At 43.5% G+C, this 144,179-nt stretch overlaps 3 protein-coding genes across 6 annotated transcripts; 2 read left to right on the top strand and 1 right to left on the bottom strand.

Moving 5' to 3' along the window:
• The first annotated feature begins 15,439 nt into the window (after positions 1 to 15,439).
• Positions 15,440 to 17,015, top strand: psmb11b (proteasome 20S subunit beta 11b). The gene has a single exon (XM_078789901.1). It carries the CDS (start codon positions 15,988 to 15,990, stop codon positions 16,810 to 16,812), a length of 825 nt encoding a protein of 274 aa, XP_078646027.1. The 5' UTR covers positions 15,440 to 15,987; the 3' UTR covers positions 16,813 to 17,015.
• Positions 17,016 to 27,193: 10,178 nt separating this feature from the next.
• On the top strand, positions 27,194 to 99,103 carry LOC131129439 (cadherin-24-like). Of its 4 annotated transcripts, XM_078790345.1 has the most exons (15): positions 27,194 to 27,264; positions 27,346 to 27,548; positions 46,660 to 47,096; positions 55,544 to 55,838; positions 55,964 to 56,083; positions 56,236 to 56,403; positions 80,721 to 80,902; positions 81,144 to 81,400; positions 81,467 to 81,603; positions 81,700 to 81,821; positions 85,939 to 86,056; positions 86,130 to 86,432; positions 86,531 to 86,723; positions 86,801 to 87,173; positions 93,799 to 99,103. In XM_078790345.1, exons 3-15 carry the CDS (start codon positions 46,770 to 46,772, stop codon positions 94,567 to 94,569), a joined length of 3,366 nt encoding a protein of 1,121 aa, XP_078646471.1. In that variant the 5' UTR covers positions 27,194 to 27,264; positions 27,346 to 27,548; positions 46,660 to 46,769; the 3' UTR covers positions 94,570 to 99,103. The 4 variants fall into 4 exon arrangements, with proteins under 4 accessions (XP_078646471.1, XP_078646469.1, XP_078646470.1 ...); XM_078790343.1 differs by having other exon boundaries at positions 81,467 to 81,821; XM_078790344.1 differs by having other exon boundaries at positions 27,231 to 27,249; positions 81,467 to 81,821.
• A 2,196-nt stretch (positions 99,104 to 101,299) lies between these two features.
• cltrn (collectrin, amino acid transport regulator) lies at positions 101,300 to 110,253 on the bottom strand. The gene is made up of 7 exons (XM_078790342.1): positions 110,177 to 110,253; positions 110,009 to 110,085; positions 106,719 to 106,777; positions 106,546 to 106,631; positions 106,342 to 106,458; positions 105,203 to 105,397; positions 101,300 to 102,272 (listed from the first exon to the last, which is right to left on the bottom strand). The coding sequence occupies exons 2-7, from the start codon at positions 110,073 to 110,075 to the stop codon at positions 102,101 to 102,103; spliced, it is 696 nt and encodes a 231-aa protein (XP_078646468.1). The 5' UTR covers positions 110,076 to 110,085; positions 110,177 to 110,253; the 3' UTR covers positions 101,300 to 102,100.
• Positions 110,254 to 144,179: the final 33,926 nt, after the last annotated feature.

The raw sequence follows: 144,179 nt of genomic DNA, 5'->3' as shown, positions 1-144,179 counted from the left end.
AATAATGATGTCAAGCAGTGAGATTGTAATTACTGCAACTGTGTGGCTGTCATTCTGTTTACGATCACGGTTCATGTCTTCATTGTTACTATTGCCACGGGCAAGTTTGACTGTTTCATTTCAGTGATATCATCTCCATTGTGACCCTTAGCCATCATTGACATTTAACTGATGCAGTCCTGTTTGACACTGTTGTTGTTATGGGAATTGTTGTTGCTGCTGTCTCTCTCGCTTTCTACTGTTACAGTAGACCGCAGTTTCTCTTCTTCTTGTCTGTTTCTCATCTTGCTCTGGTCCGGCCGCTCCAAATTTGCATTAAAAAAATCAAATAACGGCATATGGAATTTCTTAGTACAGGGAAGTTGTAGCTTACACGTTTCCTGACACAGAGCAAATCTGTTTAGCATGTAAGGGCATTTAGATCAACAATACTGTCTGCCCCAATGGCTGGACAGGAAAAAAAAGGGAGGCCAATAGAAAGTTGGGGAAGCAATATCAGCTCATCACACACACAATAAAACATACGCACACATGTACATTGTTCCGCTTGTCGGCCATCTTGTGTCCCAATACTGCATTCAAGCGACTGCATGTGAAATGGTTTGGAATGCTATAAGCGAAACTGTTTGTGTGGCTTGAACTTCTTCTTACTTCTTTTGACTTTTGCATACTGTAGTGCAGTGGTTCCCAAAGTGTGGTACGTCAATTGCCATAGAGGGTATGTGAATGTTGTTCCAGGCTGTGTTGTAATGTAGAATTGGAGGTAGGCTTTGACTCGTCTTGTTTTTACTCGTTCAATTTCAGTATTCTCTATTTTAATTTGTGTTTGTTTTATTTTTTCATGGTTTCCAAATATAATATATTTGGTTTTATGTAGGTTTAATGACCCAAACGAGTAGTGAGGGTGTGCTGGGAACGTCTGGCAGAGTCTCCCGTTCGTCGAGTCACCCAATTTGAGCTGCAACAATTAATCAAGAAATAATTTCGTCATAAACAACGAGTCAGGCTCTATCTAGTTAAAAAAAATGGCCGCATTCTCTGATTTCAACCTTTTATTTATGAATATTTCAGTTTTCCAACAAAACAATTAACATAATTACTAATCAGAATACCATATATTACAAGTTATTTACAAGAAAACCACCAAAACAATGTAATGGAAAAAGGTAAACTAAACTTCACAGTGAATTTCAACTGCAAGACTCATAATGTTAACAGCATAACTGTACTCAAAACTAAACTGAACCAAACTGAAAATTGCACTCATATACTACCACTGCTTTTGGCACTGGCTGTCTTGAGGCCCTGTGTCCTCCTCTCTCCTGTCTCTTGCCCCAGTGAACCATTTTGACAGTGTCCGCTCTGCTTCCTGCTGGTTCACCTGTGTTGTCAGCGAATTCTTCTTGAGAGCCTCTGTAAAACAAATTTGGTTGACAGTATGAGAGCTATGAAGATTAAAAACACTCTCTTTAAACACAGATGAACCGATATGTCGCATTTGTCCAAAAGGAGTCACAAGAAGCAGGGGAACACCACTAACGTACATGCTCACCTGAAATGACACCATCCTGTTCAGTTTTCCCAACTGGGGAGAAACAATACCCCTGGAGGTGAAACAGACCATTCGTCCAGACAGCTAACACTGACTGAGGCTTTTGATCGGCAAAGTAAAGTTTGGCTTGCTATATTGCAAAATAAATGAAACCATTAAATACGGTTGAAAAGCCCTCATTATGTAAAATGTTAGAAATGTTTAATAAATAATTAATTAAAGATTCTTGTATTTGAAACCAGCAACATTTGTTACATTTGCCATATATACTTTCCATGTTTTGATTATTTAAAACATTAACAAAACTTCTTTCCTTGGCCGATTGATTTCACATTGGGCATATAACTTGATTACTTCCGTCAATAACAGCAGAATAGATACAGCAAAAAGACTTCCAATGTCCGCTCTCTTTGGGATCACTGTGTTCCACAACAACATGAGTGCTCCGGTCCTCAGGTAAAAACCGCTGGCAGCAAACGGTGCTGAGTCTTTGTAGCGCAATTGAGTTGGTATCCACTCTTCCATCTGTAAGTGACGCTGGAGACGTTTTAATCAGCTGTATGAATATAGTTCTTCCTGTTAGCTGCTACAATAACAATATGGCTGTGGCTTGGTTAATATACACGTCACTTATGGGAATTGAACATTGTTACCGTATTTTTTAGGGTTTTTTTGTGAGGGCTTTAGCATCAAAATAGGTATTTCCCATGACATCCGTTGTTAGCCGGCTCATATTAACTTGTTTTCTCGCACTAGAATGCACAGAAAAGGGAAATAAATATATGTTCATGTTTCACATAAGGATTGGAAATGATGGGCATTTTTTTTTTAAAGTAGCTCTGGGAAAGTATGATTTTTTTACTCCATGTTTATGACTGTTGAGCCCTGCACAACAAAATCGCACATGGTATTTTTTTTCCTGTCATTTTTCCAACTGATGGAAATCCATAACGTCAATGGGGAACTTTAATCCCTGCAGATGGAATGTTTTTTCAACCAAAGACTGTCTACTGATATCTACTGAAATGTACTTTCCGTACACAACGTTGAAAAGACGCAGGTTCTTAAACATCCTTTTACCGTGACGGCCAAACATGTTGTACTCCAATACCAGCTCATTTGACAGACTGTACTTCATCATTCGTCTTGTTGCATCATCAACACTTGTGCCCCCTATATCTGCCACCATGGCAACCTATGGATGAGAGCCAAAAGGAGACACAAAGGATTACATTAACTGCTAAGACAATAAGCGTCAAAGATTTAAAATTCAGCCAGAAAGTCAACTAACCATTGGACATGAACAGTAGCCTTTATGCAATTTAGTATCATGTAATACATATTTTTATTTTGTGGGCAAATCTGAGGAAAGGTTTTAAAGAAAACTTACAACACCAGACGTGAGACCGCGGTCCCCAAGTTTCTCCTCAAGAGCCTCAACATCTGCTTGACTTTGCATCGGCAATACGACACCATCAGGAACCTCCATCACAGATGCATCTTGTTTCTTCAAGAGGACATTCAGCATCTTCCCATGGACCTTCTGAGTCTCCTTAATTTCTTCGAGAAGTGTCAGAATTTTCGTGAACATGGCTTCACAATTGTGGCAATTGTTTGCAACCCTCTGGAGAGTGGAACCGGTGCCTCGCTGGGCAGTGGGGCTGGTGACCTGCTGAACAGTGGGGCTGGCAACTTGCTGGGCAGTGGGGCTGGCAACTCGCTGGGCAGTGGGGCAGGCAACGCGCTGGACAGTGGGGCTGGCAACTTGCTGGGCAGTGGGGCTGGTGATCCATCTGGTCATTTTCTTTGTTGCTAGCCCAAGGAGTTTTTCTGGGGGAGTGGGTGGAAGGTCCTCCTCTGAATCACTTGATTCTCGTTGCTTGCTCTGTTTTACCCTGGAGAGGTATATGGAGGAATATGAATTTATAAACCATAACTGCTGCCCCAATTATGGAAATGACCTTTTAACGTCTATTACACCAACACCTACTTTCTCTTTATCACGACATCTTCGGTGTCAGTCAGGTCTGATGTATACTCAGCTTGATGTAGCTTTACCCTGGCCTCTGCATAAGTGGCTGTAAAATATAATAACAAAATAAAACCAGTGAAGCAGACATCAAAATAGAACTAGCATTTCATAGACATTTAGAATACGTATAATGAATCACAAAATTCACAATTTGGATCACATCACAGTTGAGTCACGACTCAAATAATTTTTCCGATCAGGATAGATTAGAGTTGACTGTCTGTAGTTTTTACAATGGTAAATATAATATGAAAAAACAACATTATGTCATCTTGGAAGGCAAGTTCTAACAATGAAAGAATAGAGAACAGGCTTGATAGGTTTAATATATGCTAACACAATGGTTATTCGGCTACACCAAAAATAAACATGAACACAAAAGGTGTCCAGTGTTTATGTAAAATAAACAGTCCCTGTGGAGTATAAGTCGCAGGAACAGCCAATGTATGAAAAAATTTGTTAATGATAAAGTTAATGAGAAATCAAAGTTACCTGCATTTCCCATCACTCGCACATTACAGACAATCCAGTTTTGAGCTGGTGGTGTGCCCTCTTTCACGGCCTTGGTCACATTTTGGAATGTGGCTGGTGGCCACCAGCATAATTTTCCGTCAGTGTCCACGAACCACTCTGATGGAACGATGTTCAACTTTTTGTAGTCATCAGGGTCAACTTCATCCACAAACTCCACCACACTGATTGAGGGCATTCTGCAAAATTCATCGTGTTATATGCAGTGTAGCTGAGGCAACGCCACGAACATTTTGCACAAAGGCACTAATATCAGTTGTTTTGTGAAGTCTGTCACTGGAGCACTGGCAAGCTGACCAGACAGTTTTGATAGTAAATATACTCCAAGACATGTCGAATCAATGGGGTAGCTGAAAAAACATGCCCCTGTCTCAAAAAGTTCATACACTACATGTGTTTCTGCTGCAGAATGTACAATGTTCCTCACAATTGCAACTCTGCCCCCCAGTTCAAAACAATTAGAACCATGGGAGTTTGAGATTATTGTGCCTTTGAGTTTATACAGTTTATATTGAACACCCTGATGCTTGGAAAAATCCTTTGGCAGTGGTCCGCATGCATGGGGCTGTTTCAGTTCAACACCTTCAGGCATGTCTTTTGACGTGAGGAAATAATTGCCTTTCATAGACACATCTGACAATTTGTTGCACAGGACCCTGTGGTCTTCTCACCATTTTTTCAACTGTCCCAAATAATTCTCAAAAGGAAAACATGACACTGAATCAAGAGGGCCATATTTTTCAGCATCATCAGCTAAATGTATGAGACTGTGTGTATTGTTAACCAGAAATTGAGTCCCATATATCTTAGCAAAGGTAGTAACAAAGAATCTTAACAATTTTCTGGCAAAACCACAGAACTCTCTACACAAAGGAGACAGAAGTATTCTCATTGCACATGACAAAACCAGGACATTTCTGTAATGTTTACTGGGTAATCTTTGAAAAAGCACAACTGGCCCTGTATACAATAGGAACTGCCTGAATTCTGTAGCCTTCCACTGACTATATTCGGACAAAGATCTTGGCTTTCTGCAGAAGCACTGGGATAATCTTTGTCTACAAAGTTTCAAGTGATCAAAGATGGCGGAAAGAACAGAAGTCGGAACCCGACATTGCAATGGCCCCTTAAACCACAGAGCAATCAATTTACGCACAATGCCTAAGCAAACTAAATGCATGTAGTCCAGAGGAAAATCAGAAACCATGCCAATGCCTAGCCCTTGGAGAGGTGACTTAGAGTGGTGGTGGTCTTCGTCAGACATTTGTTCAAACTGAGTGTCTGTCCTCAGGCTGGAATCCATCTCTGGAAACACAACTCTGCTGTTAACATAAATGCCATACTGTGTGCAACGCTCACAAGAACTATTGCCACTGTGACCTTTGAGATACATTTTAAAAAAAGCTCTTGCTGGAGTGTCACAAATAAAAGCATCTGGAAGTGGGACATTGTACCGTTTCCCACTTAACATTACACCAGTAGTTGTGATGGCTTTCAAATCTTGAATAAAATCATGCATGTAGTCGTTCACAGATTCAGGTTTACAGGTTTTCATACACCTATGATAAACACTTTTGCTTTTTGTTGTTCAACTATTTGGCCTAAAATAGGCCACAGCTGCATATTTGAGCTCCTTGAAAGAGGCAGCCCATCAACATTCACCCGGATAGTCAATGTGTCTGTTGTCAGTTCCTGCTCATTTGTGTTTTTCGGTTCTGACAGTATTGCACTTGCAAGCCCAAAGTGGTAGTAACTTCCCTGTCCCATTTCTTTGACCTCACAGTCTTTCATTGTACCAAGGAGAGTTCTGGGATCCTTGGGTACATCCAGACCTAGCTCCAAGAGTATTTCCAGTAACTCTGACAGTGCAGAATGAGACACCTGACGGTTAGCTGCCCATTCAGCTAGTTTCACCTTCACATCAGAGTGAGGTTCCTCTTCAGTAAAATCACGGGCAGGATCCTCATCATAGTCAGTCCACATGTACAAGTTATCATCCCTGTCAAGTCCAACTGCAGATTTAAAGCCTCATCAGGATTATTCTCCATATATTCCTCAACCTGCACATCCAGATCAACCGCCTGCACATCCACATCCACCGCCTGCACTCCTTCATCACCCGCCTGCACTCCTTCATCCGCTGGTTGCACCGGCTGGTCCACAGCCTCCACATGGCAAGGGCCATTAAATGCTTCTGCACTCGACATTTGATTCTTCTCCTCCTCGTCCTTGAATTGCCATGGAAGCAATCCATTTCGCTAAAATACACAGGAGACCATAGTGTTTTCCACATGTCACATGTAAAATGGCTTATACCACATCATAATTTTGTTCGGCCTCCTGTGTAAACACAGCCCACTAAACAAAAATATAATGTAAACTGTAGGTCTAATCTAAAATCAAATTCAACTTTTAGCCTTTCAGGTGGCTTAACGTAACATCACTAAGTGGGAAAAGTACCCACTACTCAGTGGCTGAAATATTTTGTTTTTAATTCACAAGGAAATCTGGCTTTAAAATCAAACAGTTGCATTAAAAGGTTAAAATTATCTTTGAAATGAATGAAAATGTAATAGTTATGATCATGACTTTGGTTGGAGAAAAGATCTGACTCAATAAACATGGAAACAATATTCATGAATAATATTATTATATCACTTTTAAGAGGGGAACATTTTTTCAGAGAGGGATCTCTACATTACTTACTACTCTACATATTTAATAATATTAATAATAATGATGATGATAATAAGAAAGACACTGAGTAAAAATGGCCTGCATGGCAGAGTTCCAAGAGCAAAACCACTGCTGAACAAATAGAACTTTAAGGCTCGTCTAAATTTTGTCAGAAAACATCTTGATGATCCTCACGACCTTGGTGGAAATACTCTGTAGTGTAATGAGACAAAAGTTGAACTTTCTGGAAGGTGTATGTATCCCTTTACTGCTGGCGTAAAAGTAACGCCACATTTCAGAAAAGAACATCATAGCAACAGTAAAATAGGGTGGTAGTGTATTTTGTTGCTTCAGGAACTGGAAGACATGCTGTGATAAATGGAACCATGAATTCTCATGTCTAACAAAAAATCTTGAAGGAGAATGTCCGGACACCTCTGAATGGCTGAAGAAAACCAAATGGAGACTTTGGAGTGGCCTAGTCCAAGTCCTGACCTGAATCCTATGAGATGCTGTGGCATGACCTTAAAAAGGCTTCATGCTGGAAAAGCCTGCAATGTGGCTGAATGGCAACAATTTTGCAAAGAGGATGGGCCATGACGAGACTCATTGCAAGTTATCACAAACGCTTGATTGCAGTTGTTGCTGCTAAGGGGGGCCTAACCGGTTATTAGCTTCAGGGGGGAATCACTTTTTCACACTCTCCCTTAATAATAAACATTTCATTTAAAAATTGCATTTTGTGTTTAGTTGTGTTGTAATTGACTAATATTTGAATTTAGTTTACGATGTGAAACATTTAAGTGTGACAAACGTGCCAAAAAAGAGAAATCAGGAAAGGGGCACAATTTTTCACACCACTGTATATGACAACGCTGAGATGCACAGTTTTCTTGAAATATAGATAACTTCTTATTATCTGCTTTACAAAATATCAAAGTGACAAAGTTGCATTTTCCACTTTCAACATTTTTGAAAGGCAAGAAGAGCGGAACGCCTGAAAGTAAAGTTAATGTCCTGACAATGGGGCCCCATAGGCGTGCCTGAGGTCATAAATCCAACATTTGAAGGCAGCTTTTTTTAGCCTCTTGCACAGTAGGTACAAAAAAAGGAGTGGGATGACTTATAATTCACCCCACATGGATGACAAAGATCTTCACACCATCCCTAAAATGCCTCCTACGTGTTAAGGCTGTACGAGAGTAAAGCTTTCATAGAGCTGTGGCCGCAGCTTCTTTAATATTCATAAGATAGCAAAGAAACAGTGAGTGCATTTGCAGATATGCAAATACCATAAGAGGTTGTGACCTTGAAGGAGCTGCTGTCATTGCAGAGAGAGCTTCAGGCTCTCGCGGGCTTCCTGTTGCAGACTGAAGCGCTGCTCCGCTGTTTACTTTCTAGCAGTGCCTCAAAAGGGAACGCCACATTTGTTTCCAATTCCTAAAGATGCCACCATCAGGCTCAAGTGGTTGGAGTTCCTGATTTCCTACCGACTAAAGAATTGTATTTTCATCTGTCAAAGGCATTTCCCACTGGACTGTTTAGTGAACATGGGCTACTATGCAGCTGGACTAGCCCACAAACCTGCTGAAGTCCTATGCCTTTCCAACGTTACTTGGTGGTGTGGAAGAGTCAGAAGTGCCAGCAGTAAGTAACAGTTTATCAGTGTCCTAGCTGTTTATTTTGTGTAAATCATGGAGAAAAAGTGCTTGTCTGTGTAGCATTATAGCATAGAGGAAGCAGCGGTACTAATAGCTCATTCTGAGTTTTTTACACACTGGTAGTCCTACAAAACACATTAGACTTTACCGATGTTGTAGAAAACCTGACGCTAAAATGCTAAAGCTACTTACCATCGAGACACATCTTAAAGTAACCTCTCTTCTTCAATTACAGAGCACATATAGACAAACAACCATTCCCACCCACATTCATACCTATGGACAATTTGGAGTGGCCAATTAACCTAGCATGTTTTTGGAATAGGGGAGGAAATCGGAGGACCCGGAGTGGGGTTGACAATGTTGACAATAATATCTGTTATTGGCATTTTGGAGGATGATTGTCATTCAGCAATTATGTATCATGACTCACTGGCCCACAGCTGCACCACCAACACCTTGGTGCTCAAGGAAGACACAAGTATCATTGGCTCATGGGTGATTAGCAAAGAAGCAAGTGGAATCGACTTATCGGTGCTTCTCAAAGGCTCAAGTTGACTCACAGGTGCAACTTGTCAATGGAGTACCCAATTCACTTCAAGTATATTTAACAAATTCATTTTTCTATCAACTCACTCTGTATGAAATATAAAATCTATATTGAAAAGCAAGAAAGTGGCATCAGCTGGGTGGGGCACTGCCCTCAGCGCTGCATTGAGGGGAATAAAATTGCAAATGAAGGAAACATTGGCTGACTTCCATGGTGGTGTGTTTAATGTTCCGTGGACTTCCTCCATGAAACGTCTGCATCATATTCCCACAGAGACGCCACAAGGTGCCCAGGTTAAATGTACCGTCTTTACTTCCCTTTTAGCTCGGCTCGTTCCCTTCCACTTTTATGGTAGTTAAGTCCAATCCCAGCGGTGTCGACTAGAACCATTCAAGGCGCTAATTCAGCCCCTGAGCCAGAAAACGGAATGCTATTCATGCAACGGCGAGCAGATTGATGAGTGCACTCGTAAGCGTCACGGCCGCGGGTGTAGCATATTTTCTCCTGCCGAGCCCCCTCCAAGGAGCATCAATCAGTAGATCAATAAGTGCCACAACACGACGCAAAACATCAAACATCCAATTGGATCTTTTGTTATCTCAAAGGCGCCTTCATCAGCGCCTTTAATTTATATATGCTCCCACTTGGCAGTGTCATCAGGAGACATGGGATCAGTTATCAATCAGTTATGCTGATGACACACAGCTGTATATTTCCATGTCTCCTGGTGACACAGGTCCACTTCATCATCCATCCAGAAACACTTCATCCTTGTCTTGCATGTTTTTTCCTCAACACATTGCTCCTTTTGGCAGCGTTACAATGCAAAGTGTGTGGGAATCCTACCTGTCAATATTGGTACTGGAAAATAAGGGACATCTTCCGGATGGAAAATTCATGGTAAGCTTGGATACATGCTCCTCCTCAAGAATACATGAGATAAAATGTGGTGTGCGCCAAGGATCAATTTTAGAACCCATTCTTTTTAATTTATATATGCTCCCACTTGGCAGTGTCATTGGGAGACATGGGATCAATTATCAATCAGTTATGCTGATGAGACACGGCTGTATATTTCCATGTCTCCTGGTGACACAGGTCCACTTGATACCCTTTAACTGTATTTCAAACATCAAATCTTGGATGACAGAAAATTTCCTGCAGCTCAATCAGGACAAAACTGAAGTTTTAATCATCGGTCCTGAGGCCCAGAGACTGAAACTTTTACCAAAATTACAAACACTGTCTTTAAACACATCCAATTATGAAAAACTCTGGGTGTCATTTTCTTGTTTTACTCTGAGCTCAATTTTATTCCACACATTAAAAATGTTCCAAAAACATGATTTTATCATTAAAAGAATATAGCCAGAGTTCGCCAGTTTCCCTCTTGGGCAAATACAGAGATGCTGATGCATGCTTTTATTTCCAGTCGTATTGACTATTGCAATGCCCTGCTTTCTGGTCTACATTATATATTTTACTTTTTATGTCGTTATTTCTATATATACTTTCTATATTCTTATATATATTCTTCTATATCTTATTTCTATATATCCAGTGTTTCTTTAGTGCGGGCCCTCTGCACTAGGGGCTGTTCTCGGTTGGGGGCTGGGTGTCTCTTCTCATGGGGCTGGGGTGGGTGGGAGCTCTGTGGCGGTGCCCCACTGCAGCGCTGTGGGTCCTCTGCCTACCTGTTGTGTGGTGGGCCCCTGAGTTGCGGCATTCTGGCCTGGGCCGTGGGCAGCCCCCAGCGCAGATGGCAGCGTTTCCTGAACTGGTTCCTCTGTACTCAGACAAACAAACATCCTGTGTGTATGTATGTGTGTCTTGTTGTTGTTTTTCTTTTTTTTTAACATGTAAAGCACTTTGTGCTACATTTTATGTATGAAAAGTGCTCTACAAATAAAGTTTATATTCATAACACTCATTTCTGCTTCCAACAAGAAAACATAAGTATTCAAACTTACCATAGCATGTTTGCAGCATCCACAGTAGGTGCACTTCTGTGACGTTTTTTTTTTAAAATTCATTTTGTACGTATGTTAAATGTCAAGGTACATGTTAAATGGTTCTACAATGTTCATATTTACTTAGATGTATTTTTTACATTTTTGCAAATTCACAAATGACAATGACCCGACAAAGAAGGGAGCGCGCACCTGAACTAAATAGGCAACACAATAGGAAACAGGTGCGGGAGATAATTGAACGCAACTGAAAACGGAACAGAGCCACACAGGAAGTAAATACAAAATAAGGGCAACTAGGAACTCGGGGAAAAAAGGAAAACTAAGAGCTGTCACGAGGGGGTGAAGCCCAATCGTGACAATTACTTCATTACTATAATAATTTGACTTTGTTCCCAGAATATTTAAACTTTTTCGTCAATCTAATGTTCCTCAATGTGCACAATGTAGCAAGGCAGTACTGTATGTCAACTTTCTTCTTGTATATTTTCTTCTGAATGATCACTTTATTCCCTTAATATTATGACTTCATTCTCGCAATATTATACCTTTTTCTGCAACCTAATTTTCTAAAAATTACAAGTTTTCTTTTGTCCATCATATCACAACTTTCAACTTTCATTTTGTACATTTTCATTAATAATTATGATCATAATATCATTATATATATATTTTTTACTTTATTCTTATAAAATTATAACTTTTTTCCGCAACCAAATGGGGAAGCTGGGGATGGACAGGGAGAGAAGAGGTTGAGACATACCAGCAGAGACAGCAATAACTTAAAAGCTTAAAAACATATTAAAAGCATCTCTCTGTACGATTACTGTCATTAATAATAATAACAATGATGATAATAATAATAATGATGATGGATGGATGGCTAGAGTGGAAGTGCTGAGTTTTTAGCATCTTCATTTGTCCCTCTTCACTCCGCTGTCTGAGACAGTTTTAGTTCGAGAAAGGAGAAGGGTCAGCCTCTGCTGAAAGTGCCAAGGCAGTTTTATAGTACCCCTACATCATGCAATGTTTGACTTGACATTTATACATGTACAATGTACCTAAACACTAACATGGTAATGTTAATGGTTTAATTTCATTTGAACATCAGATTACAGATCACATTACAATTGAGTGCATCCCATAATCGGTTCCCAGTTCCACATGTCCAAAAGGAGTAGGAAGAAGCAAAGCTTATTAAATCCTAACCCTCCATCTGGTACTTTTACAATCCGTAACTGTTACATTTGTTCACTTCCTGCCTTTCTAATATAATTTAATTTTTTTTTTTTTGGGGGGGGGGGGGTTATTTATTTTTGTCACATACCAAAGTACAAGGTGACCATAAAATGAGTATACACATAATGAGTACCATAGTAACTGTCAATATATAACACGAGTGTGTAAAATGAGTAACATGCTAACAGTTAGCATTTTTAGCAGTGTTTTCCACCTTTGAGAAATATGGCAGCCATTAAAGTGTGGGAGTGCATGAATGATGAAGAACATCTGATAGAAACACTTTGAATAACATCTGCCCGACGATGATTTAATGAGCAGTTGAAGTGATAAAGAGCACAAAGTGGCTCGCTGAACGATGAGGGTGGCTTGCTTGAGTGCTCTTTTAATATTTTACACCTTTTACCATATTCTCTTCTTTGGCAGAAGCGGGATAAAGGGCTCGTTTGTCATGTCACAGGACACTACATTAGGCATACCTGCACAATCCTGCCAGGAAGGAATATTTGTTTTCCTCTTCACCAAACTCATACTTCACTTTCTGCTTTTGTGGATATCTTTTTATGTTTAAAATCACCATCATATTTTAATGGACAGCTGCAGTATGTGTGGAGGTAAATCAACATTTGCTTTTTTTTTTATTTAATTTTATTTTTCCCCCGGGGTGAGGGCCACACCATGAAAAATAAAAGGATGCAAAATGCCACTTAGACATTTAGTAAAGCAACACTTGTAGATATACTAAGAATATATATACGTACATAGTTCAAGACAAAAGTAAAATACTTAAAACTAAGAGTACAATTTACTGGTAAAACTGCCCCTTTGTGTTGTCCCCAAGCTCTCTTTCTCTGTTTACATTGCGAGTTAATAGCTTTTTAATCACAATTCATCGCTCTACCTGAGTTTTTCGGACGGAATCCAAAGAAACAGCTGAATAGGTGCAGATTCTAGAAGAATGCTTTCTGTGCTGGTTATTGTCTGCAGCTGCTCTATAGAAGTCCACAACTCATAATCATAATAGGTCTCTTTTAAGAGTTTCACGTGATATTTTTACTTTATTCTGTAATTTGTAATCTAATGAGAAAATATAGTAGATATGTCCGATAATTATTGGTACCGATAAAAATGCTATATTGGTATTAGTTTATGAGTTTATGAGAATTTTATGACGATAAAGTTTAATGATGATAAAGTTTTTTATTTCAAGTCATAATACTATGAGAAATAAACTAAATCTAATAAAGCTGTAATTTTTTGAAAATTAGGTTTGGGGAAAAAATAAAAAAAATTAAAAAAGAAATGGGAAAAATGGGCGGCACGGCGGTCTAGTGGTTAGCGCGCAAGCCTCACAGCTAGGAGACCAGGGTTCAATTCCACCCTCGGGCATCTCTGTGTGGAGTTTGCATGTTCTCCCCGTGCATGCGTGGGTTTTCTCTGGGTACTCCGGTTTCCTCCCACATTCCAAAAACATGCTAGGTTAATTGGCGACTCCAAATTGTCCATAAGTATGAATGTGAGTGTGAATGGTTGTTTGTCTATATGTGCCCTGTGATTGGCTGGCGACCAGTCCAGGGTGTACCTCGCCTGAAGACAGCTGGGATAGGCTCCAGCACCCCCGCGACCCTTGTGAGGAAAAAGCGGTAGAAAATGAATGAATGAAAATCTGAAATAAAAAACGGCTGCAATTTTTAAAATAAATCTATTGTATCTATTATAATATATTATGTTTATGTATGTGTGTATGTGTATATATATATATATATATATATTAGGGCTGTCAACGTGCATTCCTCCTGTTTGACCCTCAGCCCCCACCGTAGTTTGGTTGAAGCACAGTAACTCTGTAGCCACAAGCTGGAACAAATATTGATGGGAAATGGAGAAAGAAAACAGTATTTAGATTGGTAAAGTTAGCTTCAAAGCCCTGGCAGATGGCTGTTGTAGGAAGACAAGAAAGGGATAATTTTAAGAATAATAAAGAAAAATGTTGTTATTTTAACATTTCAGAAACGAGTAAACAAAATACAACAAAAATACAACAAAATAAGGGTGTAATTTTAATATGGCAATGAAATTTGTGCAGATTATTTAAGAAGAAAGTTGAAATACATAAAGTATTTAAACATTTTAAAGATGGACTTTGTTCTTTAAATATATATCGTTGCGCTACAAAATATCAAAGTGGCAAGTTGTATCCTTCATTTTCCACTATGCGGTCTTCATTGAGAAAGGTTTGGACACCCCTGCTGTATAGTAGGTCCCCCCCAGTCCACCTTAAAGTCACATGAGTTAGAAAAATCCAGGAAGTACAAAAAAAGAAAACATTTGTAGTGTGACGAGCTCCATATGTTTGCGGAGTTTGCCAGTTGGAAAGGAAGGATTCTCTGGGGATTGAACATATAACATACACATTGAGGACTAAAACAGCACTTGAATGTCTCCTCTATGGAAGCATGGATGCATCTCTGCAGGGCCGCCGCGCTCACGCCTGAATTATGAAACACTCGCCACAGAAGATATGACGCTCGTATATTTCACAGGCCGGCCCGTGATAAATATCCGCCACACGCTTCACACTCTTACAAAACACACATCATTACTCATCATCGCACATACGTCTGCCTTCCATCTCCCAAACTGCGATCAGGTGGACACCAGCTACTATAGAGCCCAACTCCACCCCGATGCAGTCACGGACGCTGTGGAGGTGATGGATGTTGGACGCTCAGCCGTGTGAGGCTGAAACTTGATTCGGCCCAGCGCTTCTCAGGCAGTCGGGCGTGAGGCTGAATTCCAAATGACTGACCTCGGCGTCACGTGGCCACAATAAAACAAGCGCACACAAGTCATACTGAAAGCTGCTGAGGTTGACATTATTACACCAAACACCTTTTATTGTCGGCCACGGGGAGCCAACTATAACTTCAGTGTTCCAAACAGACCATTAACACCTCGCTGTGTAAAAGGCTTGCATCGCCAATGAACACGAGCACAACTACGTGAGCTGCACTGCTAACATCATGCGTGCTCAGGAAAGCAAAAAATTGCATATTTTATTTGATCAAAGCCAACATAAAGAAGCATGTAATTTAGCATCCTGTTTTCTTTACTCAGAAGAATGGGAGATGCAGTAAAAATGCTGCTTCATGTTGTTGCAGCAATAACACTAATTACAATGAGCTCATCATAAATCCAACCTCATGTTTTTTCTTTTTTATATTTACAGCAAAATTTCAATGAGCTCATCCTCGAGCTCATCCTCATGAATGCACCATCGGGTCCAGTGGGCTCCTCCCTGCCACTGGCGCCCGCCGGCACATGCGCGCACCGCACCCTGCTGAGTTATAGTGTTTGCATGTTGACATGGTGCGCCTGGAATGGGACACCTCACTCCTGTGTATACGCTTGGCTGGAGCGCTACTGCTGCTTTATTCATCCTGTTTGGGATCGTATCGGAGAGCACGCCACAGGAGAGACTCATCAAAGCGCCGAAGCTAACGTCATTTGTTTCAGCCACCGTGCCGCTGCCAACACTTTGGCGTCCACCTCAACTAAACTTTGCAGAAATGCGATCTGAAAATGAACCTGATAGTGCAGCCCAAATGAATTACTCACGGGCTGCTGGCTGTTTTGCTTGAAAAGAGAGAGTGGCGCATGGAGAAATGCTGATGTCACCTGAAGGTGTCATCGTGCCAGATATAAGAGCTGATGGCTGCTTATCGACTGTGGACAACACGCCAACTGACTAACGACGGTTTAACATTTGGTGTGATATGGTGCATGCAATGGCGTTACAAGACCTGTGCAACTTCCACAGTGGACATAAAACTGGACGTGTGACTTGTGGGTCTGTTAGCCATAATGCACCGTTTGACTTCTATATCCCAGCTGCAGAGTGTCTTCACATAAGTATGCACTTTGCACTATCTTGGAGCACCTCAACGACTTCTCAACCACCGTTCACCATTTCTCACGGCACCACCACCTTGGCCTTCACCTTCAAGGACGGCATACTGGCAGCGGCGGACACTCGATCCAGCTGCAGTGGCCTGGTGGCCAGCCCGGACTCCCAGAAGGTGGAGCCCATCCACAGCCACCTGGTTAGCACGAGCTCGGGCACCTCGGCCGACTGCGCCCTCTGGAAGCGGATACTGGCACGGGACCTTCGGCTGTACCAGCTCAGACACGGATGCCGGTTGTCCACCGGCGGTGTCGCCAAGCTGCTCTGGCACATGCTCCTCCCGTTTAAGGGGAGCGAGTTGTGCGTGGCCACCACCTTGTGCGGCTGGGACCAGGGGCCCAGCCTGTTCTACGTGTGCAGCGATGGGACTCGCCTCCAGGGAACGCTCTTCTCTGTGGGCTCGGGATCACCTTACGCCTACGGCATCCTGGATCAAGCACTTCAATGGGGGATGACGGTGGACGAGGCCACGCTGGTTGCAAGGGAGGCGGTGTATCGAGCAGCCCACCGGGATGCATACTCCGGCAACTGTGTGGACGTCTATCACGTCTCCTCAAAGGGATGGACCCGCAGGAGACGAGAGGACTTGAGAGATGAGTTTTACCGAGAGAAGACCAGAAAGGAAACTTTAGAATGAGCTCACTGGGATGGACTTAGTCATCATATTTTCACATTTATTTTTATTGATTTTAAATTGGTTATGCAACAATAGAAACAGTAATTCCACTGATCTCTTCCATGAGCCCGTCATCTAACATGTTTAATTTTTATTAATGTTTAATTCATGTGTAATTTTAAATTTTTATTTTATTTATTTAATTTTTATACTATTTTTCTTTTATTGAGGAGCCCGGTGAGCTCCAAGAATTTGGACAAAATGCATCTCTAATATGATACAAAACGTCATTCCTTTGGCAAGCTATTAACTTTTTCTTTGGCTTTTTCTGGACTCCACAATGGATGTTTGGATAAGTAGAAGAACAAAAATCTGACCACGCACTGTGGCTACGTAGACGGTAAAGGCTGTGATAAGTTGGCTCCCCCAAGACCTTGTTCTCTGATTTTGGATCAACATTTGCAATAAAATTGATGGTTGTGATAAATGGTTCCAATTTCTTTACCATTGGCAGATCTGTATGTGGCGCTTTTTGTGCATTTCCCCTATTTTAGGCAAGTTTAAGTAACATTTCCATTTCAAAAATGAACACGAGATTTGGAGATGTTCAGCCAATAATTTGACACGGACAAATATAAAATGTGCGTAATTTGAATTCCATTTTTCTGTTGTTACTAATTTTCTGATCTCTTTTTGAACTTTATCTAGTGAGGCTCGCATCCATAGAATAATGATGGGTTTTACTTTGAAAAAAAAAAGAAAAACAGCTGTAATTTTGTCAGTCAAAAATATTAAATCCCAGCCATTTGTCAAAAGCCTTTCCTTTTTAGTACCGGCCATTTTTGATTATTTCCCCCAAGAGTTACCGTATTTTCTGGACTATAAGTCGCTCCGGAGTATAAGTCACACAAGGCCAGAAATGCACAATTAGGTAGAAAAAAACATACATAAGTCGCACTGGAGTATAAGTCACATTTTTTGCTGGTAATTTATTATACAAACTACTTGACCAAAACAGATATTACGTCCTCTTGGTAGCCAAGCTCTAATATTAATAAAGGAATAGTGAACAGGCTGAATAGGTGTAAGACATGCTAACACAATGGTTATTCAGCTACACAAAATATAAACATTAACAGAAAAGGTGTCCAGTCTTTATGTAACATAAAGAGGTTTTTCATGTATAAGTCGCTCTGAAGTATAAGTTGCAGGAACAGCCAACCTATGAAGAAAATACGGTATATAGTCATGGTACAGTATATACCAAAAGAAAGATTATACTCTGAAGGTATTTACTCAATTTTGCTAGCTAAAGATAAAAGCAAACACATAGTCTCACAAATACAGACAAAAGATACTTATACACGCACCCTCACAAAAAAAGGGGACAAACGTGACAACCGGGCAGGGAAAGGAAGGGTGCTTTTTTTGCAGCTGAGCTGTAATAAGACTCGCTTACTTGTAGGCATACAGGGGCTACAGATAAGCCCGGACGTCTGTATTAGGTATTGTTGTCAGGAATAAACAATCTGGTTCTCATTCTATAATTTGATTCTTTAAGATTTCTTCATCCTCAATTCGAAACCAACTTAGACTCCTAAGTTTCACTTTGACACAAATGTTGCCATATACAGTATATTTAGGCAAAATGAGTAAACACAGATGCCATGTGGAGTGCCATAGGTACTGTTGGAGAAGAAATTATCCACAACCTAATTGAGGCCTCTAAGACCACTTGTTTAAGTAAATTTTATCTCCCAGAGCGTATTCATTAATATCCACTTATGGGAAAGAATAAAACTCACACACTTGTAAAAGTTAACGTCATATATTGTAAAATTGGTCAGACAGAATAAAATCACAAAAAAAAACAGGATCCTGGGCTGAGTTTCTCTCCCAATGTCCACCTGCAGCCTCCCGACGATAAAGAAGGAAAGTCAGCCCCGATTCTTGCATCCCAGAGCTTTTTGTAGATCGCCTTAGATGGGGTGGAGTTGGGGGTATGTGTGGGGGATGGACCAGGATCCCGTTCCCAGACCAGATTCTTCCTACTTCACCCCATTATCTTTATTGCCTCCTGAATAAATAATGGTAAATTCCACAGAGGCCTTTTGGTTCTCCCCCACTGACTTCTGCAAAGATAAGAAGAAACACAACACAGGATGTTGTGCCCTGACCTTCTGTTATCTGACTCTTGACCTGCACTGGTCACAGCTTAACTTGATACTCATCTACCCTACATAAAAGACAATTGTTTAAAAAATATAATTAGACTATAGTACACTTCCTGTGGTAAATCGTTGATGTGTTGGTTACAACTCTATTGATGATGTTTCGTCATTGTTATATTTAAAAGTGTTTCCAAAGGTGAAGGGGTGCTGCGTCCTCACGTGCAATGGGACAGGCATGATGGCGTCTCGTCGGCTCACAGTAAACAAGAGAGGAGGACAAGCGCTGACGTTCTCCAGGCTATGAGTCCATTTTGTAATGAACTGCTCGTGCTTTGTTGCATTCTAAGTGGCATTTGGATCTGGACGCGGATGAATCACGCCGCGTGATGACTACAAGCGACTTGGCATGCGTACAAGCTTGGAGAAATGGGACTTGCAAGCAGCAGCCACCAGTGCTTCCACTATCTCTGTTATCTGCCAGCCTCTTCCTTCATTTGTCAATCCGCTGCTCAAATTCATCCCATAAGCGCTAATGCACGGGTGTCCCAACGTCCTTCTGGCAAGAGCCATCATAGTGGAAAATGAAAGGATGCAACTTTGCCACCAGAATATTTTGGTAATATTTATTTTGAACATGCATACAAGCTACATTGGAATCATCGAACAATTCACATTTCCACTTGTCCATAAAGAAATAGGAAGAACCAAAGCTGATCTAAATCCTCCCCCTGTCTGCTTCATTTCAATTTCAATACATTTGTTCACCTCTGTATTCCAAATGTATTCTTTGCCCATTTTAAATACAAAGGAAAAGATAAGGCATGTATCATAATGTGATACAATTGGAATCAAGGTTCATAATAACTGTAAATGACAGTCATAATAAATATATAATAACTGACAAAGGGTTAATAGCTAACAAAAAATTTTGGAGTACTGGCCATGTATGTACTCACAGAAGAAAGTTAGTGGTCAGTAAAAGAGTGACTAGACATGGCATTGTATGTGCACAGTGATTCTTCGTTGTACTTTTTAAGCATCAACTGCTTGTACTGTTTTTTGAAATGGCTGATTAGTGTACGTATTGTTTACTCAATCCGTTCCATAACTTGAGCCCACATACTGATATGCTAAAGGTTTTTAGCATTGTTCTCACATGTGTGTTTTGAGTAAAATTTTCCCTGAGGTAATAGGTCTCCTCTCTTGTTGAGAAGAAACGTTTTACGTTTTTGGGTTGCAATATATCCGATCAACATTCATCCATCCATTTTCTATGCATTATAGCCTCATAGGGGCTGTGGGGCATGCTTGAGCATATGTCAGCTGACTTTGGGTGAAAGGCGGGGAACTATCAGATTGTTTCATTTCAAAATGTATTGTAAAGATTAAATATTGATTAAAAAATTATTAAATATCCTGAACCTCTCGCATTCTGACCTGATTCTTCTGAAAGCTAAGCGCCTGGTCAATAGCTGCTTGGATTTGCAAAGTACTTGCTCCATACTTTTTTTTTAACAGAGCTTGCTGTGCCAGCTATATTTCCTTGGATGTCCAAAATGGTCTGTTTTAATTTATTAAATTAAAACAACAGCATGCCCACTCCAGTGTGTTTGGTCACACTCAGAAGCGTTCCCGAAGACCTCTGGACTGCTGGCAAACCCCACTTTCTACTTTTGTTGATATAAATAATGAATAAACCCTTTGGAGATGCTACACAGACAACCGTTGGTACACTTTTATTGTTACTTATATTGTTACTTACAGATTGCGCGTCTGACTCTTCAACATGACCAAGTAACATTGGAAGGCCATTGGACTTCAGCAACAGTTTGATGCATAGTTCAGCTTCGCCCATGTTCACAGCACAGCCCCAACCACTTCTGCCTGATATCTGACTCTTTAGCAATTGTGTAGATGTGTAGCGGGGAGCAGAGTAGAGGTGGTTATCTTAAATCATCTGTGCGTGTTTTTCATTGTGAATATTAGCAAATAGCTTAGAATAATCTCTATTCTTTTTCACCCACTATTGTTAGCATGTAGCTCTAACCATTTTCGTTTTAATGTACTGAATGTACACTTACTGTATAAATGCATGCTAAAGGCACAGTGTATGTACCACGTCAAATGGCATTTTAGCTTACTAATTATATTGACAACATTGTTAACATTAGCTTGAAACATCTCTCTGCAGATCGCCATTTCAAAGGGTTTTTACACAGTTACTCAAAAAGATGAAAGTTTCCCAAGGCTCCAACGTTTTAGAACAAACAGGTTTTTTATGAGCTTTTCAAACTTCATTTCTACTGTTGTTAGCTTGTGCTTCACAGAAAGAAGAAAAAACTTCAAAGATTGTGTGACCACGAAAAGAGCACTCACTCTTCCTGTCACTGAAACGATTGTTTTTGGAAGCTATGTCTCACTTTGATCTTTTTTTAAGTCATTGCTTTTTAAGCAGTTTTACTGTACATTATAACATATTTATTTAACAACTATGAACCCTTTTACAAACTTTTAAATAAACTTGGAAATAAAAAAAAATCCCATGAAACCACTGTCTTTCACCCAAAGACATGGCAAGGAGCATTTGTCTTATTAATAACATGGGACTTTCTCCTGTTAGCTGCTGGGGGATAACTCAGTGTTACAAGCAGCAGTGATGAAAACATATTTTGGTTGAAAACTTTCCAATATCTACTCCAGTTTTCTGATGTTCTAGAAGACTTGAGAAAATGTTCAAACTCTATTGTCTAAGAAAAGTCTCACTGAAAAATTACTCTTTGGGTGATTTTGTTTTATATTAAAGGGGATCTATTATGTTAATTTTCTGCCCTTTGTATTGAGTTGTGGACTCTTATAGAGCAGCTGCAAACAATAACTTGCACAGGACATTTTCTAGATCTTCCAGAAGGTCTATGCTATGGTCTATGCTGGTCCAGCAGCTAAACCAGCATAGACGAGCACTGACCAGCAAAGACCAGCATAGATATACATGCTGGGTTTTTTTTAGCAGGGATTTAGCTAAATTTATCTGCACACAAAACAATTTTACATGTCTAACCTAAAGTAACAACTTTTAACACAAACAGTACCTTTCCAATTGTAGCATGAACGAGAGTCTAAGATAAAACATTTTTGCTTTTAACTAATATAACACTTGTGGAACCTGTTGACAAAATACATTTGATTAAAGTCAATGTTTTAATTTTTCAGTGTATCCGGGCTGATGTGGGGGTTTTGGGTCATTCAGTGCGGGGTGAGTACTACAGCTAGTGCTCACTGTCGGTATACTGGGACGTCACAAAGAGCCAGTGTTAGAAAACACTCTGAAAGCGAGCGTTCAGCACCATCCTAACTGCTTTCAGGGCTCACCTCCAACCCCATGATCTGAAACTTTGCCATGGTTTCATACCAGAATACAACATTCTAACTACAGCTATCGGTCAGAAAGTTGTAGTAGGTTACAAATTTTACTCTATTCTCGTAAAATTACAGCTGAATTTGGTTTGGTTATATATTTGAGGCCTCCCCACCAAATTTTAACTTCACATTCTCTGTGAGAAGTGTCAGGAAGGGTGGTGGTACCGCAGCAATAATCAATGATTCACTTAGACCAATAAACATTGTTTTTGATCAGTAGGTTTTGATCCATTCTCTGCATCACAATCTACAGACCACCAAAATATGATGCTGCTTTTATCAGTGATTTCTCTGAATTTTTATCAAGAATGCATGCCACTTATAATTTTATCATTATATCCGGTGATTTTAATTTACACATAGACAATCCATCAGATCACATGTCCAAAGAGTTTTTAAACCTCCTCAGCTGCATGGATTTTACTCAACACGTAACACGGCCAACTCACAACAGGGGACGCACCCTGGACCTGGTCATTAGCCATGGCCTCTCAGCTGGTGTGTCCTCTGTTGTTGACTTGGCTGTGTTCGACCACGACTGCGTGTTTTTTAATATCAACAGTTTTATTCAGCGGAAGACAACAGTGAGAACTGTCAGGAAGCACTAGAATATTCTCATTTCACAAAAACAATCTCAAAATCCTTTTTCACACCATTGACCGTTTAATAAATCCGGATTCCTGCAAATTCCAGCACACTCCAACAAACTCTCTTTGCAAGCACTTTGCGTCCTTCAGACTTCAGAGGTAAAATTGATTCGATCAGATCCACAATTTTAGGTAATTTTAATTCAGTTGAATGTCTGTTTTACTCTGAGGAAACACTGGACAGTTTTGTCCTGGTTGATGTTGACATGCTTGGTAGAATAAGTTCCCAAGTCAAACCAACAACTTGCCTTTTAGACCCAATCCCAACATCACTTTTTAAAACATTGTATGGATTCTTTGAAGTTGAGCTTTTAAACATTGTCAATTCTTCTCTTCAGACAGGCGTCTTCCCTGCAGCTTTTAAAACAGCTGGAGTGAGGCCCCTTCTGTATAAGAAAAACTTGGATTCCAGCATTCTTAATAATTACAGACCTGTATCCAACTTACCATTTGAATTAAATTTTTAGAAAAAAAATGTTTTTATTCAACTGAATATTTTTTTAATTAACCATTCAATCTTTGCCAAGTTTCAGTATGGTTTTAGGATGAATCACAGTACAGAGACTGCACTGTTGAAAATTGTCAATGACCTCAGGTGCAGTTTGGACACACATAAGTTTTCGGTCCTTGTGCTACTGGATCAAAGCGCTGCTTTCAATCCATAGATCACACTATTCTTTTAAATAGACTCAGACACCTGGTTGGCCTCTCTGGCACTGTTGTTAAGTGGTTCACATCCTATCTCACAGAGAAAATTCATGGTAAGCTTGGATACATGCTCCTCAAAAATACATGAGATAAAATGTGGTGTGCCCCAAGGATCAATTTTAGGCCCCATTCTTTTTAATTTATATATGCACAGTTATGCTGATGAGACACAGCTGTATATTTCCATGTCTCCTGGTGACAAGGTCCACTTGATACCCTTTTGAACTGTATTTCAGACATCGAATCTTGGATGGCAGAAAACTTCCTCCAGCTGAACCAGGATGAAACTGAAGTTTTAATCATCGGTCCTGAGGCCCAGAGAGTGAAACTTTTACCAAAATTACAAACACTGTCTTTAAAACCATCCAATTACGTAAAAAATCAGAAAAATTGACTTTTATCTAATGGTTATTTTATACCCTATACTTTTCGTTTTGGCTCTTAACCAAATGTCTTTATAGTTTTTACACATGCTTATTTTTGTTTTTATTAATGTTCTTATATATTTTACTTTTTATGTCATTTTTTCTATATATACTTTCTATATTCTTATTTTATATGTTTTTATATTTTTCATCCCATATATCCAGTGTTTCCACAGTGGGGGCTCTCTGCGCTGGGGGCTGTTCTTGTTTGGGGCCTGGGGTGTCTCCTCTCGTGGGGCTGGGAGTGGGGTGGCTGGGGGCTCTGTGGTGGTGCCCCACTGCAGCGCTGTGGGTCCCCTGCCTACCTGTTGTGTGGTGGGCCCCTGAGTTGCGGCATTATGGCCTAGGCCGTGGGAAGCCCCCAGCGCAGATGGCAGCGCTTCCTGAACTGGTTCCTCTGTACTCACGCAAACAAACTTCTTATGTGTGTGTCTGTGTATGTGCGAGTGTGTGTGCATATGTGTCTTGTTGTTGTCTTTCTTTTTCAACATGTAACATGCACTTTGTGCTACATTCTATGTACGAAAAGTGCTCTACAAATAAAATTTGATTGATTGATATTGTATTCTTGTTTTGTAATATGTTTTGCTGGGGGCTGTAGTTTGGACACACCTGCCCCAATAAGAAAGAAACTATTTTAATGTGTATTTTTTAAATAAAATTAATAAAACGAATAATAAATAATAATATTTTTTTAAAAAACAAGATTTTCTTTCTTCCAGGCTAGCTTGTTTTGTTAGCCAAAACAATTGTATTAAATTCCCTGTCTAAACAAGACAGCACCGAGATCTCCCGACATTTTTGATGAGGATTAACGTCTTGTAATCCCAGGGATTAGTGCAAGTCAAGACACCTCATCCAAAGCCAGCCGAGCACTGAGATAGCGTGCTTTCTTTGTCGCGTCTCATTCCACGTCAGACTCTGTCCCCCACAACCCCCACCCCCTTATGGGATTTGTGTTTTGTCTTAAACGTCTTGTTCTGGCTCACAGGAGTTCTGTCGCAGCCTTTTCTTTTGCTTCCACAGGGAATTCTGCTCAGGAGCAGCTCTTTTGGACCCCCAGGGAGATGGCAATCACTCTTGTACTATTTTGCCATCATTTCACTGCACTGTAGTTTTGCTTACAACCAGCAACATTTGATGGAAATAATAAAAAACAAAAAAAAAAAACAACTTTCACTTCATTACTTCATTAAAAGTATTCTTCTGGCCGGGAAATAAAAATCTCATCAAAGTGTGAAGCGCAGAGGAATTACATTACACTACATTGCTGTGCTGTGAAATGCTACTAAATTCCGTCATCCCACGCATCCTTGACTAGCAGCCCCTTTGGCCACAAAATTAGGTTCACTTGCACAATTTATAATCACCAGTGTGAATTGGGGGAGAAGGGGGGGAGGGGGGGCTAGTACTTATAGTTACTAGTTACTTTCTTCCAAAGTAGTAATGGAATTAGTAGTGACAATGGCTCCTTCATAAACAATGTTTTCAAAAATTAATTACAATTACATGTTACTTTACCACAAAAAGCAATGGAATTAATGACGTTTAATCCTTCATAAATTTAACGAGTTAGTATGAAAGGTAAGGATTGTGTTTTTTTTTCAAATATTTATTTAAAGAATTTAATTTAAATCATTTTTCTTCACAAATATGTGAAATAATTGATGTTGATGGCTTTTTCACCGGTTTTAATCCAAAAACATTACATAAAAAAAAAATCAAAACATTTGTGAAAAATGTCACTTTTATGTGACAAAATAAATACTGATTCTTTTGTTCACAGTGGTTGCTATTTGCAATTCAGCTTTGGCAACCCCACAAATTCCCAGCACTTTATTTAAAAAAAATTTAACTGCTTGTTTATTCAAAGTGAGAATAAAACTGTACTTTTCCGTGTACATGTATGTACAAAGTATTACCGATTCAGTATTTGCGACCCAGCACATTTGCAGTTTCTTTGCTTGGATAAATTATTTGGACAAAATTGATTTTATTTGAACATTTCTATATACTCAAAGATGCTGATTTTTTTGTGGGATCCCCGCATATGTGCCATTCTGTCACGTTCTGGCTTGATAGCTTTGCGATGCGACCCCAGGATGCAGAGATGAGGACCCAATTGCAGGTAAAAATTGACTTATGATGCTATGCAGCAGAACAACGCACTAGCAAGTCCAACAGAAAAAATGACAATGAACCAACCGCTAAAGGACCTGAACTAAATAGACATCACAGAAAATGGGAAACAAGTGCGGGAGATGATGGAAAGCAACGGATAACAGAACAGAGCAACACAGGAAGTGAATACAAAATAAGGGCATGAACCAGGAACAGAGGAAAAGAGGAAAACTAAGAGTTGTCACAAGGGGGTGAAGCCCAATCGTGACACATTCAGCATTGGCAACATACAAATCTATGGATTTTGTTTTGGTCAGAGAATATTTGTCATTTGAAATCTATTGGAAATATATGAGAAATCTATTAAATCTAAAATATTTTTTAATTATCACAAATGTCACTTTTTATGTACTTGGTGATGCTGATTTTACAATAGATCCCTGCATATTTCGTAACACCATATATTTTTGGTGTTAATAATATTTAAAAAATTTATTGTGCAAAAATTTGACATTTCTAAGTAATCAAAGATGAAGATTGTTTAATTCATAGTGGGATCCCTGGATATTTGAAATTCAGCATTTGCCACATGCACATTTTTTGTACATTTTTATTTGTCCCAGGTCACATGATGACATCTTCAATCATTCAGCAATTCAGGTCGGAGTCTGCAGACTGCTTGGAAGAAGGTGCGTGTGTTTTTGTGTGTCTGTGTGTGTGGTTTTAAGAGGGAGCCCCTAAATGCTTGGCAAAGTGTCCCCTCATCCAAAATAGCAAAGCTTTTAGAGAGTCGTCACCGTGGTCCTCCATGCAGAGAGATGAAGACTAATGGAGGGAAAAGAGAGTGAGAGAGTGAAGAGGGGGCTGGACCTCACAGAGCTCGCATCACCCTCAGTATCCATTCACACACATTGGATCACTTGAGCTCCATTTGACAGGACGCGCAGCCTGACCAGCGCACACAGCCTGGTACCCTTTACACCTGTAAATGTCTTTTTCTGCTCTGGCTTCTGTTCTTGCATCTTAAGACTCATCCTCCCACTGACTCCATTGGATGCTTCTTAGCTGTTTTGCAGCACTTTGGCAAAAGGAGCCGCATGCACGGAGCAGATGCTGCGCGCCAGAGGTGATCATCATCCCCGCCGCATCAGCAGCGTGTCCATACCTACATCAGCATCCGCATTTTGGCGCCATCAGCAGCGTTTTGGGGAGGTTTCGCTGTTAAGAACGCTCAGGCTGAGCATGTAAATCACATCAGGATGCATCAAGTAGGTCACTTTTTATTATTGTATTCCTCTTATTATACATGCATCCTCTCTAACAAGACAAGGTCGTGCTCCGGGCTGTTTAGTGCAACCCTACCACTAACTTGGGAAGCACTAACAAGGAGGCCAGATGTGTGTGTGTGTGTGCGCGCGCACATGTGTGTTTATGAGGGGTATGCGTGTGTGACCACAAGAGAGGATGCGTGTGCATTGAAGGATACGTTACTCTGCATTTAACAAGATAATGTGCATGTTGTACGCAATTTTAGTCTTAGCTACAGTGCACATCTTTACCTGCACACGGAAAGCCAAATAATCCTTTCCAATGTCAACCATAAAACAATGTATTGGACAGAGTTGTTTGCACACACAAAAGTAAAGATAATTACTTTGATTCTCCGCTGCAATCTGTCTATAGTGTCCCAATTCTAAACAACCACTTCATCTGAGTCCCCAACGTCTGGGTGCTTTGGTTGGCTGTACAATAACTGTGACATGTGTTTTCCATAATTTAATAATAATTTTATTATTAATAATAATAATTATGGCTGTCAAAAATTACGGCGTAACAATTTTTTTTCTCATTAATTATCATAATTAACACATGCGCATCATGGCGAGCCACCTCTCTCTGTTATGACGTCAAACGGCGAAACAGTGTCGCTCCCCTCAGAGTCCCACAGACTCTGTCACCTCTTTCTAACTTTATTCTGAGCTGAATACATCAACAGTTGTGTGATTCGTTATGGAACACTAACAGATCACAAGATGCTTTCACTGACACCCTGGACATCACAACACGGTACCCTCTTGGACCAGGTCGCTCCTAAGAACACATAAGTCTCCTGGCAGCCTGTTAAATAAAAAATAGTAAAATAGTAATGGTAAATAGTCCAAATAGGACCACTTCCTGTGAGCTGCATCTCATTTTTTCCCGTTGTTATTCTTGTTTAAATCACTATTACATGTAAACTGGAAAGGACAATATATTTTAAAATTGTACAAAAGACTAGTTTACTAGTGTCCATTCTCTTTACGTGAACATGATTAAATGCAGTTCCCATTTACAACACTAGATGGCACCTGACTGTGCCACAGCAGCCGCCGAGGTGTCAGAGTTGTCGTAAAATTTGATGTTCAACTAACATTGTGGCTTATAAACGTAAGTAACATGGTTATTCCTCATTCTTTCAATGCTAGACGCTGTTTGCACTCTTTGATATTGGAGTTTGTTGAGATTCAGACACCAAGCTGTTTGCTAACTGTTGAGCTAAGTTAGCCATTGCCACAAATTGATATTAGCTAGTTAGCTAAGGGTAGATGAATATCATTCATTATTCACAATAACATATAGTTAAAGTGTGTATCAAACTGATAGCCCGCTAACACTCTGTTTCAAAAAGGTTGGTGACCCCGGTCTAAAACAGAAATGCAAAAACAATAAGTGGATATTCTTGTCACTCACTTTGTAACCCTTAATGCTCAGGACATTTTACTGCATTTCATGAAATGCATGAATCCCATAAAATTCACTCAAAACATTTGAATTCATTTTAAATGATGTGGTGTTTTTGAACGCAACTCCTCATTACTCATAATAAAACAGTTAATGCCTGATTCAAATAATCTGCTATTAAGGGAACCATCAACTCAACACCTATAAACCGGAAGTCTTTCTATGCACTCTGCTGTGTAGGGCTGCAGCTATCAAATATTTTAGTAATCCAGTATTCTACAGAAATTTGTGTCGATTAATCAAGTAATCGGATAAAACATATTTTTGCTTGGTTATGTCACGATCGGGCTTCACCCCCTCGTGACAGCTCTTTTAGTTCCTTCTCTGCCTCTGTTCCGAGTTCATACCCTTATTTTGTATTAACTTCGTGTGTTGCTCTGTTCTGTTTTCACTTGATTTCCATTATCTCCCGCACCTGTTTCCCATTATTTGTGATTCCTATTTAGTTCAAGTGCACGCTCCTTTCTTGGTCGGGTCAATGCCATGTTTGAGTTTGTCATGCTAGTGCATTGTTCTGCTGCATAGCATCAATAAAGACATTTTTACCTGTAATTGGGTCCTCCTCTCTGCATCCTGGGGTCGAACCGCAAAGCTCCTAAGCCGGAACGTGACAAGAGAAATAATAAATTCACAAGAAAAAAAAGAAACATTTGACTAAGTAATGAAGGAGCAATTGGTTGAATTATTTATATAATGGAGTGTTTTATTTCTTAAATGGTATAGTACATAGTGTAAGTCCCGAAATGAAGGTAACACAACAAAAACATGAGCCAATGACACCACAAGTCACCCAGTCACGCAATAATAAATGAACTAACAAGTCCATGAGAAAAATACATTATTGCAATGGCATTCATGGCATGAACAGCACAACCAAACAAGTCACTTTTCCACACAACATAGCGGCCAATTGTACTAGTGCCAATTGTGAAAGGTGTGTGCATCTTACTTGTTTTATCCTTTAGCAACCGCTGGGATTTCATTGCTGGCGCACAGCGGCGGCAGAGACTGTGAAGCGCAGCGTTGAAACTGATGCACGCCACTATGTTGTTTTCAATTGCTGTTTAGCCACATTTTCTGTCTTTTTATACATTTGATTTTCCTTGTCCTTTGTTGTCTTGACACTTTTTCGAGCCGCTTCAATCTTCCCGCGTCTTCAAACACCCACTTGCTTCTTTGTCCTCCACGTGGGTGATGTAGGCACGTTGGTGACGTAAGCCATTATTCGAAACGTGGAAAACCCCCTCAACTACTTTTTGTAATCAAGGTATCCAAATTGTTCGAAAAACTGTTGCAGCCCCACGGCAGTGTGACTAGCCACAGCAGAGTGGGCGTGCCTGGAGGCGGGCTGTGGGTGGAATACATTAAAACAGTCCGTTTTTTCAAGAACCACAAAATCCCAAGAAATACCACTGAATATGTGCAGATTTTGGAAGAACTACAACACTTTCTGTGCTGGTTATGATGGAGTCTATAGGAGTCCACTGTCACGGTGCGGCTTTTGAGCTTTGTGGTTCAACCCCAGGATGCAGAGATCAGGACCCAAATGCAGGTAAAATACATGTATTAATGCTATGCAGTAGGATGACACAGTAGCATGGCAAACTCAAACACAAGACATGGCATTGAACCAACAAAGGGAGCGTGTACCTGAACTAAAAATAAGAAACAGGTGCGGGAGATAATTGAAAGGAAGGAAAACAGGACAGAGCAACCGAGGAAGTGAATACACAATAAGGGCACGAACGAGGAACAGAGGAAAACTAGAGGCAAAAAGGGAACTAAAAGAGCTGTCACGAGGGGGTGAAGCCCGATCGTGACAGTACCCCTTTCTCAAGGACGGATCCTAGACGTCTAAAAAGTCCAAAGGCAAAGAGGGACAGGAGGCAGGGGGGCCGGAGGTGGGTTGCTGGCCGGACCTCTCCGGAGGTCGGCCAGGGTGGCAGGGCCACGCAGGAGGGCGGCCTGAAGGGTGAAGGGTGGAAGGGCGAACACCGGAGGAGGAGGCGCGGCATCCCGCCATGGAAGAGCGGAAACCGGAAGAGGCGGAGCGGCATCCCGCCGTGGAAGAGCGGAAACCGGAAAAGGAGGAGTGGCATCCCGCCGTGGAAGAGCGGACACCGGAAGAGGAGGAGCGGCATCCCGCCATGGAAGAGCGGACACCTGACACCGGTTTTGCTGGAGGCAAAGAGGCTGTTCCTCTTCGGGCGACCCGCAGAGGGCACCACAGTCCACGGACGGGGTGTGATGTGCATCCTCAGACGCACAGCTGGTCGTACCAACCCCCCTTCCAAAGGCGGATTCCAGATGCCGTATGCCGCTGGATGTGGAACCAGGGACGGGAGGAGGGGGACCTGGAGGAGGGTCTTGAGTTCCGGACCGGCGCTACAAGGGAACTCAAACGGGGTTTGGGCTCTGGAGGTGTCTGGAGCATCAAGCCGCTGGGTTTGAGCGCCAGGGGTTGCTGGGGCTTGAAGCTGCGCGGCTTGGGGACTGGAGGAATCTGTGGGGTCACGCAGCTTGGCACGGGAGCCGGGGTTTGTGGAACCTTGAAGCTGCATAGCTTGGGCACAGGAGGAACCTGGGATGTCACGCAGCTTGGCACGGGAGCCGGGGTTTGTGGAACCTTGAGGCTGCGTGGCTTGGAGACTGGAGGAATCTGTGGTGTCATGCAGCTTGGCACAGGAACTGGGGTTTGTGGAACCTTGAAGCTGTGTGGCTTGGGCACTGGAGTCATCTGTGGCGTCACGCAGCTTGGCACGGGAGCCGGGGTTTGTGGAACCTTGAAGCGGCGTGGCTTGGGGACTGGAGGAATCTGTGGTGTCATGCAGCTTGGCACGGGAACCGGGGTTTGTGGAACCTTGAAGCTGCGTGGCTTGGGCACTGGAGGAATCTGTGGTGTCACACAGCTTGGCACGGGAACCGGGGTTTGAGGAACATTGAAGCTGTGTGGCTTGGGCACAGGAGGAATCCGGGACGCCACGCAGCTTGGCATGGGAGCCGGGTCTTGGAAACCCCTGGGGCTGCGCAGCTTGGGCACAGGAGGAATCTGGGGCGTCACGCAGCTTGGCACGGGAGCCGGGTCTTGGGGAACCTTGGAGCTGCATGGCTTGGGCAGTGGAGGGGAACGTGCACAGAAGGCAACAGGGATCCGGAAGAGGGCGTGCTTACATAGAGTGGGAGCCTTTTTGCGCTTGATCGTAGGCCGGCACTCTGAAGCAGCGTGAGCGGGGGGTGCACCCCGGCTTGGCACGGAGGTGAGGGAGGAGACGGCTTCGCCCGCTGAAGCCTTGCTGGTGCCGGCCGAGACGTGCGTCGTCGGCGGGCTGGTGTGTCAGCGCCGGGTCCGGGGTACACCCACGCGATGGGGATAAGCATGCCGTCCGGCCCCCACACCATGTCTTCCAGCTCCTCTGGAGTGAACTTTGCACACTCCTCCTCCATTGCCTTAAAGATCTGCAGGGTCCAGAAATTCATCTCCGCGAGGTCCTTGTCTGGTCGGTTCATTCTGTCACGGTGCGGCTTTTGAGCTTTGTGGTTCGACCCCTGGATGCAGAGATGAGGACCCAAATGCAGGTAAAATGTATTTATTAATGCTATGCAGCAAGATGACGCAGTAGCATGGCAAACTGAAACACAAGACATGGCAATGAACCGACAACAAAGGAGTGCGCACCTGAACTAAATAGGTAACACAAAATAAGAAACAGGTGCGGGAGATAATTGAAAGGAACGAAAAACAGGACAGAGCAACCGAGGAAGTGAATACAATATAAGGGCACGAACGAGGAACAGAGGAAAACTAGAGGCAAAAAGGGAACTAAACGAGCTGTCACGAGGGGGTGAAGCCCGATTGTGACATCCACAACTCAATACAAAGGGCCGAAATATGAGCATAAGAGCCCCTTTTAATAATACTATAATAATACTTTTAGCCACTTACAGTGCATCCGGAAAGTATTCACAGCGCTTCACTTTTTCTACATTTTGTCATGTTACAGCCTCATTCCAAACTGTATTAAATTAATCTCTTACCTCAAAATTCTACACAAAATACTCCATTATGACAATGTGAACAAAGGTTTTTTTGACATGTTTTGAATTTATTAAAAATAGAAAACAAAAAAATCACGTATACATAAGTATTCACAGCCTTTGCTTAATACTTTGTTGATCCACCTTTGGCAGCAATTACAGCCTCAGGTCTTTTTGAATATGATCCCACAAGTTTAGCACACCTATCTTTAGGCAGTTTTGCCCATTCTTCTTTGCAATAAGTCTCAAGCTCCATCAGGTTGGATGGGAGACGTCTGTGCACAGCCATTTTGAGATCTCTCCAGAGATGTTCGATCGGATTCAAGTCTGGACTCTGGCTGGGCCACTCCAGGACATTCACAGAGTGGTTCTGAAGCCAATCTTTTGAGATCTTGGCTGTGTGCTATTGTCTACTGTCTATATGGTCAAGGTACATGACCAGCCTACTGAGGTCAAGAACGCTCTGGAGCAGGTTTTCATCCAGGATATCTCTATATATTGCTGCATTCATTTTTCCTTCTATCCTGACTAGTCTGCCAGTTCCTGCTGCTGAAAAACATCCCCACAGCATGATGCTGCCACCACCATGCTTCACTGTAGGGATGGTATTGGCCTGGTGATGAGCAGTGCCTGGTTTCCTCCAAACATGGCGCCTGGCATTCACACCAAAGAGTTCAATTTTTGTCTCATCAGACCAGAGAATTTTGTTTCTCATGGTCTGAGAGTCATTCAGGTGCTTTTTGGCAAATTCCAGATGGGCTGCCATGTTCCTTTTACTAAGGAGTGGCTTTCGTCTGGCCACTCTACCATACAGGCCTGATTGGTGGATTGCTGCAGAGATAGTTGTCCTTCTGGAAGGCTCTCCTCTCTCCACAGAGGAACGCTGGAGCTCTGACAGAGTGACCATCCGGGCCTTGGTCACCTCCCTGACTAAGGCCCTTCTTCCCCGATCGTTCAGTTTAGAAGGCCGAACAGCTCTAGGAAGAGTCCTGGTGGTTCCAAACGTCTTCCATTTACGAATAATGGAGGCCACTGTGCTCATTGGGACCTTCAAAGCAGCAGAAATTTTTCTGTATCCTTCCCCAGATTTGTGCCTCAAGACAATCCTGTCTCGCAGGTCTACAGACAGTTCTTTTGACTTCATGCTTGGTGTTTGTGCTCTGACATGCACAGTCAACTGTGGGACCTTATATAGACAGTTATTATATTTCCAAATCATGTCCAATCAACTGAATTTACTGCAGGTGGAATCCAATTAAGCTGTAGAAAGATCTCAAGGATGATCAGTGAAAAAAAGATGCATCTGAGCTCAATTTTGAGCTTCATGGCAAAGGCTGAGAATACTTATGTAAATGTGATTTTTTTGTTTTCTATTTTTAATAAATTCAAAACATGTCAAAAAACCCTTTTTTTTCACATTGTCATAATGGAGTATTTTGTGTAGAATTTTGAGGTAAGAGATTAATTTAATTCAGTTTGGAATGAGGCTGTAACATGACAAAATATAGAAAAAGTGAAGCGCTGTGAATACTTTCCGGATGCACTGTATATATATATATATATATATATATATATATACACACATATATATATATATATATATATATATATATATATATACATATATATATACATATATATACACACATATATATATATATATATATATACATATATATATACATATATATACACACACATATATATACTATATATACATATATATATATATATATACACAAATATATACATGAAATAACTACAATTAATATTGATCTTAACTATGTCAGGAATAATCTGTCTGTAGTGTCTAAATTCTAGATTGGATAGTAAAAAATGAGTAATAAATAAATGGAATAAATAATCAACTGAAAATATGAAAAATCCAAAATAATGAATAACTGTAATCAGGGTACCAAAGAAAGGCTTATTTAAATTTTCTGAGGAAAAAAAGCTCAAATTAACTCCCCCAAAATTGCAAAATTTGCAGGGTTGCAAATCTTGTAAAAAATCATGAATATTTCTGTGAAAAAAATGAAAATGTAAACTAAAAAAAGGACTCGTATCCGTTACAGAGTGCATTTTTGCCGGATATAAGTATAAAACGAGTATATTTCGCTGCACAGACAGCAACTCAGCAACTCAATACATCTAGCCCTTATAGGTTTAACAATTTTCAGTTGAACCCACCCACTTGCGTTTGTGCCCCGCCCACTCCAAGTACGGATACGGATACAGATAGTGGTGTACTCTCTCGTTCCTAATGTTCAATCAGTGGACAGTACATAAGAGTTTGTTCTCCCACTTTTAAAGAGAGGTGTGCCTTTCCACTTTCTCATGCACTCCAAATGATTATTTTCATTCAAATGTGACTACATGGAATCTTCAGGTGAGGTATTTACAGCCTCGGACAACCTTTGACATTCCACACTTTTATTGCGAGGAGTTTGTGAGGACATGCTAGGACATGCTAGCTGGTCTACATAAGTGATGTGTATGTGTGCGTGTCTGTGTGTGTGTGGGGGCGTTTGTGTGTGTGCGAGACGATGGATGAGAGCTCTGTAAGCATTAAGGCGAAGAGATGTGCTGAAATGGGACAGAAAGTGTCTCCGCTTTGGTCATTTCATCCTGGCCAGCTTGCACCCTCTCATGTACTTTAACCATTAACCCCCACCCCCTTCCCCCCGTTTACCTCTCATCCATCCATTCTCCCTCTCTCAGTGCCTCCATCTAGTATTTCCAGGCTCTATTTTTATTAATAAAACTGCGGTTATTGCAGTGAGAGTGCAAGCACAACATCTCTTTGCCATTTGGGGCTCAGTCGCCACTCATCGGGCCTCACGCTTACATCCTTGCCCCCGTTTTTCCTGCTCCATTTATGCATCTGACACACTCTTCTCTTAGGTGACACTGGAACTGCAATTGGACAGCAAGCATGCTTTTTGGATGGGAAAACTGCAAAATGGAAAACCATCATGTTTTGTTACTATTATAAACTAACTTATCTACTAATTTAATGGATAAGTGCTAAAATAAGAGAATAAAACATGTTTTACTACATATATATATATATATATATATATATTATTTATTGTAATGTATACATTACATTTAAAAATTCAAATATATCTTCAGTTTTCCTACCATTTATACTTTTTTGTATATTTTCTCTATTCATTATTACTTTATTCTCATAATATCTGGACTTTACACTTTACATTTTGACTTTGCTTTTTTTACAACTAAAATTACAACTTTTTTCTCTTAATATATTTTTACTTTATTCTTGTAAAATAACATTTTTCCCCCCCCCCTTTTTTGCTAGAGCATACACTGCCAAACTGAAGCCCACCTGGTCATGTGGAAGAGTCAGAAGTGCACACCATAAGTAACAATTTATCAGTGTCCTAAAATTGTTTATTTCATGTAACTAAGCGATTGTCTGTGTGCATTGACAAGCTCACCGATGTCTGGAGTTGCTAATAGCCATTTCCACCACAATCAGTGTGTCTACCAGTTTATTTGTTTTTAAAATAGAGACATGCATTTATTATCAATTCTTATAACAACAAAATAAGAATGCAGGGTTTGGCATTAGTCCGGAAGTCCTCAGGAGCACTTGGAAGTGTGACCAATCACAATGGAAAAGGCATGCCTGAAGGCGGGCCGTTTCGGAAAATCCAAGGAAAGGTGTGGGTTATCTTGTGTAGCTGTTCTATTGGATTCCACAACTTGATACAAAGGGCTGAAAATGAGCCCTTTAATAGTTTGACTTTTTTCTCATGAAATTATAGCTTTTTTCTAACCATTTTGAACTTTCTTCTTGTCATATTTACAATATTTATTGCAAAATTTGGACTTTATTCTTGGGACTAGGGATGCTGCAATCAGGGTCAGGGTTTTGCTGCACCAATACCAGCACATGGATAAACTTTTATTTATTTAATTAAACTTACATTCATGTGCTTTTTGATAGAAATTGGATCATATTGATCGATCGATTGGAGCATCTCTACTTGTGACAACTTTATCCGAAAAAAGTTTCCAAGTATGGGCTCTAATTTCGTAGACCAGGAGCACAACGGTGCACTTTGCAATTTTTGTAAGAAGCGCAGTAAGGCGCAGCACAGCGCGGCCACGCCCCAGTCCCTCCCACCAGCCCAAGTGGCAAAGAGGAAGGGGAGAAGGTGGGAGAGGGTTTAACACAGCGAGTGTAATCTCAACCGATCAAATGAATGCCTCTCATTGCCTTTAAATGCGCAGGACTGGACTGCACATCAGAGAACTGCGTCTTGCACCACATACACCACCTGGTGGACACGTCATCTGTACCTGAAAGTTACATTAAACAGAGCAGCAGGCTAATCCAGGCATCTTGCTTGTTTTCCACCAGCATTCCTGCTCAACATGGCCAAGTAGGAGAACCTTTGATGGTATATTGACGGTGTCTCCTCCTCATCCTCCTCGAGAAAAAAAGAACTGTGAAAAAATATACCCTACAGCTGGATTTCAACAACCAACTTTATATTAATCTTTGTTTGTAGTTGTTGTTAATTATCACTTATCTAATGGGTCATTGTTTCCACAAAGTCCGCACTGCATGTTGGCTCATTTGTTACTGAGGGAAAGGAGGGGCGAACCGGGCTTTGAAAATGCATCCAGCACCGCCACAGAGATGAGCATGAATGGATCTGTCTTGTGCTTTTTCTGGAGTTTTCACTTCTAAATTGGTGATTTGAGGGGGGCAAGCCTTTTATTTAGGGGGACGTTGTCATTTGACATATAGACAAACAACTATTCCCACCCACATTCATACCTATGGACAATTTGGAGCCGTTAATATTAACATTAACCATAACATTTTTGGAATGTGGGAGGAAACCAGAGTACCCGGGGGAAACCCACGCACACACAGGGAGAAAATGCAAACTCCACACAGAAATGGTTTGTGAACATGGAAGCACACATTTGTGGGGATCCACTGTTAATAAAACAAAAACTCAGCATCTTCAATTAGTACATGGACATTTTGGGTGGGCAATTTTCTGGAAAAAAAAAAAACAATTTAATGGTGTCATGTTTGTTTGTTAGGTCGTATTAAGGTTGTGGATGTTTGGAAGTTGTTTTTATTGCCCCCCCACCTCCACAACGTCCACGCCTCACCTGAATCCACACTTCCTTTCCTGCCCTGAATCCTAATTTGCTGACATCTGTTATGTTCTCTTTGCATGCACTTGCACACACGCAGGCATTATCCACACACACGTGCACACACACGTGTGCATGGTACACACGTTGCGTGTGTGTGTGGTCTCTCCACCACGGATTGAAATTGCTCTTCACACATGATCAATGCGGCGGCTAAACACCGTAAATAACACTTCAGTTTTTTTTTTAGTTCAGTGTGCTTTGATCCATTTATATGCAAATGAGCATAAAGTAACAACATCCCCACGCTTGCCGTGAACACCACCAAGTACAGCAACCAGATACATTGTCACACCACATCCAAAAGGATCTGCTCTTATAGAAAAAGGATCCGCTCATGTTGACCTACTTTGTAAAGAAAAAAGTACAGTCAGCAAGCGCTGGATTAAAACAGCACTATGGAAGAATCGGAATGAATGGCTTTGTCATTGGCAAATACTGTAGTTTCTTCTCTGTTGCCATGGCGATCAACTGCTGTAGGTTGGGACCGATCAATGATGATATATTTTCATTTGCAATCATTCAAAAATATTCACAGATATTCACTTATACATTTTAACATTTAGAGCACTAAAAACAATAATATTGTTACATTCATTCTGTAATGTATTTTAATATAATAAAATATCTTTCATAAATGTTTTATTTAGTTGTTACTATTGTGATTATAACCATAATTGTTATGATTCCTCGGAGGAGGACCACAGAATGCCAAGGCAGGAGGTGGTAAAAAAAAAGTCTTTAATGGTCGAGGTAGCACAGAGAGACAACTAAGGGCGCTGGTGGCAGCAACCGGCTACACACCAGGAAAACAATGACTAGTTGGAACGGCAGACAGAACAAAAGGCGCTGGTGGCTAAGTACACCAGGGTGGAAAAATTAAACAAGAGTACTCAAACTAGGGAGACAGGGACAGCTGGATGAAAAGAGAATTTCAGGCAGCGAGAGCGTGGCGTGCAGGGATGTCAGGACAAAGCGCAAAGAGCCAGCGACTCCCAGCTGCCACCACTCAGCTTAAGTAGGGGCCAGGTCTAATGAGGAACAGGTGCATCCAGCTGTCCCAGTTCCAGGAGGGCGGTACACTGCAAGGAGGAGAGAGAGAGAGAGAAGGCGAGAACCACCAGACACAACACAGGTGATCATAACAGTACCCCCCCCTTAACGAGCGCCTCCTGGCTGCTTACCTGGCTTCTCAGGAAAACGATTGTAAAAATCAGTGATGAGTTGTGGGTCGAGGATGAGGGACCTCGAGACCCAAGAGCGCTCCTCTGGGCCGTAATCCTCCCAGTCGACCAGAAACTGGAAACCCCTGCCCCTTCTTCTCACATACAAAATGGCCTTGACCGTGAATGCTGGGTGACCGTCGACCAGCCTGGGAGGAGGGGGAGGTACCTCGGGGAGGCTGAGAGGACAGGAGGTGACAGGCTTGATGCGGGACACGTGGAAAACTGGGTTACATTTCATGGAATCCGGTAGGCGCAACTTGACGGCGACTCTGTTGATGATTCTTGTGATGGGATAGGGGCCAACAAACATGGGGCCCAGCTTTCTAGAGTCCACAGCGAGGGGCAGGTCACGGGAGGATAGCCACACCTCTTGTCTATTGGGTTATTCCCCATTCCATGCCGAGCAGAGCTGGTCAGAGAATTGTGAGCATACTCAATCTAGGGGAGGTTGGTGGCCCAAGTGGCGGGTTGTTGGTGGCACACGGACCTGATGGCAGCCTCAAAGTTCTGGTTGGTTCATTCAGTTTGACCATTGCTTTGTGGGTGGTAGCCGGAGGTGAGGCAAGGGATTGCCCCCAGGGATTTGCAGAAAGCCCTCCTAACAGCAGACGAGAACTAGGGCCCTCTGTTGGAAACCACCTCCGAAGGGATGCCATGGAGACGGAAAACATGGCGGATCAGGAGATGGGCGGTGTCCAGGGCTGAGGGGAGCTTGGGGAGGATGATGAAGTGGGCCATCTTGGAGAATCTTTCCACAATGGTAAGGGTCGTGGTCTTGCCGCTTGAGGGGGGGAGGCCAGTCACGAAATCCACGGCAGTGTGGGACCAAGGCCGGGAGGGGATGGGCAAGGGATGAAGGAGTCCCGCGGGAGCCTGGTGGGAGGCCTTGTTCCGTGCGCAGACCGGACAGGCGGCCACAAATCCTTTGGTGTCTGCTCGCAGAGTGGGCCACCAAAAGCGTTGACACAGGAGGAATATGGTGCGGCTAATCCCAGGGTGACATGCCAGCTTAGAACCATGAACCCAGTCTAACACATCGGAACAGAGTCTTGGACACTTGGGGACTTGGATCCCCTGGAGGGACTCCGAGACCCGCCTCTCAATGTCCCCACTGGAGGCCCCCAAGGATGCATGAATTAGGGATGATAGGTTCCGGGGGAGTCTGTTCTGTGGGAGCGGCGTAGATACGGGATAGGGCATCCGACTTGGTGTTCTGGGATCCAGGGCGGAAGGTGATGATAAAGTTAAAGCGGGTGAAAAACAGAGCCCACCTGGCCTGGCGGGGGTTGAGTCTCTGAGCGGAACGTAGGTAAGCCAGGTTCTTATGATCCATGAAGACCGTGAATGGGAGCTCCACCCTCTCCAACCAGTGCCTCCATTCTTGGAGGGCCAGGATGACGGCCACGAGTTCCCTTTTGCCAATGTCATAATTCCGTTCAGCAGGGGTCAGGCGACGGGAGAAGAAGGTGCAGGGGTGTAGTCTCTGGTCGGAGGCAGAGCGCTGGGAAAGAACAGCCCCTACACCTGTGTCAGAGGCATCAACCTCGACAAAAAAGGGGAGAGCGGGGTTGGGGTGGACCAAAACAGGCGTGGAGGTAAAGAGAAGCTTAAGAGTGTTGAACGCGGAATCAGCTTCGGGGGTCCAGCTGAACGGAATCTTGGTGGAAGTGAGTCTGGTAAGGGGCTCAGCGACGCGACTGAAATTGCGTATAAAACGGCAGTAAAAGTTGGAGAATCCCAAAAATCTTTGTAGGTGCTTACGAGAGACGGGGACTGGCCAGTTAGCTACGGCCTGGATCTTAGCAGGGTCAGCACTTTTCTGCCTTAACAAACAGTCTATTCTCTAGAAGTCGTTGAAGGACCAGGCGGACCTGTTGGATGTGTTCTTCGAGTGAGGAGGAAAAAAAAAGGAATGTCGTCGAGGTACACAAAAAGGAAGCGGCTGAGCATGTCGTGGACGATGTCATTGACCGGGTTTTGGAAAACGGTGGGTGCGTTAGTGAGGCCAAAGGGCATGACCAGATACTCGAAGTGACCGATATGGGTGTTAAACACCGTCTTCCATTCGTCACCTTCACGGATGCGCACAAGGTGATAAGCATTACGGAGGTCCAATTGGGTAAAAAATTTGGCAGTGTGAATGGAGGTAAAGGCGGAGTCCAGTAAGGGCAGGGGGTATTTATTTTTAATAGTAATTTGGTTAAGCGCGCGATAGTCGATGCAAGGACGTAGAGACTTGTCCTTCTTCTCGACGAAGAAAAACCCGGCTGCAAGGGGGGAGGAGGAAGGTCTAATGAGGCCGGCAGAAAGAGAGGAGGAGATGTAATCCTCCAAGGTTTTCATCTCTGGCTTAGACAGATTATACAGGCGGGAAGAGGGTAAGGCGGCTCCTGGGAGGAGGTCGATGCTACAGTCATAAGGGCGGTGGGGGGAGGGGGGGGTAGGTTTGTTCTTACTAAAAACAGCTTTGAGGTTGTGATAAACCGATGGGACTACCGACAAGTCAATAGTCTCGGGTAGAGTGGGTACGGGTGCAGAAGGGTGGCTGGCGGCGGCGCGGAGACAATGGGTGTGACAGAAAACACTCCAGTTGAGAACGGTGGAACGTGACCAATCGATGTATGGGTTGTGTTTGAGGAGCCACGTTAAACCGAGAACTACGGGTGCGGAGCGTGAGGGAATGATAAAGAAGCGTAGCGATTCACGGTGGTTGCCAGATAGTAAGAGGTTGAGTGGTTTGGTCTGGAAAAAAATGCAAGCCAGGAGACGACCGTCAAGAGAGTGAACTTTTTTGGGTTTGGGAAGCTTAACCACGGGTATAGCACAACGCTTAGCAAGGGATTCATCCAAGAAACAGTCATCGGCACGAGAATCAACTAGTGCGTGAACGTCAATATGCTCTGTAGCCCATGACAGCGTACCTTGGAGCTGCATTCTGGCTGCAGCAGGAGGAGATGGCGACTGCCCCCTTGCGGAGGAACCGGTAGGCGACAGGTAGCGGGGGAGACGGGGAGGAGCCCGGGAGGGCCGAGTGGGACAGCGGGAGATGAGGTGGCCACCCTGGCCGCAGTATATGCAGAGGCGTAAGCGGAGTCTTTGCTCCCTCTCCTCCGCGGTAAGCCGGTTCCCTCCGAGTTGCATGGGTTCCTCCAGTGCCCACGCCAGGGCGATGTCAGTCGCTATAGGCAGGGTGGCAGTGTTGGTTCGATGGCCGGAGTCGCTCGTCCCTCACGGAAGCATGGTGCATCTGCGTTGTTGGAGACTCGCCTCTTCGTGGTCTTGCAGCCGCTTGTCAATACGCACAGCCAACTCGATGAGGTCATTGAGGTTGGCCGGAAGTGCGAGCGGGATCATGAGAGCCCGAATGTGGTCCACCAGCCCGAGGAAAAATGCATCCAGAAGGGCGGTGGCGTTCCAGTCGCTTTGGGAAGCCAGCGTGCGGAACTCGATGGCGTAATCAGAAACCTGCCGCCGTCCCTGGCGCAGCGTAAACAGGGCCCGGCGGAATACGCTGGAAGACTTGTTCCAAGGCTTTTGCAAAGGCGGCATACATGTCACAAGAGGGGGCACGGCGGCTCCATGCCCACGCTGGACAGCTGTGGGCTGGCGGGTGGGTTGGTTTGCACAGATGGCACGACGGCACTGACCGCCATGCTGTCATCCGAGGGAAGCGCAGCGAGTAGGGTATTGAGTCGGCCATCCAGACTTTCTATCATGGCGTCCTGGCGGACCAACAGTTCCTGGAGGCAAGTTCCCATGGCGGTAAGTTGATCCTCTTGTCAGCGTGGTCCATAGTTGGCTGGATCTTTCTGTTATGATTCCTCGGAGGAGGACCACAGAATGCCGAGGCAGGAAGTGGTAAAAAAAAAGTCTTTAATGGTTGAGGTAGCACAGAGAGACAACTAAGGGCGCTGGTGGCAGCAACCGACTGCACACCAGGAAAACAATGACTAGTTGGAACGACAGACAGAAAACAAAAGGCGCTGGTGGCTAAGTACACCAGGGTGGAAAAACTAAACAAGAGTACTCAAACTAGGGAGACAGGGACAGCTGGACGAAATGAGAATTTCAGGTAGCGAGAGTGTGGCGTGCAGGGATGTCAGGACGGAGCGCAAAGATCCAGCGACTCCCAGCTGCCACCACTCAGCTTAAGTAGGGGCCAGGTCAAATGAGGAACAGGTGCGTCCAGCTGTCCTGGTTCCAGGAGGGCGGTACACTCCAAGGAGGAGAGAGAGAGAGAAGGCGAGAACCGCCAGACAATAATTAATTCATATGTAGAATATGTATCAATAATACCTATCATTACATGTATTGTTTTAGCATGTTTTTTGCGCTTATTTATTCTTTATAAATTATAATTTAAATTGTTTTCATGTATTTTTAAATCAAAATGCCTTTTCAATATATTCAATATTTTATTGTTACAATAAAATAGCTTTCAAAAGTAAGTAGCTCTACTTTCTTCAAGTTATAAAATATGTGGTAATATGTATGTAATATGAAGTTTAAAATACGTTTAAACTATATAATAATTTGTTTAATAATTTGTTTAAAAACGTCTTATTTTGTTGTTAGTATAATTATTTAATATTTAAACATGTTTGTTGGGGCGGGGTAGTTAGTTTGATAAGAAAGATTGTGAAAGATTAGAAAGATTGTGATATTTTAAATACTGAATAAAATATTTAATATTTTAATGCTTGTGCTACTGTAATTATATTGAATAAAATTTAATGGTGATGGTTTACTTTCATTTGAACATGCATCAGGTTACAATTGAGTGCATCCCATAATCAGTTCTGAGTTCCACATGTCCAAAAGGAGTAGGAAGAAGCAAAGCTCTTTGAATCGTACCCCTCTATCTGGTACTTTTACAATCAGTAACTGTTAGATTTGTTCACTTTCTGATATGATGTTTTATTTTATTTTTTTTAATTTATCATTCATTCATTTTCTACTGCTTATCCTCACGAGGGTTGTAGGGGGTGCTGGAGCCTATCCCAGCTGTCTTCGGGCACACCCTGGACTGGTCGCCAGCCAATCACAGGGCAACCATTCCCACATTCATAGCTGGACAATTTGGAGTGGCCAATTAACCTAGCATGTTTTTGGAATGTGGGAGGAAACCAAAGTACCCGGAGAAAACCCACGCATGCATGGGGAGAACATCCAAACTCCACACAGAGATGGCCAAGGGTGGAATTGAACTCGGGGGGTCCTAGCTGTGAGGCCTGTGCACTAACCACTCGAACGACGTGCAGCCCTTTTTTATTTCTAATTTTATTTTATATTTATTTACTTTTACACATACTGTGTAAAATGTAAATGACATAATGGGTACCATAGTAACCGTCAATATAGTGATATTTATAGCACATTATGACTGGTTCAAGACTCTTCATCCTTGTATTTAGCAAACATCAACTGCTTGTATTGTTTCTTGAATTGACTCGTTGTGCATTGTTTGACTTTCTTACTCAATCCATTCCATAGTTTGATTCCACATACTGAAATGCTATGGCTTTTTAACCTTGTCCTAGCATAGAAGTGTAGAAGTGTCAAATTTACTTTTTCCCTGAGATCATATTTCTCCTCTCTTGTAGAGAAGTATTAGATGACATTTACGCAATTATGCATTACGCATTATTTTAGCTGTTTGAAAATTAACTATCAGCAAGTTTTAATATTTGTGATTTTAGAAATAAGGAGTTAGTATGTTCTCTATAGAACATACTAACTCTGCTGACTGCTGTAGCCTCTGAAAGGTACACCTGATCCTCAGGTTTATTTTACCGTACAGTTCAGAAGTATTTCCCCCAGCACACACAACTGGCCCTCGCCCAACAATTCACCCAGCCCATTTTACCAGTGAAAGTCCAACCATAAATCCCCAATGAGAGGATGAGGCAATTTCTATAAAAGGTTCCATATTTATAACACATATTTATAACACATATTTTCAACACCCTTCTTTTATGTTACATTTAACTACATTTACAAAGATACACTACCCAGTTAGCCCCCCCCCCCCTTCAGGTGATACTTGGGAGAGTCCAATCAAGGTGATATGCATCTAACCTGCACTCACATGGGCGCGCCACCATGCTTGTGCCCCAACCAATCACCTCAAAGAAAGGAGAAACTGATGAGAAATTAGAAACAAAACCAATAACTTATATATGAAAAACTAACTAACTAAAGTGGCAATTAACTTAAACAACAACATAAATAGCAAACAAATGTGATATAACTGAATTACTAACCCCAGAATGTCTATGTGTAAAAAACAGAAGCAAACTATATACACAAATAGAAAACATGACAGTGTGTAGGTGGGGCATACACCTGATCAGTGAGGAAGGATTGGCAGCTCCCTCATTATGAATTGTCCTTACTGACCTGTTTGGTACATTTAGTGAGTGAAGATTGCTTTCATAGTCATTAGCCCATATTTCCACACAATAAGTAAGATATGGTAGAACCAGAGAGCAATAAAGAGTGTGGAGTGATTTCTGATTGAGAACAAATTTTGCTTTGTTCAATATTGAAATGTTTTTTCTCTGACCTTTCTAATAATTTCTTCAGTGCTCTCTCCGGAACAAAAGGCAGTGGTATCATCCGCAAATAATACCAGCTTTAAGTCTTTTGTGACTTTGGAAATGTAATTGAAAAGTTGAAAGAAGAAAATTTTGGTCCCAGTATTGACCCCTGTGGTACTCCACATGTAATATCTAAACTTGAAGAAAAGTTTTTGTTGTTGTTTTATTATAGTAAAATAATATCCAAGCATATTTTAAGCACTTATTTCTCTAATGAGTAGGGATTCAATTATAACAGAATATTATGTCAATTTCATACATTCTATAATATTAAATACATTTGACAAATGTTTTTATTTGTTCTTAAATAATAATATTTTATACACTTTCAATAATAAGGAATAAGCTGTGTTTAACCCTCAGTCGAAGGAAAATTAAAATGCTTTTTTTGGCTTCCACCAATCTGAGGCCTAAATTGAGGCGTGGATGCAGCAAACACGACGTGTGCGTGGGGGAGGCTGGGGGGTGCTCTATTTGCCGACAAGAAAATGAAGCACATTTTTTAATGAGTTAATGATGTTTTCTCCCAGGTGATCCAGTAAAGAATGAGGACGGTGAGACATAAGCTGTGAGGGAAAAGATGGACCACCAGCATCGTCATAACCTGAAAGTTCTTCACTGAAACTGCTGCAGTTTAGCAATGACCAAACACCTTCTTCTACTTCTTATTCTCTTCTTTTTGGAGCTAAATGTTGTTTCCTTGGCCGAGGACGACCTGAGAAGAGCGTGGCCTCGTTCCTCGGACCCGGGGAGCCGAATTCCCGATGGCAATGTAGCTTTTAGAGAGAATGGACAACCTCACAAACCAATGCTGAGATTCAATGCGCAGTTGGCACTCCTGCCTGAGCTCTCAGAGTCGTCTGATGATCCACAGAGGGTGCATTCTCGCCCCAAGAGAAGCTGGCTGTGGAACCAATTCTTTGTCATCGAGGAGTATCGAGGCCCTGAACCCGTGCTAATTGGACGGGTAAGTGGACCGACGCACATGCCCCTGCATGGTGCCTATTATCTTAATAATGAATACAAAATAGTACATTATCATTAAGAGGCTGCATCTAGAACGGTGTGACATTGTCACATTGTCAACCACACAAGTGTGACGGGGAACATGGTTAAGGTGGATGGCATCTTGCGGAAGGAAAGGCACATTGAGATTGTCCAGCAGAACATCAGTCTGCTGTAAAAATTGGTTTAGGACCACATTAGCCACATCTTCCTAAAATATAAGGACAACAAACATGCCGCCAAAAAAGTCAAGAAATGGTTTGAGGACAATGCAATCAATGTTTTGGAGTGGCCAAGCTAAATTCCAGACCTCAACTCATTTGAAAATCTGTGGTGGGAACTCAAGGTGAATGTCAGTGGAAGAAAGCCAACCAATCTGAAGGATCTGGAGAGAATTTTTAAGGAGGAATCAACCAAAATCCTTGTGGAAACATGCCAGGACCTTGTAGTTAACTCCAGGCGACGTCTTGAATATGTAATTGCAAACAAAGGCTATGGCATTGATTGTCAAGTTGTGTCAAAAACAGGGGTATAAATACTTCTGAACATGAGATGTTTAGCGAATTTGTGAAATAAAGCAGAAATAAGAAAGACATTGTCAGAAATACCATATTTTCCGCACTATAAGTCAACTTACAAGCCTTTAATTGTTTCTAGCTGACGTAACACGGCAGCGATAAACCAATCAGAGGACAGTACGTAATACGTATAGTACGTACGCACAGTATGTACACTGGCAGCGATAAACCTTAATGTCAAACCAACATCTCTGCACTTAAAAAAAAAGCGAGCCAGTGAACAGTGAAGCAAATCAATTCACAGCGCGATCTGCACTAGCAACAACTATCTTTCAACTATCTTTTAACGTACCAACCTTCTCTCAGTTGTGAACAAGACCCCAAAACCTGTCCACTCCTGGAGTTTTGCCACTGGGGAGCGTTTTGACTACCCCAGACATACCCCCAGAACTGTCCGAGTACGTTTCCTCTGACTATGCTTCCTCTATGGATGGAATGTCAGTGGGACAGAGAAGGGCCTCAAAGTATTGCTTCCACTACCCGACTATATCCACAGTCGAGGTCAGCAGGCACTGCTTCCCCATTCTGACATGTCGGACGGTTTCTTTGAGACCATTCCAAAGTCGCGCTCGATTGTCTCACCACCAAAGCCGTGTGCCGCTTCAGCTGCTTCAGGAGTCCCACAAGCCATCCATGCCCGATAGAACTCATCAGCTTGACGGCAGCCAAAGACCAGGTCACCCAGGCGCCTGCCCTCGACCACCACCGGGGTCTCTGAATCCAACATTAATTGCTGTCCAAGCCAACATTAACAGTCTATAGCTTTGGCTGTCTTTTTCTGCCCACAAGATGGCAGTAGTTGCAAGTGAAACATCGTGACTGGTTAGCATCCGGCAGCTTTATCTAGCTCTTTGTGCGATATCTGATGTCATCAGAGTGAAAGTGGTGTGTCCCACTTGCCGTAGTGTTTGCAGACAACTCATCGCCGCTCTGAATGTCGGCATTCAGAGCACTTTTACCAATATTGTTGTTGTACTTGAGTTCATAAAAACAGGCTTCTATTGCAGCGGGCCCCGACCTTTTGGTAGCCTCCCACTGCACCACAGGTACCCTAACAGAAGGTTTTTTTTTGTCCTCCTTTATGACAGAAAAATTGCACCTAAAGTGACACACATCACAAAGTACAAGCTAAATTCACTGCATCACAGGCAGGAATCTTCTCCTCCTTTCCACCCTTTCTGCCCCAAGGGGGCGCCACTTGTTTCCAGCAGCTGTGCGGCGTGAGACCTGTGAGGTGTAACGCTAACAGGGAGTGGCACCAACCGTTTTGGAGCTGACGCTCTACTTTGTAATGACGCCTTAGATTGCTTTCCTGGTGCAGCGTAGGCCTCATAAATGTTTCATCTCCCATGCTGCTTGTTATTGATACAGTCGGGGAGCTGCGTTAAAGCAATCAGGACGTGCAGGACTGCTGCTTGCTTGCATGAAATAAAGTCGGCCTTCCTGCCTTTGCTTTGCTTTGGCCTTTTGCCTGAACCCGGTTAAAGCTACTACAGCTGACACCTTGGAATCGCCACCAGCTTCTTCCACCTGGCTGATAATACACATGGCTCGCCTCCTCGCCATATTCTTACTTTGTACATCTCCTATACAGTGGTTCCTCTACATACAAAATTAATTGGTTCTGGAAGTAGTTTCATAACCTGAAAATTAGTAGAGATGCGTTTTCCATATAAATGCCCTAATCCTTTCCAAGCACCCCAAAATTTGGACCAATTTTTTTTATAAATCAGTAAAATGCATCAAAACATATAACAAATACATGTTACAATTAGATTACTGCACAATAAACATAGGGTTGTTCATAATGTTAAAAACAAAGAATACAAATTACAGTATGTTCATTTACCTTTTAACTGCTATCATAGTCACCTTTGCCTTCTTTGGTTCATATTCTCTCTCAGCAGTGGTTTTTGCCAGAACCAATACAAAGCACTTGGGACCTTTATTCCTTCCTCACCTGTGTTATGCTTGTTGGGCGAGCTTTCTGCTATCAATGTAGAAACAAATCACACACAACTCCTCATCACAGCGTTAAGCATCGCCAAGAAAAACATTCTCATCAATTGGAAATCCAAAAAAAAAACTGAACATAGCCCTTTACAAAAATCTTTTGCCCTCTGCAAGGCAATCCCTCTCCCTTTGTCATTCTCAGTGACAATTACACATTCGCACACACGCATTCACACATACTATGAGCACATTTTTGCACACAAATATGAATATGCACACCAACAGAAGTACACACCTCCATATGCGCATGGGTGCTTCTCCACACAATCTACCGTCTTATCCTTGATGTCTTCATGCTATTGGTATGCTATTTTCACAGTAATAATGATATCAAGCAGTGATATTTTAATTACTTCAACTGTATCGCTGTAATTTTGTTTACTATCACGGTTCATGTCTTCATTGTTACTATTGCCACTGGTAAGTTTGACTTCAATTCATTTCAAATTCCAAATTTTTCATTTCAGTGATATCATCTCCATTGTGACCTTTATCCATCATTTGTCACTGTGAGCGTAGCTTTATTGATGGATTTACTGTATGTATTGTTGTATTTTAGATGCTTAAGGGTCCCTTAAAGGGGATCTATTATGCTGATCCTTTTTGGCCCTCTGTATTGAGTTGTGGACTCCTATAGTGCAGCTACACACTATAACCAGCACAGAAAGCTTTGTAGTTCTTCCAGAGCCTGCACCTATCCAGCTGTATTTATTTGGATTTTGTGCTTCCCACAATATTGGTCTGTTTTAATGTATTGCACCCACAGCCCGCCTCCAGGCACACCCACTGTGGTTGTTCACACTCACAAGTGCTTAAAAAGACTTGCAGCCACTAGCTGCAAACCTAACTTTATAGGCGTTGCTAATAAACAGCAATGTAGCTTTTAAAAATGTCTGCTTTTAACATACAGCCATATGTGTTGGATCCCGGATGTAATGTGAAATTTTCTTAAGAAAAGAACATTACTTACTACATGGTATGTAGCTTTACCATTTTAGCGTTTTCTACAGTCACTAATTGGGGTGGGAAACAGCTACCAGCAACCCCGCTCCCTGTATGCCGACTCAATAATGCTACACAGACAGGTGCTTTTGCTCCATGACTTACACAAAATGAACACAGTTAGCACAATGATAAATTGCTTACTGCTTTCCCTTCTGACCCTTTCACATGATCAAGTAACACTGATCGGGCTTCAGCAAGTTTGCGGACTCGTCCAGCTGTATAGTGGCCCTTGTTCACTAAACAGTCCAGTGTGAAATGCCCTTGACAGATTAAAATGTAGTTCTTTGGCTGGTAGGGAATCAGGAACTCCAACCACTTGTGCCTGATGGTGTCGTCCTTAGGAATCGGAAACAAATGTTTTTTCTGATGAGCCATTGCTAGCAAAGGAAACACAGAAGCAGAGTTGGGGGGAGGGCAGAGAGCTTGTCTGGCTTACGGCCACACCCATATAAGGAAGTCCGCTCCTATGTGACATCACAAATGGACAGTCTTACCACACCTTCTGAAACTGAGCATTTTGAGCCATCCCAAACTTTTTTCCGGGCTCACTTCCAAATGCACAAACCTCATTATCTGAAACTTTGGAATCGTTTAACACCAACAACACAACATTCTAACTACATTTATAGGTCAGAAAAGTGGAAATAATAAATAATAATAGGGGACCACAATAGGGAACATTAATAGGTCCCCTTTAAGAAGGGAGTATTGGAACATGGAATAATTACACAGTCAGATAATGGACACTTCACACTCAACAAGCAGGATCAAAACTAGCAAACTGCTGTCAGTGTTTCTCAAGCTTTTTCTAAAATGGTACAGTCAGGTGCATTACGGTGCATCCCCGGACACAAGTTGCCGCTGCATTAAGTAACATTGTAACACACCACACATGCAGCATAAGAAGCGTGTGCAGGCAGGATGGAACGGGTGGAGAAAAGTGTCAGGTGTGATGTGTGATAGAAGAGTTTCAGCTAAAATGAAAGAAAAGGTATACAAAACTGTGGTGATACATGTTGGTCTAGAGACAGTGCCACTGAGAAAACGACAGGAAGCAGAACTGGAGGTAGCAGAGATGGTTGGGACATGCCCAGAGGAGAGATAGTTAATATATTGATAGAAGGATGCTCCCAGGTAGGAGGCGTAGAGGAAGACCAAAGAGGAGGTTTATGGATGTAGTGAAGGAGGGCATGAGGGTAGTTGGTGTGAGAGAGACAGATACACGCAAATACACGCATGGCATTTCGGGACACGATGGGACTGATTCTTCACTTTTGAGACTCTGTGCTTTCTTTTTATTCGCTACAATGCAAACTGTTAGCATGTTTGGCATTTCAGCATGTCTGCTTCACCCCAAGTGTGTGAAGGAGCGATATCGCAGGTCTTTTCTTCCTGCAGCTGTCAGGCTGTACAACCAGCACCGCTCCCAATAGACTTCTACACTGCTATGTACATCTGTGTAATAATTGCTTTTATAGTCAGTATAGTTACTCCAGACCCCATTCACTGTGCAATATCTGATAAACCTCCCTGTGCAATATTAGGGGCTCTAAATGCAATATACTAAGTTCTATGTGAAGTTTTTCCATAATGCCTCATATTAACTCTCTAACAAGATCTCAGTGTATAGACTGGTCATATATCTCATCTCGTCTCATATTATCTACATACTGTATTGTATATAACTCTGGGAAAAACTGTTGATTTCTGTTAATACTTGGGTTGTTTATATTGTTTATTTTTCTATATTGTGTATTTTGTACTGCTTATCTGACTCTGTACTCTTGCTGCTGTGCAATACAAATTTCCCCACTGAGGGACGAATAAAGGCATATCTTAATCTTAATCTTAATCTTAATCTTAATCTTAATCTTAATCTTAATCTCAGCTATGTTGCTCAATTCCTCGTCTAATGTACGCATGGCATTGCTCGGCGGCGCGGCACGGCAGACACCGGGCCCGAGGTTCACAGCACAGGTGGCAAGCCCATCAAAATTTCCACGGGAATTTTTTAGTTTTACCTTTTAAAATTGTAGCTGCACCTACCCTGTAAAAATAAGATACCCATAATCATATAGACGTTAATGTAACCAAAGGAAAATAAGTCAGCTTTTACCTTAGTAAATATGTTAAAACAACCTATACAAATTAAGTTGGATTTAAACATTGTAATGGTAACACCAATATTTAATACAGACATGTTCATTCAACATTTTTTAAATTAGTCGGTTCAACAAAATTGTATCCCATTAAATGACAGCATTTTAATTAGGTGGAAATTCTTTCCATAATTTTATTACGTTCACCCCACAAATAATTTCTTTAAATGTACCTTCTTAATGGCCTTCAGGAGATTTGTCTCACGCAAAGGCAAACCATTTGAACTGATTGTGGTACGAATTTCAAAGTTGGTGAGACAGAGCTGCAAGGTGCATTCCAGGCCATGGCACCAGACTTAAAACTGAAACTGGCTCACACACAAGTCCATTTTCAGTTCAATCCTCCATCTGCCCCACATTTCGGTGGAACCTGGGAAAGAGAAATCAAATCGATTCAAATGGCCCTCCGTGTTTGAACATCGTTCTATAACCATAGCAATCCTCATTTAATGCCACCAGTATCCAGAACTGAAATAAACTGGATATTCAACTGTTTGTGGCTCCAGTTAGAACCTACACATTCCCAATTGTATAATTTAAAAAAGTAATATTTGTATATATGAAAGAAAGAAGAGCAAAATATGTTTAGAAAAATGTTTAGTGTTTCCAATTTTGAAAAATAGACTTTTGAATACTATTACTACAGACACTTAGATATTTTTCATTGTTTAGACATTATTTTTACTATTTTTTAAAATATATATATTTTTTGTTTACAATATAATACAATATATTTGATGATACAATAAGATATATATATACACAACAATAACATATATACAATATAATACAACAAAATTCTTGAAATGGTTTGTATCCGACTAGTTGTAGACTCGGGTGGTTATTAGTTTTTGTAGACAGTGAAATGAACTGGAGCATTAATCATTACCGCCACCTACGGGGGCAGGAGTGCAACATCCTGAGCAGGCAGAAATGTCCATGAAAATCTTGTAGACATTGCGGCCGCTTTATCAGGTAAAAGTTGCCAGACTGGCACGTTTCTGTGCACATTTTTACCTAGCAACAGCCTCCCTGCCGTTAAATACGCGACAGAAAGTTGAATATGGACGAAGAGACGGAAAGACAGTGTTTTGTGAAATAGTGTGTTACAGGTCCGGAGAGATCGCAGCAGAGAAATGATCACAAACAACGACTGTATGTACATTAATGATATTTAATGGTAAAACACACAGCAGTTCACAACATTTCCCATCATGAGTTATTATGCTAGACACAAGCTGTCACCCCCATGCCCCCACATAACACTCCAATCAACACAGTTCGAATCCAGAATAGCATACCTTACCGTTGACACAGGGCGGAGAGCCAAAAACACCCCGGTAGAGTAATCTGGAAACCGAAAGCTGGACACTCGTGCACAGTTCACAGCAGACTCTAACCGGGATTGAGAAAACAAATGCTTTATAGACTCGCCCGTGCGAAAACAGGTGGCCAGCCTGTCTCCGCAGGAGAGGAGTCATCGCCTCCATCCTCTGCCTCAGGCACCTCAAGGTAACATTTTTCTCACAACATTCTAGTTCGTTTCTCACAACATTCTAGTTCGTTATCAGAATATGGGCATAATATTTATCCCGTTGCCGGGACCAGTCAATTGATATTTAAGTGTGTGAAACAAGTTATATGAGTGTGTTAAGTCAAAACAAGTCAAAAAGTGACTTGTTTTGACTTAACTTAAGTTACATAGCTGTCAAAAGTACAAAGTTATATAGCTGCGAAGCAAGTTACATTCAAAAGTACAAAACAAGTGGTATAACCATTGGTATAACCATGTGGTGGGTCAGCTCAGAACAACACACGTAAAAATCTCTTCCTTCAGACAGGAAAACATCTCCCAGTCTTTCTGGGATGGATCCATGAGTCACATGCAGGACATTGCACATCCACATTGACAACAAAAACCCTGTGACACGTCAGTATCAGTATTTGACACTAGTGTATCTTATGAGATCACGACGTTATACATTTCAGTATCCATCTTCAACGCTAGTGCATTGATACTGTACTATAATACTTCATTACGTTATGTGTCACAGTATATTTATTCCACACTAGTACAGTATATCAATACTGTGTCACAGACATGAGGTTAAGCATAAATGTATTAATATTTGATGCCGGTGTATCAGTCATGTAGGCATCATCGACACTTGGAGCAGGTGTATCGATACTGTATCTGAACAGATGGTGACGTTACGCATGTGAATCGATACTGTACCATAAGGCAGTAGTCATCACAGTATCGATAATTTTGACTGGTCTATCGATCCCATATCATAATGGATTGTGGCATTATGTATCACTATCAACATGTGATGCAGGTGTATTGATACTGCCCATATTTAACACTGGTTGATCAGTCATGACATTATGCATCACAGTATTGACGGCATTGATACTGACATTGTGATGTTATGCCTCTTATTGATACAGCACAGTATCAATATGTATTTATATTTTTATATAGCTTATATATAAATGGAACATATATCCGTATAATCTATAATACATGTGACGTATCATAATTCAGATGAATGCACAATTTCAATATTGTGTATGCCCACTCACGACGAGTGGCTGCTTATTTGCCGTAAGATTGTAAAATGAGGTCTGAAGATGTCTTTTTTGTCCCCCAGCTGCACACGGACATGGACAGAGGCGATGGACACACCAAGTACACGCTGGAGGGTGAGGGGGTGGGCTCTGTGTTTGTCATTGACAGCAACACGGGCAACATCCACGTAACCAAATCTCTGGACCGCGAGGAGAAGGACCAGTACCGTCTCATCGCCACGGCCACAGATCGCCTGACAGGCCGGGCACTGGAGCCGTCCTCTGAATTCATCATCAGAGTGCAGGACATCAATGACAACCCTCCCATTTTCCCCAGCGAGCCCTACATCGCCACCGTGCCCGAGATGGCTCATATCGGTAAGCCCACAAACATATGGATGGAGCGAGATGATCCTCTTAATCCTCTCCATCCATTTCATAGTGCAAGGGTGCCACTGTGTCACTCGAACCTGACCCCTAACCCCGCCTTCATGCATGCACAGGCACGTCCATCATCCAAGTGACAGCCAGAGATGCCGATGATCCCGCATATGGAAACAGCGCCGAGCTGGTCTACACCATCATTGAAGGACACAACTATTTCTCTGTGGACCCTCAGACAGGTCTGCTGTGTTACACGTCACTCACATAACTGAAGTGCCCCTCCCCACCTCAGATGATATCCCTCTGTGTCATGCTCATTGTCCCAATTTGCGTCCTCCCTGACGTTCTTCTTGAGAGACGCGGTGTCACTTTCTGCCTGCTCTTCCGCCAGGCATCCTGAGGACCGCCATGCCCAACATGGACCGTGAGGCTCAGGAGGAATACTTGGTGGTGCTCCAGGCCAAAGACATGGGTGGACACCTGGGTGGCTTGTCTGGGACCACCACCGTGACTGTGAGACTGAGCGATGTCAATGACAACCCGCCTCACTTCAGACGCAGTAAGGCCCCACCCCCCTTTTTATGAACTTGATAGAGACTTTATTCTTGTTTTTCAAAAAAACAAAAATAAAAAAGTAATCTATACTTCAATCTGAAATATACTTCTCCAAATAAGCACACAAATCTCCCAGCACAACAACAAAACCACTATACCTGATTAGCAACTCTGATGATACATCACCATATACCAATATTTGATACAGGTCTTTTGATACTGTGTATTAGTAGTATCTCTACGTATATTTGACCAGACAACAATGTGATTCATCACAGTATTGATATTTGACGCTGGTGTATCAATAGTTTATTGATACAGATATGATATTGATATTTGACGGAAGTCCTCCATCAGCCTGCACCTTGAGAACAGTATCGCCTTCCTCACATCACCATTGGCGAGATTGTGTGATTGTGAAGACCATTCACCAGTTCACTTACCTGGGGTGTACAATCACATCAGACGCCAAGATCAACAGGGAAGTGGACAACAGACTGGCCAAGTCAAATAGCACTTTCGGCAGACTGTGCAACAGAGTCTGGAAAAACAAGCATCTGAAGAAGGGCACTAAGATCAGCGTGTACAGAGCCGTTGTACTCACCAACCCTACTGTACGACTCTGAGTCGTGGGTAACGTACCGTCACCACCTGCGACTCCTGGAGCGTTTCCATCAGCGCTGTTTCCGCATTATCCTCAACATTCACTGGAGCGACTATGTCCCAAATGTTGAGGTTTTTGAACAGGCAGAGATCACCAGCTGCTGAAGTCACAGCGACGCTGGGCAGGACATGTCTCCAGAATGGACAATCATCGCCTGCCCAAGATAGTCCTGTATGGTGAGCGTTCTACTGGCCATAGTGACAGAGGGCCACCAAAGAAGCGTTACAAAGTCCCTTGGTACCTGCCACATTGACCATAGCCAGTGATCTACTCTGGCTGCTGACCGCGACACCTGACACCACATCATCCACCAGACTGCCTCCTCTTTTCGAGGATTCCCGCAAAAACAACCTGAGAGATAAACGCTGCAGGAGGAAAACCCACAAAACCTCAGCAGTCGTACCTGACATGACCTTTGACTACAGCCACACCTGTCTATCTTGCATTGGCCTTGCCAGCCACCTGCGTGCCTGCAGTCGACGTGGGAAACCCCCTTCATGAAATCTTTGTTTGCAAAGCCAAGCCAAGAGAGACCGATACAGTATTGGTCTGACAATACATTGCAGTATGTCAATATTTGATGCAGATGTATTGGTCCCGTATATTAGGAGCATATATTTGATGAGATGGTGATGTGAGCGTATTGTATCACAGTTAGGCATGGGCTGACATGAGATTCTGACTGTATGACAACCTTGTGCAAAAATATCACAAGGTAATGGTAATGGTTTTATTTCATTTGAACATGCATCAGATTACAATTGAGTGCATTACATAATCAGTTAACAGTTCCACATGTCCAAAAAAAGTAGGAAGAAGCAAAGCTTATTAAATCCTACCCCTCCATCTGGTACTTTTACAATCAGTAACTGTTACATTTGTTCACTTCCTGCTTTCCTAATATAATTGAAGTTGTTTTTTTAACTTTATTTAATTTTTTTTACATTTTAGTTTTTAAATTTTTTTTTACATTTTATTTTTATTTTTTGCCACATACTGAAGTACAAGGTGATATGACCATACAATGACATAATGGGTACCATAGTATATATACTATAGTGCACAATTATAAACACGGACAAAGTCTTCAAAGATCCGCCGCCGATTCCCACTGAAAGCGATAGCTGCTAACGGAGAGTAGCATACTAGAGATGCTATCAAAGCTGCTAAATAAGGTGTATTACTTAACCCAGGGGACAGATCACATGGATAAGAAATTACGAAAAAATGGCAATGAACTGCAAAAGGTGGCTCTCAAGTTGGAAAAATTGGAACAGAAGATGGACGAGCACGTTCAAACCCTGATGAAGGAGATTATAGATTTGAAAGACGCATATGAAAAATTAGAAGAGAGTCAAACCAACATCAAAAAAGAAAATGAGGAGAAAGACAAAGTAATTCAGGAACTGAAAAATTTAATCGACGACATGGATCAGAATACAAGGATGAACGACATAATAGTGACGGGGCTGAAGATCAAACCCAGGTCTTATGCCAGGGCAGTCAGGAACAGTGAGGAAGCAGACAAAATGTACGTCGCCTCAACGGAGCAACAAGTAGTGGATTTCTTAACTTCTAAAGAGGTAGATGTTGACATCGAATCCATCGACACTTGCATCCCACTGTACGACAGGAACAGAACCACACCCGTCGTCATCGTCAAGTTCACCAACAGGAAATCCAAGACCGCTGTACTAAAACAAGGAAATACGCTGAAAGGTACAAATGTCTAGATGAATGACCACCTGAACAAAACGTAATGCTGAAATCGCGAACAAAGCACGTGATCTTAGAAAGCAGGGAAAGGGTCGGTAGTGCGGGGTGGGCGTGTGTGGGGCCCCGGTCCTCCCTGCTGCACTGCACCACCTCACATACATGTAGGACTTTGGGGGGTGTCCTGCAACTGGTTATGCCGGGGGCAAGGGGTTTCCTTGCGGATGCCCTTTTGTCCTCGGCATTCCTCTGGCTTGGTCACCCTTCAATTTTAACCGCACCTTAGACACAGTTCTGGGGGGGATCTGGGCAGGCATGGGACCCACCATTGCTCAGCTTCCCTCCACACACACACATACACATACACCACACACATAGGTCAGCCCTATGGGGCAGGCCTATTTTTAATTGCACAATCTACACAATACCATCATCACACACACAGTTGTAGCGGGCTGGACCGGAGAGCCTTCTGCCTACCTCCGCGATTGGCCCGCTGGCTGCTGGGGCTTGGCGGCTCGCTCGGGGTGCCCTGGGCTGCAGGATATTTTGGTCTGGTCTGCCTGGCCTTCCTGGGGGGTCCCGCTGGAACCAGCTGACGCCGGGGCTTGGCCTAGGGTCATGGTTGGCGCTACCTCCCTAGGTCTGTCCTGGGTCACGGGCACCAACGTGCCCTTGGGGTGGCGTTCGCCAGCCTCCTGGCGGTGGGGTCCGCGCTGCTGGTGGCCTGAAGTCTACGGTGGTGGCTTCGGGGTTGCTGCGCTGTGGTGGCTGCTGCGGGGACCGGGCTGTGTGTTGGGAGGGGGCCTGATCCTGCTCATGGGGCCGGGGGCCTGGGTGGCGTGTGGGGATGGGGGCCATGCTCCTCGGAGTGGGGCCTGCTGGGGGGACCGTGCTCTTCCGGGCGTTTGGGTGTCTGCTGCCACTGGTCCTATGCTCTGCTGCATCGCTGTCCCTGTCTTTGCCCATCCCCAGTCTTGCCTTAGGGCTCGTCGGGGATTGTTCTCCGGTACGTGGGTGGAGCGCTGCTGGTTCTGGGGGCGGGGGGGGAGGTCGGCCCTCCCGGTGGATGGTGGGGTTCATCGGTGGCCTTGCGCTGGTCTTAACTCCTCGGCTCTGGTGCTTGGCCTCCCCATGACTTGGAGCTATGGCTCTCCCTCATGGGGGTGAGCTGCCCGGCGGGTGTCGGCCGCCGCGGTGGAGTGCCTTACCACTCGCCTTCTCACCCCCTCCGCTTGCTCATGTGCGAGCCTCCTCCCCTCGCCCGCTCCTTTGTCTACCACACTGCCGTAGCCCCAATGCCGTGGTCGAGGGGAGTCTGGGGGTGCTATCCCTTGGCGGTCCGTACCTCCCTGGGCTCGGGGCCTGGTTGTGGGTCTGGGACCCCTGGTTCCCACCCCCTGTGATGCCCCGGACGCCCCACCCGGGGACGTCCACAGTGTGTGCTTGCGTGTGTGCGTATTGAGTGGATGGGGTGTGCGCATGTGTCTGAAATTATTTTATGTATTTATTGTTTTAAATACTCAGATAAATAATGATTAGTTTTATTATAATTATATATATATGTGGGTGTGCGTGTGTGTATATGGCTATATAGATATACGGGGGAGGGGGGGCTCTGCGGGGGTCTGGCGCAGGGCGTTCCATCTCTACCGCCCGGCCCTCCATGGGGCAGTGGGCCCGGGCCTCTTCTGTCCTGGCCGGGGCGATCCTATGTCGGTGGTCAGGCCTGGGGTTACCTGGGGCGGGCCAGGTTCTGCTTCCTGGGGATGTGTGTGGGGGGGGGGGCCTGCTGGCGCCCTGTTGCTGGTTGGATTGCTCCTCCATGGCCTCTTGCTGGTCTCTTCGGGGAGTTGCTTCGGGGGCGGGTCTTGGGGAGTCGGCCCTGGCTTTGCCCACACCCACGGGGCCGGAGGATCTCTGGCGGTGGGGGCCTAACCTGGCTACGCGGGGCGGGGTTTGCTGGGTGGTAGAAGGCAGTCTCTCTCCTTTTGTCATTCTCAGTGACAATTACACATTCACACACTCGCATTCACATACACAAGCACGCTTACGCACAAATATATGAATATATACACAGAAGTACACACCTCCATATGGACACTCACAGCACATGGGTGCTTCTCTACACAATCTACTGTCTTATCCCTGATGTCTATATGCTATTGGTATGCTATTATTACAGTAAAAATGATGTCAAGCAGTGAGATTTTAATTACTGTAACTGTATGGCTGTAATTGTGTTTACTATCATGGTTCATGTCTTCATTGTTACTATTGCTACTGGTAAGTTGGACTGTTTCATTTCACTGATATCATCTCCATTGTGACCCTTAGCCATCATTGACATTTAACTGTTCTGTTTGTCACTGTTGTTGTTATGGGAATTCTTGTTGCTGCTGTTTTTGTCTCTCTCTACTGCCCCCCCCCCCCACCCCACCTTTCTCTTCTTCTTTTCTGTGTTTCTTCTTGCTCCGGTCCGGTCGCTCCAAATGCGCATAACAAAAACATCAAATAATGGCAAATAAAATTTCATGGTACAGGGAAGTTGTAGCCAACACCTTTCCTGACACAGAGCAAATCTGTTTAACATGTAAGGGCATTTAGATCAACAATACTATCTGCCCCAATGGCTAGACGGGACAAAAAAAGTGTGAATGCAGAGTCTCAGCACACCTGAAGATTCACAGGTGCGTAGAAAGCAGGTGTAGCCAACAAAGTGTTCAAATTTCTGTCCGTTTGACCTTCATCAATCAATTTCAATTTCAGGCAGTTTTTTCTAACACCAGCTCTTTGTGATGTCACAGTGCGCCGACAGTGAGAGCACAAGCTGCATGCCCCACCCCCAGACACCACACTCATGGAGCATTGCCTTCTTCCAGGACATGTTTGTTCAAATATCAGGCAGAAGTGGTTGGGGTTGATTTTGCGCCAACAAGAGAAAAGTATCAGCCTGTATTGTCTACATGGTTGAAGCTGGACTATCCGCCAAACTGTTTCTGAAGTCTTGGCTTTCATGTTGAAGAGTCAGAAGTGCAATCTTTATCAGAGTCCTAACTGTGTTTATTTTGTGTAAGTAAGTTGTTGCCAGTGTAGAATTATACAGTGTGCATACACAGAGCATGAAAATTACCCAAAGAATGTGTAATGACGACATTTCCACTACCAATGTTGTGCCAAGATTTTCTGCACTTACTAATGCGGCACCCTCACATCTACAAAAGGTTTATTCATTCATTCATTATCAACTCCTACGCCGACCAAATTAGAAAGTGGGCTCGGCAGTAGTTCAGAAGTACTCCGGATCGCTTGGGAGTGTGATCAATCACAGAAATGTGCGCGCTTGGAGGCGGGCCGTGGGTGGAATAAATTAAAAACAGACCGTTGTTGGAAATCAAAGGAAATATAGCTGGAATATGTGCAGATTCCGGGAGCTCTACAAAGCTTTCTTTACCGGTTATTGTGTGTAGCTGCTCTGTAGGAGTCCACATCTCAATACAAAGGGCCGAAACTGACCATAATAGGTCCCCTTTAAGAAACCGGGGCCTAATTTTGTAGACCAATCGCAGGCGTGGCGCACTTGCATTGCGACACAGCCACACTGCGGAAACGGGTTGTGGTCAGCGCACTTTGCATATTTCGTGAGCAGCGCAGTATGGCACAATGCTACGCACCCACAAGAGGGTTTAACACAGCCTAGTGTAATTTTAACCAATCAAATGAACGACTCTCATTGCCTTTAAATCCACCGGACTGGCTTCCGCATTAGAGGCCATCATGCACGTCATTCACCACATACGCCACACGTGTGACACGTCATCTGTACCTGACAGTTACATTAAACCAGGGGTGCTCATTAAGTCGATCGCGATCTACTGGTTGATCGCGGAGGTGGTACTGGTCGATCGCTGGTCGATTGCGGCGTGACATTAGAAAAATATCATCCTAGCATCAATGCCGTCACTTGATTGATATACAGGGCAGCCATTCAGATGACAACTGAATGTTGCCCTTCGGGTGACCAATCAAATCAAACAACGTCTCTAAGTGCAGCAGAATTTACGATGTCAGCCTATCATCCATCCCCGTTACTTGATTGACATACAGGACAACCAGTCAGATGACAACTGAATTTTGACCTTTAGGTCACCGCTCATGCGTAAACAACGATGCAAAGTGCTAAGCTAGTCGGCGAATTGCGTCAGATTTTAAGCCCTCGCTAAAGTTTATGGTCACTAAAATGAGTGAAGTAGCTGGACCAAGTAAAAAGGCAAAAACATATCACTTCCATACGGAATGGGAGGTGGACTTTTTTTTCACAATGTCTTTTTCAAAGTGCGTTTGCCTGGCTAACCTGGCTATTAGCAGCTACTGTCCGGACTGTGCATCCCTGGCTGATTCAATTCAGTGCAAGTCATCAAAGTAAACTCAGGTAATTACAAAAAATGTTAATAGTTAATTATGTGTGTTTTGCAATATTGGCTCGTTTGGTTATGTAAGGTACATCAACATACATTGTACGTACGAATAATCCTCAATACATTTGAAAATAAATAGATGTTTTGCATTTTTGTAGTGGGTAGATCATTTTGATTCGGTCATTTTAAAAGTAGCTTGCATGCTGAAAAAGTGTGAGCACCCCTGCATTAAACACAACAGCAGGCTAATGCATTAAACACAGCAGCAGACTAATGTAAGCATCTTACTTGTTTTCCACCAGCATTCCTGCTCTGCATGGCCAAATAGGAAAACCTTTGATGGTATATTCACGTTATGTCCTGCTCATCATCCTCAGGAAAAAATGAACAGTGAAAAAATATATACTAAAGCCAGATTGTTAACAACCAACATAATAGTAGTCGTTGTTTTTAGTTGTTGTTAATTATTAGTCGTCTAATGGGTCACTAATGGGTCTCCGTTTCCACAAAGTCCACGCTGAGGGAGGGGCAGGAGGGGTCATCTGGCGTGCTTCCAGCACAACCACGAAGATGTGAGTGGAGCAGTGTTGTGCTTTTTGTCTGGCGGAGTTTTCACTTTTAAAATGTCGTTTTCGGGGGACAACCCATTTATTTAGAGGGGGTTGTATACATGCTGGTTCAGACATTTACATTAAATAGTGGTTGCTGTCACTGTTTTTCTCCACTGAAATGTGCGTGACACTATGAAAAATTTGCCTGTGAAGTTTTGGTGTTGTGTCTGCACTGTGCGCCTGTCATACAATTTACCATTACGCAGGCTGCGCTTCGCCTGCACCCCGAATAAACCAAGTCGGAGCTGGCGAGCTTTCTCCGCATCTTTGGCAGGCTGTTTTGTCACGAAATAGTCAGTGCCAAACTGAAAAACTGCACACTCCAATTTGCCAAATTGGCTGTGTACAGTCGTACACTGCACCAAATTACCACTGTGTGGGCTGCGACACGCCCTGTCGCCTTGCACCACAAAATTCAAGCCCATCAGCCCACAGTACTCCTGCGTCAATTATCACTTGCAATGTAGCGTATTGCAATGTAATGTCAATCTATTGCAATCATCATCACTGACAGTGGTTCCCAAACTTTTTACGTTTGCATAACCCTTCAGACATTTTGACCTGAAACCATTTTCCCCTACCTCTAAACACACCCAAACATATTTATCTTACTTACACAAAATAAACACTGTGCAAACACAGTGAAATCTTCCTTAAAAGACTGCAGCAGAGCGGGGAGGGGAGCAAGCATATGCCCATATAAGGAAGTCTGGCTCCTGTGACATTATAGGTGTTGAAGACCGAGCGTTCCGAGCCATCACAAACTTCTTTCTGAGTTCACTTCCAAATGCGCAAACCTCATTATCTGAAACTTTGGCATTTTTTAAACCTGAGAATACAACATTCTAGCAACATTCATGGGTCATAAATATGGAAACAGTCCACTTTAAGAGATTATATGTTTTGGCACTGATGGAACTGATGTAATATATGTATCAGCTGATGAAAAGTTTAAGACCATCACTGAAAACAATGACAAAAAATCTCTCCTAACCACAACAATAAAAAAGTCTCAGTAGGACTCAGTAATGAGTGGCTCCAACGATCTTGTTAATCGATTCAAAACTTGGTTTGAGCATGCTTGATTTTTGAGTTTTTCCAGGAGGCTATTGGTAACATTGGTCCAAGTGGTGAAGATGGCTTCACCAAGGGCATCTCCCCTTTCTTGCTTTTGCAAATTGTAGCTCTACTTAAAACCTCAATTAGCAAATATGCATATTCTAGCAATTTTTCAACTGGTGGTAAGATTTTGATCAGGAATGTATTTGGGCATACAATAAGGGCTGGTTTGATGCTGATAATGATGTTTGGTGGCGTGGTTGTTCTCAGGTTCATAACTGTGTTGGTGTTTGCTTGGTGGGCCTGAAATGGACGGTGCTGTGTCCCAGAGAGAAATATAATGTCCATTTTCCATCCCCCTTCTTTTGCACTATTAATATTTCATCTTAAAGTTCAGTGCTTTTCACTTGAATAGGCAGTGAAAATCAGTGCAAAAAGGACCCGGCAAGATGTATGCAGCATTCGTCTATTCATCAACCCCCTTGTGTACCCCCCCTGCCCCCCACGCCCATCATCAGACGACCTGCCCACTGCCATTTGCTGCCATTTGCTGCCATTCATCATCATCATTCACCATTTAAAGCCGCCGCCTCACTTGTCCACCTGATGTACCGCTCCGCCATGGAGACACTGTCGCACGTTATTTATTCACTCGTAACCTCCCCCAAGGTCACGCTTAAAGCGTTCTCTTTGAGGTTGTTGTTTTTCCTCGCTTCCAATCATTAACCATCTGCATCATTCTCATTAAACAAGAGAGAGAGCAAGTTAGCAACCAGGTTAAAAATTCATTAAAACACATGCTTCACCTGATGAACACTGACGGCTTTGCAAGCCATCGTCTCCACTGGAAAATGACTCACTGAAAGATACCTGACCCTGGTGTATTGATACTGAATCATAACTGTTCATGGGGATATCATCACACTCTGGTGTATCGATACTAAGTGGTCATGAGGATATGCATCACAGTATCAATATTTGACCCTGGTGTATCAGTACTGTATCACATCACAGATTCGGTGTTTGACACCCATGTAGTGATACTGTATTGTAAGAAGAGATTACAAGGTTTAATGTTCTTTAAACTTCATTAGTTTTTGATACTGATGTATGGATAAGATAATGTTTTGTTTTGTATCACATGTATCATTACTGTATCTTGAAAAAATATGTTTTGGGCCACAGTATCAACATTTGACACTGGTGTAGCATTACTACATCATAAAAAAATACAACGTTATGCATCACCTTATGGACATTTGACTGTGTGTATCATTACTGTATCATAAGAAATGATGACTTTATGTATCACAGTATCGATTGAATGAACGCTGATATGGAGCACCTTTGCAGCGAGTCCAAAGCTTTCAAAATCTAGCAAGCATTTGTGATAATATCATTTAATATGTGTCAGCCAGCCACAAATCTGTTTGGACCATCATGAATAGATTTAGTGCTACCTGTTGGCCCTGGCACATGACAACGATTATACAATACATCACAGCAATATTTGACCGTGATGTAGTGCCTCGGCCATCTCTGTGGAGTTTGCATGTTCTCCGCATGTGTGTATGGGTTTTCTCCGGGTACTCCGGTTTCCTCCCACATTCCAAAAACATGCTTGGTTAATTGTTTCTTTCTTTCGTCTTTTTCCTGATTACGAAGTCACCACAGTGGATCTTTTTTATCCACATACTGATTTTTGGCTTGAGCCCTTTATATTCCGGATGCCCTTCCAGACGAATACCAATGATGCTTACTAGTTGAGATTCAAGCCCAAACCCGAAGTTCAGAGCACTAACCACTACACCACAACGGGCTCGCATGCTAGGTTAATTGGCCACTCCAAATTGTCCATAATATGAATGTCGGTGGGAATGGTTGTTTGTCTATGTGCTCTGTGATTGGCTGGCCACCAGTCCAGGGTGTACCTAACCTCTCGCCTGAAGACAGCTGGGATAGGCTCCAGTATATTCGTGTTCATAGTGAGGATAAGCGGCATAGAAAATGGATAGATGGACTTTTGCACTAGTTCAAAGTTCAGTTCAGTTAATTTTCTTTTTAACTGGGAATGAAAGATTGTAGAACAAGGTTGGATATAAAGTAGTTTTCTAAAGTAGTGTGACCAATCACAGTGGAGTGGGCGTACCCAGAGGGTGGAGTAAATTAAACAGATATTTGGGTCAGAAACAGGAAGTCAATGGAAATACTGCAGAAAGAGCAGAATCTGGAGGCTCTTGAAAGCTTTCTGTACGGGTTATCGTGTGTTGTTGTTCTATCAACACATACTGAGTCCACAACTCAATACAAAGCACCGGAAGTCAGCATAATAGGTCCCCTTTAATAATAGCTGGGTTGGTACACAAGCTTTGTGGCTAATGCAGTGTGAAAGAAGTACTTCAGAGTACTTCATGCCAGCCGCTGGTAAAATGTGGGCAGTGACGATAACATGCTATAGGAGTGCAAATGTCTCTCGTCAGTAATTGGACCCAAACGATGCGGATTCTCACATAATCTGAACAATTTCATGTTCAAATTTGCTATTTACAATTACTTTGTGTTCAGTTCAACGCTCTTGGAAAAATGACGGTGTGTTGACGCTGGTACTGTATATTGATATGTCCTAGAAATGGTGACACTGTATAATGCAATACTGAGCTACTGTATTAATATTGTCAAGAACTATGAACTGGTCTGGAACCCAAGATGCGGAGACAGGAAGTAAAATGTAAAACAAAAATGTTTATTAACAAAAGAGTTCATACAAGGTAAAAGTGCAAATAAACAGAGGTTGCTAGGCAAAAACAACACTAGCCAGAACCCGGTAACAAAAAACACTGCAGAAAAAGGCATATAGGTAAAACACAAAGACAGGAACAAAAAACAGCTGACAAAAGGTCGGCAGACAAAAAATGAAGTAACAACAGAAAACCCTATGGCAGAAGCCGACAGTAAATACTCCTGACCATATACTTAAAAGCCAGAAAGCAGAGGAACAATGGGAGCATGCACATGGCGTGAGGCGAGCAGCAGACGAAGACTGTGGAAGCTTGAGGGACAATCTGGCAATTAAAACCAGCGGTGAACTCTACTTGCAGGGATCATGACTTGTATGGACATGCCCGAATTTAAAAAAAATTATTGCAACGTGGCCGTTTTGAAGTGAGTAGCAATGATCAGGATTAATACAGTATGTACAACTTTGTTTTTCTTTTAAGAAACCCAAACAAGCCAAATATGCGTGTTTCACCAGAACATTAAAACAATACCAGTTGCCACAACTCACATTTTGTATATCAGAATCTATTTCTTTCTAGCAATCTTACATGAATAACCGGAAACCGATAGAAAAGCCGTCCGAGGTCATGTGGGCTACCTGCCCACAGGCACCACATTGGCGCCCCTCTATGTAAACGTTTGAAAACGACTTCAGATACAAAAACAATAAAGCTCTCAAAACATTTGCCGGTGTCGTAATGCGGTGTCCAAAGGGTGTCAGAGGTTGGTAACAGCAATAAGACTCTATGACCTTGCTTAAAGGTTCTCCTTCGAGAAGACGCATCGTAATTCTTCTTCTGTTGCTGTTGTGCTCGAGCCAGATTGCCACTAGAAAGCTCCTGAAACTGGTCCAACCTGTCTCTCATCTTAAGAACATACGAGAGTTCACTGCACCGCTGTTGTGGCATTGGACTCTCGACGGCCTCTTTTAAGACATCGATTGGGCCTCTCACTGAATGTCCATACAGTAGTTGGAATGGTGAAAATCCAGTTGACGACTGTGGTACTTCTCTGTATGCAAACAACAAGAATGGAAGCCACTGATCCCAATCTGACCCAGAGTCACTCACAAATTTCCTCAACATGGACTTTAGTGTCTGGTTAAAGCGTTCCACAAGGCCATCTGTCTGTGGATGATATAGGCTGGTCTTCACACCTTGAATCCCCAGCAGGCTATACATTTGTTTAAGCAGGCTTGAGGTAAAATAGGTACCCTGGTCAGTAATTATCTCTCTGCGAATTCCAACTCTGGAGAATAGCTGGATTAAGCAATTTACAATCTGGCGTGCCTTGATCTTCTTCAAGGGAAAAGCTTCTGGACATCTTGTGGCATAATCACATACTACCAAAATGTACTTGTGCCCTGCACTACTCCTTTCTAAAGGGCCAACAATGTCCATGGCAATGCGGGAAAGGGGTGTGTCAATAATAGGCATATTAACCAGGGGAGCCCTGTCCCCTTTTTTGCAAGGAGCTGTGAACTGACACTGGGGACAAGACTTACAATATTTCAGTACATCATCATACTGCTGGGGCCAGTAAAATCGTTGAGCCATTCTAGCAAAGGCTTTTGAGTGACCTGCGCAGGGGATGGAATGACTAAGTTTTAGGATTGTGGACCTCGAACTCTGGGGAATAACTAATCAGTCTCCCCTCTGACTACGACGATATAGCTTGTCTCCTTTGAGCACAAAAGCTGTCCCCTTCACTTGAGTTAACTCTGGTATACATTTTGAAAATAAGCTAGCAAGTGTGACATCCTCCCGCTGAAGCTTTGCAACATCACTCGCTATTGCCACAAGATCTGCTTCCGAAGGCATAAATACCTTCTCCCCCATCTTTGTTCCTTTCACTCTGTCCTGTCTCCTCTGCCGTTTGCTTTTTTTAAAAATTCTAATTGGTCTAAGTTGTTCATTCTCTAGTACCTCCAAATTTACAAAAGGCAACTCCTCCCAACCCCCAGTTAAACAACCTTGTTGCTGCCTGCCTTTAGACCTCGTCACAGCCTCGTCTGAGACTGCTTGGCAATCAACTCCGCAAGGATAGGAAGATCACTGCCTAAAACAACTTCATAAGGCAGTTGCTCCAGCACTCCCACTGTCAGAATGTAGCACTGACCCTCCACCTGTATAGGCACTTGTGCAACAGGATAGCCTAGTTTGTCACCATGAACACAGAGTATATCAACTGTTCCCCCACAAAAAATGACATTCTTGGGGAGAACTACTCTGCCTAACTAGGCTCTGATTGCGTCCTGAATCTAAAAGAGCCACACAGGGTTTATCTTCAATTAATACCCCCACCGTAAGGTCTTCACCTTGTTCCAAGGTACTGTGACTGGGGAGCGTAACACATCATTTTTATTACTGTAAACATTTGGACAATCTGCCTTAAAACACCCTGTCTGACCACAAGCATGACATGCTAACCCGGCTTTACTCCGAGTCTCCCATTTGCCTGACTGCACGGGGCCCTGTGATCTTAAATTCCTTGCTCTAAACTCATGCTCTACACCTGGGTCCACTGATGGCATGGGTAGGCGGGGTTTGAAAGGAAGATACTTTCTTGATGGGCGGCGAGCAGCCAGGAAAGATTCAGCCAAACCAGCTGCTTCCTTGGAAGTAGTTGGACTTCGCCAAGTACGAAGTTCTGGATTCAGGACCTTAAGAAATTGCTCCATAATAATTGTGTCATCTATTTGCTCTTTAGTCTTTAACTTAGGTCCCATCCATTTTTCATGCAAATCCTTCAGGCAAACTTGCAGTTCCTTCGGCATCTCACCATCCTCTGGCACACTGGAGCGAAATCTCACCCGATAGGTCTCTTCACTGATTTCATATTTTTGCAACACTGCACACTTTACTTTTTCTTAGTTCATTGTGTCATCAATGTCCATTGCCACATATGCTGATCGGGCTTTACCAGTCAATAGGGGAGCTAAATGCAGAGCCCACTCTGCTTTAGGCCACTGACAGGCATGAGCAATTCTTTCAAAGGGGATCAAATAATGTTCAATATCTTCACTCTCATTGTAGGGCTGCATTTTGGGGCCTTTGCAACTGGACAACCTCACCATATTGGGATTGTAGCCCATATTAGCCATCTGCAAATCAGACCTGTCTTGGCTTGTTGACTTGTGAGCTGCTGGTGCCGTTTGCACCCGGGATGGTACCTGAGGAGTGGCCATATCTTCTCTCCGGCGTTGGTGGTCTTGACGCACCTCCTGCTGCAGCTTCTCAAACTCGTACTGGATGCGCTTCCACCTTCCTCTTGCCGGTTGCGCTCCTCTTCCATCTGTACATCACGGTCCGCCTGCTGCTGCATCAAGCTCCGCAAAAGGATTGAGGGTTCCACAATGCTTCCACTCTCTGGATGAGGCCCAACTGCAGCCCCTTGCTGGTTTTCAGCATCTTGAACTTGTGCTGGAACACTCTCTACAGCTTGAGGTTTTTTTTGACGAGTCGACATTCTACACTGCCTCCTACAGGCCTGGAACCACCACTGCCACCATGTGTCGTAATGCGTTGTCCGAGAGCAAAAACAATTCAGGAGGCAGACTTGCAGTTCGCCCAGTCGAGGCACATTAATTTAGCTTGGCAGAGAAACTTACAGAAAACACTAAAAATAAAAAATAAATAAATTGGGAAAAAAAGGAATGACTTGACTTCCCAAAACAACAACAAGAAGAAAAAAAGGTATTCGCTCACATCACTGAAATCCAATACTTCTGCCACAACTCCCTCACACATCCCCAGCTGCTCCTCTTATAGGCTCCCAATCTGCCCAGAATGTCCCACTTTCGTCCATGGGTGAGTCTACAAAACACATCTAATCATGAAACTCTTAAAACTGGATTTCAACACCATCATCTGATGCGACCCCACTGCTACTACTAATCTCCACAAAACATTAACCCATACACATATTTCCCTACCGGAACCCAAGATTAAATACCCATCCGAACTTACACCCCCTCCCACCATCCCCAGTACATGGTATGGTCTGATGATGTCACTAATGACATCACCAAACCTATAAAACCCAGAGACTCGGCTCCTCCCCAAACATTCCTGCAGGTGACTCCCCAGGTAAGACGAACTCTGTACACCTGTTCGAATCCCAATTTAGCCTGGATTAACACAGCACTATTATCAGTGACATCCCTCCACAAACAATGACATCCTGAATACAACAGCACAAGGGACAAGTGATGAGTTCTAACTGAGTCACTTTGTCACAAAGTCTATTCTATATTAGTGCTGCTGTTAAGCTCCTACAAACTGGTGTCATTCCTTTGGTGTACTACGGTGCACTTACCGTAGTCTGCGGTATCACTTACAGGAATTTCAAGGCTTTTTTGACATAACAGGACGCTCCGTTTGTTGTATGAAGTATCATAATGTCAATTTTTCTATAGTAATGACGTGACCGATTTTTGTTGTGCGGTTCCATACACAAGGCTGTTTTACTGTAATTGTTCAAATACAAGAGTGTACTACGTTTCTTTCATCAGTCCAACCAAATATTTCATTGTTAAGGCATGGGATCTGCTTCTTAGACATCGTAATCCTCCGTGATCCATTCAATGAGCAATAGTTAGTGGGAATTATACTTCTAAAGCAGTAAAAAATGGAAAAAAGAAAAAAAACATGTATTTTTGGACCAGTTATACATGAATAATCAGTTCCAGGGTCAAACTGTTATCAGCATATATGACTTTTGAGACAAACTTAGATGAACATCCCTTGGGTCCGATGACCCGTTGGGCCCAAAGCAGTCATTCAGTCCGCAACCTCAAAACCCTTCTTTTTTCATTCAAAAGAGAGGAAATTCTTTGACTATCTCTGAGACGCACAACTTATCCGAAAAAGTGCCATCAGCATGAATCAAGAAATGTTTTCTTTCCATCCTTCTTCACTTTGTTCAAGTCCATAGACGAAGGAGTGATCTGATCAACAGAGTTGAACAGCATTGATCCCCATTTGTTCATTTTTGTTACACTTTCAAAAAAAAAAAAGTGCACCCATTTACTCCCTCAACCCATTTTTTGGATCCCCTCTTGAAAGAGAAAGAGACTCGATTGAGGTTTACAACAGAGGCAAAGGAAAAGAAGATCATATTTGATCAAAAAACCAAAACATGTCCTGATTGAAGGCCCCACCCTCTTTCGCCAATACTCAAAACATCCTCAGCTGTACTCGCTACATTCTATCATCTTTAGGAACTTCACTGAAAACACCCACGGCTGGACTCGATACATTCTATCGTCTTCAGGAACTTCACTGAAAAGAGGGGACTTTTCTTTCCGACCTCTTTTTAATTCATTATGCTGCAACAGAAGTCTTCAGGTAATTTTGTGTTTTGATAACCTTTATTCACCCATAATTTAACCAATATTTCACCGTATTCTCACCCCCTTTTGTAAATTTTGAGTTATATCTGTTTTAAAAAAGCGCTATTTAGATATAGATATGTAATATAGATTTTGCTTTAATCGCTGAAATTTTAATTGAAATTGTCTTGATACAGCCGTGCAGATTCTTAAGATGTGCAAACTACTGGTAAATAACAGGTGCACGGCCCATTGTGAAACATATTTTCTCTTCAATACATTCAATTTTATAATTTGTAATCACATTTTCTTTGTAATGGTACAGGAATCACCGGGAGTTTGAACAATAAAACTGCCGATAGCACCAACCTCGATTCCCATTCTACAAATCGGAATTATGTCGACAATGAACTGACCTACGCACCCGTTTACCAACACGATGATGCAACTGCCTCTGAAGAGATTGGACGGGAGACAAGATTCACCACAGACATCATCAACCTCTTCCGAACTTTGCTGAAACAATATCTGAATCAGACAGCGTGGGAAATAGCGCAATCTGAATGTAACGGATGCCACACGCAGCATCCCAGTCGACTGCAACATTCATGTCTAACTGAACAAGGAAGCGTCATTCACACCAGCCACTAACCGACCTAGCCTGAAAACTGCGCTTCAACAGCTCTCCCATGTCAAACCAGGATGCGTTGTTATAAGTACAGAGCGGCTTCTCGGTGCTGCTGAGGCAATAATATTTGACCTGATGGAGAAAGGATGACGACGAGGGGCAAGGAAATGCCATTTTTCAAAGAAAAATATCCATGGCTTTCTTTACATTGTTAAACTAAAAACCATGATCTTTACCAAGTCTCTTCTTTTGTTTTTATTCGCTTTATGTTCTGCTTCAATAAAACATACCCATTTTCCCTTGGACGATTACATCGCTTGTATATTTGGATTTTCAATTAGCACAAGCTTCATCTCAGTTACACTATAGATAGGACCATTTGTTTTGCTTGAAACTGGTCTGTGGGATACGTCTTACATAGATGATGTGGAAGTCTTAGCAGCGGTATGAAAGAAACATCTTCTGTTTCTGTACTGTGTTACTGACGCTTACCAGTCCACGTACAAAATAAATACATTTTTAAACTAAATGATTACATTTTCCTTACACGGCAGTACTGCATGAACATGGGAGGTTCATGAAATCATGGAAGCCGAGCATCACGTGGCTAAAAACATGAAGGGGCGAGTTTCATCGATAAAATATAGTAAAAGTTCATTTGATAACCAAAGGGGACACCGCTGATATCGGTCTGTCTCGCCGTCTCTCACAAAAACAAAGAAAAAGTCTAATTACCCTTTTGGATGGTGACAGCTTCTCACAATGACGTTGCAGTAGAGTTTACGCATGTAGGAAGAAGCAGAGCTTATGTAATCCCGCCCCTTGTCCTTTTGCATGAGCCACTTTCACATGTTCACACTTTCCCGAATTGAACATGTATTCGATATTTACCGATTTTTCACAATTTGATTGAAAATGTTTGATGGTGCAGTTTTGCCAGCTTGTAGATAACTCCTTCTGTGATTTATAACTGCAAAAATAAGCCGATAATTAACTAAAATGTAGGAAATAGAACCGCAACAACAAATATTTGCACGGTATTAAATAATAGATGCTGCGTTGTAATTACGATAAATAATAACCGACATAGCAATATGCTGTATTCATAATTCAAGAGTATACAAATAATACGAATAAGTCAATAAATCAATGCATCTGATTTAGACATTTACTTAAACACACACTACCACAAGTCTTATTTATGTTTATGTTGTACAGTAAAGTCTTGTTATATTGATATCGGTTATAACGAATTACTACTTATTACGATACTATTTTCATTTCCCGGCAAATTTCTAGTCTTTTATGATATAATTAGTTCCGTTAGTACGATACCCGGTTATTATGATAATCCGGTTACTACGATGCCCTTTTCATCTCCCGCCAGCCAATTTGGTCTGCTTATATCGATACAAAAGCAGCTTAAATCAATCTTTGCTTTTTTTTTTCAATACCAAAAAACAACACGGCGAACGGCTGCTTCTAGTCAACTTTATTTTTCACACTTCCACCACCAGAGCGCAGCACACACACCGATTCCCGCACTTCCTGGTTCACAGGTCATGCTCAACCCGCCCCACATAGCTGGCCAAACACATGCCTGCAACAGAAGAACCAACTGACATAGCATACACACCTATTCCAACGAAGACACAAGCGTACAAATACATGTATTTAATTGTGTTGTATTCAGATATCTTTTTATCGCTTGCAATAATCACTGTTTTTCCTATGTACATGCTGGCGTTCGTGGTTTCTCTCATGTGTATAGATTCTATACAGGCATATGGATAGTCCGGTATTTTTTCCGACTCCCGAGAATATCGATATAACGAGACTTTACTGTATGTTGTACATATATTATTAATATATTGGGTAATAGGAGTGTAAAAGGGGGTGTCAATTCAAGTCTCAGTGCTCTAGTAAAGTTAATCGGGTATCTAGAAAGCTCTAAACAAGTGTTTTCTATACACTGTGTCAACGAACAAATTCATGATCTGCGTCAATATTTTTAAGGAAGCATTTTCAAAAATCCTGTTCAATGGACAAACAAGGGATAAATGTAATAACAAATCTTAATAAATGAAACTAATACAGTTTAAGCATCAAAAATGTACATGAAAAGAAACTAATACTTAACATTACACCACTTTTGACATAACTTAACACAGTACAGCACAGTAAATTCTACTGTTACAATTTTTTTACAGTTGCTAGTGTTTTGTAGTGTACAGTTGCTTTGTATGTACTATTTTTACTGTACTTGGAGTACTTCCACTGAAGTACATTCAAATGTCCTAAGGCAACCAGGCTGCAGACAGCTACTTCTCAGCGTGTCAGTACTGTAAACACACCTGAGTATCCTTAGTTTGTCTGTTTCACTCCTGGGTGAAATGACATTCATCCTTTTTGCAGTACAATGATCACTACAACCAAATGAAAGCCGTTTAGATGACTTGTCAGAAGAAGTGTTAAAAGTAGTGTTAAATGAAGTTCTTTAATATTTGTGGTGAGAGAAACTAACTGGACAGTTGTAATACTAAAACCCTAAAGAGTAGCATTAGCTTCCTCATTGAGTAGAGAATGTACTCGTAGAACTACTTACAACTTGTGTGTTTGTAGATAAATCCATCATAAGATGTACCTGTATGTTGCAAAATATATTACTAAATGAAAAGATGCTCACTTGAAAATACTCATTATCGTTCAGATTCAAACTTGCCCGGGCTTGTTCGGCGGAAATATTTAGCTAATGCAATTACCTGCATTATTAAGTTAATAAAACTCGCAATGATAGAATTTTCAACATAGTAGTTTAATTGAAATCAATATATTAGAAATATTACTTAGCAAGGGTGTATTATATATATATATATATATATATATTTTATTTACTATAATAGATACTCTGCCTGAGTTTTTACAGTGTATTCTCCAACTACTAAAACATCTGATTGAGAAATACGGAGTCCTACTTTGTGAAATTCACTAATATGTGTGTGGAACCAAGAGAACAAAGAAGTGGAACAAAGGGGGAAAAAATCCACTAGCCATTTAGGAGACAGTAAAAGCAGATGATGTCGACAAGGACCTGTGTAAGTAATGCTGAAGCACAACACCTGATGTCATCTTTCCTAATGCTTTGTTGTATCTTGTTCATTTAAAAAAAAACACACAAATGTTGTAGGTGAGTTTGACTGTTAACATATAAATGTCTCATGTTCATTCACTATCCAATGTTCAGTTTTACCCGGAGTAGACAACCATATAGTCACCATACAATGCTAAATCAGATGCATTGATTTATTGACTTATTCGCATTCATTGTGTACTCTTGAATTATTCATACTGCATATTGCTATGTCGGTTATTATTTATCCTGTGCAAATATTTGTTGTTGCGGTTCTATTTCCTACATTTTAGTTAATTGATTATCGGCTCATTTTTGCAGTTATAAATCACCGAAGGATTTATCCACAACTGGCAAAACTGCACCATCAAACATTTTCAATCAAATTGGGAAAAATCGGTACGGATACATGTTCAACTTGGGAAAGTGAACAACTATCGGTGGCTCATGCAAAAGGTCAAGGGGTGGGATTACTTAAGCTCTGCTTCTTCCTACATGTGTAAACTCTACTGCAACGTCATTGTGAGAAGCTGTCACCATCCAAAAAGGTGATTAAACTTTTTCTTTGTTTTTGTGAGAGATGGCGAGACAGACCGATATCAGCGGTGTCCCCTTTGGTTATCAAATGAACTTTTACTATATTTTTTTGGATGAAACTCGCCCCTTCATGTTTTTAGCCACATGATGCTCGGCTTCCACGATTTCATGAACCTCCCATGTTCATGCAGCACTGGCATGTAAGGAAAATGTCATCGTTTAAAAATGTATTTATTTTGGACGTGGACTGGTAAGCGTCGGTAACACAGTACAGAAAAAGATGTTTCTTTCATACCACTGCAAAGACTTCCACGTCATCTATGTAAGACGTATCCCACAGACCAGTTTCCAGTACTTACAACAACGCATCGTGGTTCGACATGGGAGAGCTGTTGAAGCGCGGTTTTGGGGCTAGGTCGGTAAACGCTCTCAACTACCTTGCTGTAGTGGCTGGTGTGAATGACGCTTCCTCGTTCAGTTAGACATGAATGTTGCAGTCGACTGGGATGCTGCGTGTGGCATCCGTTACATTCAGATTGCGCTATTTCCCACGCTGTCTGATTCCAAGGGTGTTTTGAGTATTGGTGAAAGAGGGTGGGGCCTTCAAGTCAGGACATGTTTTGGTTTTTTGATCAAATATGATCTCCTTTTCCTTCGCCTCTGCCGTAAACCTCAATCCGGACGACTGTCTCTTCCAAGAGGGGATCCAAAAATGGGATAAGGGAGTGAATGGGTGCACTTGTGCGTCTCAGAGATAGTCGGAGAATTTCTTGTCTTTTGAATGAAAAAAGAAGGGTTTTGAGGTTGCAGACTATGTGTCAAGTCCGGTTGCCCTTGTTTTGTGCCTCTGTCTCCCTCCTGTCCTTTTCTGTTACTCCAGATCTCTTGCACCTGGCTGGAGGCGGAGCTGTTGAACGCACCTGAAGCTGATTACCCTTGTCCTGTACTTAAGCTCACCTCTAAAAGATGGCCATCGCTGGATTATTCTCTTCCTCTACCCGATGCTACCAAACCCTGTTGTAGTTTATGCGTTCAGCGGCTCGAGCCTCCACCAGCCCTGCTCTGTGTATTTTGTTCCATGGTGTACCCTTTTCGACACCATCGCCTTTTGTTACTTTTTGGACTCAATAAACTGTTTGACCGTACTCACCTGCCTCCTGCCTCCGCGTTTGGGATCCTGGCCCAACCGAGCCGTGACACTATGTTGAAAGACTGCTTCGGCCCAACGGGTCATCGGACCCCAGGGATATTCTTCTAAGTTTGTCTCAAAAGTCAAATATGCTGATAACAGTTTGACCCTGGAACTGATTATTCATGTATAACTGGTCCAAAAATACATGTTTTTTTATGCGGACCATTTTTTACTGCTTTAGAAGTACATATAATTCCCGCTCACTATTGCTCATTGAATGGATCACAGAGGATTATGATGTCTAAGAAGCAGATCACATGCCTTAACAATGAAATATTTGGATGGAGTGATGAAAGAAACGTAGTACACTCTTGTATTTGAACAATTACAGTAAAACTGCCTTGTGTATGGAAATGTACAACAAAAATCGGTCACGTCATTACTATAGAGAAATTGACATTATGATACTTCACACAACAAACGAAGCGTCCTGTTGCCTCAAATCATGAAAATCCGCATAACTGAAAAGCCTTGAAATTCTGCGTGTGTGATACCGCACACTACGGTAAGTGCACCGTAGTACACCAAAGGAATGACACCAGTTTGTAGCAGCACTAATATAGAATAGACTTCACCGGCAAATATTTTGAGAGCTTTACTGTTTTGTATCTAAAGTCGTTTACAAACGTTTACATCGAGGGGCGCCAATGTGGTGCCCGTGGGCAGGTAGCCCGCATGACCTCGGCCGGCTTTTCTTTCGGTTTCCGGTTATTTATGTAAGATTGCTAGAAAGAAATGCATTCTGATATACAAAATGTGAGTTGTGGCAACTGGTGTTGTTTTAATGTTCTGGTGAAACATGCATATTTGGCTTGTTTGGGTTTCTTAAAAGAAAAACAAAGTTGTACATACTGTATTAATCCTGATCATTGCTACTCACTTCAAAACGCCCACGTTGCAATATTTTTTTTTTTTAATTCGGGCATGTCCGTACAAGTTTCTCATGATCCCTGCAAGTTGAGTTCACCGCTGTTTTTAAAACAAAAAACATATGTCCCCGCCGTATATCTTACAGTGCGTTGTATATGTTACACTCCTATGAGACTCATCCTTATCCCGACTTGAGTCTGTGGTGGGTGGGGGTCAAACCGCTAATGCCTATGCTTGTTGTTTTTTCAACATGTGCCGGTTATTCATATATCAGGGGGGTCCTGTGGTACCCCTCCTACAACTGCGTTGGGCCCTGGATGGTCGGCTTGTTGTGGGTGCATGTAGCTGAGGGGGCGGACGGGTCTGAAGCTAAGGAGTGTGTTTGTGGGAGGGTCTGAAGCTAAGGGATGTGTTTGTGGTGGGTGTGTCTCGGTGGGACGTGGTGGTGGAAAGGTCTGAAGCTAAAGGACGTGTCGATGGAAGCTAAGGCGTGTGTTGATTGGATTGTCTGAAGCTGGTGGGCGGTTCTATCACACTTTATACCCCGTACGCTGGATGGACGGACCGCCGGAGGATCTTTGATATTCATTAGTTTAATTTAAACGAGGGTAAAGGGGCACAAGAGACCCACACGCACACACACACACACACGCATATATTAAGCCAACTCCAATGTTTAATCCGAATGATCCTTTCCATTTCCATGATCCATTTCCGGTGTTTTTGATTCTAGGCCTTTGCCGGGTGATGACATCATATCCTGATACAGCTGCGGCGGGTGCGATGCTACCCTGGGGGGTCGTAAATCACAAGACGATGGCGTCATATATACAGCAAAGGAAACAATGTTGCCCCTGGGGGTCGTAAATCACATGCAATGCCGCCCATGGGGTGCCCTGTGGTGTCATAAATGTCATTTTGACAGGGTTGGAAAAACATACCCGCTTTTGATCGGCTCAACAAGGTTGTCATGGTCATCCATCAAACTTTGACAGGGTAAACAAGGTCGTCACGGTCATCCATCAGATTTTGACAGGGGTCAAAAGATCAACTGGGTTCCACCAGGGGGCCATCCATCAAATTTTGACATAAACTTCTCTCTATTACTCTCTCTTATATAACTATTGTTCATATTCTAATGAATTATTTCTATTGTGTATATCATTATGTTTGTATGTATTCTTGTGTATTATTATTAACCGCTGCCCACTACTCCTGAAGAGGATGGGTTCAACACAAATACATATTTTTATTATATCATTATTATGTTTTTCTTCCTGCGCTGCTCCAGCTGCAGTACTGGCTTCCTGTGGGGGGGTTGATTGCCCTGATGGATGAGTGCTATCCGTATCCTCAAGGTCATGACGACACCATGTTGTGTCCCTACAGGTGCGTGGTCCTTCTCCGTGTCAGAGCTGGCAGCTCCGGGGGTTGAGGTGGGCCGCCTCACTGCTACAGATGCCGACGTGGGGGAGAATGCACTGCTGGAGTTCAGCATCCTGGACGTCGAGGAGGCCCAAATCTTTAACGTCAGCTCCAAGGAACGGGAGGCCATCATTGTGCTGAACAAAGTGAGAATAAAAAGTGATTGATGATTCAAATTCAAAACATTTTATTTATCCCCGAGGGGCAATTTAAAGGACACAAAGAGCAGCATATAGAATAAAAATGTAAAAGCAGACAAGGACAAGTAAAACAGCAGACACTACTGAACACACACAGTGATTGGTGGTTAATAAGACGAGCGGGTACGTGTGTCTTTTTAATGAAGTGTCCTGAATGACATTGGTTTTGCTGTTCTTCATCCAACAGCTGCTGGATTATGAGACTTGTAATTCCTACTCTTTCACGGTGGAAGTGGTCAACCCGCTGATGGACCCCCGCTACCTGAAGAAAGGACCCCTTAAGGACCAGGCGATGGTGCGTGTGATGGTCCTTAACGCCGATGAGCCGCCCCGCTTCTCCCAGGCTTGGTACCATCTGGATGTGTCGGAAAATTGTCCCCCCATCTGCTCTGTGGGTCGAGTGCACGCCGTGGACCCTGACACGGGCCAGAGCGGCAACATCAGGTAATTATGGCGCCATCACTCACCCTGCCTAGCTCCAGGCTCGCTCACTTTTCCTCCATCCCGCAGGTACTCCATCGATCCTCAGTCGGACCCAGAGGCTCTGTTCCGCATCGCCTCTGACACAGGATTCATCAGTGCAGTGATGGAGCTGGACCGCGAGCGGGAGCAGTGGCACAACATCACTGTCATGGCCACGCAGAGAGGTGCGTCGCCAGGGCAGCCCCTCGGGCTTCACCTGCAAAGTGAGCGATGGAATGACTCCAAGGTCGACGTGATGAACGTCTCCATTTTGTGTTTAGACAACCCCAATCTGGTGTCGAGGGTGGTGGTTGCCGTGGAGACGCTGGACCAGAATGACAACGCGCCTGAGCTGGACAGAGATTATGCAACATCTGTGTGCGACTCCAGTGCCCCGGGACAGGTGTGGATTGATTTTTGTCTCGTTTAATTCATAGACTAGGGCGCTCATCTATAAATCTAGGCCAAAAAGCTGCATATGCCATTTTCCATGCTAAATATGTGATCTATAGAAACACAACCTGGCGCTAGAGTGGTCCATCACTTTTGTAGCTGGGGCACCAACTTTTTGGCGATATGGCACAAAGGCGACACACATATTAAGTGGTGAAGTGAAACCATATGTTGGATATAAACATGCAATAGTAGCCAATAAAGATTTGTCCATGGTTGCATGTAAACACCATGCTGACTTAAAACATTTGTGGAAAGCATTGCTGCTTTACGTGACACAGATGTACACCATTTGTCAATCAAATCAATGTGCTGGTCAGCATAGGCTGATTGTGTTTATGAAACTTCAGGACTGATACCACGACTATAAATCCATTTGCAAAGTATGAACCAGTGTTCCATCCACACTAAAAGATACATGACAAACACAACCCAGCACTTGAATATTTCACCATTTGATTTCATAATCAGGAAAATATTGTCATGTCCTCAGCACTTTTCGTTGGACAGTTTATCTGAAATCCAAAACAGTTCTTGGTTGCATATGTCAGTTATGTCATCAATGGCAACATTTATTTGTCTTACCTGCATGGTATGTCCATGAAAGTCTCCTTCTTCATCCTTGTCATCTTCCCATCAGCCGTGATTCATAATGACAGCAGTGGTAACAATGCAATCAGGGCTCTTTAAATATGGAAGCCATATTCATGAGAAGTGATGGGAATAACAGAGTTATTAAGGCGTTACTATTTTCAGTAACGGGTAATCTTCAGCCAATCAGAGAACTTGGGTGGACGGGTGTTTATAGCACGTCAATAGCAATAGTTACTTTTACTGGTAACTAGCTACTTTTGTAGTGGAGTAATTCAGTTGATAACTCAGTTACGTTTTTGGAGAAGTAACTAGTAACTATAACTAATTACTTTTTAAAGTAACGTGCCCAATACTGTTCATGAGTCACTTTGCATTCACCTTCAATCATGAAGTGATTCACATATAGTGAAAAGTGAAAGGATGCAACTTTAATATTTTGTGGTTATTGAGTAACGCTCCAGCCTAACCTTCACCACTGCTCACTCGTTCCTCAGTAGCTAATTTGAGACCTCCTAAGAAGTTACATACCACATTTCAATGCCCGGTACAACTAAAGGTACATTTGTTTGGATAGATAATGATGATAACAAAAATAGCTCATAAGAGTGATCTAGCAAGATACTGTATCTAACAACTTCCATTGTTTTCTTAATAAGCAAAATCACTGACATCAATAGCTATAGCATTGTACTGCCAAAAAAAATCAACTCATGAGCTTTTTTTGTCGTCATTATATTTGTCCAAATAAAGTTACCTTTATTTGTCCCAGGCATTAAAAAGAACAAATAACTGAAGAAATAAGGGAAGCCTAATAATTTTTCAAGGAAAAAGTGCACCTCAGCTTTGTCATATGTGAAAAAGCATACCATATTATGAACTCTTAGCTTTTTTTTCTCAGCTATTTGTTATGTTATTTTAATTGTCAAAATATTTCAACTTTCATTTTAAATAATCCTGACATATTTTCTTCTCATAATATGACTTTATTCCCATACTAATTATTTCTGGTGCTGCCAAAAGTAACACTTAACGGCTAAGTTATAAAACAGTGTCAGGCGCTGTGTGACTGTGTGAGAATGCTGCACTGTGCTTCATTTCATCATTTCATACTATGTGCTCTACTGTGTGTTGGACGTTTGACCCCAGGCGTGCTTGCTCTAGTGAGCATGTGTTAATTACAGGAACAATTTTACAGAATTAATGAATGAATTAGTTAACGGCGTTAACACGTGATTTTTGACCCCCCAAATACTGTGCATTTATATATGTATGTATTATATTTCATCATGTATTGTAAATTTAAAACAGAATTTTATTTCTACAAAGGCTGGTGCTTGTTTATGTGAGGTTGAGTTGTATAAAATATTAATAAGGCTGTCAAAGTTAACACGTTAACGATGTGTTAATGACGTGTTAATGGCGCATTGTTTTAACAGCGGTAATTCTTTTGACGTGCGACATACATGCGCTCCTCCTGTTTCACCCTCGGCCCCCACCGTAGTTTGATTAAAGCACGGTACTCTGTAGCCACAAGCTGGAACAAATATTGATGGGAAATGGAGAACGAAAAGAGTATTTAGTTTGGTAAAGTTTGCTTCAAAGCCCTGACAGATGGCTCTTGTAGCAAGACCAAAGTTATTTGTATCTACTGTCGCTGTGTTTGACTTATTCCCGAATGGCCTGCCAGAGACTGGAGCAGTGCAGGTATTGTTTTTATTGCCATATCCAGTGCTACCTTGGCATAAGAGTGGCCCAACTAACCAGTGCTTTTGAGATTTTTACATCTCTCTGATGATTTTGGCATTGAACTGCCAGCTAAATTGGAGTTCCAGCTGCTATTGACGGGCTGTCAATGTGATGACCTGGCTGAAGTCCAGTGTTTTGCTCGATTTAGCATGGAACTACCACAATGATGCACATTAGCACTCTAAGTCATCAAATCTTACCTTTATGCATTCCCACATAGGATCAGCATTCGGGAGCAAGTATGAGATGAAAGAAAAAGGGGGGAAATACATCCAAATACATCCACACAGCCCTCTTTGAATCGCAGAATGGTAGATGGTGCGTTCAGTGAAAAAATAGGACAATTTGCAAATCACATTAAACTTTCAAACACTTTGGAAATATTATTAGTATTGTAATAAAATGATATTTACTGTGATACAATGATGAATTTCTATGTATTTTAATGTCTTCGCAAAATGTGTGTAAGAGAGGAATAAAATTACATTGAGTTTGCAATTGGCATGAAATGTTTTATGACTATTGCCCTGTTTTAGGTATTTTCATTTGTACATTTCATGAAGGAACGGTGCATTGAAGCAATTCTTTAAAAATAATCCTTCCTGAATGTTCTTAAATTGGCTTTTTTACTCACAAACATTTTAAAACCAGTATTGTAAATAAACAAATCTTATTTTGAGCTGACACAAATAAACAAAAACATGTCAGTGTGAGAGGTCTCACTCGCTCACATTTTGTATTTGCTGAATGTTTGTGAGCGAGTTTAAGAGGTAATATGCTAATAATAAAGAAAAATAGTAATGCAAAATTATGCTTGCTGACTGTGTTTTTTTAAATAATGGCCCAAAGTTCCCAAATTGATATCCTTTTACAAAAAATTTGATGTAATTATTGTTGTCATTGCCCATCGAATCATTTACCACAAAGAGATTTCCCCAACTTATTATAGATAAAAAACGTATTGCTATCAGTGATTAAATGCAATTAACTTCAAGTTAACTACGGACACAAATCAAATCAATTAATTAATTATGATCAAATATTTTAACGGATTGACGGCCCTAATTATTATATTATGGTATATAATATTATTATGCTATGTTGTGTTGTTTTTATTAATTCCGTTTTTATTGCAAATGATATATAACGTGTTTTATTTTATGTACTAATAATATACATGTTTATGTATTTTAATATATTTATGATTGTTTTAATTACATTTTTTAAATACATTTTACCTTCACAGCACCAATTCACAACAGAACCGTCATCTCAAGGCACGTTTTTCTTCGCCTCTGTTGTCAAAGTGCTTGTTTCTGTTGTTTTTTATTATTTGTTGTATTATATACAATGGTGTAGAAAAACTGTTTGCCCCCTTCCTGAATTTTTATTTTTTTTTTTTTTTCCTCCCGTAACAATGTTCAATGATCTCAAATATTTAAGTGTGACAAAAAATAAATCAGGAAAGGGGCAAACACTTTTTCACACCACCGTATTATCATATTTGTGATATATATAGTAATTATTTACAACATCATGTTAATCGTATTGTATGTTAATTGTTATGTTATTATTTCAAAGTGAATTTAAAGTTACGGGCTACTTTGGCGAGGGAGGCAAGGAAATAACTCAGCTTAGAGACAAATATGAATGCAGGCTTGTTTATGTTTTCCTCTGTTTCCCTGACCCCTACCGCCTCTTAGTCATGTGATGTCTGTGCCCCACAGGTCGTTCAGGTTCTCCGAGCTGTCGACCGGGACCCAGGAGGCCAGGACAGCCCAGTTCACTTCAGCATCCCCCCAGAGTCCAGCTCTGCCCTCAATGTCTCCATCAGGGAGAGCGGAGGTAAGCAGGACGAGGGCGGGCGGGCTGGTGGTTGGGCGAAGGCGCACTCATTCATGTGGTTTGTGGCTGTGAGGTGTGACAGCCAGCCTGGTGCTCAGGTCGGCCTTGGAGCCGCTCCCCGGATACTCCTCGTCTATGGTCACCCTCTATGTGCCAGTGGTGCTGCGTGACGGAGCCTCAGGCCTCACCAACACGGGCACGGTCACGGTGACCATTTGTCCGTGTCTGCGGGGGGGCATGCGGACAGAAGCCAAAGCACGGGAACGGCGTTGGGAACGACTGGCGGTGTGTCGCCCGGCACCCTCCACCTCACCCTCACTGGTCTTCAGCCTGGTCACCGTGATGGCCTTGCTGGCCTGCGTCTCCACTCTTCTGGGTAGGTCACGCCGGCCATGTTTGTGTGCGTGTGTGTGACACTGAGCACTTGTGTCAGGACGTGATGAGTCGCATAGTCATGGCTCTCTTGCCCTTTAGTGGTGTGTGCGCTCTCGCTGTCGCTGCGCCATCAGAAGCGAGACATCCACTCGGCCTTGGAGGAGGATGACGTCAGGGAGAACATCATCTCCTATGACGACGAGGGGGGAGGGGAGGCGGACACAGCGGCCTTTGACATAGCGGCGCTGCAGAGCATGCACAGAATGCAACACGTGCACGCGAGCAGGAACATGTGAGCTCTGTCCCCAATTAAAAAATGAAGCCTTGGCGTTGGGGCTCGCTCTAATGAATGTTTGTCTTTGACCGCAGATGGTACACACAACAGACAGCGCCGCGGTCCAGAACGTACAGCATGAGTCGCAACCTGTACCCGTGCCCGGATCCTCAGCTGCGACAGCATCGGCCTGGTTCAGCGCCGCTCTACGGGCGCCTCTGCTACAGTATCCATACGCTGCCCGTGCTCAGGGACGATCTCGCCGGGCCACTGGAGGCCGGCGTGCAGCTTGGTCAGCACACTGTAGGTCCTTTCAACAGTGCTCAGGACACCTCGGAGCCGGTGCGTCCGCGCCCTCCAAAGACGGGTGCCGGTACTTTGGCGGCGGTGCACAAGCTGAGCAGATCGCCGGTCAGGAGTCTAGCCTGCGGTGAAATTAATGTGGTCCAGAACCAGAACCAGGCTAAGGTCAGCGTGTGTGTTTGTGTGTTTGTGTGTATGTGTGTGTATGTTTCCCCTCCCAAGTAAGTAAGTAAGTAAGTAAGCTTTATTTCTATAGCGTTTTTCACAAGTCACAAAGTGCTTCACAATATAAAAACATTATGCACATATAAAATAAAATCAGCAAATATGAGTGGGTATAAGTTAAAATGCTTGTCTAAACAAATAGGTCCTTTTTAAAAGCCTCCACTGAGTCCAAACAATGCAGGTTGAGAGGAAGTTAATTCCAAAGCCACGGCACAGTTGCCTCGAATGATCTATCTCCTCGAGTTTTAAAGGAAGTCCGTGGAACCATTAACAAATGCTGCCCAGACTACCTTAGATGGCAAGCTGAGGTGTTGGGCTGATAAGATGGCAAGGGTATACAGGGGCCTGACCATGGAAGGCTCCGAGAGAAAGCACCAACATTTTATATTGGACACGGTAGACAACATGGAGCCAGTGAAGGGATTTTAGCACAAGTGTAATGTGGGCCCTTTTGGTGTTAGTCAGGAGCCTCGGTGCAGCATTTTGGACTACCTGCAGACGAGCCAGGTCCTTCTTGTTGAGACATATGAAAAGACAGTTACAGTCGTCCTACCGTGAGGACACAAATGCATGAATTATTATTTCAAGGTCACTTTTAGAAACCATGGACCTGACTTTCGCTAAATTGAGCAATGGAAAGAAACAGTTTTTTGCCAGCTGCCTAGAATGATGTTCCAGTGATGTGTTCTTGTCAAAGATCACTCCCAGGTTTCTCAGTTTTGTTTTAGCAGAGAGGCTCAGATCACCTAATTGCTGTTTAACAGTAGGGACAGCAGAATCTGGGGCAATGACAAGGGTCTCTGTTTTCTCAGTGTTCAATTGGAAACTGTTTTCATTGAACCACTGCTTCACTTGCGTCAAGCAGTTCATTAAGGAGGTCGGTTTGTGGGTCTCAGATGGCTTAAATGAGCAGTACAGTTGAAGATCATCGGCACAAAGATGGTAGGAAACATATCTGAACTGCTGTATTATCCGACCGAGAGGTAGGACATACAGGAAAAACAGAATGGGGCCCAAAACTGAAGCCTGGGGACACCACATAGTACATTTCAGAGCTCTGACATTATTAGGTTGGCAGACACACTAAAGGTTCTGCCAGTCAAGTATGATGTAAACCAGCAAAGGCCTGGACCTGACATCCCAACCAGGTCTTGCAGTCTGTTTATTAGAATGTTGTGGTCCACTGTGTCAAAGGCCGAAGACGGGTCCAGCAGGACTACTACTGTACATCTCCCAACATCAGCAGACATCATGATACTTTCAGTAGGGCAGTTTCTGTAGAGTGGTGTTCCCGCAAACCTGACTGAAATGTATCACAGATGTTCTATGACTCAAGGAATGATATAAGTTGTGTGTAAGCCACTTTTTCAAGCAGTTTGGCAAGGAAGGGAAATTTTGATATTGGCCTGAAGTTCTTCAGATCTGATTGGTCCAAGTTTAATTTCTTGAGTTTGGGTTCCACGATGCTTGAAAGAACTTGGAAACACACCAGAAGAGACTGACAAATTGAACAGTTTGGTCACCCATGGTGACACCCATTGTGTGAAAGACAGAAGGAAGAAGCTTGAATGGCAGCACATCTACTGAACTGGAGCAGGGCTTCATTTTAGCCACCAGTGTTGAAATTTCCTGACGTGACACAGGTTTGAAAGAGGTCCAGGACTGGGAGGGAGGTTCAGCATCACTTTAACTGTACTGAACACGTGGGATTGTCTTTGACTTATATCTCATGGAATCATTACGGAAAGCCTTACAGAGCACAGGAGCACAAGGGGTGGAAGGGGACACAATAGAATTTATGGTGGATTTTTCCTATTTGAGTTTATCAGTTGCAGAAAGTAGTTAGATCATGCCTCCTGTGTGGTTTTGTTTATAGAGGAGATCAGATCTCTGAGATGTAGTCTGTGAACCTCAAGTTTAGTGGATTTCCAAAGACGTTCAGCGACAGGTTCTCCTTAAGTTGAGAACGTTCATATTAATCCAGGGGCAGGACAGATTCCGAGAGACAGTGCTACATTTTAGTGGTGCCACTTGATCCATAATCAAGGTACAATGTGATTCAAAAGAATACATAAAATCATCAATGTCAGAACATTGATTAAGAGCACTGAGGTCATGGGATAATATGGTACCAAATCTCTCAGCTGTGGTCTCTGTGACGATCCTTCTCGCTGCCCTTCTAGGGACAGGCCTAGGCTGAGAAGGGACATTTCGGTCAAAAAAGACACAGCTATGGTCACTCAGAAGAACATCTTCCACATAAACATTTCCAACGTTTAGGCCAAAGGAGAACACCAGATCCAAAGTGTGACCCTTGCTGTGGGAGGGACCTGATACATGTTGCTTGAAGTTAAAAGATTCTGTCATGGTAAAATTTGTCACGGTTGCGCTTGACGGTGTTGCGATACGACCCCGGGATGCAGAGAGCCAGACCAAAAGTGCAAATAAAAGGTTATTTAATGCAGAAAAATGGCAGCAGCAGGAAAACACAACAACCGCTACAAAGCAAAGACTATTCACAATGAAACCACAACAGAAAGAGCACGCACCTGAACTAAATAGAGATAATGAAATTAGAAGCAGGTGTGTGAAAAGCGCAGGGGTAAGGAAAACGGAAGAGAACACCAAAGGAAGTGGTTAACAAAATAAGGGCATGGAAACCAGAACAGAGGCAAAGAAGGAAATTAAGAGAGCTGTCACGAGGGGGTGAAGCCCGCTCGTGACAGTACCCCCCCCCTCAAGGACGGATCCCAGACGTCCCAAAAGTTCCACAGGCAAAGAGGGATGGGAGGCGGGGGGACCGGAGGTGGGTTGCTGGCCGGACCTCTCCGGAGGTCGGCCAGGGTGGCAGGGCCACGCAGGAGAGCGGCCTGCCGGGTGAGCAGCCCGAAGGAAACCGGGCTCCTCTGGAGGACGGCCATGACGGCAGGCCCAGCAGAAGCCATGGGTGGACCCCTCTGGGGGCCGGCCAGGGTGGTGGACCCGGCAGGGGAGGCCCGCCCGCCGTGGAAGGGGTGGCGCCGGAAGAGGCGGCGGCGTGGCGTCCCGCCGTGGAAGAGGTGGCGCCGGAAAAGGCGGCGGCGTGGCGTCCCGCCGTGGAAAAGGTGGTGCCGGAAGAGGCGGCGGCGTGGCGTCCTGCTGTGGAAGAGGTGGTGCCGGAGGAGGCGGCGGCGGCAGCATGGCGTCCCGCCATGGAAGAGGTGGCGCCGGAGGAGGCGGCGGCGGCGGCGGCGGCGTGGCGTCCCGCCGTGGAAGAGGTGGCGCCGGAGGAGGCGGCGGCGGCGTGGCGTCCTGCCGTGGAAGAGGTGGCGCCGAAGGAGGCGGCGGCGTGGCGTCCCGCTGTGGAAGAGGTGGCGCCGGAGGAGGCGGCGTGGCGTCCCGCCGTGGAATAGCGGGCACCGGAACACAAGAAACGGACCCACGGTCTTGGCTGGACGGTTGCGCTGGCGGTCTGGCGGGCTGTTCCTCCTCAGGCGACCAGCTGAGGGCATCATCCCCACACTCCTCGGACAGGGAGTGATGTGCGTCCTCCGACGCACTGCTGGTCATACTAGCCCTCCCTTCCGAAGGCGGATTCCAGACGCCGTATGCCGCTGGACATGGAACCGAGGAAGGGAGGAGGGGGACCTGGAGGAGGGTCTTTAGTTTTGCCTGCTCAGCTACCCGGACCAGGTCTACAAGGGACCTCAGGCGGGGTTTGGGCACAGGAGGAATCCGGGCTGTCACGCTGCTTGGCAGGGGAGCCGGGGTTTGGGAACCCTTGGGGCTGCGCAGTTTGGGCACAGGAGGAATCTGGGTCGTCACGCAGCTGGGCACGGGAGCCAGGGTTTGGGAACCCTTGAGGCTGCGCGGTTTGGGCACAGGAGGAATCTGGGCCGACACGCAGCTTGGCACGGGAGCCGGGGTTTGGGAACCCTTGAGGCTGCGTGGCTTGGTCACAGGAGGAATCTGGGCCGTCACGCAGCTTGGCACGGGAGCCGGGGTTTGGGAACCCTTGAGGCTGCTTGGCTTGGGCACAGGAGGGGAACGTGCGCCGCGGTCCTCTTCGTGTTGCATGGGAGGCAACGGGGATGCCGAAGAGGTGGGCAGCTGGGGCTCGGCGGGCAGTCGTGACTTGGGAGTCAACGGCAGCAGCGAGATGGGCCAGCACTCAGTGTCGGCGTGAGCTGAGGGTTGTGCCCTGGCTTGGCGTGACGAGGAGGAAGAGAGCGGTTTCACCTCTTGACGCCGTGGAGCCCTGGCTGGAGGCGGCCGAGACGTACGTCGGTGTCGCGGCCAGGCCGGTGTGTCGTCTACGGGGCCCGGATGAACCCACGCCATGGGTACGAGCGTGCCATCCGGCCCCCACACCATGTCCTCCAGTTCCTCCGGAGTGAACCTTGTGCACTCCTCTTCCATCGCCTTCAGGATCTGCCAGGTCCAAAAGTCGCTCTCCGCGAGGTCGTCGTTTGGTGGTTTCATTCTGTCACGGTTGCGCTTGACGGTGTTGCGATACGACCCCGGGATGCAGAGAGCCAGACCAAAAGTGCAAATAAAAGGTTATTTAATGCAGAAAAATGGCAGCAGCAGGAAAACACAACAACCGCTACAAAGCAAAGACTATTCACAATGAAACCACAACAGAAAGAGCACGCACCTGAACTAAATAGAGATAATGAAATTAGAAGCAGGTGTGTGAAAAGCGCAGGGGTAAGGAAAACGGAAGAGAACACCAAAGGAAGTGGTTAACAAAATAAGGGCATGGAAACCAGAACAGAGGCAAAGAAGGAAATTAAGAGAGCTGTCACGAGGGGGTGAAGCCCGCTCGTGACAAAAATTTCCATTGCTGGGTTGGAAAGATCATTGTTAATATGCAAGTTGAAGTCCCCCACAATTAAAAGTCTTTTCAGCTTAATTATAGATGATAAAAAATCATTAAAATAATTTAAGAAGGCCCCAGCAGGACCCGGGGGACGGTTGATCAAGCAACAATAAAACATGTTGGAGGAGCCAACCTTAATCATTTGGTACTCAAAAGAGGAGAAATGACCAGTGGTCATGTTTCTACACGTGTGCTGCCCTTAAGGCAATTTTCTGAATATATAAGTTAATGGGTTTAAATAAGCAATGTTAAGGGTGGGTATTTTGCTAGAAGTGATTAAAAGTTGTTTAGGTAAGCAATTAATGGTTTATACAAATTTGTATTAAAAAATGTTATCGCCGCGACCCACTTCCGGTTTTTGGAGATGCACTTTCGGTTCACTTCCGGATGTCGCGGGGGAGGAGATCGTTCATTGAGACTGCAGGGGAACGTTGTGGATGTCACCCACGTTGAGTTATCACGCAGGAATGCCGTGAGTTTGACTGTATTGTGATTTATTTTGATATACTTGGATATTGGTTTTTGTGATTTAATGGGGCTTGGGGCATTTGATAATGTAGCAGCCGCTCAAGATGTTGAGATGCACCTTTTCTGTTGCAGTTTTCACCGCGCACACACACAGACATATCTGTGAAAGAAAACAATTAGTCCTCATTTGTGGTTTAGCTAGGTGTCACCAACATCCCTGTTGAAAACACTACAACACGCATAACTATCCCGAAACACAACAGCAAGACCACCCCCGCGATGGCAGGGGTGGGGCACACCCAGGGCTGAGCATCCGTTGGGGCACAGTTCATTCAGATGAATGAACTCTCCACCTCTTTACACATTTCCATGAGAAACAAAAAATCCAGTTTTTCTCTGGTGAACATCTAATTTAAGAGGAAATATTTAGTAGCTATTCAGTGAGCATTCAGAAACCCAATACGACTCGGTGTTGATGACATCACCGCATCTGTGGCCGCTGTGTGCAGTGGGATTGGCCTCAAGCAGCAGCCGCGGTCAAGTAGAACACAAACTGGTGAAATAAAGGTTGTTAAAGGGGGAAACTAACCTAAACTGCATGTAAATCAAAACTGTGTCTTCGGTTCTAAAATGGCAGGGGAATATTTATTCTTCCAAATACCAACAGCGTCAACTGAGGGTGTTGACTCTCACACACTCACAAAAAAGAAAAACAAAACTGAGCAGCAAATGCTCCTTATATGCCTGCCCAGCCCTGCTGATTAGTCAGACCTTAAGCTGGGACTGGACACCACAGGTGCTTCCACTTGCTCCTAATGAACAAGGTGATTCTTGTGAGGAAGAAAAAAAATAACAGCGTGTGTGTCTGTTAGACAAGGATGTTGTACCCCCGCAGGCTGAGCCGCTGAACAGCAGTGTATGTAGTTTAAAAAAATACGCCATGAATATATATATATTTTATGTGTAATTATTGTCCAAAAATACAAAAGTATTCGTCAAGTCTGAATTGAAGAGAGATGTTCCCCTTTGAGGCTGCAAGGCGGGAGAGTGATTAGCGCGCAGGCCTCACAGCTAGGAGAGCCGAGTTCAATTCCACCCTCTGCCATCTTTGTGTGGAGTTTGCATGTTCTCCCCATGCATGCGTGGGTTTTTTCCGGGTTCTGACATTGACAGTACATGATATGCTGTCATATTATTCTGGACCTTTCTTGCCATCTTTATGCCTTTGTTCTCCAGATAAAGCCAACAGAGGTCCAGTCCATGCTGCTTGGTGGTCCTACTTGTGGTCTGACTTGTTCTGAGCCAACCTGTTCTTCCTGCCAAAGTCCAAGCAGCTCAACTGTGAACCAGACCCTGATCAGCACCAGCGCCACCAGCTGCACCATTGATGACATGGACACCGACTCCTCACTCCCGTCCGTTTCCGAGCAAAGTCTCCCAAACGGGGCTGAGAGCGCTCCTGCCAGGGTTCCCGCATACCCGCCAACGGACACTTACAGCATTGTGGGCTCGTTGAACGGAAGCGCCTGCGGTGAGCTTGGAGTGAGCGGCTCACAACTGCTCAACAACATGCGGTCCCCTTCATCCAGACCGTCCCCCGGAGCAGCCTTTGGCCTCAACACGGGTTGGAGTGCAGGAGCGGGGTCTGTGAGGACCTCACAACCCTTACGCATGGAGGACCTGCTCAGTTTCCGCCTGGGACAGGTGACCTTGGATCCGTCGCAGCCACCCTACGACTCGTTGCAGACTTACGAGTTTGAGGGCCGCAACTCCCGGGCCGAGTCGCTGAGCTCGCTGGGGAGTGACGAGGGCGGGAAGGACGAGGACGGAAAGGACGAGGGCGGGAAAGTGGCTGGGGGGGTGGACGAGTTAAATGTGAAGTTCAAGCGACTGCTGGAGCTCATCAGGGACAGGAAGAGCAGGAAGGAGCAGGAGAAGGAGGCAGATGGTTCTCCTCCAAGGACCACCTGGGACCAAGGGAAGGAGGTGCAGAGGTGGGACTTTTAGGGAGTAGGGGGGGGGGGCATGTCCCTGGTGACAAGCCGTGCGCAGTACATCACTTTCACCTCCACTGTCACTTTGCACTAATGCACGGGAATCCTTTACACAGCAGCTATTAATGAATATGAATAACTACACATGAATATTCATGAGCACTTGGGGTTTCAATATAAGACCCATGAAAAATGTACAAGGATTCAAATATTGAAATTGTTGGAACTAGACCTTCATTTAATATTGAGTGGAATAGTGATATTTAATATTGAAACGACAAGAAAATGGCAGGAATGTTCACACTGAGTGCAGCTGTTGCTCTCGCCACGTTTTTGCTGTCCCCTAGTGGTGGTGGTTTGAACTGCACATGAATTAAAAGATGTCACTCACACCTGTGGTGTATACTCTTGGAAATGGCAACACTTGCCTTACTGCTTATTCTTCATGTTGGGTCACACTAATGGGGGGGAGGCAGGTTCTGAGGGTGTGGTGGTGATGGTCTAGGCCCAAAGCTCGGATCCCGCAACGACACGCCCTCACAAGATCATTGTACAACCTTTAAAGTTGTCTGCAACCAGATAATGAAACTCAATACATCTGTTCCAGTATCAAACTGAATGAACCCTTATTAGCCATACGTCGTACGCTTGTCACAGTTTAGCATCTCTGTGTGGAAATTGCATGTTCTCTCCGTGCATGCGTGGGTTTTCTCCGGGGACTCCAGCTTCCTCCCCCATTCCAAAAACATGCTAGGCTAATTGGCCACTCCAAATTGTCCATAGGTATGGATGTGGGTGGGAATGGTTGTTTGTCTATATGTGCCCTGTGAATGGCTGGCCACCAGTCCAGGGTGTACCCCGCCTCTCGCCCGAAGACAGCTGGGATAGGCTCCAGCATGCCCGCGACCTTCGTGAGGATAAGCAGTAGAAAATGAATGAATGATGAATGAATTTCATACAAGTGTAAAAAGAAGTTATACCTATAAATGCTCAGTCTCAACTCTCCTAACGGCCATTCCAGACTGGCTGGCCACCAGTCCAGGGTGTACCCCGCCTCTCGTCCGAAGACAGCTGGGATAGGCTCCAGCATGCTCGCGACCCTCGTGAGGATAAGCAGTAGAAAATGAATGAATGATGAATGAATTTCATACAAGTGTAAAAAGAAGTTATACCTATAAATGCTCAGTCTCAACTCTCCTAACGGCCATTCCAGACCCAACCATGATAAGTCAATTTTAAACTTTTACAGTTTTTGAAATTATTAGAGCCCTCTATAAATTGAATAACACCCCTATAGTCACCTTTATATTTAAATTACCCAATATAGTAGATATAATAAAAGAAAATAAAAAAGACAAGTAAGACAACAGATTTACACGTTTGAGGTTCCTTGTTGTTCTTTTCCTGGACAGCATACTTCCTTGCTCCTTTAAATGGCTTTACACTCGTATCACCCACTATGGGAGACAGAATGAGAGTAAATAATAATTACTGCTCAAGCAGTGTCACAGTAAATGTGTCCACTAGGGAACCTTAGTGGGGAGTCTAGTGCTTGTCTCACAGAACACCGACACCTTGTGGAAAATGTTAAATACATTTACAATTACAATGCTTCCTCTTCCTTGTATTTTGATTTTAGTGCATTCAGTTAGATCATTACACCACTTTATGCTTTAAAATGCTTCATTTAGGCCCAGAATAAATACAATTTGCTTACATTTGCACTTTTTAAGTATTCAACTATGAACAGTGGTCATTTATTCACTATTGCAAAACTGTGACAGGAGTGATAATTGAAGTGTGAGATTCTGAGGTATTACTGCAATGCCAAAACGATAAAATGCTCAATCAATCAATTTGCTTAACTGTGATATTAAAGAAGTGTAAAGAGAAATGAATAGGTGTTAATAGTGAAAGGGAAAAAAGTCTTGACTCTTCTGTCATACAAGTCAAGTCGACAATTGGTAACAGTAAAAGTCAAAAACTTTTAGCTCATTCACATGTAAAAAGTTCAGTAACAGTGTAAAGGGGGACCCTGAAAAGGGGGAAATATGTCAATAAGGATGGCCACACAAGATGTCTCCCTCTGACATCCTCATCCAGAATGTTTTTAAATTATTTTACACACACAAAAGAAACATGTGTATGTCAAGCACACAATAACCATTTTGTTTCCCACAAATAGACTTGTACAGCAAATTAACGAAACATAAAGCATTTGCATGTTATTTTAAACATTTAAAGAAAGAACATATACTGTACATGTCTACCTAAACAAATACATACATTAAACATAAACCGTGCCATTACCCTCCTAACAGACGTCAGTTGGCTAGCTCAGTGATTTTCAACCACTGTGCCACGGCACACTGGTGTGAGACCGTGAGAGATCGTCAGGCGTGCCGTGAGAAATTATCCAGTATCACTTTTTTTTTTAAATTAACATTTATTAATCATTTTCTACAAATACTATGTCATTGTCGAGTGTCCGTGCTGTAAAGACTGGCAGTGTAATGTAATATTCGTCTGTGTGGCAACACGGAGCTGATTGGCTTGTTCCTCCAACAGAATTAGTGATGCACTTGAGAAGTCATGGTAACAGTCCTTAAAAAGGACAACTGCAAACTCCGAACTGGGCCCTGGACAAGATTCTGACCCGGAGGAAGGCCCTAGTATGAGTGGTGGGAAAAAGAAAGCAAAGATGGTGAGCTCAAGGCAATATAGTGAAAGCTATCTTTTTTTTGGATTTACTTTCACCGGGGATGAGACGACACCGATTCCATTGTGCCTGGTGTGTGGCGAGAAGCTATCCGATAACGCCATGGTGCCAAGCAAGCTTAAACGCCATCTCCAAACAAAACACCCGTCACTTCAAAACAAGCCAATAGACTATTTTGTTCGCTTGCGTGTAAACACAGAGAAACAGGCAACGTTTATGAAAAAAACCACAAAGGTAAATGAGAAAGCGCTCAAAGCATAGTTGCCGAACTCGTTGCTAAATCAAAAAAGTCGCGCACTGTGGCAGAGACATTAATACTACCTGCCTGTAAAGCCATTGTCAACAAGACACGGACCTGAAGCGGTTAAAGACATAGCTAAAGTCCTGCTCTCTGATAACACAATTGCCAGGCGTATTGATGACATGTCGACAGACTTCCATGTTTTGGAAAAGAAATTCAGTAGGAAATTTGCGTTGCAAGTGGACAAGTCTACGGATATTAGTGGACATTCTCAGCTCTTGGCCAATGTGCGTTTTGTGGATGGAGATACCATTAGAGAAAACTTCCTATTTTGCAAGCAATGCCAGAAAAAACAACTAGAGAGGAAATTTTTCAGGTCACATCGGAATATCTTGACCAGGGAGGACTTACGTGGGAAAACTGCACAAGTGTTTGCACTGACGGAGCTGCAGCCATGGTCGGGCGCACCAAAGGCTTTGTGAGTAGAGTGAAGGAAAGAAACCCAGGTCTGATTGTTACGCACTGTTTTTTACACCGTGAGGCCCTCGTTGCTAAGACTTTACCAGCAGAACTGGTTCCTGTGTTGGACGATGTGGTGCGCATAGTGAACTTTGTAAAGACACGACCTCTGAAAAGCCGGATATTTGCATCTCTGTGTGAGGAAATGGGAGTGGAGCATAAAGCCTTTTTGCTCCATACGGAGGTCTGATGGCTGTCGCGAGGTAAGTTGCTGACCCGTGTGTATGAGCTGCGAGAGGAACTTAAAATGTTTCTAACAAATGAGAGGTCTGATTACTCAAATCTGTTTGCAAGTGATGAGTGGTGCGCAAAGCTGGCAAACCTGGCTGATATATTTCATCATCTGAATGAACTGAACACAAGGATGCAGGGCTGAAATGAAAACCTGCTTACGAGCACAGATAACAGGCAACAACATGTGCAACGTGCCAACCTGGAGATGTTCCCACTGACAGAGAAACGGCAAAGTCCCACTGCTGCAATGTGTGAGGTAATAGGTAAACATTTGAAAAGTCTTGAGGAGAAGTTGTCATTTTATTTCTCTTCAGCCTCCACTGAATGTTTTGACTGGGTTAGGGACCCATACAGCTCAGCATCAGTTGTTGGAAAGGACATGACTTTACAAAAGCAGGAGGAACTAACTGAACTGAAACAGGATCGTGGTTTAAAACTAAGATTTTCTGATCTTCCTTTGGACAGTTTTTGTTTGACTGCTGCAAAGGAGTTCCCCATTCTGGCCAACAAAGCTGTTCTGACATTGCTCCCATTTACCACAACATATCTGTGTGTGTGTATAGCCTAACTGCTATAAAAACTAAAAACAGAGAGAGACTGAGAGCTGTTGAAGAAGAGCTTCTTTCTTCCATTCCCGCCCAGATATCGGCTTTGTGTTTGTATCTAAACAGGCCCAGGTTTCACACTGACTGAGTACAAATAAATTACGAAATTATATTGTAATTAAATACATATACGGTGCAGAGTGTCATTTTGTAATATTTTTGGTTAGTGGTGTGCCACAAAATTTTTCCAATGTAAAAACTGTGCTGTGGTTAAAAAAATGTTGAAAAACACTGGGCTAGCTTACAGTACCATGTTGCATCCCAAAATGCACCATACATGCTCAAAATGCTCACATGTTGCAGCACAGCAACAAGTACATATAATGCCCGTGACCTGAAAAGGGGGAAATATGTGAATAAGGATGGCCAGACACGATGTCTCCCTCTGGCATCCTCATCCAGAATGGAGAGCTGCAGCCAAGAGCTCCCCCTTTCGGCCTGAGCAGACATAGACAATCGATCCCTGACTAACTGATTTTTAAACCACATTTTAAACAGATGTAACCCTTTTAAGTGAACACCTTGCAACACAAACAATATATCACATTAACAGAAAAGGCAAAAAACAGAAAATGCCAGGCCTTGACTGGCTTAACTGTCCTAAGTGTAAACAGACGTTAAGCAGAGTTAATAATAAAAGACAAAGTCTTTATAAAGTGCAAAAATGAAGTGAGCAATTGGTAACAGTATCATGCGAAAAACCAAAAACTCACTCTCGACTTGCTTAACTGTCATACAAGTGTATAAAGAAAATAAGCAGTGTTAACCGTAAAAGGTGAAACCCAGAAAACAGCAAACTTAACTTTAATATGAAATGTGGTGGCAAAAGCCAAAGAACGGGTGGACTGTTCAATGCTGACAGAAGTGCGGCATTAGGGCTTGGGCTTCATTAGGACGTCACTGCTTGTTGCCAAAAACTGTTGAGGCACGTTGGAATAGGATGCATTCAAGTAAAATGTGCCCATTTTTGATGCAAATCCAAGTTGATGTTAGATTTTTTTACTACTCAAATGCAAGGGGGCAGCAATCAACAAGGTCCAGCAGATGGCGTTGATGTTGCTCTAGCCTTGAACCTGTTTCCTAACGCACATTATTACCACCTGCAGGCCTGGAGTGGAACAGCACCTCCTTGCAAAAGTAGAGCTTTTTAGACACATTCCATTCCAAAAAGATGGGGGAGCCTTTCGAGTTGATGTTTTTAATAATCAGCATCCCACCTTTTGAAAAGGCAAAGCAGGTTAGGGTACAAAAAGCATTGTGGAGGAAGCAGCAAAAAGATGATTCACTCCTGCACCGCTTTGAAAAATCAAATGCACTTCACAAGGCCTGATTAGGCTGTGTCATTTTTTTCTTTTCTTTACCAAAGCCTGCTGAAATGTAATTATTCTTTCTCACGGCCAAAGGCAATTTTGCTGCTAATCGACTGACGCACACTCTTTTGGAAGGCAAATTTGAGAGGAGAGAAAGTTATTGATGTTAAAAAGGAACAAGCCGTTATGCTACGCGGCGCACTAATGACTCACAATGTGCAAGGAATGTAAAGAACAAGCACGCACTCGTCACCTGTGGGTCAGGAATGGAACCGTGAACCAAAGGACACACACACATGCTGGATGAGTCACATCTGGACGGATATGTTTTTTTTTTTCCTTTCATTGGCTTGCGGCACATGTGAAAAATATAATTTAACATGAAAACTACAGAGAACCCACAACAGCAGCAGAAATGGAAAATTCAACATCAAGACTAAAGTTAAATATATAAAGAGAAAAATGTAGTATCTAACAAGAATAAGTTTTTATTTTACAAGAATGTCATTTTAGTAGCATAAAGTTGAACTATTAAAGAAAATAAATGTGAGTCAATAAATTCTTGTGTCCAATCTAGTAGGTTCATCATTAGAATGGAGATTTGAACTTTGAGTGTCTCAAAATGGAAGAAATGTTAAAGGGACCTATTATGCTTTTCCACTTTTCTGACCTATAAATATTGTTAACATGTTGAATTTTTGTGTGAAAAGATGCCAAACATTGAGATAATGAGGTTTGCGCATTTGGAAGTGAGCCTTGAAAGAAGTTTAGGATGGCTCTGAAAGCTGAAACACTGACTCTTTGTGACATCACAGAATGTATACGTAGCCACAGCGGAGTGGGCGTGCCAAGAGGCGTGCCATGGGTGGAATAAATAAAAAATACCATTTTGGAAAGCCAAGGAAGTACAGCTGGAATGGGTGAAGATTCTTAGCTTAGCTAGATAGTTAGTTGCTCAATGGGAGGCTACAACTCAATACAAAGGGCCAGAAAATGAGCAGAATATGTCCCCTTGATAATAGGCTTTTTTACCTGAGATGAACGTTTTTCTTGAAATATATATAAAATATAGAAATTTATCGTACTCAACAAGCAATTTGTGAAAACATATTGGGAACCACTGTCGTGGCATATTACAAAATATTGAAGTAGCAAAGTGGAATGCTTTCATTTTTCACTATGTGGTCCTCGCAAGTAGAAATGGTTTTTAACACCCCTGGGGCAGATCATCCACTCAGCACATTCTTTTGCCTCTCAGATGCCAACACAAAATACAATTTGCAATATGATAAGCGGTTTAGAAAATTGATGGATTGATGTGAATGAATGAATGGTTTCTGTTTCTTGGACACATTTGGACTGTCGATGTTGCCAAATGGGCTTTCCAGATGTGTAAACTGCTTTGCTTTGTTTTAATCCCAGTGCCACCGCAGTGTCACTCTCTAGCCTGCAACGTCAAACAGCCAGCAAGGAGCTTTAGGGATGGCTTGATTTTCACACAACATTGGAAGACTTTTCAATTATTTACACGAAGGGACTGCATCCAAATCTGCCTCATGACTCAGAAAAATGCAGGTTAATAAACACGATAGGGCTCATAATTCAGCCTATTTTTAATCATGACTACATTATTTCAGAATCACATTTTTAAGATGGAAAAAGTCATGTTTAAAAAGAATATATTGGCGAAGGTTAACAGTTTAAGTCACATAATACAGCTTTTTTTTTTTACCTTTTTTGAAAACATCCACACAAAATAAGCATTCATTTAATTGTATGCTAAATGGCTTTGGTCAGATTAGCTTTCACCCTGATCAAAACAACAGAAACAACAATAATAATAATAATAATAATGCATCAAAATGTATGTGAATACGTATGATTTCCCCAAATCCAGTGATTTTGAAGAAAAATAATTACATTTGCGTGACTCGTTCGTCATCCAAAAAGGAGACATTTGAAACACCGCCTAAATCTTGGCGGGCTTTGCCATTTTCCAGCCTTTTCACAGTCGCCTGTGTCTCACCATCGCTGTCCTCAATGTCCTCAGTGTCCTCAGTGTCCTCCTCCTTCGTATTCTTCTTCTTCCTGTACAAGTCAAAACAGGAACACATTGGAAATGTTGCAAGACGACAAGCCAGTGGTGTCACGCCAGTTGGTGGTGATGTCCATCCATCCATCCATCCATCCATTTTCCTCCGCTTATCCGGGTCCGGGTCACGGGGGCAGCAGTCTTAGAAGGGAAGCCCAGACTTCCCGGTCCCCGGCCACCTCCTCCAGCTCCACCGGGAGGACACCAAGGCGTTCCCAGGCCAGCTGTGAGACATAGTCCCTCCAGCGTGTCCTAGGTCTGCCCCGGGGCCTTTTCCAGGCTGGGCATGCCCGGAACACTTCACCAGGGAGGCGTCCGGGAGGCATCCGGACTAGATGCCCGAGCCACCTCAACTGACTCCTCTCGATGTGAAGGAGAAGCGGCTCTACTCTGAGCCCCTCCCGGATGGCTGAGCTCCTCACCCTATCTCTTAGGGTGAGGAGGCTCTTTTCCGACTGAGAACCATAGCCTCTGATTTGGAGGTACTGAGTCTCATCCCAGCCGCTTCACACTCAGATGCAAACCGTCCCAGTAAACGCTGAAGGTCGCAGCCCGAAGAAGCCATAAGAACCACATCATCTGCAAATAGCAGAGATCAGATTCCAAGGCCCCCGAACCGGACTCCCTGAACACCTTGGCTGCGCCTAGAAATTCTGTCCATGAAAATTGTGAACAGAATCGGTGACAAAGGGCAGCCTTGGCGGAGACCAACGTTTACCGGAAACAGGCTTAACTTACTACTGGCAATGCGAACCAGACCCCGGCCCCGTTTGTACAAGGACCGGATAGCACGTAGTAGCTCCCGGAGCACCCCCCAAAGGACGCTACGAGGGACACAGTCGAATGCCTTTTCCAGGTCCACAAAGCACATGTAGACTGGTTGGGCAAACTCCCATGCACCCTCAAGCACCCTCGTGAGGGTGTAGAGCTGGTCCAGTGTTCCACGACCAGGACGAAAACCGCATTGGACCTCTTGTATCAGAGGTTCGGCCAACGGTCGTACCCTTCTCTCCAGCACCCTGGAATAGACTTTCCCAGGGAGGCTGAGGAGTGTAGTTGGAACACACCCTCCGGTCACCCTTCTTGAAAAGGGGGACCACCACCCCGGTCTGCCAATCCAAAGGTACTGTTCCCGACTTCCATGCAATGTTGAAGAGACGTGTCAGCCAAGACAGTCCCTCAACATCCAGAGCCTTGAGGAATTCTGGGCGGAACTCGTCCACCCCCGGAGCTTTGCCACTGAGGAGCGTCTTAACGACCCCAGATACCTCAGCCACAGTGATGGCACTGTCCACGTATGTGTCCTCAGACTCTGCTTCCTCTATGGAAGGTATGTCAGTGGGATTGAGAAGGGCCTCAAAGTATTCCTTCCACTGTCCGACTACATCCCCAGTCGAGGTCAGCAGGCCCCCGTCTCCACTGTAAACAGTGTGGACTGGGCACTGCTTCCCTTTTCTGAGGCGCCAGATGGTTTGCCAGAACCTCTTCGAGGCCGACCGAAAGTCGTGCTCCATGGCCTCACCGTATTCCTCCCACACCCGAGTTTTTGCCTCGACAACCGCCGAAGCCGCAAACCGTTTGGCCTGACGGTACCTGTCAGCTGCTTCCGGAGTCCCACACGCCATCAAGGCTTGATAGGACTCCTTCTTCAACTTGACGGCAGCCCTGACCTCTGGTGTCCACCATCGGGTTCGGGGCCTGCCGCCGCGACTGGCACCAACCGCCTTGCGGCCGCAGCTCCGGTTACCTGCCTCAGCAATGGAGGCACGGAATATGGCCCATTCGGACTCAATATCCCGGTCCTCCCCCGGGATGCAGGTGAAGCTCTGCCGGAGGTGAGAGTTGAAGACTCGACGAACGGGAGACTCTGCCAGATGTTCCCAGCACACCCTCACTACTCGTTTGGGTCTACCAGGTCTGTCCAGCATCCTCCCCCGCTATCTAATCCAACTCATCACCAGGTGGTGATCAGTTGACAGCTCAGCCCCTCTCTTCACCCGTGTGTCCAGAACATGCGGACGCAGGTCTGATGATAGACTAGAAAGTCGATCATAGACCTGCGGCCTAGGGTGTCCTGGTGCCAAGTGCACTTATGGACATCCCTGTGTTCGAACATGGTGTTTGTTATGGACAAACTGTGGTTCGCACAGAAGTCCAATAACATCACACCGCACGGGTTCAGATCAGGGAGGCCGTTCCTCCCAATCACCAATCATGGTGGTGATGTTGCTTCATAAAAAACACACTCGGGATGGGAAACACCATTCATTTTTCTGACTTCACTTCTTATCTTATGTTCCCTGATGATCACTCATGAGTCAGTGAAACTGAAGTTTGACTCAAGCCCCTGTGAGTCAATGAAGCTCCAGTCTCCTTTGAGCACCCATGAATTGGTGAATCTTGAGTTTTCATCGAGCACTTGAGTCAGTGACTCAAACCCGAGTGTTACAGAAACGCAAGCCTTCGTCAAGCCAGTGAAACTTGAGTCTTACATGTCAGTACAACTTGAATCTTTCTCAAACATCTCCTTGAGTCAGTGAAGTCTCCTTGGTGAATCTTGTGTTTTGGTCAAGTACCCGTGAGTCAGTGAAACGAGCACCGTGAGTCAGCAAAACTCGAGTTTTCTTCGATCACCGGTGAGTCAGTGAAACTTGAATTTCTCTTGCGCACATGAGACAGTGAAACAAGTCTTTGAGTCACTGAATCAGCGAATCTTGACTTCCGTCATGCGCCAGTGAGTGTGAGACTTGAGTCTCCGTTGAGCACCTATGAGTCAGTCAAATGTGAGTCTTCATCGAATACCCATAAATCTAGAGTCTTTGTTGTGAGCCAGTGAAACTGGAGTCTTCGCCAAGTACAGTGAAAATAGAGTCTCTGGGGAGTATCCGCGAGTCAAACATTTCCTGTCAACCATGCGTCAACCTACCGTTTTTTCTGGACAATGGAGGAGGCAAGCAGGATGACAAAGGCGGCCCCCACAGCACCCATGACCACCCCGAAGGCGATGAGCCATGGTGGCGTCTCAGGCTGGAGTGGTGCCGCCAGCGTGGAAGCAATGCCCAGAAATTCCAGTGTTCTGTCTGTCAGTAGGAAGGCGCTATTGATGCGGTTCCTTGACTTCCTACCAGGATGATGACGAGGACGTGATACAACAAATGAGGCGCAACACTTTAGAGCGCATGCAGAGCACAGAAAAAAGTACACAGGAAGTTGCCTACAGCCACACTTGTTAATGCTAATATTTTTTGATCTGTTAATTGGAGACCCCAGTGGTTATTTGCATTTGTAAACCATTGAATGGAGACGTTAATTGAAGCATTTACGATCATTACGATTTCATAAATATATCTTTTATATGGGCCACACGGTGGACAAATGGTAGTATGTTGGCCACACAGTCAGGAGATCGGGAAGATCCGGGTTTGAACCTTCTTTACTTTAATCTCTTTTATTTTAACCTTGTTGATGTCAAAGGTAAAATGTACATTATTTCTCAGAAAAAAAACTTCTCCACATCTTGAGTGAGCAACTCAAACCTACAGAAACCTAATGGGGGGGGGGGGTAAGTAACTAGTAACTATAACTAATTACTTTTTTAAAGTAACGTGCCCAACACTGTCCAGGGTGTACCCCACCCTTTGCCCAAAGTCAGTTGAGATAGGCTCCAGCATACCGTTGCAACCCTACTGAGGATAAGCAGTATAGAAAATGGGTGGATGGATATTTTTATCTACAGTATATAATTTCTTAGTATATCTACATGGGTTTGCTTTACAAAATATCAATGTTCAATCTGTTTTAACACTATGTGGCTCTTGCTAGTAAAGGTTTGTCTTACATCATGTACTGTATATTCGTATTTGATTTAATTGCATTATTTATTTTGAGTTGATTCTATCTTTTATCTTAATGCAAATCTTCTTTTGATGTGTGAATATTGGATATGAACTGGTTGACAGTGAGAAATATAAGCTTTTAAATCGACTTCCTCAAAATTCTTGGGTAAGATAGCTTTGGTAAGATGGACTGAATGGGGCAGAAAAATAGAGCATTAGATGAGGTCACCTGACAGCCAGCTCCACCTCTTCTTTATCAATAAGGCGGGAAGTGTTTGTTGGTGACGTCACCACAAACCAGAAGGACACTCGCGGCGTCTCATCACAAACTTCGATGTTGGACACTCTGCAGAACAAAATCCGACTGATTAGCTTTAATGGTTGTATTATTAGTTATTTAATGGTTATTTAATGGTTGTATAGTTTGCCTTACTGGAAGTTCTGTCCGTCAAAATGATTCCTCATGGCGAAAGCCAGTGTTGCTTGGAAGAGGAACATTTCATTGTCATTCCAAGCATACTGCAATAAAACAAAAGGAGGAGCACATCATGCATGTGGACCTTGTCCTCAGCAAGTAACACGCAAACATAAGAAAATGATGCATACTGCCTTGTCTCCCAGAGCTGTTTGGATGCTGAGTCGAACTTTGTAGCCATTTAACGCATCTGGAACCATAAAACACATTCACATTCTCAAGACATGCTCACTTTGGTTCAGTTCCGTATGCGCCTCTGGCTGTTTGCCTTGTAAAAAAATCTCTACAGTCTAGCTTCAGTTTTCGTACGCCACATTTTAACGATTTAGCTGTCACTAAAATTGTGTCTCGGTTTTTGCCTGGTTGCCCCAGCTTTCAAACACCCCAGTTTTTGTACGATTTGTTTTTGTCTAAATATTTCACTCAAATTGTGCAGCAAGTTTTCATATGCCACAGTTTCTAAAATATTGAGCTCAAATTTTGTGAGCCCCTGGCCAGAACCACCCTCAAACCCCCGGCCAAGGCCCCCCCATGACCAGCGATGCGCAGAGCACCACCCCTCCCACCACCAGCCACACACCCACAGCCAGCCAAACCCCACATCCACCCAACCAAAGCCTCAGCACCGCACAAATGGGGATTTCTTTCTTTCAAATTTGGGAGTTCTAAGCCACTACATTCTTTAGACTTTTGTAATGTATATATATATATATATATATACTATATATATATATATATATATATATTTTTTTTTTTTTTTTTTTTCATTCATTTTCTACCGCTTTTTCCTCACGAGGGTCGCTGGAGCCTATCCCAGCTGTCTTCGGGCGAGAGGCGGGGTACACCCTAGACTGGTCGGCAGCCAATCACAGAGCACATATAGGCAAACAACCATTCACACTCACATTCATACCTATGGACAATTTGGAGTCACCAATTAACCTAGCATGTTTTTGGAATGTGGGAGGAAACCGGAGTACCCGGAGAAAACCCACGCATGCACGGGGAGAACATGCAAACTCCACACAGAGATGGCCGAGGGTGAGAATTGAACCCTGGTCTCCTAGCTGTGAGGTCTGCGCACTAGACTGCCGTGCTGCCATATATATATATATATATATATATATATATATATATATATATATATAGAGAGAGAGAGAGAGAGAGAGAGACAAAAACAGCAGCAACAATTCCCATAACAACAACAGTGTCAAACAGGACTGCATCATGTCAATGATGGCTAAGGGTCACAATGGAGATGATATCACTGAAATGAAACAGTCAAACCTACCAGTGGCAATAGTAACAATGAAGACATGAACCGTGATAGAAAACAGAATTACAGCCATACAGTTGCAGTAATTAAAATCTCACTGCTTGAAATCATTATTACTGTAATAATAGCATACCAATAGCATAAAAACATCAAGGATAAGACGGTAGATTGTGTAGAGAAGCACCCCGTGCTGTGAGTGTCCGTATGGAGGTGTGTACTTCTGTTGGTGTGCATATTCATATACTATGTGTGCGAAAGTGTGCTCGTATGCGTGAATGTGTAATTGTCACTGACAATGACAAAAGGGGAGGGACTGCCTTCTACCACCCAGTAAACCCCGCCCTGCGCAGCCAGGTCAAGCCCCACCGCCAGAGATCCACCGGCCCCGTGGGTGCGGGCAAAGCCAGGGCCGACTCCCCAAGACCCCCAAGAAGCATCCCCCAAAGAGACCAGCAAGGGGCCATGGAGGAGCAATCCCAACCAGCAACAGGCGCAAGCAGGCCGGAGGAGAGCCACACCCCCGAGACCGGTGGGAGACCATACCCCACTAGGGCAGAAGGGCATCGAGGGCAACACACCTGCGGGCACAAGGGCGGCCCCGCCAACCGGAAGGGAGCCCGTTCACGGCCAGAGGCGCCACCCCCCCACAAACCCCCAGAAAGTGGAACCCGGCCCGCCCCAGGTAACCCCAGGCCCGATCACCGACACAGGACCACCCCGGCCAGGACAGAAGAGGCCCGGACCCACTGCCCCATGGAGGACTGGGCGGCAGAGATGGAACGCCCAGCGCCAGACCCCCGGAGAGCCCACCCCCGTATATCTCTATAGCTATACATATACACACACACACACACACATATATATATATATATATATATATACATATAATCATAATAAAACTAATAATTATACAAGTATTTAAAACAATAAATACATTAAAAAATAGCTCAGACATACGCACACACCCCATCCACTCAATACGCACACACGCAAGCACCCTCCCTCCTGTTAAACGTCCTATGTCTATGCTATGTTTTATAACCTTCTCATCTATGTTGTAAATATTCACTTTACATGAATATTTGAGTGTAAATTTTAGTTGTAAAAACACACTTAATGTTTGCAATAAAAGGAGGGGAAAAAAGATGATGGTATTGCTAATGACAGGAAGTAGGACAATAGGATAAATCTTATAGTGCGGATGTCCTTAAAAATGTATTTGCTTCATATGATATTGGGTGCACTTTAATTTCTTCATCTTCAACTTTGTATCGAATTGATATTGAGATATTGATATATTTTGACTACATTAAGTCAATTTCTTGACTGGAGTTCCCTGACTGGAGCTATGGAAGAAGATAAAAGGTATATGGAAAATTAATTTACAGTAAAATTTAACTGTCCGACATATGTTGTTTTTTTTGTGCCTGGAAATACTACATGTCACGTTAACTGTTGTCCTTTTTTTCAACAAGGATGCTATGATTCACTGATTTTAAACATAAACACAAATAAAATATGGATAATGCCACTTCATTCTAACAAAATCATGCTAAAAAGCATTACAGTATTTTTTTTCAAAACGGAGTGGATGTTGGAGCAACATTCCTTTCATTGATGGTAGCGAGCTCGGTTGGTATTTCCTGTGGTTCATGTGTGGTGAAAATGAATACCAAGCATTCTGCTGCACTGCAGGGTGAGGCATACACATTACAAATATGACACTTTACTTTCTTCCCTGGACGTTTCAGTTGTCAAATAATGTAAATGGATACTCTGTTGACTTCCAAACTAAATTTTCACAGCCTAAGTTGTTATGTATTGTGTAGCATGGTTGTCTGTGGGTCAATCACAGCTTTTGTCTTCATTCAATGATATAGCAATGGGGACCAAAGGCACTATTTTGCGGCATAAGATCTGCTGTAATTTCTTCAATATTTAGGGTAGAGAAGTGAGTGAGGCATTAAAGTTCATGTCATGCCTTATCAGTTAGAATTCATCACAGACCTGATTTTACAAATGTCCAAGTTGTGTAACATTGCAAACAGATTTGTGAAAACTGCTGTTCTCACATGTTTCATTGTGGTGTAGCAGCACGTGGAAAATAACCATGAAGCTAATGAGTGTTTTGATAGGATCTCTTACCTGGTATGCAGAGCTGCTTGGCTGATGAATGTGCCACAAACAGCAGGAAAAGCAACTTCTCTGACATTTTGTCCTCACTGCAGGAGCAGGTGACAGACACTGTGTCAGTGAGCTTGGTAGTCAGCAGTGGAGTGTCCCTGCAGGTTTAATGGTTAAGCCAGGACACACCTGAATTCACCTGCCTTGCCAGCATAGGAAATTGTAAAATGAGGAAAAGTGTTTGTTCATGCTTCATGTGGGAGAGCTTACCTCACTGGGTGGAAAAAAATGTTTGCTTCTGTTTGCTCAGCACGGAACAAAGTGTGCCCGTCCCTTTCACTCCAGTTCTTTGACAAAAAACATTCTGGACTGGCACACAAAGATGAAAAGTAACATTGAAAAGTAACTCCCAATTTTAAAGTATTTAAAATAATTTATTCATATGGGTCCCAGTAGGGATCGCACCATTTGAGAAGCGTTGGCGTAGGGTCAGAGTTCCAGCTATTTTTGTCAGGCTTTCAAATTTCAAACTAAATAATCAATGTGAAAAGAAAACAAGAACATAGATTTAATTCCATACATCATTGAACATACAAACAACAAAAAGAAAACCATTACAACATATGAGTGAATTAGAAAAATGTCAAATTATGTGGTTACTTTTCAATCACCCTGTATTTAATGGAGGTTAATGAACTTGCGTGTGCCCATATGACATGATGGGCAAGCTAGGTTAATGATCCATTGTGCACAAAGAGCCATGGTTAATTGTTGAACCGCAATGAAGCAAATCTCTCTGCCTGGCCAATCCGCTGCTTTCAGAAAGCATGTTTATGGCTATTGCTTTGTCATCAGCGCCCATCACAACCTTTAAAACCTGCAAAGTGTAGTGGAAAATTCACTGTCAGACAGGCATCATTATGCGTATTGTGTTTGTAGTGATTAAGCACGCACAACATATATAACGACTGCACGGGGCACAAGTGGTTAGCGCGCAGGCCTCACAGCTAGATCCGAGTTCAATTCCTCCCTCGGCCATCTCTGTGTGGAGTTTGCATGTTCTCCCTGTGCATGTACTCCGGTTTCCTCCGCCATTCCAAAAGCATGTTAGGTTAATTGGCCACTCCAAATTGTCCATACGTATGAATGTGAATGGTTGTTTGTCTATATGTGCCCTGTGATTGGCTGGCCACACTCGCCCCAACACAGCTGGGATAGGCTCCAACAACCCCACAACCCTCTTGAGCATAAGTGATAGAAAATGAATGAAGTGGCTCATAGCTGTTGGTTTATGTACCCGCAACACGTTTTAAAAACATAATGTAAAAAGAAAACAAAAACAAGCAAAAATTGAAGAACCAGCAGTAATATTACGAAGAACAAAGTCCAAATATTAAGAGAAAAAAGTTGTAGTCTAATAGAAAAAGGTCATAGTTTTACGAGAACAATGTAATATGAGGAAAATAACAGTTTAGAAGAATGAAGTTGAAATATTGCAGAAAAAATACCCTTTTTATATAAAAGTCATAATATTATGGTGAAATTGTTGATAAACTGTCTGTTATCGGGAGCCAAAGCAGCCGCAGACAGACAGGGCGCCGCCATCTTGAAAAAAAAAAAAGTTTCAAGTCTGCCACAATAATTTCAGTGGCTAAGAAACCATCCATTATGTGTCTAAATGACTTTCGGCCCACTGCACTCACATCCACATCCACCATTATGAAAAGCTTCGAGAGGGTGGTTAAGGACCATATCACTGCCATACTCCCCCCATCACTCAACCCGTTCCAATTCGCATACCAGCCAAACCGCTCCACTGAGGACGCCATCTCTACTGCTCTCCACCTGGGCCTGGAGCACCTGGAGAAAAGAAACACCCACCTATGGATGCTGTTTCTGGACTTCAGCGCAGCATTCAACACGAACATCACCCAGGACCTGGTATGCAAGTTGGAGCAACTGGGCCTCAAGACCTCCCTGTGCAACTGGCTGCTTGACTTCCTCACAGATAGAACCCAGTACGTCAGTGTAGGCAACAACACATCCAGTGTCATCTCCCTGAACACCGTCTCACCCCAGGGATGTGTTCTGAGTCTCCTGTTGTTTACCATAATAACCCATGACTGTCGCCCCAGATACAGCAGCAACCATATCCTGAAGTACGCGGACGGTTGTGGGAGTGAAACACCTTGTGGATTGGTGCAAGGCGAACAACCTGGTCCTGAATATTGACAAAACAAAAGAGATCATTGTCGACTTCAGGAGAGTTGTGAGCGCAACCAAGTACTTGGTGGTGCATATCACAGACAACCTCGGCTGGTCACTCCACGCCTCCTCTCTGGCAAAGAAGGCACAGCAGCGACTGTACTTCCTGCGGCGGATGAGAAGAGCCTCCCTCTTCCCTCCTATCCTTACCACTTTCTACAGAGGGACCATCGAGAGCCTGCTGACCAGCTGCATCTCCGTCTGGTCTGGGAGCTGCAAGGCCTCGGACTGGATGTTACTGCAGAGAGTGGTGAAGACTCTGAGAAGATCATTGGGACCCCGCTCCCCCCATTAAGGACATAGCCAACAGCCACTGCATATCAAGAGCCCATCGGATCTACTCTGACCCCACACACCCCCAGCATGGACTGTTTTCTCGCCTGGCGTCGGGGAGAAGGCTCTGCAGCTGTAAACCTACCAGGTTTAGAGACAGCTACTTCCCCCTGGCCATCAGACTGCTGAATGCCAAATAAACCCCTCTACGTGCCCCCACACACACACAAAACTTTCAATTATTGTTATTTATTCAAAATTATTTAAATTATTTGTGCAATTTACGGTTTACGCTGTACATTGTTGTTCATATTTTATGTCATCTATTTATTTTCCACATTATTATGATTATTATTATGTATTATTATATGGGAACCAGGCAGCGACATTTCTTTGGCAATTTCACTGCTGTGTTATTGTGCAATGACAATAAAGGAAGTCCATCTATCCATCCATCCATCCATCCATCTATCTATCATGAAAAAAACATCTGGATGGGATAAAGTCATAATAAAATCAGTAATATTCAGACAGATTATCCGGTTTGGCAAGTGAGAAATGCGGTTGAAGCCTCCTGTGTCACGCCGAGGAGAGGGTTGGACCCAAAATTATGCACACAGGCAGGAGGTGGTAGCAAATAAAAAGGTCTTTATTGCTCCTAAAAGCAAGTAGAATAGAGACAACAAAAAACTATGGTGCAAAGTGACAAAACAGAAAAGGCACCACGAGCGAGGCTAGTAGGGAGCAGCTACCTGGTTGGTAGGAGGGCGTCGCGCTGCAGGAGAAAAAACAGCGCTACAACAGAAAAAGGTGGCAGATGGTCAGGTCTGTCTAGCATGTGGCGTGCGTCCAAAAGGCACAATACTATGATGCCCTCCTGCTGCCACAGGTGTACTTAAATGGGAGAGGAGGTGATTGAGAACACCTGTGGCTGGCCAGGTAGCTCCTCCCATCAGGGCGAACCAGGGCCTGAGGGGAGAGAAAGAGAGAGCATGAGTAGGAGGTAAAAGACAACTGAGGAGAAACCAGTGGGCGGCTCCCAGGAGCAGTAAGGTGGTGTCAGGAGGGGACTGGTTTCAGGAGGGACACGTGAAACACTAGGTATCTCTTGATGGATGAAGGGAGTTTGAGTCTGGCGGACTCCGGGACAAATGAACCGAGGGGACATCTTCCTATTCGCCAGCCAGTGTGAGGTCCCGTGACGGCAGCCAGACCTTCTCACCGGGCCTGTAGTCAGGGGCTGATCTGCAATGACGGTCGGCCAACCTCTGGTTACACCTGAACGAACGCACGAGTGCTGCCCAGGGCCCCGTTTCACGAAGCAGGTTTAGTGAAAACTCTGAGTATGTTAACCCTGAAATGAGGAAAACTCTGAGTTTTCCGTTTCACAAAGGGAGGTAAGTCAAACCAGAGACAGAGGAGTAACTCCAGCCTGTTTCACAGAGAGAGGTAACTTAACCTCGGTGTCAGTTACTATGGCAACAGACTCTGTGAACATAACCTGGTCGGGACCGGGTTTTCTTCAATGAACCTCGAGTTTCTTTCTGTCTCCGCCCTCTTACGCTACACACGGTGTGATTCATTCATTGTCGCGCGTGTTTAAAGCCAGTTTGGTCGTTTTTCTTCAAGGTGTGCTGTGTGTCGCATTGTTTTTTGAACCATGGCATGTCCGTTTGTAGAAGACCCTGTAGACGAAGAGGCACTACTACTCAGAAGAGAGCTCCGCATTCGTAGGGAAGTTATCCACAGGCCGAGATTGGACACGCTATCATTTCCAGATAATTTTCTTTTCGAACGGTACCGCTTCACTTCACCATCCATCACTTACATCCATAATCTCATCCGTCAGGACATTCAAAACATCACCAACCGTGGACGTCCACTGTCATCCACCCAGATTCTGTGTGTTGCTCTTCGGTTTTTTGCCAACGGAAGTTTTTTATATAATATAGGTGATGCAGAAAACATTAGCAAGGCCACCGTCTGCAGAGCTGTGAGAAAAGTGTCCCTAGCACTAAAAAGACGAATCAACTCCTTCGTTGTGTTCCCGGGACATAAACCCGTGGGGGTCATCAAGGAGGAATTCCACAGAATTGCAGGTGAATGTAGAAATCAGTTAAAATGTATGATTATAAATCATATTCAGGTAATGACATGGTGCTGCAACCTCACACTGGGATTTGTCATTTTAATTTCTTTTAGGATTCCCTGGTGTGATAGGGTGCATCGATGGGACGCACATTCCCATCAGTGCTCCTTCAGAAAATGAAGGAGACAGAACAGAAAATCCATTCACAGCATCAATGTGCAGGTAGATTGAATGTCAGACTGCATCAAACTGCAAAAACTCAAAATCATACCAACAATATTTGTCTTATTTCTCGTCAAAATGTCTAATTTCTGATCAAAACGAATCACACCTAAAAGTAAATTGTTTTTAGACAATGTTCACGTGTTTCAATCACATTTCACTTCTGTCAGTGGAGCAAGTTTGTTATTTCTACTTATTTCAATTGAAAATGTGCGTCAAATTTAGTTCTCCCTTGAGATCATATTTCTCCTCTCTTATAATTAACAATAATTTTTATTTTGATTATTATTCGTAGTAATGGTGGCAGTATTGTCTAAGTAATTTATAAAATTTAAGAAAAACATATGCTTTTTATGTTTATGTTTATATTTTAAAAAATATAAAACTAATACCGATCCTCTGTGAATCACCAAACTGCACGTGGTTTCGGCGATTGTTGAGGCAAAAAGGGGGAATTTGAGGGAGGAAAAAGAGGGAGGAATTTGGTGAGGCCATGGAGCACGACTTTCGGTCAGCCTCGAAGAGGTTCTGGCAAACTGTCCGGCGCCTCAGAAAAGGCAAGCAGTGTCCAGTCCACACCGTTTACAGTGGGAATGGGGGCCTGCTGACCTCAACTGGGGATGTAGTCAGACGGTGGAAGGAATACTTTGAGGCTCTTCTCAATCCCACTGACATACCTTCCATAGAAGAAGCAGAGTCTGAGGACACATATGTGGACAGTGCCATCACCGTGGCTGAGGTATTTGGGGTGGTCAAAACGCTCCTCAGTGGCAAAGCTCCGGGGGTGGACGAGTTCCACCCAGAACTCCTCAAAGCTGTGGATGTTGAGGGACTGTCTTGGTAGGCATGTCTCTTCAACATTGCGTGGAAGTCGAGAACAGTACCTTTGGATTGGCAGACCGGGGTGGTGGTCTCCCTCTTTAAGAAGGGTGACCAGAGGGTGTGTTCCAACTATAGGGGGATCACACTCCTCAGCCTCCCGGGGAAAATCTATTCCAGGGTGCTGGAGAGAAGGGTACAACTGTTGGTCGAGCCTTTGCTACAAGAGGTTCAATGTGGTTTTCGTCCTGTGCTTTGTAGACTTGGAAAAGGCATTTGACTGTGTCCCTCGCGGTGTCCTTTGGGGGGTGCTTCGGGAGTACAGGATTGGTGGCGCGCTACTAGGTACCATCCGGTCCTTGTACGAACGGGTCAGGAGCCTGGTTCGCAATGCCAATAGTAAGTCGAGCCTGTTTCCGGCTGCCCTTTGTCACCGATTCTGTTCACAATTTTCATGGACAGAATTTCTCGGCGCAGCCAAGGTGTTGATATATGACTGGGTCAGCTGACGTGAGGTCCCTTCCTGATTTGCTGTCTGTCCTACAAGGCAGCACTAAAGGGCCAGCAGGTGCAGGTAGCCTGCTGTGGCTGGTCAACAAGCGGCATGCTCACAACCCTCTTTTTGATATCAATACCTACAGAAAACAACTTTGCGGTAAGCCTTGTCCATTTCACCGGCCACATCTGTGGCCGCTACATGTGTATGTGTATATTTCAACTGCTAAACTCATTGCTCGCCAGTAAAGTGGGATGAATGCCACAAGTGAACTTTTTCTGAGATTATGAAGGATGGCCATCTTGAATTGGAAGTATGAGTAATTAGAATGTTTACGGTAAATTTAGTAAAGTTGACTGACATGTTAATACCTGTTTGTTTCTGGCCTGTGCAGGTCAGGGTTTTTTTAGACGGCTTTGGTCCTGCCCCCAAGCAAAGGAAGCCTTGGGGCGAACGGGTAGGACTGTCTTTCCTTTTGACTCTGGATATTGGACTAAAATCACCCCACGCTACAATTGGCCAGCTAGCCAGGAGTCTGCTGGTGTGAATGAAATATATATATTTTCTTTTCCATTATTACATTATTTCTTTGGATACATTGAAACTTCCGAAATGGAGTTCATTGAAAGGCATAATGTGAATATTGATTGTTCTGTTGTTGTGCATGGTGTAACAAACACTGAGAAAGACGAAGAGATTATTGAGATTTTGCAACATTATGGTTCACCCAAAAATATAATTTTAGTGGATGATAAGACAAGTTCGCTTTATAAAAACCTGATCGTAGAGTTTAACAAGCCCGAAGCATTAATGGCTCTAAGCCCACTTTTGCCATACATCTATCAGTCAAACTGAATCCAACCTCCAATTTACTGTGAAATCACTAGCTACTGAGCTTTCTGCCACAGCAGGAGTTGTTGACCCCGTTGTGGACAACATTTTGAGGACGTTTTAAAGGACCTGATGGGACAAATCAGCAATCAATTGGCACTCATGGGAGACAATGAGGATTCAAAAGATTCCATGCAAAGAGGGCCTGCACCTCCCTTGCCTGGCCAGGTAACAGGTGGTAACAGGTGAAATTGAAAATGCGGCAGACCTTGCTCCCAGTAACCCTCCACAGACGATGTTACTTCTAACATGCCTGCTTTTCGACTTTTTCAGGAAAGATTCCCAAGCCAGCTAACGAAACCGACTATGAGACCTGGAGATCTCACATTGAGCTGCTGCTTGCCAACCCAAACCTGGCACCTCTTCACATTACCCGGCGCATCCTTGAAAGTCTCCTGTCCCCTGCTGCAGACATCATAAAAGGATCGGGCCCCAACACATCCCGTCAGTTTATCTTGGTGTGCTGGACTCAGCGTTTGCCACTGTGCAGGATGGTGAAGAACTGTTTGCACAATTTCTGAACACGCTGCAAGATCAAGGTGAGAAACCATCAGCCTATCTCCAGCACCTCCAACTTGCTTTAAACACGGTGGTAAAAAGAGGTGGCGTCTCCCCTGCTGATTTTAACAAACATCTTTTGAAGCAGTTTTGTCGAGGCTGCTGGGACAGCAGTGTGATAAATAAACTTCAGCTGCAAGAGATGATGAGCAATCCCCCAAACTTTGCTGCATTTCTACTGCTGCGCATGGAGGACAGGCAGCTGGCAAAGGAGACCCTCATGAAGAGGCATTTGACCTCAGCCAAAACGCACCAACATTCAGGGCACATGTACTAAGCGGCACAGACCAGAATACAATTTTTGAGCTGAAACAACAGATGCAAAAGTTACAACAGATGTCTGCCCTGCTCAAACAAAGAACAGGCTCATCCAATTCAGCCCCATATCCACTCAAACCATTCAAGCCGAGGTTCGGCACCAGTGCAAACTCCACCAGGCCTAGGCCTGGCTACTGCTTCAACTGTGCAGAGGATGGCCACATGTCCGCAGGATGCACCAACCCCACAAACGCCTCCCTGGTCCAGCAGAAGAGGAGACAGCTGCAGCAACGACAACATGCCTGGGATGTTCTCAATACGAAGACTTTAAACTAGAAGCAGTCTCCAGGAAGGGACTGTTGGAGGCTGCAACTCAATTACGTCCCACACACTCACCACAATGGATTTCGACTACCTTGCCAAAACGGCTGATTGAGACCAAAAGTACAGGCCAGATCAGCATAGAGGGCAACCCCTTCAGATGCTTGTTGGACACCGGATCCCAAGTCACAACCATATCCACCTCGTTCTACAATGCTCACCTGACCGAGCATGAGCTAAAGCCAATCAACAACCTCTTGGAAATAGAGGGTGCTAATGGTCAAATGGTTCCATATCTTGGATTTGTTGAGCTGAACCTCACTTTCCCTTCAGAGTTCTTCTGTACCTCCATCAACATTGACACACTTGCACTGGTGGTACCTGATGTCCGATCTGCCCAGCAACCTTGTATACTTGTCGACATGAATTCCCTTAATCTGGCATATGAAAAAGCACTGGCAAGTCGACACACCCTCTTTCCTTGCATGTAGTCATAAATTGGCTGCTGCAAACTACCATGGCATTGTCAGTCCCATGCAGTAGGGCCGCAAGTCATTCCCGCTGGCCGCACTGTTGTGGAAGGCATGGTCTGCACTCGCTCCCTCCAGGCTGACAAAGCTGTTGCGATTGAGCATCCAACATCAGTTCACTGCCAGGTGGTATAATGATTCCGTCTTGTGTGGTTGATTTACCTTGCCGTTGGCCATGTCGCATACCAGTCGTCATTAGCAACCAGTCTGATCACGACGTGACACTGCCAGCCAGCGCCATCATTGCTGAAATTGGTGCTATACACTCTATTCAGCCAAAGGAACAGGGCATAGCTGAGACCCTTCCCCCACATCCTCCGACCACTGAATTCAGTTTCAACTTTGGTAATTCCCCCTTAGCACCTGAGTGGAGACAACGAATTGCCAAGCAGCTGAACGCCATTCCAGAAGTTTTTGCCAAACACGACTTGGATTTTGGGAGGACTGACAAAATGAGACATCAGATCAAGCTCTCGAACCCCACACCTTTTAAACAGCGCACAAGGCCAATTCATCCGCAAGATGTGGATGCGGTGCGCAAACTTCTTAAGGAGCTGTTCGACTCAGGAGTCATCCGGGAATCAGAGTCACCCTTTACGTCCCCCATTGTCGTGGTTCGAAAGAAAATGGCAGCGTGCAGTTATGCATTGATTACCGCAAGTTGAATCTGCAAACCATTAGAGATGCTTATGCACTGCCAAAGTTGGAGGATGCATTCATAGCGCTCACTGGTTCAGAGTGGTTCTCTGTTCTTGACCTGATGTCTGGCTATTATCAAATTGAGATGGAGGAAGTGGACAAGAGCAAAACACCATTTGTGTGTTCCTTAGGATTCTACGAATTCAACAGGATGCCACAAGGAGTCACTAACGCACCAATCACCTTCCAAAGGCTTATGGAAAAATGCATGGGAGATATGAATTTGAAAGAAGCTCTAGTCTTTATTGATGACTTGATTGTATTCGGACCTACGCTTGAGAAACATGAGGAAAGACTTTTGAAAGTGCTCAACCGGTTGAAACAGTCTGGATTGAAACTGTCAGTGGAGTGTGCGTGTGTTTTTCCAACCATCTGTGAAATATTTGGGCCATATTGTGTCAAAGGAGGGAGTGCAAACGGATCCAGATAAAATTGAGACACTGAAATTGTGACCTATCCCAAAGAATTTAAAAGAACTTTGTTCATTCCTGGGCTTTGCGGGATATTACCACGGATTTGTGCAAGGCTACTCTCACATCGTCAAGCCACAACATGAACTCACCTCCGGATATCCACCTGCCCAGAAGAAATTCAGGTCCTCCATTAAGCCTGGCCTATACCGCAATCCCAAGGAGCCATTTGCTGGCCGCTGGACTACTGCATGTCAAGAAGCTTTTAGCACCATCATTGACAAACTCACATCAACACCTATACTGGCCTTTGCAGACCCGCAAAAACCTTACCTTCTCCACACAGATGCCAGTTCCACTGGACTTGGTGCTGTCTTATACCAGGAGGTACAAGGTCTATCCCGTGTGATTTCCTGTGCCAGCCGGGGTCTGTCCAAATGTGAGTCCAAGTATCCAGCCCACAAGTTGGAGTTTCTGGCCCTAAAGTGGGCTGTTACTGAGAAATTTCAAGACTACCTCTATGGGTCATATTTCAGCGTTGTCACCGACAGCAACCCACTCACATATGTCCTCACCTCTGCCAAGTTGGATGCCACCAGCTACCGGTGGTTAGCTGCTTTATCCACATTCTCTTAAAATTACATACCTATCCAGCAAACAGAATATGGATGCAGATGCTCTTTCTCGTAGACCACATGGAGGCCTCATCAATGACCCAATGTCTCAGAAAAAACAGGAAAGGATTCAAGCTTTTGCCCAGAAACACTTGGATTGTCATTCCACACCATAGATAAACATACTGTTGAAGCAATTTGTGACCGCCAGCTTATTTACAGCTCAAATGAAGAAATACCCACCACTACCTGACAGTTTTGTCAATGACACCCAGTTCGTCACTCCTGTCAAACAGATGACCCGCACTGAACTTGCTGGGAAGCAAAGAGAAGATCAAACCTTGAAACACATCATCTCACTGTTAGAGACTGGGGAAACACCGCCTCCTTCAGTGAGAGACGAACTCCCGGAACTGCCCCTTCTACTCCGAGAACAGTATCGCATGGAGCTCCAAGATGGCATTCTCATGAGGAGGTGGCAAGTGAGGGTCTGCCACCAGCTTATTCTGCCTCAAGAGTTCAGGGCAGAGGTACTGGTTGATCTTCATGGCAGGATGGCACATTTAGGCTTTGAGCGCACACTTGATCTGGTGTGAAGTCGATTTTATTGGCCACAGATGGCAGCTTTTGACCTCAAGTCAAAGCTTGAAAAAAGTTATAAAATCGCAACTGAAATGCCGCAAAAGTTATGAAAAGCAATAAAAGACTATTTGATAGACATGTAACTGTGTCAGAACTGGATATTGGTGACAGAGTGCTCGTAAGGAAAGTTAAATTAAGAGGAAAACACAAGCTCGCAGACAGATGGGAGTCTGAAGTTTACGTTGTGACCAAAAGAGCAGGAGAGCTTCCAGTCTACACAGTTCGTCCAGAGAAAAAACTCAAACCCCTGCGCACACTTCATAGAGACCTTCTTCTCCCATGTGGATTTCTACCTGAGGTAACAGCCAGGCAGCTTCATCTTGAGAAGGAAGGGAAAGCCACGTCAACCACTCTTCCCTTTGAGGACCGTGCACAGCCTCACTTTGAAGATGATGGTGAGGAGGATATAGTACCCTTCCATTGGTACGACCGACCACCCTCAAGGGAGACCAGATTTACGACAGTCCTCAATCTGCCAAAGCCCTCTATTAGCACTCCAGCTGTTGATCCCTCTCCAACCGATTCCCCACCTTCAGAACTAGTCACGTTCTCTGAAGAACCTGCTGAGGAACAAGGACCTCCAGAACCCAAAACCATGATGGAACCTATGGAATCAGAAAATGATTTCCAATCTGAAAATGAAACCGATAAATTGCTTGCCCCTGGATTCCAGCAGGACCTCTGTATCCTCTGCTAGTCCATTGAGTGAATCAGGGATGGAAACAGTACGAGCATCCACCTGAGTCAGGAAACTGCCGGACCGGCTTCAGTACACCCAGCTGGGCCACCCATTTCTAAACAGCATCACAACCCTGTTGAATAATCTGGCAACTGCATTCACTCAGTCCTTTGAGGACGACATGAAGCTCAACCTCCTCACCAACCTCCCCCCGCACACAGCTCCCCTGCTCCAACCTGACCCTCACAACATCCCAGGTGAGAAACCAGCTCCGGAAAACCAAGCTCCGGCGGGACCAGACGGCATCAGCTCCAGACTCCTGAAGTCCTGCGTGGACGAGCTGTGCGGGATTGTTGAGCACATCTTCAACCTGAGCCTGAAGCTGGGGAGGGTGCCACAGCTGTGGAAGACATCCTGCGTGGTTCCTGTCCCCAAAACGCCGCACCCCAAGGACCTCAGCAGCTACAGGCCGGTGGCACTTACATCACACCTGATGAAGACCATGGAGCGGCTGATCCTTGACCATCTCTGCCCCCCTTCGATGGACCCGCTTCAGTTCGCCTATCAACCTGGCACTGGGGTGGACGACGCCGTCATCTTTCTCCAGCACAGAGCGCTCTCTCACCTGGAGAAACCTGGGAGCACGGTGAGAATCATGTTCTTTGATTTTTCCAGTGCGTTCAACACCATCCAGCCAGCACTTCTGAGGGACAAGCTGGAGCACACAGGGGTGGACCTGCACCTCACATCGTGGATACTGGACTACCTCACCAACCGTCCACAGTATGTGAGGACACGGGACTGTGTGTCCGACACGGTTGTCTGCAGTACAGGGGCCCCGCAGGGAATGGTCCTGGCTCCGTTCATTTTCACCCTCTACACTGCAGACTTCTCATACAACACACCAACCTGCCACCTGCAGAAGTTCTCTAACGACTCTGCAATTGTTGGCCTCATCACAGATGGGGACGACTTGGAGTACAGAGGACTGACACAGGACTTTGTGGATTGGTGCCAGCGGAACTGCCTCCAGATCAACACGGGTAAAACCAGAGAGCTGGTGGTGGATTTCCGCAGGCGCATCCACTCTCCTCCAACACCAGTGAACATTCAGGGAATGGACATTGAGATGGTGACATCTTACAAGTACCTGGGTGTTCATCTCAACAATAGACTGGACTGGACTCATCACACGTAAGCACTTTACAGGAAGGGCATGAGCAGACTCTATCTGCTCAGGAGACTTTTGGAGTGCAAGGGGCACTCCTCAAGACGTTCTGACTGCTGGGGAGTGGTCTGCTGGGGCAGCAGCATTTTGGCTGCGGATAGGAAGAGACTGGATAAGATCATCAGGAAGGCCAGCTCTGCCCTGGGTTGCCTCCTTTACCCAGTGAAGGTGGTGGGAGAGAGGAGAATGTTGGCTAAGCTATGATCCATGTTGGAGAACAACTCCCACCCCCTGCAGGACACTTTGACAGCACTTGAGAGCTCCTTCAGCGATAGACTGCTTCACCCCCAAGTGTGTGAAGGAGCGATATCGTAGGTCCTTTCTTCCTGCAGCTGTCAGGCTGTACAACCAGCACCGCTCCCAATAGACTTCTGCACCACTATGTACATCTGTGTAATACTTGCTTTTATAGTCAGTATAATTATTCCAGACCCCATTCACTGTGCAATATCTGATCAACCTCCATGTGAAATACTAAGGGCTCTAAATGCAATATACTAAGTTCTATGTGAAGTATTTCCATAATGCCTCATATTAACTCTCTAACAGGATCTCAGTGTATAGACTGGTCATATATCTCATCTCGTTTCATATTATCTACATACTGTATTGTATATAACTCTGGGAAAAAACTGTTGATTTTTTTTAATACTTGGGTTGTTTATATTGTTTATTTTTCTATATTGTGTATTTTGTACTGCTTAACTGACTCTGTACGCTGCTGTGCAATACAAATTTCCCCACTGAGGGACAAATAAAGGCAAAGCTTAATCTTAATCTTAAACCCCCCACTTGTGAACAGTCACCCCGTAATTCAAAGCCAGCCATCACCTTGTACGAGGACGTACAAGAGTTCAGGGGGGGAACCTGTAACCCATGTCATGCCACCACCCAAATCAGCAGCACTAAAGGGCCAGCAGGTGCAGGTAATCAGCGGCTCCTGCTGTGGCTGGTCAACAAGCGGCATGCTCACAGCTCTTATTTTGATATCAATACCTACAGAAAACAACTTTGCGGTAAGCCTTCTCCATTTCACTGGCCACGTCTGCCGCCGCTACATGTGTATGTGTATATTTCAACTGCTAAACTCATTGCTTGCCAGTAAAGTGGGATGAATGCCACAAGTGAACTTTTTCTGAGATTATGAAGGATGGCCATCTTGAATTGGAAGTATGAGTAATTAGAATGTTTACCGGTAAATTTAGTATAGTTGACTGACATGTTAATAATACCTGTTTGTTTCTGGCCTGTGCAGGTCAGGTTTTTTTTTTTTAGACGGCTTTGGTCCTACCCCAAGCAAAGGAAGCCTTGGCAACGAACGGATAGGACTGTCTTTCTTTTCGACTCTGGATATTGGACTAAAGGATCGAGAATCATTCCTCCAGAGTGGAGGCCTCAATTCCCCATTACCCCAGAGACTCGTTGAACTGTTATAACAGCGACTTGTAATCCTGTTTTGTGAAAATTTACTTTTGTTTGTCATTTTGTTCTCCCCATTAACAATATATGATTTCACTGCAAAGCACCTGTTTCCATGTCTCATTTACACCAGTTCAGACTCCCAAGAACTACTCTTCTGCGTTATTTAGTCAGATAGCCCTAAAATCACCACGTGCTACATTTATGTAAGTGTGGCCCAATCAAGGTGAAGGTTCAACTAACTTGTGTGTGTGTGTGTCTGTAGTACCTCTTAACATTTGCACATCAGCTGCACATTATGCACTCTTAAGCAAAGCATAAAAGAAATACTTTACCCTTACAGTAACCATTGCTGATACATGTATGTACAGCTTCATACCCTCCTTTTATAAGGCGAGGTTGACCTAAAAATACTAATTGTATAGCCACAAGCACAATCATATTAAAAGTGTCCCTCCTTTAGGCCATGTATCCCTCCTGTCTACTCATGTGACCTTACAGACCTTTACTTTACTGGCTGTGGGTCAGAGTGTACCTGGACGCATTGTGATGATTAAGAGGTAGCGTCACTCTCCTCAAGTCTCTTCCCCGACTTCATCACCGGATAACTTTTACAGTCATGCTTAGGACGTTGCCAAATAACTTTCACAGTCCTGCTGAGGATGCTGGTGGTTGGTTACAGTCTTGCTTAGGACGATACTGGATGCCTTTTTCAGTCTTGCTCAGGACGTTACTGGATGCCTTTTTCAGTGTTGCTCAGGACGTTACTGGAGGGCTTTTTTGGTCATGCCCAGGACCAACTCCTTGCATAACAGCCAAACAACACTCTTGAGAAATGTTTATATTATTAGGGCTCGAGCACTGAACATGTGCAAAAGCCTTATTGTAATCATAATTAAGGCTCGAGCACTGACCAGTGCGAAAGCCCTATTGTAATCACAATTAGGGCTCCAGCACTGACCAGTGCGAAAGCCCTATTGTAATCGCAATTAGGGCTCGAGCACTGACCAGTGCGAAAGCCCTATTGTTATCGCAATTAGGGCTCGAGCACTGACCAGTGCGAAAGCCTTAATGTAAACGTAATATTTATTACGGCTCAAGCACTGACCAGTGTGAAAGCCCTATTGTAATCGTAATGTTTATTATTACTATTAGGGCTCAAGCACTAACCACTGCGGAAGCCCTATTGTAATCGTCATGTTTATTACGGCACAAGAACTGACCATTGCAAAAGCCCTATTGTAATCGTAATGTTTCTTATGAGGGCTCGAGCACTGACCAGTCACTATTGTAATCGTCATGTTTATTACGGCTCAAGCACTGACCAGTGGGAAAGCCCTATTGTAATCGTAATGTTTCTTATGAGGGCTCGAGCACTGACCAGTCGCTATTGTAATCGTAATGTTTACTCCGGATCGAGCACTGACCAGTGCGAAAGCCCGATTGTAATCGTAATGTTTCTTATTCGGGCTCGAGCACTGACCAGTGCGAAAGACCTATTGTAATCGTAATGTTATTATTATTACGGCTCAAGCACTGACCAGTGCGAAAGACCGATTGTAATCGTAATGTTTATTATTATTATTACCGCTCGAGCACTGACCAGTGCGAAAGCCCTATTGTAATCATAATGTTTAATATTAGGGCTCGAGCACTGACCAGTGCGAAAGCCCTATGATCGTAATGTTTAATATTAGGGCTCGAGCACTGACCAGTGTGAAAGCTTTATTGTAATCGTAATGTTTATTATTATTATTATTATTACGGCTCAAGCACTGACCAGTGCGAAAGCCCTATTGTAATCGTAATGTTTGTTATTATTATTATTATTATTACGGCTCGAGCACTGACCAGTGCGAAAGCCCTATCTTAATCGTAATGTTTAATATTAGGGCTCGAGCACTGACCAGTGCGAAAGCCTTAATGTAAACGTAATATTTATTACGGCTCAAGCACTGACCAGTGTGAAAGCCCTATTGTAATCGTAATGTTTCTTATGAGGGCTCAAGCACTGACGAGTCGCTATTGTAATCGTAATGTTTATTATTACTATTAGGGCTCAAGCACTAACCACTGCGAAAGCCCTATTGTAATCGTCATGTTTATTACGGCACAAGAACTGACCATTGCAAAAGCCCTATTGTAATCGTAATGTTTCTTATGAGGGCTCGAGCACTGACCAGTCACTATTGTAATCGTCATGTTTATTACGGCTCAAGCACTGACCAGTGGGAAAGCCCTATTGTAATCGTAATGTTTCTTATGAGGGCTCGAGCACTGACCAGTCGCTATTGTAATCGTAATGTTTATTATTATTATTATTAGGGCTCAAGCACTGACCAGTGCGAAAGCCCTAATGTAATCGTAACATTTATTAGGGCTCGAGCACTGACCAGTGCGAAAAGCCCTATTGTAATCGTAAAGTTTATTATTATTATTATTATTTGGGCTCAAGCACTGACTAGTGCGAAAGCCCTATTGTAATCGTAATGTTCTTTATTAGGGCTCAAGCACTGACCAGTGCAAAAGCCTTATTGTAATCGTAATGTTTCATACGGCTCGAGCACTGACCAGTGCGAAAGCCCTATTGTAATCATAATTTTTATTATTATTATTATTATTATTAAGGCTCAAGCACTGACCAGTGCGAAAGCCCTATTGTAATCGTAATGTTTATTATTATTAGGGCCAAGCACTGACCAGTGCGAAAGCCCTATTGTAATCGTAACGTTTATTAGGGCTTGAGCACTGACCAGTGCGAAAAGCCCTATTGTAATCGTAATGTTTCATAGGGCTCGAGCACTGACCAGTGCGAAAGCCCTATTGTAATCGTAATGTTTTCTATGGCTCAAGCACTTACCAGTGCTCGAGCCCTATTGTAATCATAATATTTTTAATTAGGGCTCAAGCACTGACCAGTCGCTATTGTAATCGTAATGTTTGTTAGGTCTCGAGCACTGACCAGTGCGAAGGCCCGATTGTAATTGTAATGTTTATTAGGGCTCGAGCACTGACCAGTGCGAAAGCCCTATTGTAATCGTAATGTTTCTTATTAGAGCTCGAGCACTGACTATTGCGAAAGCCCTATTGTAATCGTAATGTTTATTACGGCTCGAGCACTGACCAGTGCGAATGCCCTATTGTAATCGTAATGTTTAATATTAGCGCTCGAGCACTGACCAGTGCAAAAGCCCTTTTGTAATCGTAATGTTTCTTATTAGGGCTCGAGCACTGACCAGTGTGAAAGCCCTATTGTAATCGTAATGTTTTTTTTATTATGGCTCGAGCACTGACCAGTGCGAAGGCCCGATTTGTAATCGTAATTTTTATTCGGGCTCGAGCACTGACCAGTGCGAAAGCCTTATTGTAATCGCAATTAGGGCTCGATCACTGACCAATGCGAAAGCCCTATTGTAAACGTAATGTTTATTATTAGGGCTCGAGCACTGACCAGAGAGAAAGCCTTATTGTAATTGTAATGTTTATTATTATTATTATTATTATTATTATTATTATTAGGGCTTGAGCACTGACCAGTGCGAAAGCCCTATTGTAATCGTTATTAGGGCTCGAGCACTGACCAGTGCGAAAGCCCTATTGTAATTGTAATTAGGGCTCCAGCACTGACCAATGTGGTCTAAATTTAATATGGAACCCTATCACATTAATTGAATAAAAAATGAAGATGTCTTCATCATAACCACCCCTGTGGCTCATAATTATGAGAGAATTATTTTACTTTGAGAGACTATATTAATGATTGATAAATACAACAGACCAGCTGCTGCTGTTATTACAGTATACATTTTTACTTTAATTTGAGCCATTAGGAAACATTGTTATCTTTGGGAAATTTGTCAGCAGTGATTTCTAGTACTTTTGTATGCAAAGATTAGGTTACATTTTAAAGACTGTTTTTCAGGCTCCTCAATCATGGTGTCTCTTGTCAACAAGCAGCAGTTAGAGAAGAACACATTGCTCAATGAGAGCACCACACAGGGTGACATGGCCAGTCTGAACAGCCTTATTCCTTATGATGGGAGCCAAAAGGAGCAGGCTTTACAGTGGTGTGTGGTGAGTTCCACAGACAAGCGGAGCTGAAGACCCCCACCTCATAACCAGAATGTTCAATAAACTATAGTATCCACACTAAAAGAGACAATTTCATGATTGTGTGCTGTCTGTCTTTCCTCCTAAGCTCAGAGTGTCTCGCCTACATCTTGCTGCTGACTTTTTCAGCTCTACTACATTGAAAACATTAATAATTAAAGCCACAAGCGACCCTCGCATCCTGCCCTGCATTCAGATTAGAATGGGGTCCTTCGCCCCTTTAGTGGGCTCGGGCCCTATATATTGCAACTGTGGAAAACTGTGTTTAAGAATTATGTTAGATGGTTATCTGTAAATATGTAAAATGAATAAATTAAGTCTTAACAGGCCAGGCAAAAGTCAGAACTTGTAAGAGCAGTGAGACAGACCGAGACAGTTTATAAGAGCTAGTCAACTCAAACCCTGACCAAGAGGAGGCTGTTAAAAGTTGCTGCAAAGTTCACCCCAACTCTGACTGCTCATACGCGTTGACCACTGTAGCCAGTAAGGATCAACCGATGCATCGGCCGGCCGATATATCGGGCCGATATTTGCATTCTTTACTTGAATCGGTATCGGCCGGGCAGCTTTGTGTTTGCTTCATGCTTCGTCTTTAAAAGTGCCTACTGTTGGAATTAGGAGCTGTTGATGTAGTTGGGGGCTAATATGTACAGCTGTTACCAACACCGCTTTCATGGCAACGTTGGCAATTCAGTCCCATGGTGTTTGTAGGAGTTTCATTCAGCCAACGCCGGGCTGAGGTTAAATGCGTGTCGTGTTATGTGTGTGCGCTCTCTCCGAGCACACAAGCACACACACAGAACAAATTGGAACAGCCGTGTCTGTTATCAGAGGTTTTTAGCGTGCACAACACAAACTTTAATGATGAGAGAAATGTATCTTACTAAATTGTCAGTGTGATGTGTGTGTGTGGAGGTGGGGGGGGGGGTGCGTCTCATTGCGGAGGAGCAGTCATCACATCGATAACATCACATAGATAAAACTTAAACTATGACAGAAATGTTTTGCACATGGTTGAATATTTATTCCTTTTAAAGTTGATAATTCCGTTTAAAGGTGCGTTTAAGAAAGCCAAATCTACTGTATGCAGTGTTCCAATAAATATTTATTTAAATTTGAGACCTGTAATATTTGTTATCATTTTCATTTTTTCATGTCAATTGAGGGAGCAAAAGCAGTATCGGCCACAAATATCGGCCCGAGCAAAATCGGCCATCGGCTAAGGGTGATGGAAAAAAACGGTACTGGTCGATTGCTAGTAGCCAGTCTAGGTGAGAAATGATTCATTTGTTCGTTCTCTTGCAATATAGCAATATATAGACCCTTTTCAGCAATATAGACCCTTTTACAGCTGCGCATACATTTTGGCAACAGATGTAGCTGTCTCCTTCAGTCATCCAGAGGAGTTATCAAGCTGCAAAGATTGAATTAAACATTTAACCAGCACCAAAATCACTCTAACATTTGTTTATTGGGTATCTGATACTTGTGAATTGGTATTTCAGTTGTCGATATTCAGTTGTTCAAACTTCTGAAAAATTGTGACTGTTTCAGAGCAATCAGTGACTGCAACCTATTAAAGGTGTTGATTAGACTGGGAAGACGATTAAAACTGCTCGTGTTTGCAATGGCCCATTGACAAGCTGCTGTGGTCTGTCATACTTTCGTTGTCAAGATGCGCGCGCAGCTTTCTCATTGTTTACTAACTGTAAAAGTGTCTATTGATTCCACATGAGACAGATGGCAGTTTAAATCAGATGTAAGGAGAGTATCGCTTTCAATCTGGTACTTTCTGTGTTTTCTTTCTTTCTTTTACCAGCATGACCACATGCCACCGCTTTGATTTTGGGAGATAGGTGCAACAATTTAACAGTAAAAGTTAATTTACAAGCATGGCTTTTAATAAATGACAATTTAATATTCCTGAATAGAGCTGGAAAGAGGGGGTAATAGTATTTTCTTACAGAAAATTTACCTTTGAACAAACTCCAGTGTCCTTGCCGCTTTTTCTTGGTACTGCAAGTTGAACACATAGAAAGAAAAACTGCAGCAGGCCCTGTGATGAAGGATTTTTGGGCGCCTTCACAGATGATCTGGCTTTCAACGCTGATCATCCAAACGGCCCAATGTGACTCCATCACCAGCAACTAATGCAGACAAATACATTTTGATGGAAAACAAATATGGGTATAAGGGCCCTGTATGAGAATAGAAGAAGTTCACAGAAAAGGTCACCTCTTATATAGATATATATATTATTTTATTAACAGTATATTTTGTGCAACTTCATGTTTGTGTGGCATTAGTTGGAAGCTATTTTCTGTTGTTTAACTGGTGATTTAGATTAATACACACACAGCGGACTGTAGTGCTAAAAGGAAAGCTGGACAGAAATGTGTTCAATGTATTCATTGCAAAGTCTGTGTATTTTGCTGGATAACATACTAAAGACAGAACATAAAAAGCTACACCAACTTCATTCAAGTGTGCAACACGTATCCACATATTTTCTATTGTATTTACATATATCAAGTTATGCTCTTTGCAATTAATTTGTTTCCACAACTTGAGATAGCAAAAAGAGTAATGGGGGAACTAAATCAATGACAGACCAGGACAAAATTTAAGTTTAGGAGCCATATACAAAAAGAGAAATTAGACAGATGGAGACACAGAAAGACAGACTGACTTTGTTCTATACGGTCATGCTTTCATGACACTTACAGTGAAGAAAATAAGTATTTGAACACCCTGCTATTTTGCTATTTCTCCCACTTAGAAATCATGGAGGGGTCTGAAATTTTCATCGTAGGTGCATGTCCACTGTGAGAGAGATAAACTAAAAAGAAAAATCCAGAAATCACAATGCATGATTTTTTAACAATTTATTTGTGTGATACAGCTGCTAATAAGTATTTGAACACCTGAGAAAATGAATGTTAATATTTGGTACAGTAGCCTTTGTTTGCTATTACAGAGGTCAAACGTTTCCTGTAGTTTTTCACCAGGTTTGCACACACTGCAGGAGGGATCTTGGCCCACTCCTCCACACAGATCTTCTCTAGATCAGTCAGGTTTCTGGGCTGTCGCTGAGAAACACGGAGTTTGAGCTCCCTCCAAAGATTTTCGATTGGGTTCAGGTCTGGAGACTGGCTGGGCCATGCTAGAACCTTGATATGCTTCTTACGGAGCCACTCCTTGGTTTTCCTGGCTGTGTGCTTCGGGTCGTTGTCGTGTTGGAAGACCCAGCCACGACCCATCTTCAATGCTCTGACAGAGGGAAGGAGGTTGTTCCCCAAAATCTCACAATACACGGCCCCAGTCATCCTCTCTTTAATGCAGTGCACTCGTCCTGTCCCATGTGCAGAAAAACACCCCCAAAGCATGATGCTACCACCCCCATGCTTCACAGTAGGGATGGTGTTCTTCGGATTGTACTCTTCATTCTTCTTCCTCCAAACACGCTTATTGGAATTATGACCAAAAAGTTCTATTTTGGTCTCATCTGACCATAAAACTTTCTCCCATGACTCCTCTGTATCATCCAAATGGTCATATGCAAACTTAAGACGGGCCTTGACATGTGCTGGTTTAAGCAGGGGAACCTTTCGTGCCATGCATGATTTCACATCATGACGTCTTAGTGTATTACCTACAGTAACCTTGGAAACGGTGGTCCCAGCTCTTTTCAGGTCATTGACCAAGTCCTGTCGTGTAGTTCTGGGCTGATTCCTCACCTTTCTTAGAATCATTGAGACCCCACGAGGTGATATCTTGCATGGGGCTCCACTCCGATTGAGATTGACCGTCATGTTTAGCTTCTTCCATTTTCTAATGATAGCTCCAACAGTGGACCTTTTTTCACCAAGCTGCTTGGTAATTGCTCCGTAGCCCTTTCCAGCCTTGTGGAGGTGTACAATTTTGTCTCTGGTGTCTTTGGACAGCTCTTTGGTCTTCGCCATGTTACAAGTTAAAGTCTTACTGATTGTATGGGGTGGACAGGTGTCTTTATGCAGCTAACGACCTCAAACAGGTGCATCTGATTCAGGATGATACATGGAGTGCAGGTGGACTTCTAATGGGCAGACTAACAGGTCTTTCAGGGTCAGAATTCTAGATGATACACAGGTGTTCAAATACTTATTTGCAGCTGTATCACACAAATAAATTGTTAAAAAATCATGCATTGTGATTTCTGGATTTTTCTTTTTAGTTTATCTCTCTCACAGTGGACATGCACCTACGATGAAAATTTCAGACCCCTCCATGATTTCTAAGTGGGAGAAATAGCAAAATAGCAGGGTGTTCAAATACTTATTTTCTTCACTGTACCTAGCAGAATCAGTCGTGGACTGGCTGGGATGGTCAGGGTGCGCTATGTATATCATCGACATCCAAATTAAGAATGGAATAGCATGTACAGTCACAGTAGACACAACAAGTGGTGCAAAACAAAACTTACATCAGCAAAGAGTATCAGTTCCTCTGTTCTCTCTTTGAAGTAAGCCATCAGCAATTGGATGATGCGTAGGGTCCATTCCCCATCTTCAAACTGTCCAGCTTTGTTCTTCAGTTTTGTCCTGAAATACTTCTCTATGATTTGTCCACATTCTTCAATGGATATCTCCAAGGCACTCAAAACGCTGATGTCAGTTAACAACTCAAAGTGACAGTAGATACCCTTTTGGGTAAAAAGGTAGGGCCACTGGAGTCTTAAATTTTCAATGGAAGGTGCTGGAGTCTCATTGATTTGATTACGCTGAAGACAGAATGTTGCAGAAAGTTTATCACTTCTGCCCTCTCACTGCCTTGAATTCCTTCTTGCCTGTAGATGTTTACCAATTGTTGCCGCATCTGCTCCATTGTCTCATTGGTTTCTTCAAGTGGAGGGTCCGGCTGAAATTGTGTGCAACCGTAAGAATCTGTTGGCCTCTGAAGTTGACCGGACTGATATTCGGTGTCGTTTCAATATCCCAGCCCGATTTATGTTTTCAATTCGTGTTTTCACTTGAGAAAGGAGTGACGTAAAACCACCAGCAATGATGACACCTCCTCTTGTCATATCAGCAAAACCACAGGGGTACTGCTTAACGATGCTTTGGCAAATGATAAGACATTCTTTGCGTGTGGGGTTAACATCATATTTTCTCATTTCATCAACAAAAATTCTTATCGTCTGGCGTCTCTTGCTGTGGGCAATGGCTGACTGCACTTCCTGTGGCATTTTATCCCACGGGACTTCAAAGGTTTCATGCCACTTTCTGGATATGTTGGCTGTGTGAAGTACACGGTGTTGATGCTTCTGAAAATGTTGACTGTGGAGGTGAAGAGCAAGGCAATGGACTAGAGATTAAAGTCAGACTTGCATGTGGTGAGTCATCCAGCGAGGCTTGTAGATCAAGTGTGACTGTAGTAGATTCTAGAACACATGGAAAAAAAATATTAACACTATTTCAAACATATTTGTCACATGTGTATGCAAACTCATGTCATAACATAATACATTTATTGTTTTAAACAGACTTAAAGCTACAGTACAATAATAGAAATTACCTTTGGTAGGACTGTGTATAGTCTGTTGTCAGCACAAATCACTACTTCATTTTGTGTTCATTCCAAATGTCAGCTGAATGTCTTTTTTTACCGCCTTTAACTGAACAGGAAAACACTATATTAATAATACTTACCCATTTTGAATGCCTCCACAAGTTTCCTTTGCTGGATAACAGGCAAGAGATATTTCATGTCATCCTGCTGCACATACTTGAGGTCCTGTGCTGTGATGATCTGTTTTTGAGTATCCTCAGACAAATTGGGTAAAGCCTTGAGGATGATGGTCTTTTTTTCATCACAGATGGATGACATGACTCTGAAATATTGGGACAGAATGATGAAGCGTTAGCAAAGACATACCCAAAACTGAATACTCAGGTAGTGGGTAGTGATCAAGAAGCTCGGCTTGACTGACACAGCAGAAGGTTTCCTGCATTGGTGAAGTGTGGTAAGCATTAATCTCTGGTTGACGAACAGCCTGATATACCTCAGTGATGAAGTACACTGCTGAATTCTTATGAATGACAGCCTTTTTTATTTTTCCCACTACAAGGCCATCATCGTTATGACCTACAATAACAAACATGTTGTTCATATATGTTGTCCCTTTTACTGTCACAGCATGACTAACTAGGGTATTTTGAGGATCAAAATTAAGACGAGCAACTGACTGACAGACTGACTGTCTGATCTTATCATTGTAGTGTCGCACAATAAACTCAGTTCCCTTCTCTACCACAACAGGTGGTGGAAACAGTGCTCCAGTGCTTAGAAAAGACTGTAAAAGCTGATGTCTTTCAGCAAGGGTTCCAGAGAGGTTTTTGAAGTTGTGTATCCTTCTTGCACACTGCTTGAAAAAGGTGTGCTTACTTTCAAATCTGAGTGTCCATAGACGGATGAGTGGCCCAAACTGAATATTGAGTTCTGGATAATGATTTAGGTAGTGGTGTTTAGGCTTGAGTGGATGGTCCACAAAAGTCTGCATTCTGATGTACAAATACTCCTCTATCCGAACTCTTAAATATGCTACCTGGCCTGTGGAAATGGTTGGAGCACATACTAGCTCCACGATCTCTCTCAGCTGTAAAATAAGCTGCCAAACTTCACTCTCTCCAGGGCTTTTTATTTTATCACCAATTAATAATGGCAACATTCTCAGGAAACACCAATTCTGAACTGCATGTCCAGAGAGTTTTCCAGCCCCTTGGTTCACCTCACAAGGTTTGTTGTTGGCATCATTACCCAGATATTTAAACTGGCTAATGCGCCGATTCAGTTCAACGTAAGTAAACTCATTTTCTTTTGAAACAAGGTGGCTGAGATACAATGACAAATGTGTAGAGACAATGCCCTCAAAAAGGTCGTGCCCGAGACAAGGAGGTAATCCAGGCTGACAAACGTGAAAATATGCCAGTTGATTGAAAATTTAGTCAAATTTAACACCACTACAGCCCCTTGCTTGCCCATTATGACTCACAGCCTCAGTGTTTTTAATGATATGATGATGGTGTGCGGTCAGGGCCCTTAGCCAGAGGATCTGCCTGAAATGTTTCCCGATCAATCTCACAATATCTGCAAAAATCTGAGCTCTTACTAAAATTTTCAGTGAAGCCCTCAATTTTGTGTGAACCCAAGTTGTCTCCTGCTTTGGCACACAGGGTTCCCTTGTCGAGCTGGCCATCCGGCAGAGTTACTCCATCCAGCTCAAGTTCCTTCAAATCTTTCACAAGAGAGCAAAACACTAGATACTGTCCAAAGTATTTATAGTCTTGCTCTCTGCAAAGCAGCACAAGTTTCATGTGATCAATATGTAGGGTAAAATATTTGCAAGGGTCAGATATACGGCCAAAATCTTGTGCTTTTTCCTCCCGGACCCTAGGGGATTCACAACTTCAAAGGAGTCCTGATACAGGATTACACCTGCTGCACTTTCTCCCTTACTGTCTCTGAGGACAACAGAGACTCGATCGTCTTTTTCACAGGAACATATTGTCCAAAACACTCTTTCCCTGACTCATTCTGTCCAAAATAAATAGACACTGGCTCCACATAATTAAAGTTACTTTTGAAAAACGTTTTTCTTTTGTGGTCAGTTTTCAGTGTGTGAGTATTGGTAGTCCTGTGGAGATCCTCATTTTTCAGCGTATTTTTCAGTATTTCTGTCAGCTTCAGAAAGTCCAAGTGATGTCAACTTCTGTTTAAGCTTGGAAAGTAGGTGAGACTGATTGATGTCATGTATTTCCTGATAATGCTCAATCATTGTTTGAATGGTGGAGGATGGAAGGAGCAATTTTGCTTGTAATTTCAAATAAAACAAGGCCAAATGTCTGACGAATTCCCCTTCATCTGCTTTTTCGGGGTAGACCTCCATGTCCTCATCACTGGACTGAGTAGGATTCTCAAGCAGTGTATCGCAGTCCTCATCATTCTGATCCCTAGTGCTGCTTGTACTTGCTATGGGCTCAACTAAAGTTCCTTCCAAGTAATCTTTATGCTTTCTGGACACATGTGATGTGAACATTGACTTAACTGTAAATGTTTTGTCACAATGTCTAAACAGTCTTGCCATGAGTTATATGACTTGTCAGGTGCAAGAGAAGACTCCGGATAATCATCACACTTTATACTACATAAATGCACATAGCAGGTTAAATCTCCTGCATTATCCAGTTTAGTTACATTCTTTACATATTTATGGCGATAAGTGTGTGAGCGAAAAGCTGAGAACTTACTAAAAGTTATTGTGCATCCAGGGAAACCACACTTGAAGGATGCATTGGGCAGACAACTATGAGTCTTCATGTGCCTGACATATGCAAATGTGTTCCTGCAAGTTTTACCACATATGTTGCAAGTTATGGAATGGAATGGCCTTTATTGTCATTATACAACATGTAAAACGAGATTGGAGAGCTTCTCAGTGCAGTAGTCAAGTTAAGAAAAAAAAGTATATAAAAGTAGTGTAAAAAAGACAATTTCACAAGATATATACAAGATATATACAAGATATCGAAAATATACACATAGTATTGCACAGGAGCATATGCAGGAGCAGACATATTGCAGATATATTAATTTTAGTGCAATGGTAAATGGGTCATAGTGCAAATAATGACTGGTGTATACAGATGAGTAAAGTCACATATGAGTGTATTGTATTGGGTTGTTAAATAAAATAAATATGATTGAGGTAGTAACAGAGGCAGTGATGGAAATATTGCACATTTGCATTATGCTAATGACCGGGTATGTTGTATGTCTGAGTTCAGGGTGGTGATGGCTCTTGGGAAGAAGCTGTTTCTCAGTCTGCTTGTTTTTGCCTTGATGCACCTGTAGCGCCTGCCAGAGGGCAGCAGGTCAAACAGCTGAGCACCGGGATGTAAACTGTCTTTGATGATGTTGCGAGCTCTGCTGAGGCACCGTGTGGAGTAGATGTCCGTCAGGGAGTGGAGAGGGCAGCCGATGATGCGCTGTGCTGCCTTTTTATTTTTTTGTCCCGTCCAGCCATTGGGGCAGATAGTATTGTTGATCTAAATGCCCTTACATGCTAAACAGATTTGCTCTGTGTCAGGAAAGGTGTTGGCTACAACTTCCCTGTACCATGAAATTTTATTTGCTGTTATTTGATGTTTTTTTATGCGCATTTGGAGCGACCGGACCGGAGCAAGAAGAAACACAGAAAAGAAGAAGAGAAAGGTGGGGGGGGGGCAGTAGAGAGAAAGACAAAAACAGCAGCAACAAGAATTCCCATAACAACAACAGTGACAAACAGAACAGTTAAATGTCAATGATGGCTAAGGGTCACAATGGAGGTGATATCAGTGAAATGAAACAGTCCAACTTACCAGTAGCAATAGTAACCATGAAGACATGAACCATGATAGTAAACACAATTACAGCCATACAGTTACAGTAATTAAAATCTCACTGCTTGACATAATAACTTAATAGCAATAAAACTGAATTCTTACTCATTGGCACCAAATCCACCCTATCTAAAGTTGACTCTCTCTCTCTCTCCATCGACAGCTCCTTAGTCTCCCCCTCCCCTCAGGTCAAGAGTCTGGGTGTCATCCTCGACAGCACACTATCTTTCCAATCCCACATCAATAACGTCACCAGGTCAGCTTACTTCCATCTGCGCTCCATTAATCGTCTACGCCCCTCCCTCACCCCCCACACCACCGCCATCCTCGTCCATAGCCTTGTCACTTCCCGCATCGACTATTGTAACGCTCTCCTCTTCGGCCTCCCTCACAAATCCCTCCATAAACTTCAACTGGTTCAGAACTCTGCTGCCCGGATCATCACCAGGACCCCCTCATTCCACCACATCACCCCCATCCTGCAGCAACTCCACTGGCTCCCCGTGACACAAAGAATCAACTACAAAATCCTTCTGTACACCTACAAGTCCATCCATAACCTTGCCCCCCCTTACCTCTCTGACCTCATCCACATTCTTAAGCCATCCCGTTCCCTCAGATCTTCCGCGTCCCTCCATCTCACTGTTCCCTCTGTACGTCTTAGCACTATGGGGAGCAGAGCTTTCAGCCGCTCTGCTCCCCAACTCTGGAACTCTCTGCCACCAGACCTCCGTAACTCTGCCACCCTTCCCATTTTCAAATCTAAACTCAAAACCCATCTGTTCAAACTTGCTTATTCCCTTTAACTGCTTCACATGCCCCCCCCCCCCCCCCTCACGATTTATTGTATGCTCTTATTTATTGTTTGTTGTCTTTTATCTTGTATTTTATATTGGTGTTTTTATCTCCTGTACAGCGACCTTGGGTGTCCTGAAAGCGCTTTTAAATAAAATGTATTATTATTATTATTATTATTTTTACTGTAATAATAGCATACCAATAGCATATAGACATCAGGGATAAGATGGTAGATTGTGTAGCGAAGCACCCATGTGCTGTGAGTGTCCATATGGAGGTGTGTACTTCTGTGTATATATTCATATATGTGTGCGTAAGCGTGCTTGTGTATGTGAATACGAGTGTGTGAATGTGTAATTGTCACTGAGAATGACAAAAGGAGAGAGACTGCCTTCTACCACCCAGCAAACCCCGCCCCGCGCAGCCAGGTCAAGCCCCCACCGCCAGAGATCCTCCGGCCCCGTGGGTGTGGGCAAAGCCAGGGCCGACTCCCCAAGACCCGCCACCAAAGCATCTCCCCGAAGAGACCAGCAAGAGGCCATGGAGGAGCAATCCGAACCGGCAATAGGGCGCCAGCAGGCCGGAGGAGAGCCGCACCCCCGAGACCAGCGGGAGACCATACCCCACTAGGGCAGAAGGGCATCGAGGGCCACACACCTGTGGGCACAGGGGCGCCCCCGCCAACCGGAAGGGAGCCCGTCCACGGCCAGAGGCGCCCCCCCTGCCCCCCACACACCCCCAGGAAGCAGACCCCAGCCCGCCCCAGGTAACCCCAGGCCTGACCACCGACATAGGACCGCCCCGGCCAGGACAGGGCACACTGCCCCATGGAGGACCGGGCGGAGATGGAACGCCCTGCGCCAGATATATATATATATATAGTCTGTGTGTTGGAGGCAGTCCTGAAGTTCACTGAGTGCATTCTCCGGCCATGTGGTGATGATCTTTTTGGTGGGTCTGGATCTGCGTCTAAGGAGGGTGTATGCTGGAGTGACTGTCCGAGGTGGGGGAAGGGTGTTGCTCTGTAGCCGTGCTTTATGTTTGAGTAAACATGATCAAGAGTGTTTTCTCCTCGCCTTGGACACTTGACATGCTGATGAAACTTCGGGAGTACAGGCTTTAAATTGGCCTTATTAAAGTCCCCAGCTATAATATGAACGCCGTCAGGGTGGGCCCGCTGCTGTTCATTGATGACGTTCGACAGGAGAGAGAGCGGTGTGCTAGCATTAGCATCCGCGGTGGGATGTAAACAGCAGTGATGATCACAACAGTTAGCTCCCTCGGGAGAAAATACGGCCGGCATCTAACAGACATGTACTCAATGTCAGGGGAGCAGTGAGTCTCTATGATCTTGCTGTTGTTGCACCAATCCTCATGCACGTAAATACAGACCCCCCCCACCTCTGCTCTTACCGGAGTCCTCTGTTCGATCCCAGCCGGCTAGCTGCACACTAGCATCGGGGATCGTCGGTTTGAGCCAGGTCTCCGTGATGATTAGGACACAACAGTCACAAATGTAGTGGTTTCCCACAAGCTGTAACTCCAGGTCGTCCGTTTTGCGGGTAATGGATCTGCCGTTGGTGAGATACAGACTGAGCAGGGGTGGCTTATGTGGGTTGTTTCGTAGCTGTAGAGTCCATAGAAAAACACACATAAAATAAGCAAAAAAGCACTAAAAGGGAGAGCCGTGAGCCGCTGCGTCTGTGCGCGCCGCCATCTTGACATCCAACATGTTTTCACTGTTTTCAGGCCTTCACAACAACTCACACACAACTACACACAATCTTTAAAATACACTCTCAAGATATACATATATGACAATAGTACACATTAGAAGCTGTTATTTAGTTTTTTGCCTCAACCAGCATAACAAGCGTCTCCCTAAACTGTTTTGTTTAAAAGAAAGAACTGGTAAAATAGAGCGATGTAGCCAGCAAATCAAATTTAAGTAACAGTTAAGTTAAGTAACTGTTTTAAGTAACTCAAAGAAAAGCTAAACCTTTGTCCACAGCTTTGCTAAATTAGCTAGTAGCGTTATGCTAGCTTGCGGCGCTAATTTTGACTCAACGTTTTTGGCACAAAAAAACTGCTCTGAATAAATGTTAATCCAACACAAAATCACATCATACCATTATTCTGACTTTAGAAAGATATATTTACCTTCTGGGGTGCAGGATGGAGGATGATGATGATGATATGCCACACAGTTGAGAGAGGAGGGGCGAAAGCTGCATGCGGCGCCTCCTCAAATGCTCCATCCAGTTTGGTGCTTTCAGTTTAACAGTCCGTATGAAAACTAATTCTTTGTTTTCCAGTTATTGTTCCCTCGATCTCAAATTAAAACACCAGTCTTTAGACCTAGTTTTTAATTGTGTTTGATTTGTAATTTTGCTCAGGTGAACAGTGTTGAACAGACCCAAGATCAAGTCTTTACAGTTAATTGGAAAAGAAAATAAATACTGTATTGTACCATATGATTATGGTAGCTTGCTGTAAAAAATAATTAGAATACGGCTTTGTACCGTAAGATTTTACAGATGCTTACTGTGAATATTTTGTTCCTCAGAGGCTTTTGAATTTACAGTTTTCAACTGTATTAATGGAGAACAGTACATTACTGTTGAAAATACTGTGTATTTTCACAGTTATTTGTGAGAGTTTAGGCTTTGTGGTCAAAAATTTCTCCATATATGGCACATGTGTGCCACGACCAAAAAAACACTCCACTCGCTCAGAGAAGGCCTCCAAAGAGCGTTTTGGCACTTATGGAACACATTTAGTGTGATGTGCTTTATTGCTTGGCACACACAACCACTGTTCGAAAATGCACTTTATTCACTCTCAAACACATTGTAAGCAAAGGATGATACGGCAGGTCATTGTGAGCCAGCGGAAGGTGCCAGGAGGCTTATTCCAAGTGTGCCTGACGCAGCTTCGCATCCTGTTCTATCTGCAACAGTTTCACAAGGCTGAGAAGCACTGCTGTGGAGTTAGACCGAAAATGAGAAAAAGTGTTTCACTCGCTGTGATAATGGATTTCAAGCAACCTATAGGCATTTTGGTAAAAATCTTCTCCATATATGGCACATGTGTGCCACGTCCAAAAAGCACTCCACGCGCTCAGAGAAGGCCTCCGAAGAGCGTTTTGGCACTTTCATTCATTCATTCATTTTCTACCGCTTTTCCTCACGAGGGTCGCGGGGGTGCTGGAGCCTATCCCAGCTGTCTTCGGGCGAGAGGCGGGGTACACCCTGGACTGGTCGCCAGCCAATCACAGGGCACATATAGACAAACAACCTGTTGATGTGCTCTCATTTCATTTTGTTTGTTAAAATGTTATGATTTATTTGTTCATTTTGGTATCACGTGACTGTGATTAGGGAACTGCCCACATGCTCTAATTAATATAAAACAGGTGAGCCCATGTGTGCGGGTGCTTCACTCAGCACTGAACAACGTGTGCCGTGTGTTATGTGCGTTTAACGTTGGGTAAAAGAACTTTGCTAACAGGTTATGGGCCCAGTTGAATCCCATAACACAAAGTTTGAAAGTCGGTGAAAGGTGAAAGTCGCAACTTGTACCGCGTGCACCTGAGAGCTAAAGGTATGAACAGAAAGGAAAGGGAAACAGCGAGTAGCCGCTGGGCGAGGCTCATTTTTGACGGTGACGAGAAAAACTACGAAATATGGGAAACCAAGTTTTTAGGCCATCTGTGTCTTCAAGGATTGAAAGACACAATCTTGAACGAGCCCGACGATGCAGACGAAGAAGACGATGGGAAAAACGCTGAGGCTTACGCGGAGCTCATCCAGTTTTTGGACGACAAAAGCCGGTGATGCGTGAAGCCGCAGATGATGGACGCGGTGCGCTGAAGATTTTCCGTGAGTACTATGCTGGAAAAGGAAAGCCCAGAATAATTAACTTGTATACAGAGTTAACCTCACTGCAGAAGTTGCCAACCGAGGATGTCACAGAGTATGTTATCAGAGCAGAGACTGCGATTACAGCCCTGAGAAACGCAGGTGAAGCGCTCAGTGATGGACTTTTAATAGCAATGGTGCTGAAGGGGTTACCAGAGACATTTAAACCTTTTGCCATACATGTAACCCAGAGTGAAGCCAAAATGACTTTTGCTGAGTTTAAGACAAAACTCCGAAGTTATGAGGATTTTGAAAACATGCGCGCAACTGTGTCTGAGGACAATGTCATGAAGGCAAGAACACAGTTTGGCACAAAGCGCGCGCCCGCCGGAGTAAAGGACAGCAATTATATGAACGTTGTATCAAGTGTGGTGCAAGTGGACACATTGCCAGATCCTGTTCGCGCAGACGATGGTGCCATCACTGCAAAAGTAACACACAGAACAGTGCCAGCTGCAGACGGAACAAGCAGCGGGATGACGTGCGTAAAGCAGCCGACGAGACTGGGGGCAAGGAGTATGCATTTCGGGTATGCGACTCTGAAGAACCAGCGCTGGATGTCAAGAGGACAGGCCTGATGGTGGATGCAGGTGCGACGTCTCACATAATCACGGACATCGCAAAGTTCAAGAAGTTTGACAGCAGTTTCCAAGCCGGGACTCACTGCGTGGAGCTGGCTGACGGCTCCAGAAGCAAAGGAGTGGCCAAGCGCAGAGGTGATGCGGAGGTGTGGCTCATCGACAGCGGTCCCTGTAATAAGATGTTGCATGATTATTTGTGTGAGATGAAATTTGTACAGAACCCAGCCGATCATTGTGTTTATAGCAAAATTACTGAACAAGAAAAAGTGCACATAATCATATGGGTCGATGATTTGATTATTGCTGCCAATGATGATGATGTCTTACAATGTGTTAAAGAAATGTTGAAATTCAAGTTCAGAATGAAAAACTTGGGTAAACTAACACATTACCTGGGTATTGACTTTGAACAGTCTGCAGATTGTGTTAAGATGTCACAATGCAAATATGTACAGAAAATACTGAAGAGATTTGACATGTTAGACTGTAAAGCCAGAGCTACCCCCTGTGAACAGAAACTTGACTACAGTGATGATGCTAAACTAATGGATGATGTGAGGAAATACAGAGAGGCAGTTGGGAGCTTAATATACTTAGCAACATGTACAAGGCCAGACCTGAGTTTTATAGTGAGTAAACTATCTCAGTACTTCATTAGACCGACCACTGATCAATGGAAAACGGTAAAGCATGTGTTGAGATACTTAAAAGGTACTCAAAACAAAGAACTTTGTTTCAAAAAGCACAAAGGTGAAAACACAATCCATGCTTATAGTGATGCCAACTGGGCCGCTGATATTGATCGAAAAAGCACGACAGGTTACTGTATCAGCCTGAACAAAGATGGGCCATTTGTTTCATGGAAAACTAAAAGACAACCTACAGTTGCACTCTCTACTTGTGAGGCTGAGTATATGGTTTTAGCTGCGACCATGCAAGAGTGTCTGTATT

The sequence above is a fragment of the Doryrhamphus excisus genome, linkage group LG4, assembly GCF_037039965.1.
Source record: "Doryrhamphus excisus strain RoL-2023G ecotype Guam linkage group LG4, RoL_Dexc_Guam_v1.1, whole genome shotgun sequence".
In the NCBI taxonomy this organism is placed as follows: domain Eukaryota; kingdom Metazoa; phylum Chordata; class Actinopteri; order Syngnathiformes; family Syngnathidae; genus Doryrhamphus; species Doryrhamphus excisus.
This window is presented reverse-complemented; position numbering and strand designations above follow the sequence as displayed.

Excerpts from the sequence above, each read along its gene's own strand:
- psmb11b (XM_078789901.1), top strand. The coding sequence starts at position 15,988 with ATGGTGCATGCAATGGCGTTACAAGACCTGTGCAACTTCCACAGTGGA.
- LOC131129439 (XM_078790343.1), top strand. The coding sequence starts at position 46,770 with ATGACCAAACACCTTCTTCTACTTCTTATTCTCTTCTTTTTGGAGCTA. Across the intron at positions 80,903-81,143 it reads CCATCATTGTGCTGAACAAA|CTGCTGGATTATGAGACTTG; the intron begins GTGAGAATAAAA and ends TTCATCCAACAG. Across the intron at positions 81,822-85,938 it reads ACTCCAGTGCCCCGGGACAG|GTCGTTCAGGTTCTCCGAGC; the intron begins GTGTGGATTGAT and ends TGTGCCCCACAG.
- cltrn (XM_078790342.1), bottom strand. The coding sequence starts at position 110,075 with ATGTCAGAGAAGTTGCTTTTCCTGCTGTTTGTGGCACATTCATCAGCC. Across the intron at positions 106,459-106,545 it reads TTTGACGGACAGAACTTCCA|AGTGTCCAACATCGAAGTTT; the intron begins GTAAGGCAAACT and ends TTTGTTCTGCAG. Across the intron at positions 105,398-106,341 it reads GAGGTGGAGCTGGCTGTCAG|GAAGTCAAGGAACCGCATCA; the intron begins GTGACCTCATCT and ends TCATCCTGGTAG.